Source organism: Eptesicus fuscus, chromosome 2 (genome assembly GCF_027574615.1).
Source record: "Eptesicus fuscus isolate TK198812 chromosome 2, DD_ASM_mEF_20220401, whole genome shotgun sequence".
Lineage (NCBI taxonomy): Eukaryota > Metazoa > Chordata > Mammalia > Chiroptera > Vespertilionidae > Eptesicus > Eptesicus fuscus.
Genome location: NC_072474.1, coordinates 71,378,437 through 71,522,615, shown reverse-complemented (window position 1 = coordinate 71,522,615; position 144,179 = coordinate 71,378,437). Strand labels below are relative to the sequence as shown.

The 144,179-nt window shown below is 40.4% G+C and overlaps 2 protein-coding genes and 1 pseudogene across 2 annotated transcripts; 2 read left to right on the top strand and 1 right to left on the bottom strand.

Annotated features, from left to right (window-relative positions):
• Positions 1-31,449: 31,449 nt before the first annotated feature.
• Positions 31,450-40,465, bottom strand: LOC129150479 (chromobox protein homolog 1-like; annotated as a pseudogene).
• Positions 40,466-42,253: 1,788 nt separating this feature from the next.
• LOC103303909 (albumin-like) lies at positions 42,254-69,194 on the top strand. The gene is made up of 14 exons (XM_054723504.1): positions 42,254-42,332; positions 43,042-43,099; positions 44,198-44,330; positions 46,370-46,569; positions 48,402-48,534; positions 51,019-51,116; positions 52,605-52,734; positions 60,440-60,666; positions 62,074-62,206; positions 63,289-63,386; positions 64,761-64,899; positions 65,510-65,733; positions 67,441-67,573; positions 69,153-69,194. Exons 1-14 carry the CDS (start codon positions 42,254-42,256, stop codon positions 69,192-69,194), a joined length of 1,827 nt encoding a protein of 608 aa, XP_054579479.1.
• Positions 69,195-112,476: 43,282 nt separating this feature from the next.
• Positions 112,477-134,630, top strand: LOC103303914 (albumin-like). Its single transcript, XM_054722112.1, has 14 exons — positions 112,477-112,549; positions 113,232-113,289; positions 114,158-114,245; positions 115,606-115,817; positions 116,840-116,972; positions 117,951-118,048; positions 119,502-119,631; positions 122,189-122,403; positions 127,442-127,574; positions 128,735-128,832; positions 130,968-131,106; positions 131,679-131,902; positions 133,350-133,482; positions 134,589-134,630. Exons 1-14 carry the CDS (start codon positions 112,477-112,479, stop codon positions 134,628-134,630), a joined length of 1,776 nt encoding a protein of 591 aa, XP_054578087.1.
• The last annotated feature ends 9,549 nt before the right edge of the window (positions 134,631-144,179 follow it).

The following is a 144,179-nucleotide window of genomic DNA, read 5'->3' as shown; positions in this document are numbered from 1 at the left end:
GAGCAACCTGCATACTGTTTTCCATAGTAACTGTACCAGTTTACCTCCCCACCAGCATTGGATAAGGGACTGTTCTCTCTACATCCTTACTAACACTTGTTATCTCTTGGCTTTTTGATGATAGCCATTCCAACAGGTATGTGGTGATATCTCATTGTAGTTTTTTTTTTAATATGTTGACATATTTTTATCTTTATTTTATTTTATTTTTTTACTGAATTGATTGGGGTGATACTGGTTAACAAAATTATGCAGGTCTCAAGTACACAATTCTACAACACATTATCTGTACACAGTATTGTGTGTTCACAAAGTCAAGTTTCTGTCCATCACCATTTATCCCTCCTATGCCCACCTCCACCTCCCGCTCAGTTACATTTTTAAAAAATATATTTTTATTGATTTTAGAGAGGAAGGGAGAGGGAGGGAGAGAGAGAGAGAGAAACATCAATGATGAGAGAGAATCATTGACTGGCTGCCTCCTGCACGCCCCCTATTAGGGATTGAGTCCACAACCCAGGACCCTTCAGTCTACAGGCTGATGCTCTATCCACTGATTAATTAATTTTTAGATATTTTATTCTTTTTTTTTAAGTTTTGATTTTTAAAAATGTTTAAAATAGAGAGAGAGGTATAAACATCAATGATGAGAGAGAATCATGGATTGGCTGCCTCCTGCATGCCTCCTACTGGGAACCACTCCTGAAACCCAGGCATGTGCCCTGACTGGGAATCGAACCATGATCTCCTGATTCCTGGGTCGACGCTCAACCACTGAGCAACACAGTCCAGGCAATAGGATTGTTTTCTTAATTATTTTTTATGATAGTTTGTTGTCAGTGTATAAAAAGCAACTGATTTTTGTATATTGGTTTTGTATCTTGCAACTTTATTGAATTGGCTTATTAGCTTTAACAGTTTTTTTGGTGGAGTCTATAGGTTTTTTTTTTTTATATAGTATCATATAATCTAAAAATAGAGGCAACAACCTTCTTCCTTTTCAATTTTGATGTCTTTTATTTCCTTTTTATGCCTAACTGGCTTGGACTTTCAGTACTATGTTGAATAGGATGTAATGGGCATTCTTGTCTTTTTTCTGATCTTAGAAGAAAAGCATTTGGCTTTTCACCATTGAGTATGTTAGCTGCAGCTTGTCATATAGTTTTTATTATGTTGAGGTACATTCCTTCTGCAACTAATTTGTTGAGATTTTTTTGCATCAATTTTCTTATTGGTTGATTTTCTGTGAAGAAATTATTTATTGTTGGTTGGTCAAATTATAATTGCTTTATTTGTAGGGAACTTTTCCAGTGGTGTAATATAGCTAAGGAATTGGAGTATTATATTTTTCTTCTATCTGTTCACATTATGTTTTACATTAGTTTGCAGTTGAAGATGAGATCTTGTGAAACTTAAAAATTTCATCCTGGAGGTTTTCCCTAATGCCACAGCACTGATATGAAGCACTATTTGTTTAATATCAAGTGTGACAAATATTTTTAAAGCACTTTTCAGAAAAACACTGCACTAGAACAAGCTTTAGTGACTTCATAAATAAAATTTGTACTGTTTGGAATTAACCTCTCCTCCTTTACATCTTATTCTCTTTTACATATTTTAAGCCTCACTTACATGTGTATCTTTTTCTTCGTGATGCCTCTTCCATTAATGCAGGCGGTTATATTCTTCTAGGTCTGTGGTCAGCAAACTGAGGCTCGCGAGCCACAAGTGGCTCTTTGGCCCCTTGAGTGTGGCTCTTCCACAAAATACCATGGCCTGGGAGTGTCTATTTTGAAGAATTGGCGTTAGAAGAAGTTTAAGTTTAAAAAATTTGGCTCTCAAAAAGAAATTTCAATCGTTGTACTGTTGATATTTGGCTCTGTTGACTAATGAGTTTGCTGACCACTATTCTAGGTGTACCTTTGCAGCACCATATACATAATTTCACTTGAGCTTTCGTATACTATTGATGTGCTACTGATATACTTATGTGTCTATCCTCCTGCTCCATTGGGAGCATTTCAAAGGCAGTCTTTAAAATTTTTTTATTTGTAACCCTCTCTCCATTTCATCCTAGTCTCTGACGACAGTGCTTGGCATTGTGTCTGACACTGTAGTTTCTCAATACCTGAATTAAAAAAAATGACATGATATTAAGATATCACAACATATTTACCTAATCTTCTACCAGTGGCATTTGAGTTCTCCACATTTTTGTTATCACATACAACACTTCGAAAAGCATACTTATTCCGGTCTTGTACATGTGTGACAATTTCTTTAGAAGTTCTAGAGGCAGAATTTGTGGATCATAGAGTACATACAGTACATGTAACTTTAATCATAGTTGGCATTTGTCATTGATTGTGGCTGCTCATCAACTAATTTGCCTTGCTATGTTTTGGAGACTTCCCATTTTATAAATGTGGTGGGAGGCAGAGGCTTCTGTCCATAATAAACACCGAAAAGGTCAAATGCTTCTCAGCTTCCCTTTCACCCAGGATGTGGACACATAACCTTGGCTCTGTCCTTAGAATTGGGAGTCAGTGCATCAGATAAGAGGAACTCTGGAGAGCTATGTAGGTTATTGCAACAAGATTAAACTTTGTAGCAGTAATAGCGCCAATACTATTGGTGACATTTAGTATTCTGAGCCAGCTTTGTTTTCAATGCAGGATGCAGTAGCTGTCTGGTGCGAGCCAGAGTGGGTTCTCACTTGACCAATACTATGGTGTGATTTTGGTGCAAAGCCGTGTCTCTAATTGTCTAGGCTTCCTAATGATTCACCTCCTGTGAGCTATCCAAAATTCTTTTAATTATTTATATTTTGCTTAAATCAAATGATCTTGGTTATCTTTGTTTCAAACTAAAAATGCTGACTGATATAGATGAGCACCAAGAGTGAGCTGGGAGTGTTGTTTCTAAATATGCTGAACAGTTAAAAAAACACACACACACAAAACAAAAACAAACGAATGACTTTCTCAAAATTTAAACTTAGGCATAGATTGAAAACTAGCTAAAAGAAATCTGACCAATTCATATGATAAGGGAATCTGAGCATGATAGACCAATAAAAAGGAATAATACAATTGAAGATTTAACTGAATTTACCTACATGAGTATTCTTATCAGAATTTGATCTCTAATGTGTATCTAGGAGTGGTTTTAATTGTCTTCAAATCTAGACAATAGTTTACATTAAAAGACATTGACAGGAGTGATGTCAGAAGAATGGCGACTCAAGGGTATGTGTTATTTCAACAAAATAACCACCTATAATTCAACAGAGAAGTCCCTGCTCAACACGGATGCCCACCTGAGAGACCTGCCCACTGGAAAAACTAAGGTGGGCTTCTTGGAATAAGCGGGGAGACAAGAAGGGAGGGAAGTCGAACAGGGCTACAGGGCAGCAGCTGGGAACTGGCAGCAGCAGTTAGGGGCACTTTACTCAGCTGGTGGGGAAGCTGGACGAATGGTCGGGATGAACAGAGAGCTAACCCGGCAAGTGGCTGGCTGTTGGAGTTGCCACTGGAGTGGTGGCATCGTGTGGTTGCGCACACAAACAGTGAGAGAGTGTCTGAACCGTGGGGGCGCATTGTGAATGGGGTCTGAGTTGCACGTGTGAGCTGCGAGTCAGCAGACACCCTCCCTACAGAGTTCCTCCCCATGGCTGGGCCTGGCTGCAGGCTTTCAGGCAAAGAAAATAAACCCCAGAGCCCTGCCACTGATTAGACTCCCAAATCTCGCCTCCCGCCTCCCGTTGCCCTTGGAGTTGGCTACAGGAGTGTATTATCTGTGGGCCAAGGGCTGTTACAGTAGAAACACAGTTTCCCTCGGTGATTGAATCCCAGGAGGGGTGCTTGGACTGGACCCTAGGAGGTCAGGGGTTGCCATCACCATGAGAGAAAAACAAACCTCACCCCCAAGCAGCAGAGGTGGTACAGCCTTAAGGAAGCCTCAAAGGCTCAAAACTGTGAGGCCACAGAGGCTTAAAAAAAAAAAAAATCTTGCAAATTCAGCGCCATCTATTGGAACAGAGTAGAAAGACCTCCTCAGAGATAAATGGGAAAACAAAGAACAGCATAAGCCATGAACAACCACAACGATGACCAGAAAGAAAATGAAAAAATCCCCAGAAAACAGGCTGGAACACGTGGAATTATGCAAGTTGAATGACAGAGATTTCAAGATTGCAGTTCTGAAAATACTCAATGAGATGTGAGAAAATACTGATAGACAATTCAGTGCACTCAGAAAACAAATCAATGAACAAAATGACGATTTCTCCAAAGAAATTTAAATTAAAAAAAAAAAGAATATAGCAGAAATCCTGGAAATGAAGCAGGCAATTAAAGAAATTAAGAATGAGCTGATGAGCATAGAAAACAGAACCAACCAGTTAGAGGAAAAAACTAGTGATATTGAAAATAGGAATCAAGAAATGATGCAGAGGGAAGAAGAGAGAGACCTGAGAATAAATAAATACAAAATAGCCCTACGAGATCTCTCTGATTTCATTAAAAATAACAAAAAATATTAGAATCATAGGCATAGTGGAGGAGGAAGAGAGATAGAATGGAATGGAGAGTCTATTAAAACAAATAGTGGATGAGAATTTCCAAAATCTATGGAAAGAACTAGATCCTCGAATCCAAGAAGAAAACAGAACACCTAGTTACCTCAACCCAAAGAAGCCTTCTCCAAGTCATTTGGAAATGAAGCTGTCAAAAATTAGTGACAAAGAAAAAATCCTCAAAGCATCCAGGGAAAAGACGGAAGTGACCTACAAAAGAAAACCCATCAGAATTTCACATGACTTCTCAGCAGAAACTCTACAAGCCAGAAGAGAGTGGAACCAAATATTCAAATGTCTGAAAGAGAGAAATTACCAACCACACATATTATATCCAGCAAAATTATCCTTTAAATATGAAGGAGAAATAAGAATATTCCAAGACATACAGAAGCTAAGGGATTTAATCACTAGATAACCTCCATTGCAGGAAATACTCAAGGGAGTTATTCTACCTGGAACAAAGAACATAAGATCATAACCCTACCAGTAGGATTGCCAAAAACTCACAGCATAAATAAGGATAATTTGTGACAAAAAATATACAAGGGGAAGAGGGACATGTGTGAACAGGCAAAGGAAAATGAAGATCAGATGCACTCAAAAGGGAAAAACTATGGTATATATGCAACTATATGCAACTTCACTTTCTATAAAACTAATGGAAACCACACACATAAATTCCCCAAACAAGACATATAGCTTAAAAAAAGAGGAAACAGAGGAAAGATGTATGGAATACCACCAAAAAAAACAAACAAACAAAACCAAAACAACAACAAAAAACCCCCACAGAAAACAAAAACAACAGATAGGAGCATAAAGGAAAAGAACCAATGGAGGAACAGAGTTACCAGAAAACAAAAGATAAAATGACTATAGGAAATCCTCATACATCAATAATTAACCTTAATGTAAATGGTCTAGATTCACCAGTAAAGAGGCACAGAGTAGCAGAGTAGATAAAAAAATAAAACCAACCATATGCTGCCTACAAGAGACACATCTAAACAGCAGAGACAAAGATAGATTCAAATTAAAAGGGTGGAAAATAATTCTCCAAGCAAATAACATCCACAAAAAAGCAGGTGTAGCCATGCTTATATCTGACAAAATAGATCTCAAGATAACAAAGATAGTAAGAGACAAAGATGACACTTTATAATGATAAATGGGAAACTACATCAAGAACACATAACACTTCTTAATATATATGTGCCTAACCAGGGAGCACTGAAATATATTAAACAGCTACTCACAGAACTAAAGGGAGAAACAGATCAAAACACAATCATAGTTGGAGAACTTAATACTCCATTGACAGCACTAGACAGATCAACCAAACAAAAAAATCAATAAAGAAATATCAGCATTAAATGAAACACTAGACCAAATGGATATAATTGACATTTACAGAACATTTCAACCAGAACATCAGACTACATTCTTCTCCAATGCACATAGAACATTTTCAAGGATAGATCATATGTTGGGTCACAGAACAAGCATCAACAAATTAAAAAAGATTGAAATTATTCCAAGCATATTTTCTGACCACGATGCCATGAAATTAGAAATCAACTGCAAAAAGGAGATTAAAAAATCTACAAATACATGGACATTAAACAAAATACTACTAAAAAATGACTGGGTCAAAGAAGAAATAAAAGATGAGACTGAAAGATATATAGAGACAAACAAGAATGATAACACAACATATCAAAACCTCTGGGATGCAGTGAAAGCTGTAGTAAGAGGGAAGTTTATATCACTACAGCTCTATCTCAAGAAACAAGAGAAATTCCAAGTAAACAATCTAACATCACACCTTAAAAGGCTAGAGAAAGAAGAACAAAAGCAACCCAAAGTTAGCAGAAGAAAGGAAATAATAATAATTAGAGCAGAATTAAATGAAATAAAAAACAAAAAGACTATACAAGAAATCAATAAAACAAAGAACTGGTTCTTTGAAAAGATTAATAAAATTGACAAACCCCTGGCTAGACTCACTGAGGAAAAAATGGAAAAGAACCATATAAATAAAATCAGAAATGAGAAATCACCACAGACATCACAGATATACAAAGGATTATACTAGAATAGTATGAAAGCCTTTATGCCACCAAATTCAATAACCTAGAAGAAATGGATAAGTTCCTAGAAATATATAACCTTCCTAGACTAAATCATGAAGAACTGGAAAATATAAATAGACTGATCAGCAGTGAGGAAATTGAAACAATCATCAAAAACCTCCCAAAAAATAAAAGTCCAGGACCAGATGGCTTCACCAGTGAGTCCTACCAAACGTTCAAAGAAGAATTAAAACCTATTCTTTTCAAACTCTTAAAAAATATTGAAGAAGAGGAAATACTTCCTAACACATTCTATGAGGCCAATATAACCCTGGTACCAAAACCTGGCAAAGATAACATAAAACAAGAAAACTACAGACCAATATCACTGATGAATACAAAATCCACAAAAATCCTAAACAAAATATTAACTAAGAAAATATAGCAGTACATCTAAAAAAATAATACATCACGATCAAGTGGAATTCATTCCAGGGGCACAAGGATGGTTCAATATTCACAAATCAATCAATGTAATACACCATATTAACAAAAGAAAGGATAAAATCATATGAACTTGTCAATAGATACAGAAAAAGCATTTAAGATACAACATCCATTTATGATTAACCCTTTGCACTCGCTTGCTTTTTTCTCGATTCCTTTATTCTATATCCGAGTGCAAAAGGTTAAAATGCTCAATAAAATAGTAATAGAAAGAAAGTACCTCAACATAATAAAGGCAAATATGATAAACTATGAGCCAATATCATACTCAATGGTGAAAAATTGAGAGCTTTCCCCCTAAGATCAGGAACAAGACAAGGATATTCACTCTCACCACTCTTATTCAACATAGTACTGGAAATACTAGCTAGAGCAATAAGACAAGAGAAAGAAATAAAAGGCATCCAAATAGGGAAGAAAGAAGTTAAATTGTCACTTTTTGTGGATGACCTGATGCTGTATATAAAAAATCATAAAGACTCTACCAATATTAACCCAAACCACTATGCTCAATTAATATTTGACAAAGGAGGCATGAACATACAATGGAGTCGAGACAGTCTCTTCAATAAATGGTGTTGGGAAAATTGGACAGATACATGCAAAAAAATGAAACTAGACCACCAAATCACACCATATACAAAAAAATAACTCAAAATGGATACAGGACTTAAACATAAGATGGGAAACCATAAAAATACCAGAGGAATCCACAGGCAGAGAAATCTCAGACATATGCTGAAGCAATTTCTTCACTGATACCGCTCCTAGGGCAATGGAAGCTAAAGAGAAAATAAACAAATGGGACTATATCAAAATAAAAAGCTTTTTTACAGAAAAAGAAACCATCAACAAAACAACAAGAAAGCCCAGTGTATGGGAGAACGTATTTGCAAATATTATCACTGATAAAGGTTTAATCTCCAACATCTACAGGCAACTTATACAACGTAATAAAACGAAGATAAATGATCCAATAAAAAAATGGGCAACTGACCTAAATAGAATCTTTTCGAAAGAAGACAGAAGGAAGGCCAAGAGACACATGAAAACATGCTCAAAGTCACTAAGTATCCGAGAGATGCAAATCAAAACGACAATGCAGTACCATCTCACACCTGTCAGAATGGCAACCATCAACAAATCAATAAACTTCAAGTGCTGGCAAGGATGCGGAGAAAAAGGAACCCTCATGCACTGCTGGTGGGAATGCAGACTGGTGCAGCCACTGTGGAGAACAATATGGAGTTTCCTCAAAAAACTAAAAATGGAACTCCCATTTGACCTAGTAATCCCACTTCTAGGAACATATCCCAAGAAACTAGAAACACCAATCAGAAAGGATATATGCACCCCTATGTTCATAGCAGCACAATTTACCATAGCTAAGATTTGGAAACAGCCTAAATATCCATCAGTAGATGAGTGGATTAGAAAACTATGATACATCTACACAATGGAATACTACGCTGCTATAAAAAAGAAGGAATTTTTACCATTTGCAACAGCATGGATGGACCTGGAGAGCATTATGTTAAGTGAAATAAGCCAGGCAATGAAAGAAAAATACCACATGATCTCACTCATCTGTGGAAAATAAAGAACATTATAACCTGATGAATAAAAAGATAGATACAGAGGCAGTAAAGCACTGAACAGACTGTCAAATTACAGCGGGAAGGCTGGGGAGTGTTGGGGAGGGAGGAAAATAGATCAACCAAAGGACTTGTATGTATGCATATAAGCACACCAATGGACTGGGGGGGCGGGTGGGATGAGGGCATGCGACAGGGGGTAGGGGAGGCTGGGGGAAGGTCAATAGGGAAAAAAAAGGAGATATATGTACTAATATATGTAATATTTTAAACAATAGAAAAAGAAAAAAAAAGACTCTACCAAAAAACTGCTGGAAACGATAAGCAAATACAGTCAAGTTGCAGGATACAAAATCAATGTGCAAAAAAATCCATTGCCCTCCTGTATACCAACAACAAAACTTCAGAAAAAGAAATGGATAAAACAATTCCTTTTGCAATCGCAACCAAAAGAATAAAATACCTAGGAATAAACTTAACAAAGAATGTGGAAGACCTATATACTGAAAATTACAAAACATTATTGTAAAAGAGATTGAAAAAGACACAACAAAATGGAAAAATATTCCATGTTCATGGATTGGAAGAATCAACACAATTAAAATGGCCATTTTACCCAAAGCAATATACAGATTTAATGCAATTCTCATCAAAATCCCAATGTCATTTTTTTTAAAGAAATAGAATGAGAAATCTACAGATTCATATGGAACTATAAAAGACCCAGAATAGCCAAAGCAATCCTGAAAAAAAAAAAAAAAAAAAAAGAACAATGCTGGAGGTATCACACTATCTGACTTCAAAGTATACTACAGAGCTATGATAATCAAAACAGCATGGTATTAGCAGAGAAACAGATACATAGATTAATGGAACACAATAGAGAGCCTCACTATAAATCTACATGTATATGGACAAATAATTTTTGACAAAGGAGCCAGAAATGCACATTGGAATAAAGGTAGTCTCTTCAACAAATGGTGCTGGGAAAACTGGAAAGCCACATGCAAACTAAGGAAAGTGGATTGCAGTTTGTCCCCATGTACAAAAATTAATTCAAAATGGATCAAAGACTTAAACATAAGACCTGAAACTATAAGTCACATAGAAAGAAATATAGGTACCAAACTTAAGGACCTGGGTGGTAGAGAACATTTTATGGACTGACCCCAAAGGCAAGGGAGGTAAAGGCAAAAATAAATGAATGGGCCTATATCAAAGAAGAGCTTCCACACAGCAAAAGAAACTGACAACAAAATAAACAGGCAGCCAACCAGATGGGAGATGATATTTGCAAACAGTAGCTACGACAAAGGTTTAATTTCCAAAATATATAAGGAATTCATAAAACTCAACACCAAACAAATAAACAATCCAATCAAAAAGTGGGCAGAAGACCTGAAAATACACCTCTCCCAAGAAGACATACAAACAGCCAATAGATATATGAAAAGATGTCCAACCTCACTGGCAATCAGGGAAATGCAAATTAAAACTACAATGAGATACCCACTCACACCTGTTAGAGTGGCCATTATCAACAAGACAAGCAACAACAAGTGTTGGAGAGGTTGTGGAAAAAAGGGAACCCTCATTCACTGCTGGTGGGAAGGTAGACTGGTACAACCACTATGGAAAGCAGGCTGCTGATTCCTCAAAAAATTAAAAATAGAGCTACCATATGACTCAACAATCCCACTCCTGGGTATATATCCAAAAACCAGAAATCATTTATATGCAAAGATATATGTCCTCCCTATGTTCATTACAGCATTATTCACAGTGGCCAAGAGTTGGAAACAACCGAAGTGCCCTAGATAGAGGACTGGATTAAGAAGATGCGGTATAGCTGAAACCGGTTTGGCTCAGTGGATAGAGCGTTGGCCTGTGGACTGAAAGGTCCCAGGTTCGATTCCCGTCAAGGGCATATACCTTGGTTGCGGGCACATCCCCAGTAGGGGGTGTGCAAGAGGCAGCTGATCGATGTTTCTCTCTCATCGATGTTTCTAACTTTCTATCCCTCTCTCTTCCTCTCTGTAAAAAATCAATAAAATATATATATATATAAAAGATGTGGTATATATACACATTGGAAACAGCCAAAGTGCCTTACGATAGAGGACTGGATTAAAAAGATGTGGTATACATACACAATGGAGTACTGCACAGCCATAAGAAAGGATGAAATAGCGTCATTTACAACAACATGGATAGACCTTGAGAACATTATGCGAAGTGAAATAAGTCAAACAGAAAAAGCTAAGAGCTATATGATTTCACTCATATGTGGATTATAAAACTGAAACTTATGAACACAAATAGCAGTGTGGTGATTGCCGAGGGAGGGGGTGGGGGAAAAAGGGGTCCTAATATGAGGTGACAGGAGAAGATTTGACTTTGGGTGGTGGGCACATGGTTTTATATACAGATTTTGTAAATTAGTAATCCACACATGAAACCTATATGTTCATGTTGACTAATTTCACCCCATTAAAATAAATTAAAAAAAAGACACTGACATACCATAAGGAAGAAAAGAGAAAAGAATGAAAAGATTTGAGACATAGAAATGTTGGGTAAATTTGTCATGTGCATTCTGCTTTCCTCACTCAATTTATTATTCAAGTGGGTCCAGAAGACAACCCCTTCGCTAAGACCTTGAGAAATCATTGGAGAGGAGAATGCCAGCATCTTATGACTCCCTTAATTCCAGTGAAGATGAGAACATTCTAGATTAGCAGAAGCTAATTAGAAGCACTTAATCAATAGAGGCAAATTGGTATGATTAGCATAATAGCAGACAACAAATCCTAACTGTGAGGTCAAGTTACCCATGATGAACCACATGTTATCAAATCAAAATAACCAAAATGCTGGTCATATTTATCAATAGTCCATCCTTAAGGAAGTACTACCTATCAAACTGAATTTAAAAGTATCCAAGTTGCACATGCAGATGACAATTTCTGAGCATACTATCTATACTACACTGTTATTTCTCCCTCACCCTCACTTAAGACCTCAGGGGGAATTCCTTATCCTACATAATAAAAGAATAATATGTAAATTACCATCACTCTGCTATGCCCACGATTGGGCCAGTGGGAGGCGCAGGGGGCGGGACTTGGGGTGGCCGGGGTGGCTGATTGGCGTCTGCGCCGTGGCTGATTGGCGTCTGTGCCATGGCTGTGCTGCGGCACAGAAGGGGCCTCTGGGACAGCGAGCCGGGCGACTGGCGGCCCCGGCTGACAAGGCGGTGTGGGCGGGCGGGCAGCGCAGCTCCCGGGGAGGAGTCTGGCGACAGTTGGGCCCCAGGAGTGCGCGGCGTCCGCAGAGGACGCAGGTTTCCTCGCAGCCCAGGCCGGCTGAGGGAGGGCTCGTGAGGGAGCCGGAAGGCAGAGGAGGCAGTGGCGGCCCCAGCCTTCCTGGGTGGGAGGCGAAGGCAAGATCCCGGCCCAGGCTCCGGCTACTGGAGGACCACGCCCCCGCCCCACCGCGCCCTAGGGGCCCAGGGACTTCGGAGCCGGCAGCCACACTGGTTCCAGACCAGCGGACAGCCAGCCAGCTCCCCCACGATCGAAAGCGGGGAGCTGTGTGTCTGCTCCAGCACCAGCGGACCCCCTGCCATCAAAAGCAGGGAGCAGGCTGCTAGCAGTGTCCGCGGAGCGTGTTAGGCTTTGCGGGGCAGTGGATATGGCCTGGATGGCAGGTTAGGCCTAGGGGACCCTACACATGCATGATTTAATCATGCACTGGGCCTCTAGTCCTATATAATAAAAGTGTAATATGCAAATTGACTGAATTTTACATCACTCCCCCCCCCCATCACTGCCTCCTTGCTGACCAATCAGCAGGGGGTAGGGTCAGCAAGGAGGCAGTGCCAGGCCAGCCAAGGCACATGACAATGGGCAGAGGGAGGGGACAGTGATGGGGGGGGGGAGTGGAAGGTGGCAGCAACTAGCAGCGGCGCAATGTTGGTGGGATGGGGATGTGCCAGCCGGTGCCATCCCTGATGGGCCGGCCTGGTCGCCTCCCACAGAGGGAGGTCAGATTGCGGCTTAGGCCCACTCCCCATGGCCATCAGTAGGACAACTCCTGAGGGCTCCCAGACTGTGAGAGGGCACAGGCTGGGCTGAGGGACGCCCCCACCCCCAAGTGCACAAATTTTTGTCCACTGGGCCTCTAGTTTTCTAAATATTTTATTCTGATTAACAGATTAATCTACTTGATTTGCTGATACCATGTGGAAGCGAACTGCTACTGCCTTACAATCTCACTAGAGATTGATTGATTGATTTTTAGAGAGAGTGGGAGAGAAGGCTTGAGAGAGAGAGAGAGAGAGAGAGAGAGAGAGAGAGAGAGAGAGAAACATCTATGTGAGAGAGACACATTGATTGACTGCCTCCTGATAGGGGCAGAGATAAACCTGCAACCCAGGTATGGCCCCTTGACCAGGAAGTGAACCCAAGACCCTTTGGTGTGTGGGCAGCTGCTCTAACTACTTAGCATACTGGCCAGGACTTAGATTGGTATTTTTAAAAATTATGAATGTATGTTGACTTTTTCTAATGCATTTTTCATTAACTGAAATAATAATAAGTTTGTTCCTTTATTTTTTTCCTTTTATTGAATTTAGTTGGGTGACACTGGTTAACAAAATTATACAAGTTTCAGGTGCACAATTTTACAACACATCATCTGTACACTGTATTGTGTATTTACCACACTAAGTCAAGTCTCCTTCCATCACCCTGTATCCCCTCCTCCACCTCTCTCCACCCCCAACACCTGACAATCACCGCACTGTTGTCCATGTCCATGAGTTTTTTCTCCCTTTTTATTATTTTTTTTCCAGATTCTGGCCAGCACTTGTTGTTTGTTGATTTATTGGTGATAGCCATTTTGACAGGTGTGAGGTGATATATATCCCTATTTTTTTTTAATATATATATATTTTATTGATTTTTTATAGAGAGGAAGGGAGAGGGAGAGAGTGTTAGAAACATCAATCAGCTGCCTCCTGCACACCCCCTACTGGGGATGTGCCCACAACCCAGCTACATGCCCTTGACCAGAATCGAACATGGGACCCTTCAGTCCATAGGCCAACGCTCTATCCACTGAGCCAAACCGGTCAGGCTATCCCTATTTTTTTAAATTTGCATTTCTCTGATGATTAGGGACATTGAGCATCTTTTCATATGCCTATTGGCACTCTGTATGTCAACTTTGGAGAAGTGTTTATTCAGATCCTTTGCTCATTTATCCTTCACTTTATTTTATACTAGGGGCCCGGTGCACAAAATTTGTGCACTGGGGAGGGGTCTCTCAACCCAGCCTGCCCCCTCTCACATACTGGGAGACCTCAGGGGATGTCCCATTGGGAGCAGGCCTAAGCCACAGTCTGGCCTCCCTTTGTGGGAGGCGACTGGGCTGATCAGGGGCAGGCGCCAGCCTCATCACCCCACTGCTGCAGCCACTGCCAGTCACTGCAGCCACCAAGGTTTTTTCAACACAGACTCCAGACCCTTCATCATGAAAAAATGACAACATTCTTTAGGCATTTTCAAGATGTGTCTTTCATAGGATATGACATTTCTTTCTTTCTTTTTTATTTTTATCCTCACCTGAGGATATGTTTCCATTGATTTTTCCCCCTTCTCTCCCATTGTAGGCTTGGCACCTGCTCAAGCCTAAAGCCCTGGCCCGAGGCTTTAGGCTTGGGCAGGGAGCCCCCATGCCCCTCTAATTGCCGGCTTGGCCCCTGCCCCCACCCCTCTGATTGCTGGCTCAGCCCCTGCCCAAGCCTAAAGCCTTGGCCTGAGGCTTTAGGCTTGAGCAGGGGGTCCCCTGCCCCTACAATTGCTGACTCGGCTCCTGCCCCTCCAATTGCCAGCTCAGGTCGCCCAGGCTTTAGGCTTGGGCAGGGGACCCCCTGCCCCTCCAATGGCCGGCTCAAAGTGACCTGGGTGCCAAGGATGTTCCCGGGACCCAGGTATGTATGGAAATTAACCGCCATATTTGTTCGGTTAATTTGCATACTCACTCTGATTGGCTGTGGGTGTAGTGGAGGTTTGGTCAATTTACATGTTTGTCTATTATTAGATAAGATATTTTTTTTGTATTTTAGACAGAGAGCAAGAGAGCAAGAGAGAGAGAGAGAGAGAGAGAGAGAGAGAAAGAGAGAGAGACATCAATTTGTTATTCCATATATTTATGCATTTGTTGGTTGTTCTTTTTTTAAAATATATTTTTATTGATTTTTTTTTTAGAGAGAGCAGAAAGGAGATGGAGAGAAAGGTAGAAACATTGATGAGAGAGAAACATTGATTGGCTGCCTCCTGCAGGCCCCTTACTGGGGAATGAGCCTGAAACCTGGGTATATGTCTTTTTTTTTTTTTTTTTTTTCTGGGTATATGTCTTAACCAGGAATCGAACTTATGACTTGGTGCATAAGTTCCAATTGAACTTATGACTTCTTGGTGCATCAACCGGCTGGGCTGATTGGTTGTTTCTTGTATGTTACCTGACCAGAGATCAAACTGCAACCTTGGTGAATCAGGACAACACTCTATCCAACTCAGCTACCCGGCCAGAGCCTCCTTTGCCCATTTTTTTTAAGTGTAAAATTTAATTCTTTAAAAATGTTATATTTATTGTTGAAAATATTACAGATGTTCCCTTTTCCTCCCCCATTGACCTTCTTTACCTGGCTCCCACCCCTCCCCAGGTCTTTCCCACACTATTGTCTGTCAGTGAGCTACACATATCCTAATATATAAAATATATTTAGGGGCCATCACAACTGAAACAACTGACGGACGACTGGACATAAGGCTGTGTGGGGCTATAAGTCCAGCAGTAGGGTTAGTGAGGGACAACCAAACAACTGAACAAGCAGTCTGTGTAAGCTACCAGGCTGGCAGGGGGAGCAGTTGGGGGTAACCAGGCCGGCAGGAGGGGCAGTTGGGGGTGACCAGGCTGGCAGAGGGGCACAGTTGGGAGTGACCAGGCCAGCAGGGGGGGGGCAGTAAGGGGCGACCAGGCTGGAGGGGGAGCAGTTAGGGCGATCAGGTCATCAGGCAGAGGCGGTTAGGGGTGATCAGGCAGGCAGGCAGGTGAGCAGTTAGGAGCCAGCAGTCCCAGATTGTGAGAGGGATCCCGGATTGGAGAGGGTGCAGGCTGGGCTGAGGGGAACCCCCTCCCCATGCATGAATTTCATGAACTGGGCCTCTAGTATACATATAAATTCTTTGGTTAATCTCTTCTCCCTGCCCCTTTCCTCTGAAATACTTCAGTCTGTTGCATGGTTCAATGTCTCTGATCTATTTTGTTTGAAAGTTTATTTTGTTTATTAGATTCCACATAAAAGTGAGGTCATGTGATATTTTTCTTTCTCTGACTGGCTTATTTTTCTTAGCATAATACTCTGGAGGTGTTTTCATGCTGTCTCAAAGGGTAAGAGATCCTTGGTTTTTATAGTTACATAGTTTTCCACTGTGTAAATGTACCATGGCTTTTTTATTGGTGTTTCAGGCTTCTTAGGATACTAGTTTATTCCTAGAAGTGGGATCACTGAGTCAAATGGCAGTTCCATTGTTAATTTTTTGAGAAAACTCCATACTGTTTTCTGTAGTGGCTGTACCAATCTGCATTCCCACCAGCAGTGTCCTAGGGTTCCTTTTTCTCTACATCCTTGCCAGCACTTATTGTTTGTTGATTTATTGATGGTAGCCATTCTGGCAGTTGTGAGGTGGCACCTCATTGTCATCCCTCTGATGATTAGTGATGTTGAACATTTTTTCATATGTCCATTGGTCATCTGTATGTCCTATTTAAAGAAGTGTCACAAATATCAAGCTACATTACAAAGCTACTGTAATCAAAAGAACATGGTACTGGCATAAGAAGAAGCATACAGATCAATTGTATTTTTCCCCCCTCTTTTGTCAAATATTAATTGACTATAAAGGCATGGGGTTATTTCTGGGCTTTCTATTCTGTTCCATTGATCTATATATCTGTTTTTATGCCAGTACCATGCTGTTTTGACTACTATGGCTTTGTAGTATAGTTTGTATCAGGTAGCATGATTTCTCCAACTTTGTTCTTCTTTCTCAAGATTGCTGTTGCTATTCAGGGTCTTTTGTGATTCCATATGTGTTTTTAGAATATTGATCCTAGTTCTATGAAATATGCCATTGATATCTTGATATGATTTGCATTGAATGCATAAATTTGTTTGGGTACTTTGGGCGTTTTAATGATGTTAATTCTTCCTATACATGAACATGGTATATGCTTCTACTTATTTGTAACTTCTTCAATTTATTTCTTCAGTGTCTTATAATTTTCTGAGTACAGGTCTTTTACATCCTTAGTTAAATTTATTCCTAGATATTTCATTCTTTCTTTTTAAAAAAATTGATTTGAGAGAGAGAGGAAGGGGGGAGAGAGAGAGAGAGAGAGAGAGAGAGATAGTTATACTTATTTGTGCATTCATTGGTTGCTTGCTTCTTGTATGTGCCTTGACTGGAGATCCAACTCTCAACCTTTACATATTGGGATGTTGTTCTAACTAACTGAGCTACTGGGTCAAGGTGGTACTTCATTTTATTATTATTATTATTATTTAAATAAATCTTTATTGTTCAGATTATTATAGTTGTTCCTCTTTTTGCCCCTCCATAGCTCCCCTCCACCCAGTTCCTACCCCACCCTCTGCCCTTACCCTCACAACACTGTCCTCATCCATAGGTGTACGATTTTTTGTCGTCTCTTCCTGCACCCCCCACATCCCCTTCCCCCTGAGAATTGTCCGTCCACTCCCTTTCTATGCCCTTGATTCTATTATATTCACCAGTTTATTCTGTTCATCAGATTTTTTATTCACTTGATTTTTAGATTCACTTGTTGATAGATATGTATTTGTTGTTCATAATTTTTATCTTTACCTTTTTCTTCTTCCTCTTCTTAAAGAATACCTTTCAGCATTTCATATAATACTGGTTTGGTGGTGATGAACTCCTTTAGCTTTTTCTTATCTGTGAAGCTCTTTATCTGACATTCAATGACAGTTATACTTTTCCCTTTCCAATTTAGATGTCTTTTATTTCTTCTTATTTGATTGCTATGGCTAGGATTTCCAGTACTTTGTTGAATAAGAGTGGTGAAAGTGAACACCCCTGTCTTGCTTCCAATCTTAAGGGAAATGCTTGCAGTTTCTGCCCATTGAGTATGATGTTGGATGTGAGTTTTTCATGTTTATCCTTTAATTATGTTGAGGTATGTTCCCTCTATTCCTACTCTCTGAGAGTTTATATCATAAACTAGAGGCCCAGTGCATGAAAACTCATGCACTGGAGTGGGCGGCTGGGCAGTCGCCATTAGAGGCTTGCCTGTGCCTCAGGCCAGCCCTGGGTGGCTTGGGGCTGAGGGAACTGGAGGACTCCAGAGGCAGGCACGCGGAACGGCCAGGCCCACATGGGGGCTGGCCTGGCCTTCCCATGTGCCTGCTGCCCCGGCGGGGCTGAGGGGACTGGGCACCACCATCTTGTGGCTGTAGGCGCCACCATCTTTGAGGGCAGGTCAGTCAATTAGCATATTCCCTCCTTATTGTCTGTGGGTGCTGCCATCTTTGCAATGTTGTGAGGGTCAATTAGCATATTCCCTCTTTATTAGATAGGATAGGTGCTGGTTTTCATCAAATGCTTTTTCTTCATTTATTGATATGATCATGTGGTTTTATCCTTCATTTTGTTTATGTGGTGTATCACATTTATTGTTTTGTGGATATTTTACCAACCTTGCATCCCTGGAATAAATCCCACTTAATCATGGTGTATGATCTTTTTAATATGTTGCTGGATCTGGTTTGATAATATTTTGTTGAGGATTTTAGCATCTATGTTCATCAAGGATATCCTATCTAATAAAAGAGTAATATGCAAATTGGCCATCACACCAACACACAAGATGGCCTCCCCATGTGGTCAAAGATGGCTGCCCCCATGTGGACACAAGATGGCCATCACAAGATGGCCAGCAGGGGAGGGCAGTTGTGGGTGATCAGGTCAGCAGGGAAGGGCAGTTGGGAGGGACCAGGCCTGCAGGGGAGGGCAGTTAGGCATTGATCAGGCTGGCAGGGGAGGACAGTAAGGGCAATCGGGCTGGCAGGGGAGCAGTTAGGCATTGATCAGGCTGGCAGGGGAGTGGTTAGGGGGTTATCAGGCAGTCAGTCAGGCAGGCAGGCAGGCAAGCAGTTGGGAGCTAGCAGTCCTGGATTGTGAGAGGGCAGTCAGACATCTCTCAAGGGGTCCCAGATTGGAGAGAGTGCGGGCTGGGCTGAGGGACACACCCCCTCCCCTGCATGAATTTCATGCACCAGGCCTCTAGTTGGCCTATAATTTTCTTTCTTTGTCATGTATTTACCTGGTTTTGTAATTAGAATAATGCTGGCCTTGTAAAATGAACTTGAGAATATTCCCTCCTCTTGAATTTTTAGAATAGTTTGAGAAGGATAGGTGTTAGTTCTTTGAAAGTTTGGTAAAATTTTCCTGTGAAGCCATCCAGTCTAGAACTTTGTTTGTTGGGAGTTTATTGATTACTGCTTCAATTTCACTAGTTGTAATTTGTCTATTCATATTCTCTGATTCTGTTTTGGAAGAGTGCATGTTTCCAGGAATTTGTCCATTTCACCTAAGAAAATAACAACAGACTTTTAGGTACTGGAAGCTCATTTTTCAACAAATCTGAGAAAAAAAAGGAAGCCAGAGTTGGAGAAAAGTAAAGCAAATTGCCTGTGAAAAAGTGTGGGGAGGAGGAGGCAGAAAGAATTCATGCATGGTCCTTCTCCAGGAATTTAAGGAAATTTCTTTCTTCAATAATTCTTCAAAAATAGTTTAAATAGTTGGTCTGTCTGCAAAGGCTTACAGCCTCCTTTGCAGACATCAAGGAATGCACTTTCAAACAACCTCTTGGAATCCCTTCTCAGAATTTATTATTGAGACAGGCCTCTATGGGAGACCGCAGGGTAGGTTTCTGCTTAACCTATTTCAGTTCTAGCTCATAATTTCAGTTGTATTTTTAAACTTAAGTTTTAAAACCTCATAAATCTGTTAAATACAATAAATTAGAGTTCAGAGGACATAGATTAAGCATTTTCTAGCATGTAGCCATCAGTCTACTAAGCTCAGTCAGTAGCACTGCTATTATGTTTAAAAATGGCCTGGGATCCCTTTCTGTTGTATTTGGCAACATGTTTGTTAACAATTTTCTTTTCCAAGTTACTCCTTCAGGGAAAATTTGGTGGCCTCATCCACAAGTAGCTCAAGTGAAAAAAAAAAAAAAAGCACTTGGTGATTGTGAACAGTCAGCGACGCAACACAAGGTGGCACTCTTGTCCCAGTGAGTGATATAGAGCAATTCATTAGTCAAAGGATGCACCACTTCAAGAGATGTGGTTGGTCTGAACACTGGGAGTCTGCCTGACAGTCGGAACAGTAACTGGGCACAGATGTGGCCATATGTGGGCTTCAGAAAGTGGACTGGTACAATAGGGCATGGGGGCGGGGAGGGGGGCAAAACATCATAGAGCAACAACCTAAGAAAAATAAGAACTAGTGTCTTAAAGTACTTAATAGTACACTCATTAGTTACCTTCATTATTTATTTTAATCTTTATAACAATCATCTTTTCACTGGTGCTCCCTATACATGCCCAAGACAATTATTAGATAATGACATTTCTAGATAGAAATAGTGGCTCCCCATGATCTTCAGTATAAAATCCAGTTCCACCTACTACCAATCCTTCCTCTTTCTTCATTACTAAGGTGTCTGAATTTCCTGAAATGCATCCTGCTCTTCTGCATCTGCTTTATTGTGTATGACAGCATTCTACTTAGGACTTCTTTGTCCTTTCATCTTTGTGGATGATTCCTACTCCTCCATTTTGTGTCAAGACAGACATCACTTCCTCTTATAAGCCTTCTTTGACCACCTCCACTGGGCAAGAGTGTGAGGATTGAAGTACATGTAAAGTGCCTGACTGCGTGGTAGCAAATGCAATCTGTTTCTGTTACACCAGTCCAATTATTTTAGTCTATTTACATACCAATAATTTTCATTTATTTATGCATGAGTATTTACTATTTCTTGAACCATCTTCAGGTCTGTTATGTTTTTATTGTTAGGTAGTGAACAGAATGCTAGTTAATAGTCCCCTTTATGCAAGTGCAAGTTGACATTTTCTTTTGTGTGTGTGTATGTGTGTGTGTGTGTGTGTGTGTGTGTGTGTGTGTGTGAGATCTTCCTGATTAGTTCATTCAGTAAACACTTTCTTAGTACTCACTGGGAGGATAGAAATGGATAGCATAATGAAGAAACTTATTGTATAGTGATTCATAATATTTTATTATTCTTTAAAATGTCAAGGATAAATTTCATCATTGCTATGGGGAAATTTGGTAATAATAGTGTTTTCTCTCTCTAGGTTATAACTTATAGATGGTTTTCTGTTATTTTCTAATTATAGTTTATATTAGTAATTTCCAAATGCATTGACTCTTGCCCACAATAAATATTTTAGCCCTCTTCTGCTAGTTAACACTACCTCAGAAGATCCTATTGATATTTATTATTTAATATTTAGATTAAAAAAGAAACAAAACAAAATAGAGGCAAAGACATAGAAGCATCAAACAGACTGTCAAACTTCAGAGGGAAGGCAGGGGAGGATGGGGATGGGGAGTAAGAGATCAACCTAAGGACTTGTATGCATGCATGTAAGCATAACCAATGGACACAGACACTAGGGGGGTGAGGACATGTGCTGGGGGAGGGGGTTGTGGGTGGCCAGGGAGAGGTCAATGGGAAAAAAAGTAGACATATGTAATATTATATGTAAGACTTTAAACAATAAAGAATTAAAAAAAAAACCACAAACAAGAAACCCCCAAAACAAAACAAAAAACAAACAAAAACCATTAGAGGATCCTATTGCTAAACATAAAATTAGTATACTTTCAAGTTCTTATCCGTAATTGTGAAGTAAGGCCTTTGAATAGTCATACTAAGATATATCATATGCATTCCACAGAGTTGGGTCATTTCTAACTAAACCTCCTGTCTATTTTATAAAGTCCTGTGTTAAATGAAGTGCCACAGGTATTATGAGGAGGCTTATCTAAACCAGGTGGATCTAATCAACATGAGTTACCCTCCTGGGGTGCATACTGGGCAGATCAGGTGACTAGTGCTGCTTAGACTCAGGTGGACACCACCTGAATGGGTTACTGTTGTTGGTTTTGCCACTCCAAGTGGCAGTTAACACAGCATTTGATGTACATTTTCATGTATAAACATTCCTACTGATACACATCTATACTATGACGTGATGAGTAGTCATAGTAATATCATCAAAGATGTCCATCTTGTATGTATGACTTGAATTCTCACTAATGTGGAGGTTCTCAACCATGGTCTTAGATTAGTTTGGCAAGCATTTAAAAGAAACAGATGCCTAGGCCCCAACCCAGACCAACTGAAAGAAAATTCCTAAGCGTGGGGCCCAGGCATTGGCATTTTAAAAATTTTCTAGATGATTCTAATGTGTGACCAAGGTTAAAAACCACTGTTTTAGCACAACTTTGGAGGAACTAGCTGACCTGCCACATACTCTGTTGTTATCAAACCTCACTCTCTTAAACATACAGAAAACTTAGGGGAACTGGGATTGTGATTTAGGTCATGCTACCTAACGTAGTATTCAACTAACTTCTACCTAACTTCTATTTGGCCTTTCTCTGTTTTGTTAATCGTACAAATCCAGGAAGAGATGTATCAGAGAGAAGTATGTATAATTTTTAAGAGGGCCACATCAGTGCCCAGAGGGATTCAGATGATACAGTTCACAAAGGTTAGCCTCCTATCCTATCTAATAAAAGAGTAATATGCAAATTAAACATACCCCGCTACACCCATAAGACACACCCACTGGCCAATCAGGAGTGAGTACACAAATTAACCCAACCAAGATGGCTGTGGCCACGGAGTGAGCAGGAGGCTTGGGTTTCCCCGGCAATGGAGGAAGCCAAGCTCCCGCAGCCCTGCCCTCCGCTCAAGGCTACAAAGTTTCAATTATAGAAGATAAATAAATCCCAACAAAAATGGCAGTAGCCATGGAGCTTGAGAGAGCAGGAGGCTTGAGTTGCCCTGGTGCTGGAGGAAGCCAAGCTCCCACAGCCCTGGCCTCTGCTCAAGGCTACAAAGTTTCAATTATAGAAGACTAGAGGACCGGTTCACAAAATTTGTGCCCGGGGGGGTGTCCATCAGCCAAACCTGCACCCTCTCCAATCTGGGACCCCTGAAGGGATGTCCAACTGCCTGTTTAGACCTGATTCCGGTGGGATAGGGCCTAAACGGGCAGTCGGACATACCTCTCACAATCTAGGACTTCTGGCTCCCAACTGCTTGCCTGCCTGCCTTCCTGATTGCCCTTAACTGCTTCTGCCTGCCAGCCTGATCACCCCCTAACCACTCCCCTGCCAGCCTGATTGATATCTAACTGCTCCCCTGCCAGCCTGTTTGCCCACAACTTGCCTCCTTTGCCGACCTGGTCACCCCTAACCGCCCTCCCTGCAGGTCTGGTCCCTCCCAACTGCCCTCCCCTGCTGGCCTGATTGCCCACAACTGCCCTCCCTTGCAGGCCTGGTCCCTCCCAACTGCCCTCCCCTGCTGGCCATCTTGTGGTGGTCATCTTGTGTCCACATGGGTGCAGGATCTTTGACCACATGGGGGCAGCCATCTTGTGTGTTGGAGTGACAGTCAATTTGCATATTACTCTTTTATTAGATAGGTTAGAGGCCTCGTGCGTGGGTGGGGCCAGCTGGTTTGCCCTGAAGTGTGTCCCGGATCAGGGTGGGGGTTCCCTTGGGGCGTGGGGCAGCCTGGGCAAGGGGCCTGTGGTGGTTTGCAGGCTGGCCATGCCCCCGGAAACCCAAGTGGAGGCCCTGGTATCTGGGATTTATTTATCTTCTACAATTGAAACTTTGTAGCCTGGAGCGGAGCCAAGCCTTCTGCTTGCCCTGTGGCAACCATTTCTGTTGGATTTATTTATCTTCTATAATTAAAACTTTGTAGCCTTAAGTGGAGGCCAAAGCAGGCCAGGGCTGCAGAAGCTTGACTTCCTCCATCGCCAGGGAAACCCAAACCTCCTGTTTACTCCAGCTCCCTGGCTGCTGCCATTTTTGTTGGGATTTATTTATCTTCTATAATTGAAACTTTGTAACCTTAAGTGGAGGTCTGAGTTGGCCATGGTGAGTAGAAAGCTTGGCTTCCTCCATCACCAGGGAAACCCAAACCTCCTTCCTGCTCTCTCCATGGCCGCAGCCATCCTGGTTGGTATAATTTGCATACTTGCTCTTGATTGGCTGGTGGGCGTTGCAGAGTGATGGTTAATTTGCATATTACTCTTTTATTAGACAGGATAAATAAATCCCAGATACCAGGGTTTCTGCTTGGGTCACCAGGGGGCATGGTCGGCCTGCAAACCACCACGGGCCCCTTGCACAGGCCACCCCATGCCCCAAGGGAACCTCACCCTGATCTGGGACACCCTTCAGGGCAAACCAGCTGGCCCCCACCCATGCACCAGGCCTCTATCCTATCTAATAAAAGAATAATATGCAAATTGACTGTCTGTTCAACACAGAAGATGGCTGCCCCCATGTGGTCAAAGCTGACTGCCCCCATGTGGACACAAGATGGCTGCCATCAGGGGAGGGCATTTGGGAGGGACCAGGCCTGCAAGGAAGGGTAGTTTGGGGCCATCAAGCCTACAGGGGAGGGCAGTTAGGGGTGGCCAGGCCAGCAGAGGAGGTAAGTTAGGGGCAAACAGGCTGGCATGGGAACAGTAAGGCATCAATCAGGCTGGCATGGGAGTGGTTAGGGGGTGATCAGGTTGGCAGGCAGAGCGGTTAGGGGCAATTAGGAAGGCAGGCAGGCGAGCAGTTGGGAGCCAGCAGTCCTGGATTGTGAGAGAGATGTCCGACTGCCCGTTTAGGCCTGATCTGCAAGGGGTCCCAGATTGGAGAGGGTGCAGGCTGGGCTGAGGGACACCCTCCGCCCCATGCACAAATTTCGTGCACTGAGCCTCTACTCTATAATAATAAACGTGTAATATGCTAATTAGACTAGACATCTGGATGTCCTTCCAGATGACCTTCAGGACAAAGCCGGGGCTTGTGAGAGAAGCCCAGTCCCAGGTGCCAGAAGGAAGCCAGTGCCAGTAGCCAGGGGAAGGAAGGCCTACTCTTGCATGAATTTCATGCATTGGGCCTCTAGTTTCATAGATAAGAGTTGAGAAGGGCATGTAACATGGATCTGGAAAAGTGTGAGAAACTCAGCACAGGCCTTTTCTTCTCCATAACCAGGGAAACATAGTGATTCTTTTTGTTTATTAAAAGAAAAGTACATTTATTCCTGTACTGTCTTGTCCATAAGTCATTCCCTTTTCATGAAAGACTATCCTCTCTGTCTGCTTTTTCTATTCCAAATTCATTCAATCAATACTCACTAAATCCTTCCTTAAGCAGGTTCTGGGGGTACAGAAATAAAGACACAACATTTACTCTCAAGGATCACACCATGGGAGAGGGATAAGAGAAATAAATTAGCCATCACTTTATACAGTGCTGTAAGGACTGAATTACAGAAAGGGAGAGGGATAATAGTAGCTCACAGGCAGGATGGCTACCCCAGATTACAGGTTGTCTGAAAGGCTTCCTAGGAGAGGTGATTTGGGTAGACTCCTTGGTCAACTGTAATCATTTGTATCTCCTTTCTTCATGTTTTTTTTTTTTTTTTAACTCTATTGAACCCTTCAAAGATTTATAATTAATGATGTGTCTATGAGTTTTCTTTTCCATATTTCTCTTCTAATTTCACATTCTTAACTCTTTTTAAAATTTAGTAGATATCTATTTACTCTTTTTTTTACTAGTAAGTTGTATATTTTAGAACTTTAGAAAGATATCATTGACATACATTATATTAGTTTTGGGTATGAGACATGATAATCTGATATTTGTTTTGTTGTTATTTTTTAATCCTCAACTGAGGATACTTTTTCCATTGATTTTTGAAGGGAGTGGAAGGGAGGGAAGGGCAGAGCCAGGAAGGGAGAGATAAAAAGAGAGGGGGAAAGAGAAAGAAAAAGAGAGAGAAAGAGAGAGGAGAAAACAGATATACATCAATGTGAGAGAGAGACACATCAATTGGTTGCCTCCCACATGTGCCCTGGCCAGGGCTGGGGATCGAACCTGCAACCCAGGTACATGCCCTTGACCAGGAATCTAAGACATGACCCTTCGGTGTGTGGGACAATGTTCTAACCACAGGGAAACACCAGCCAGGACAGTAATATGATATTTGTATATATTGAAAATAATCACTACATTAAGTCCACTTAACATCCATCATTGTATACATAGTTCCAATTTTTTTTTTTTTTTTTTTTGGTGATGAGAACTAGGGGCCATGGGAGGTTGGCGGCCAGCTCCACCCCCGCGATTGGTGTGGAGGGGACAATTGGGGACAGAGCTGGCTGGGGGGAGGGGCCACAGGCCTATCAGAGTTGGAGCTGGCTGGAGAAAAGGGCCCCAGGCAGTTGGCTGGCTGGCCCTGCCCCCTATTGGGGTGGGGGGGACGATAAGTGGAGGGGCCAGCCAGGGAAAGGGTTTTCAGGCTGATCAGGGGTGGGCCAGCCTGGGAGAAAGGTCATGGGAGAGGGTTGGCTGGCTGGCCCCATTCCCTGATTGGGCTGGTTTGTTGACTGCAGTGGGCTTCATAGTGACCGATTTTAAAAGAGTAATATGCAAATTAACCATGACTCTGCTATACCCACAAGCCACGCCCACCAGCCAATCAAAGTGAGTATGCAAATCAACCCCAACCAAGATGGCTGCAGCCACAGAGAGTAGGAGGGAGGCTTGGGTTTCCCTGGCAATGGAGGAAGCCAAGCTTTCCACACAACCTGGAAGGCCCAGGCCTCCACTCAAGGGTACAAAGTTTCAATTATAGAAGGTAAATAAATTCCAACAGAAATGGAGGCAGCCACGGAGCTGGAAGAGACAGAGGCTAGGGTTGCCCCGGGCGATGGAGGAAGCCGAGCTTCTGCAGCCCTGGCCGGCTCAGGCCTTCACTCCAGGCTACAAAGTTTCAATTATAGAAGATACATAAATTCCAACAGAAATGGCTGCCACCACAGAGCGAGCAGGAGGCTTGGCTCTGCTCCAGGCTACAAAATTTCAATTGTAGAAGATAAATAAATTCCAGATACCAGGGCCTCCCCTTAGGTCACCTGGGGGTGTGGCTGGCCTGCAAACCACCACAGGCCCCTCGCCCAGGCCACCCCACACTCCAAGGAAAACCCCACCCTGATCCGGGACACACTTCAGGGCAAACCAGCTGGCCCCCACCTATGCACCAGGCCTCTGTCCTATCTAATAAAAGAGCAATATGCAGATTGACCATCACTCCAACACACAAGATGGCTGCTCCCATGTGGTCAAAGATCCTGCACCCATGTGGACACAAGATGGCCACCACAAGATGGCCAGCAGGGGAGGGCAGTTGGGAGGGACCAGGCCTGCAAGGGAGGGCAGTTGAGGGCGATCAACCCTGCAGGGGAGGGCAGTTAGGTGTTACCAGGCCAGCAGAAGAGGGAAGCTGGAGGCAAACAGGCTGGCAGGGGAGCAGTTAGACATCAATCAGGCTGGCATGGGAGTGGTTAGGGGGTGATCAGGCTGGCAGGCAGAAGCAGTTAGGGGCAATCAGGAAGGCAGGCAGGCGAGCAGTTGGGAGCCAGCAGTCCTGGACTGTGAGAGGGATGTCCGACTGCCCGTTTAGGCCCAATCCTACCAGTCACAATCCAGGACTGCTGGCTCCAACCGCTCACCTACCTGCCTTCCTGATTGTCCCTAACCACTTCTGCCTGCCAGCCTGATCACCCCCTAACTACTCCCCTGCCAGCCTGATCGACACCTCACTTCTCCCCTTCTGGCCCACTTGCCCCAAACTGCCCTCCCCTGATGCCCTGGTCACCCCTAACTTCTCTCCCTTGCCAGCCTGGTCTCCCATAACTAATCTCCCCTGCCAGCCTTACTCCCCCCCCCCCCAACTGCCCTCCCCTGTAAACCTGGTCCCTCCCAAATGCCCTCCCCTGTAGGCCTGGTTTCCTCTAACTGCTCTCCCCTGCTGGTCTTGTCACCCTCAACTGCCCTACCCTCCTGGCCCAGTCACCCCTAACTGCCCTCCCTTGCAAGCCTGGTTGCCCCCAACTGCCCTCCCCTGCTGGCCCGGTCACCCCTAACTGCCCTCCCTTGCCAGCCTGGTCGCCCCTAACTGCTCTCCTCTGTTGGCCTGGTCGCCCCAAATGCCCTCCCCTGCAGGCCTGGTCCCCCCAAAATGCCCTCCCTTGCCAGCCTGGTCGCCCCTAACTGCTCTCCTCTGTTGGCCTGGTCGCCCCAAATGCCCTCCCCTGCAGGCCTGGTCCCCCCAAAATGCCCTCCCTTGCTGGCCTGGTCACCCTCAACTCCCTCCCCTGCTGGCCCAGTCACCCCTAACTGCCCTCCCTTGCCAGCCTGGTTGCCCCCAACTGCTCTCCCCTGCTAGCCTGATTGTCCACAACTGCCCTCCCCTGACGGCCATCTTGTGGTGGCCATCTTGTGTGTTGGAGTGATGGTCAATTTGCATATTACATCTTTATTATATAGGATTATTATATAGGACTAGAGGCCTGGTGCATGAAATTTGTGCACTGGGGGTGTGTGTGGGGAGTCCCTCAGCCCAGCATATGCCCTCTCACAGTCCCAGAGCTCTCGGGGAATGTCCAACTGATGGCAGTTGGACATCCTTAAGCACTGCCATGGAGGCAAGAGAGGCTGCTGCCACGGCTGCTGTGTTCACCAACCTTGAGCCCAGCTTCTGGCTGAGTGGTGCTCCCCCTGTGGGAGTGCACTAATTACCAGGGGGAAGCTTCCACGTTGAGAATCTGTCCCCTTGTGGTCATTGTGTGTCATAGCGACTGGTCACTCTGCCGTTGGGCTGAATCCAGCTCTCCAACATCCCCCAAGGGGTCATGAATTGTAAGAGGGCACAGGCCAGGCCAAGGGACCCCACTGGTGCATGATCAGGGTCGGGGAGAGACACGGGATGTTGGCCAGCTGAAGAGAGACTGTGGGAAGGCTTCAGGGCATGTTCGGCCTGTCTTGCTCAGTTCTTATAAGCCAGACCCCAGCAGCAAGCTAACCTACCGGTCGGAGCATCTGCCCCCTGGTGGTCAGTGCATGATATAGTGACTGGTCAACCATCTACTGTCTGCCCACTGGTGGTCAGTGCACATCATAGTGAGTGGTTGAGTGGCCTTAGCATATCATTAGCAAACTACGCTTTGATTAGTTGAATGGCCGACTAAATGACTGAACACTTAGCATATTAGGCTTTTATTATATAGGATACTCTAAGTCAGTGGCCGGCAAACTCATTAGTCAACAGAGCCAAATATCAACAGTACAACGATTGAAATTTCTTTTGGGAGCCAAATTTTTTAAACTTAAACTATATAAGTAGGTACATTGTTATTAATTTAATTAGGGTACTCCTAAACTGGCATTTGCTAAAAACTCAAGGGGCCAAAGAGCTGCATGTGGCTCTTGAGATGCAGTTTGCTGACCACTGCTCTAAGTGATTCAAAAAACTTCAAGGCATTACTTTTTTTTTTTTTTAAAGAAAATAGATGATATTTTAATTCAGTAATCAAATTCAAGGCTAATTCCTAAAAATTCTGGGAAGTTGAATTTAACTAAGGTCACACAAATCTATGAAATACATGAACCAGGAGCCAAACCTGAGTAGTTTTGGCTCAAAACTCGTGTTTCCAAACATATCATAGTTTGGAAGTGTTATCAGGTCACAGAGTGCTAAACAAACAACCTTTGAGCAATAAGAAAGACAGAATGATGTGACAGCATTTACAGTCTCTTCAGCAATTATAAATGCTCAATAAATATTTACTCAATTAACATAGGTAGACCACTCAAAGATTCAGGCCAGGCACCAGATTCTCAAGCCTACAGTGTTCAAGAAATAAAACCATCCAGGTGTGGAAGTTGTTTCCAACAGGCTAAACCTACAATGTAATAAAAGGCAAGGAGGGTTTCTGGCAAGACTTAAGACAAATCAAAGATTATAAATCTATAGTTTTATTAATTAAAACAAAAACTGACAGTGTTGTATGAAGTTTACATTTAAACAACGTTTTCACAGAAATCTAACACATGCCTAAAAGAATTTTACAATGAAATTCCAGATGTAGGTCTGGATGATGTCAATAACTGATGGATTTTATGACTCAGGACAGCATTTTGGGTATTAGTTAATTCTTGGGATAAAAAGAAGAATTTTTGTTTTGTGTCTTAAAGTGAACCACTGCCCCAGTATGAAAGTGAAAGTTTAATCTTCTCCTGAGACCAGGGCTTTTGAAATAATCCAACTCTTGAAGTGATTCAATGAACTTGTGTTGTCAGTGACTGAACACTGCCACCAATGGTTTCAGAGTTCAAAGTTCAAAAACAGAGAGGCTCCAAGAGATTTTCCATCCTAAAAACATGGGCCCCTGTCTTTACTCTCACACCTCCTATACCATCCTCTTCACTTCCCCCCAAATATTTCAGCCAGGAACTTGGATGGACAAGCTAATATCTATAGCTTCATAATTAGAAAAGAAAGGGTCTTATCAATTTCAAGAATTAGCACCTCTAAGACAGAATGATCTGCCTATATATATGCTCCAATAAAAGACTTGCCCTTCTCAACTAATTTCCATCCCCCCACCCCCCGCCCCTAATGGCAGCTTTGGCAACTTATCAACTGGCTTAGTCCTTTGTTGGGAACAGAATTCATCTCAGGCAGGGAACACCTTGGCCTGTAAGTTTCAGGCATTCACAGCTTTTAAACAGTCTCTCAGAGTCCTCAATTAGATTGCCAATTACATTTTTTAAAAAGAAAATATTCTGGACACCAAAACCAAATCATTAGCAGTTTCTTCTTTTCATTGTTTCACCATTTCCGCAACCAGGTCCCAAATTTTAATAAAAACAATGCTACTCATCTCCCTTTCTACCCCATCCCTCCCACCCCCAAATAGTACAGCAGTAATAGCTAAAAACTACACACATGCTACACTGTAAAAATGCAGCTAACACTATTGGGAAGAAGGCTGTGGGTTGTGGAGATGCTCTTTGAAGATCTACAGTATCTTTTTGCTCTCACACATACCCATTCTGCAAGTTTTGTCCTTCATAGAAGGCCCTTCCCTTTTCTCAGCAAAGTGCAGAATGAATTGCCTTGAAACACTTATCCTCCTTCCCCTCCACATGGATGGGTGTGCAAACTATGCAGCATGGAATGGCTTTAAAGCACTTGGGCTGCTGTAGGGCACAGAAACTATACTGGCTCTTTAAAGGACATCTTCTCAAGCCACTTCTATGGTATCAAGACAAGTAGAACTCCTTCTCCTCCCCACTTGAAACCCACAGTCAGATGTGACAGGGACTTGTACTCAAGAGACTTAATTCTTGTCATCTTTTTTGTCATTATCCTCTGAGGGATAGGAATGCCATGCCAGCCTTTCCTCCTAGAAGGATATGACAACCTGGGGGCACTTGACATTGGCTTCCTTGGCTGGGACCAGGTCAGCCTCATCAGAGTTTTTCCATTTCATCAGGAACATGAGCTCTCCACTGGAGTCTGTAGCTCCAATAATCCGTTCTGGCTCCAAACCCCGGGCAAAGCCTCGAGGCTTTTCTGGCTCTTTTTTCTTCTTCTCTGGTTTGCTCTCCTCTCCCTTATCTTCAGAATCAGAGTCAGCTTTGCGCTTGTCGCCTTCTGATTTATCTGTCTCATGTGCTATTTTCTGTGACTGTAAAAACTCAGCAATGAGGTCAGGGCAATCCAAGTTCTATTCTGGCTCCCACGTGTTGTCCTCATCTGAGAACCCCTTCCACTTGAGGAGGTACTCCACTTTGTCCTTTACCACTCAACGGTCGAGAACTTTTTCCACCATATATTCCTCTTCCTCCTCTTCTAGCACCTCCTCCACTTTCTTCTTGTTTTGTTTTTTTTCCCCATAGTGCCCGCCAGTTTTCTGGTATAAAGGGTGACACTGCTCAGAGAAGCGCCCAAAATCACGAGAGGAATCGGTGCTGTGCTACTGGTGAATCATGTCGGGGGGCCGGAGGAGTGGTGCCCAGAAAAGCAACAGGCTGGGTGGCCGCAGTCGAGACCCTCACTGAAGCAGCATACCACAGGCCCAAGCCAAAGGCCCTCTCTTTAGCTGAACAAAAGAGCCTCTCACTCTGCCACCAATAAAAGAGAAATATGCAAATTGACCACACCTCTGTGACGCCCACCAGCCAATCAGGAATGAGTATGCAAATTAACCCGACAAAGATTGCAAGTTAATTTGCATAAGCAGGTGCTGAGTGGCTAGGGTAGGGCTGGAACATCCGCTGTATCACCACACTTGCGTGTGTGCTGGCCACCAAGCAGCCAGGGTGGGGCAGGATGCCTGGCTTTGTCACCAAGCACCCCGGTTGCTCTGGCCCATTGGGCTGGGCTGGGGGCATGCCCTGAGCCACGCGGCGGCCACCTGGAGCACGCCCCAAGACTGGCAGACACACACACACACACACACCTGCAGCCTCAGGGTCTCAGCCTTGGAAGTGCTGCACCCCCACGGAGTGATCCCCCCACCACACACACATCTGCAGCCTCAGGGTCTCAGCCTTGGAAGCATCCGCACCCCAGAGACTGATCCGCCCCAACGGCAGCCTCAGGGAGTCAGCCTCAGAACTTCCCTTGCCCCCAGCCAAATGATTGTGCGGGGCGGGGGGTGGTGGGGAGGGGGGGTGGGGAGGGAGGGAAGGGGCAGGGAGAGTGAAGGGGTGAAAGGGAAGGGAGGGGCAGGCGGGGGTATCTGGGCAATGCTGCCCAGCAAATCTCTCCCATTGGGCAGGGAGGTAAATGGGTTTTTTAAAAAGTCTTTACAAACCGCAAAGGAAATGTCTGAGGTAGGTTTCACATCAGAAGTAACTTACAACTAATTTCTGAAGGAAAACTGTTACATTGCAGTTATATTACTAGGGAGGTACCAGCAGCGGTGGCGGGTGCTCCCTGCCCTGGTTCCTCAGCACCTCTGGCCGGGCTTGAGCCCACCCAGGAAGACCTTTTCCCCTACAGTTTTCACCAAGGCAGGGAGGTTTTGTAGACATGAATAAGAAGTGCCCACGCACAAGTCCTGAAGATGCTGGGGCGGCAGAAATGACAAACAAACTGGGAAAAGAGCAAAACCAGAGACACCACTGATCCCAACATAGATCATCTTTTTCTTCAGATGATGGTGTGTTTCCCTCTTCATCGTCTTCTGGAAGTGAGACAGATTCAAGTACTGACGATTCTACCAATGGAAAAGTTAAGAGAAAGAGAGGACAGAAAAGGAATAAAAGAAGAAAAGAAAGGACAAAAGATGAAACATCAAGAAAAAAAAAGAGAAGGAAAAAAGGAGGAAACAACCACATGATATCACCTTTCCAAGGTCTCATGAAATTTCTGTTTAAGGAGGTTATTTTATGACACTTTTAGTTTGGGTTTACATTTATACTGGTTTGTCAAGACCACAGCAGGTATAGTGTCCAATATATTAAAGAAAAAACCCTATCTAATAAAAGAGGGACTATGCAGGCAAGGGCAGTTGGGGGCAACCAGGTCGGCAGGGGAGGGCAGTTGGGGGCGATCGGGCCAGCAGGGGAAGGCAGTTAGGGGCAAGCAGGCTGGCAAGGGAGGGCAGTTAGGGGTGATCGGGCCATCAGGGGAGGGCAGTTGGGGGTGACCAGGCCTGCTGGGGAGGACAGTTAGGGGCAACCAGGCTGGCAGGGGAGGGCAGTTGGGGGCAATTGGGCCAGCAGGGGAGCAGTTAGGCATTAATCAGGCTTGCGGTGGAGTGGTTAGGGGGTGATCAGGCTGGCAGGCAGAAGCAGTTAGGGGCAATCAGGCAGGCAGGCAGGCAGGTGAGCGGTTGGGAGCCAGCAGTCTTGGATTGGGAGAGGGATGTCTGACTGCTGGTTTAGGTCCACAGGGATTGGGCCTAAACTGGCAGTCAGACATCCTCCAAGGAGTCCCAGATTGGAGAGGGTGCAGGTTGGGCTCTGGGACATACACTCCCCCCCCGCCAATGGACAAATTTTGTGCACCGGGCCCCTAGTCATTTTAATAAAAGATTAGTTATTTGAATCCAGGGATTTTATCAAAGTAATTTGCAAGTCCTTAGAGATGGATTATCTGGGCCAACATAACTTAATAATGGGTCCTTAATATACACTTTTTTGGTTCATTAAAGTCCATGTTTCTGAAGAATTTCGTGCCTTTCATTTGAGTACTTGGCACTATTTTATTTCTTCATATCATTTCATTGATAAACTTACAATTTTTTTTCTCTAACTTTTATTTCCATTAAGCTTGTGGAATTGCTGCCAGTCAGAAATTTTTCAGAATTGTCATTTCAGTTGCCTTGGAATTTTGATTCACAAACAATAGTGCTATAATGCCCGTAATGCCAGTAATGCACTCTAACTATGTGAGCCTAAGCACCGCAGTATGAGAGTCCAATGATAATCAAGTGTTACAGCTGCTGACTGAGCCTCAGATAGGTTAGCAAATACCTCAAATTGCATAGCAATTTATAGCAGAACAGAGATTAAAACTCATGTTCCCTAACTCCCTGTTTAGCCTCTTTTGTATACTCAATAGATTTTTTTTTCACCATTTGAAGATTGTTATACTAGTAGAACCTTCACATACCCCAGAGAGCAAATAAGAGATTTACGTATTCTAATGTGTTTGTCCTGTTAAAATATGTTTACATCATCTATATTTTGAAATATTTCATGGAGTGTGTTTGATAGAAGCAAGATTCCTTTAACTTTGTTGTAAGAAGCCACCTGGAGCTCTCAGTATACATTGTGTAAAATCATTTGGAAATCATTGGTAATTTGGCAAGACACACGATGAAATGAAAAACAAAGAAATTAGGAAATTACATTACGAAAGTCCTTAGAATATGTATTTTTCTATGTATATTTTATTTATTTATTTTTTAAAATGTGTTTTTATTGACTTCAGAGAGAAGGGAGAGGGAGGAAGAAAGAGAAACATCTCACATGGGTCGGCTGCCTCTCACATGGATTGGCTGCCTCCTGCACACCTCCTACTGGGGATTGAGACCACACACCGAAACGTAAGCATGTGCCCTGACCAGGAATTGAATCTGCGTCCTTTCCGTGGCCAGGAGGACAAACAACCAACTGAGCCACACTAGAGGAATGGTTGCCTGTTCCAGGTTTTTGTTTTGTGTTGTTTCTTCCTGTTGGGGGCATGAACTCTTTCTTGGTAATATGTGACTAGCCTTCCCATGGTTAGTATTTCATGGCCTGAGTTAATAGGTTCTTAGTAGGGGTGGTAAAATTCTGTGGTAGGGACACATAGAAGACAAACATGGGTGGGTGAGTTCTTTGGAATAAAACACACTGTAAACATTATGGATTACTTTTTCATGTGACATTGAACTTACTGATTAAACTATTGCCAAAGGAACTGTTTTTCACTGATGGGTTGAGCTACTCTGAGACCTTTTCACAAGGCCATCTAAAGGACAGTAAGAGGATCAAAATGATGGTCACTGTCCCAGACTACTTCCTTTCTGATTTGGAGGTAATGTAAGTGAAAGAGTAGGAGTTAGCTTTCCAAATCTGCCAAGTATGTGAGTGTTCAAATTGTACTTGTGTAGTACTCTTTAGTGTTTTATCCAATATTCCTACATTTAATTCTCTATTCCACAAGCTTCATGTGCTATCCACACAGGGGATAAAATGCTACATTCTACCTAAAATAAAGCTCTGTGAAGCTCATATTTGGCTACACTCAGATATAATAGTAGATGAATTCACCAAATAAGGTTGTCCTACACCCAACTTCAAATGCATGAGCTTATTGTATAGATACCTCTCATTCATTTATGTAAAATGAGATTAAAAATGAGCCAGACACAGTGTTGTAGATCATATCAAAATTCTCTGTCATTATGCAGGTGTGTTTATTTCTTCTATGCGAGGGCCTCCTCATATTGCCTCAAATGGATACTGTGTGAGAATGGCCTTGTGAAAAGGTCTCAGAGTAGCTCAACCCATCAGTGATAAACAGTTCCTTTGGCCATAGTTTAATCAGTAAGTTCAATGTCACATGAAAAAGTAATCCATAATGTTTACAGTGCGTTTTATTCCAAAGAACTCACCCACCCATGTTTGTCCAGCAGTGGACCTTCATTTTTTTTTCTCCAGAAGTGTGGTGGAAAAACCCTAGATCACCTTTTTGGATTCTTATTACCCAAGTTACTAAGAATATTACCAGTGGCATACAGGAAGCTTAGCCAATGTGCAGTCAGAAAAGGTGTTTCCTCTATAGTTCACACACAATGGAGGGCTGGGCCCTGCCCAGGCCTAAAACCTCTGGCTGAAGCTTTAGGCCTGGGCAGGCCCCTCCAGCTCCCTCTGATCACCGGCTCAGCCCCTGCCCAGGCCTGCCCAGACTGAAAGCCTCTTGGGCAGGAGCGGACCCCCAGTTCCCTACAATCAGTCGCAGGGGGTCCGCTCCTGCCCAGGCCGAAAGCAGACCCCCAGCTCCATGCCCAGGTGATCAATCGCAGGGGGTCCGCTGGTGTACCAGGCCGAAGAAACACCCAGCTTCCTGGGATTGATTGCAGGGGGTCCGCTCTTGCACCAGGCCAAAAGCCGCAGCCGGCGGCTTTTGGCCAGGAGCTGGAGCAGACACCCAGCTCCCCACCTCTGATGGCAGGGCGTCCGCTCGTGCACCAGTTCAAAAGCCGCCGCTGCCGGCTTTCGGCCTGTTGCTGGAGCGGACACCCAGCTCCCCGCCTGGACCCTGAGCAGACACCCAGCTCCCCGCCTGGAGCCTGAGCAGACACCCAGCTCCCCGCCTCCGATGGCGGGGGTCAGCTCTGGGCACCTGTGTATGCAAATTACCCGCCATCTTGGTCGGGTTTTTTTGCATACTCGCTCTGATTGGATGGTGGGCATGGCTGGGCTGGTGGACGGGGCTTGGGCGTAGCAAAGGTGCGGTCAATTTGCATATTACTGTTTTATTAGGTAGGCTATCATAGTAAGATATCTTAAGATTAATTTCAAATAGGTGTAATTTCAGATCTTATAGAATCACATAGCCTTGAAGAATTAAACAGAAAGGCATTGACATATTTTCAAATACAGTGTGGGTGAAAGAAAATATGGGAAATGCAAATGTTTTTTTCAGTCCAGGGACTATTAGATTTAGTTAGTACTATTCCTTACCCATGAAAACTTCCATTTCTAGGGGACAATACTCATTAAAAACATTTGTGTACATCCAAGGTTTGTTTTTTTTTACCTTAAAGAGATATATTATATCCCAATTTTCCAAAGAAAAGTGGCCAGTTCAAAGTTCTATGACCAGTGTCAAACAAACTAAAGCAATCAGTGTAAGCCAGGTGATGCCATTAGAATTTCAAAGGTTACCGTGTGTGGGCTTTAGAATTTGTTTAGAGAAGCGTGATAACCTTGACTCTTAGTGAAATACAAATTTATCACTCTGAGCCTCATTGTCCACATTTAAATCACTATTTTTTTTCCCTGAAGGTTCAGGTAATTATATTTCACTATAGATTACTTGGTCCTCATAGCTGAGTGATTATATTTTAAGTTTGCTTTTCCCTGTGCCTTTCCATTTTAAATTATCATATTTAGAGTTTAATTTTAATTCATTTTACTCAACTCAATGGCAAGTGGCCTAACACAGCTATTAGGCATCTACAATGGTCTTTGTGCCTATAACAGGATTAGGCTTGACTTGATTGCCAAACTCAAGTTCAGGCTCTTGTGTGTTCAGTTTTTAAGTGCTAAAACAGAAATAGACCTCGATTTTATCCTATAAACCAGCTCTCTCTCTTTTAACAAAAATCTCACTGGTTAACAAAGAAGAACCTTTAATTAAGAAATATTAACACTAATTGGTTGAGGTTAAACCTTCTCAAAACTCATTTAATAAATGCTCAGTATGCAAGCATTTACTAAGTGAGCACCTCTTAAAGCTCACTTGGATTTACCTTTCCCAGTTTTAATGTGATAGTTTGTCAGTTTTATTTTAAAGTTTCAAAAAACCCCCAAACATACCTTTCCAGTTTTAATGTGATAGTTTGTCAGTTTTATTTTAAAGTTTCAAAAAAACCCCAAACATACCTTTCTACTTTACAAGTTATAACCAAACAGAATTGTTATTGTTATTTCCTGATTTTATTCTTTCATTTGCCACTAAAATGCTATGTTTTTTTCTTGGATATTTGTGTTAGTAGTAGGTAAATCTTCCTCTTTTTTCATATATTATCTATTTTAGGCATTTTAAATGAAGTCTAGGATAATAGAAAGCTACTAGAGCCCAACTAAGAACCAGGGATTTTGTCTTGGCTCTGCCACTGATTTGCATTTTAACCTTAGTCAAGTTTGTTCTTTTCTCTGGACTATTCTCATTGTCTTCCAGTGCTGTTGAAATAATTATATTTAACATTTTACAAGATATTATGCTGCATTTTTATATATCATTATTGTAATCATTATTAGGTATTAGAATAAAAGACTAGTGCCGATTCAATTAAATTACGTGGACTATATTTTGAACTAAAAATACATACTCATGGTTTAACAAATAATTTCTTTTTAATTTGTGAGTTTGAATAGCAAGCATTAATAAATGCTCAATACCCTTAAATATATAAAATTAAACCATATTCCATTCAGAATGAAGTTAAATAAAAATCAATTTGGAACATAATAGAGAAACCAGAAATAAATCCTCACTTATTTGGTTAATTAATCTAAGACAAAGTAGGCAAGAATATCCAATGGAGAAATGAAGAATTGGCAGTCCCTTCACCAAGTGGTGCTGGGAAAACTGGAATGATACATGTAAAAATTGAAACTGGGATCACTCTTTCACACCATCCTATCTAATAAAAGAGAAACATGCAAATTGACCGCACCTCCGCTATGCCCACCAGCCACACCCACCAGCCACACCCACCAGCCAATCAGGAGCAAGTATGCGAATTATCCTAACCAAGATGGTGGTTAATTTGCATATCCAGGTGCAGAGCGAAGACTGAAGACAGTGTAGAAGGAAGCCAAGTGCTGCAGAAGGGAGCAAAGCTGTGGAGAAGCAAGCAAACGGGGCGGCGGAGGAGGGAGGGAAGCAGGCGGGGTGGCAGAGACCGCCTCAGGAAGCCCTATTCTTGCAGGAATCTTCCTGCAATGGGCCTCTCGTCTATAAAATAAACTCAAAATGGGTTATAGACTTAAATGTCAAACTCAACTATAAAACTCTTAGAAGATTCAGATAGTTAACTATTTGACATCAGTCATAAGTGATTTTTATTTTTGATATATAGTTGTCTAATCACTATGCTATCCATATGAAATTAATACAAAATAGTATTTAATGCAAACTGTAATTGAAAAAATTAAAAAAATAAACCCTTAGGAAAATTGATTAATGTAAAAAAAAGTAGAGTAATCTTTAAACGTATTTTACAGTATCATGAATTAAAATAAATTGGATTTACTTTCACATTAGGTTTTTGCATATATATTATTTATTTTACTTTTTAAATAAAAAGATATTTTAATTAATTAATTTTAATTTTTATTGTTGAAAGTATTGCTTATGTCCTCTTTTTTTTTTTTTTTTCCCATTGACTCCCTCCAGCCAGCTCTCACTTCCAGCCCCAGGCCTTCACCACCCTAATGTCTGTGTCCAGAGGTTATGTATATATGCATATTAGAGGCCGATGCATGAAATTGTGCACTCAGGGGGGTCCCTCAGCCTCGCCTGCTCCCTCTCACAGTCTGGGAGCCCTCAGAGGTACATGAATCATGGTACATCCACACAGCAGAAAATCACACAGCAGTGAAAAATAAAAGGAATGAGGTAGATCTTATCCTATATAATAAAACCCTAATATGCAAATTGAAAGAATGGCGGAACATCTGGTTGCTGTGACATGAGCTGCCCCCTGGTGGTCAGTGTGCTCCTACAGTGGGAGGGACGCTCAGCCAGAAGTTGGGCCCACTTCTGTGTTCCATGCTTCCATGTCTCTGGTTCCACTCTATTCATCAGTTTATTTTGTTAATTAGATTCCACATATGAATGAGATCATGTGATACTTGTCTTTCTCTGACTGACTTATTTCACTTAGCATGATGTGGAGAAAAGGGCACGCTCATGCACTGCTAGAAGGACTGCAAATTGGTTTAGTCACTATGAAAAACACTATGGAGATTCCTCAAAAAACTAAAAATAGAACTACCCATAGGGTCCAGCATTTCCACTTCTGGGTATTTATCTGTAGAAAAGAAAAACATTAATTTGAAAAGATTTACAATATGTACCTCTATGTTTATTGCAGCATTATTTACCATAGCCAGGATATGGAAGCGTCCTGCATGTGACCTGACTGGGCCTGGAAATTGAACTTGCAACAGAGGAACATGAATCATGGTACATCCACACAACAGAAAATCACACAGCAGTGAAAAATAAAAGGAATGAGGTAGATCTTATCCTATATAATAAAACCCTAATATGCAAATTGAAAGAATGGCGGAACATCTGGTTGCTATGACATGAGCTGCCCCCTGGTGGTCAGTGTGCTCCTACAGTGGGAGGGACGCTCAGCCAGAAGTTGGGCCCACAGCTGGCTAGTGGGCCTAAGACAGGAGGCGGACATCCCCTGAGGGGTCCCGGATTGCCAGAGGGTGAAGGCAGGGCTGAGGGACCCCTCTAGTAGGCTAATATAGGGCCATCTTCAAGACAAGTGAAAAAGCGAGGTGTAGACTGTGTGTATCCTAAGCTCCTGTGTGTGTGGGGGAAGGGAGTGGGTATATGGAAGATTGTAAATGCGTGGATTGTCACTGACGAATCATCAAGAATTTTATTTTTTAACCATAATTTTCTCTGGGGTACTCTGGGAGGAGATTTACTCTTCATTGTTTGCTTTTATCATTTTTATTTTCAATTAATGTTGACATATATTATTATATTAGTTCCAGGTATACTCTCTAATGATTAGACATTACATAACTTAATAAGTTAGCATCCTGATAAATCTCACACCCATGTGACACCATGAGTAGCTATTAGATTATTATTATATTTTTGTATTTTAGAGTTATGAGATCTTCATGAAATATAGGAAAATCAATTCTCAGCTTCAAAAATGATGAATTTGATTTTTTTGTTTTCTATATTAACTATTGTATCAGAATATGATATTGCAGTGCAAAGGAGATTGAGAAACAAATACTATTATTTTCTTTTATTAAATGAAAAATAGGCACAAAGTAGATGTGTGCCTGACAGAGGCCTAGTTTTGTAAATTAGAAAACACTATATCCAGTTATAACAACTGCATGTTTGATGAAATCTTCCCTGGAAACTCATATTGAAAAAAGGCTAAGGTTAGAAATTGACTTAAAAAAGAAGTGCTTATTCTTCTTTCTCAGGAGGTAAAGAGAAGCCAATATAATTTATCCAAAAGGAAATTACTTTCTCTAATTAAGAAGTTAGAATAGCTTCCTTTTTTCTTTTCTAATTTAAGTTTTGGGGCTTTAAAAATAGTTTTTTCCAATGGAAATAATTCCATAGGCAGACATTCTTTTATTTCTATTCCTTAGTGGCCTGAAAGACAAGTCTGGCTCCATTATTCATGTTAAAAGCATATTTGGAATTAGTAATCTATATAGTTCAGGGTTTAGCTCTTTTAGTATGTCTTGTTTCCATGCTAAGAAATTGATTTGGCTAAATTTTTACAAATATGAAAAACAAAATGTTCAAATGGTAAATCACTCACAAATAACATGGAAATGAATAATGCACATAGGGACAAAAGTAGGTTTGCAGGTGCTTGTATGGAAAATAATGCAATCATTAGTAAGTAATTATACAACAGTAAACGCCTATTCACAACTGTAAACCTACTTTTGCCCTATCTGGCAGGTAAAGATCATTTTAATGCTTAGGTAAAACTTGATAAGATGCTTCATATAACTTTAATGAACTGACAAAGTCTCATGGAGAAAACAGTTCCAGATGGCAAACATACACAAGGGATTTAGTCAAACAAATTTTTGGCAAGAATGCTATGAATTTTGTAATCAGTTGAGATCAACTAAAATACAAAGATAAGTCTAGTTAATAATCTACAATGGTTAAAGAGTATATTAGTGCTAAAGTCTTTCCATTCATCCCCCTTTTCTCTTTTTTCAACCCCACAAGCCTTTGGCATGATGAAGTGGGTAACTTTTATTTGTGTTCTCTTTCTTCTTGACTCTGCTTACTCCAGGGGTGTGTTTCGTCGAGATGCACGTAAGAATTCTATGATTTTATTGTTCAAATTTATTTCATTTTTTTAGTAAAGGGAAGTTTCAGTAAACCCTGCATCTTTAAAGAAAAAAGTTTTCCTTTAGCATTAATTTCTGGACTTCGATATTTTGCATTTGTGAACCCTTAGAAAGTTATCTTAATATAATTCTAACATTCTAAGTTTAAAAAAAAGTGATCATTTTTTAGTAACTGTAATTTCCTTTTGCACATGAAGGAAGATAGAGAGACTTAAACTTCACAGAATATAGTGGAAGATAGAATTCACAGCTCGAAATTGCCAAAACCCTATATACTGGACCTTGATGCATTAAAACAATACAACCTGTATTAGTTAGTCTTATAAATATAATTTGCATTTATATATATATTTTTCATACTGTCCTCTCAGTAGCTGTTAATAGATATTAAGAGCTGTTAATAGATACTTTTTAGGTCTTATCCAAGTTTGAATATAAAACTAAAGACATTTAGTAATTTTAATGATTTTTTTCAAATAGTATCATTGGTGATAGAATATCACTTTTGTTTAAAAGCAGAAGAAATAGTTCACCATCATCCTAAAATATTTTGAAGGGATCAGAGCCCAATATTTGGAGCAAGTGAATACCTAGTAAAATGGAGAGAAACAAAAAATAATATTATAACCAGTTGTTTTCTTGAGAATTTAAACAAATCTTCTTTCCCCCTCCAGCTAAAAGTGAGCTTGCTCATCGGTATACGGATTTGGGAAAAGAACTTTTCAAAGGCCTGTAAGTTTTGAAGAGTCAAATTTAATGTTTCTAACAGCATGCTATTATTCTGAAGTTCTTATATTCCCCTGTCATCAGAGTCCCAACCCCAAAACAGTATTGTCCAATAGAATTTTCTACATTCATGAAACCATTCTGTATCAATGCTGGCCAATATAGTGGCCATTGGTCACATAGTTGTTGAGTACTTTTCAAAACTATATATTTTTATTGATTTCTGAGAGGAAGGCAGAGAGAGAGAGAGAGAGAGAGAGAGAGAGAGAGAGAGAGAGAGAGAGAGAACATCAATGATGAGAGAGAATCATTGATCAGTTGCTCAGTTGCATCCTGGGCACTGAGCCTGCAATCAGGGCATGTGCCCTGACCTGAAATCAAACTGTGACCTCCCAGTTCATAGTTCAATGCTCAACCACTGAGCAACACCAGCCAGGCTGAGTACTTTAAACACTGCAAGCGCAACTGAGGATCAAAAGTTTAAATTGTATATTGTATATAATTTTAATTAATTTAACTATATAGTCACATGTGGCTTATGGCTACTGTATGGGGAAGTGTAGTAGCTGTGGAACTCTTACATAAGCTTGATTGAAGGAAAATCTTTAAAATATGGTTCCTTTCCCAGCACACACTCAGATTCCTTTACCTAACAAATAGATCTCTGGTTTCTGGAGAGCATTTTAATATTTTTTAATCCAGTAAAGAATGAAAAAAATAGTTTATTTTTTAAAGATCATTTTTATTCTATATTCTGATCAAAGGAGATGTGTGTGTTTTGCTTAAAATAGTTCAAGGGTCTATGTAAGGCTCCTCATCTTAACAGTTAGTTCTATTTAGAATGCGTATTGCTTTCTTACTCTGTATGTGTTCATCTACTCACAAATATATGTAAGCATGGTGGAAATGCATATCCTTTGTTTGGAAAACCACATATGCCTGGTTAGGCTTGAGATAATTGCTGATGTGAATAGTTTTTCAGGATAATAATGAGATGCATAAAATACTATGGGATATATACTAATAACAATTTGTTCTCTAGCATAGCAACTGACTTTATATTAAAGTTTATTATACTACGTTTTCCTATGTCCCATGTTTCAGGTTGATGGTTGACTTTTCTCAGTTTCTCCGGAAGTCCCCATTAGATGAGATTGTAAAATTAGCAAATGAACTAACAGACCTGGCAAGCACATGTGCTCTTAATGAGTTAGCTGAAAATTGTGGCAAGCCACTTGTAAGTACATTGTGATTTTGAATATTATTTCTTTTTATTTTAAGTAATCCTAAGCATTTCAAAGGGAAAACATCCTATTTTGGCTTTCTCAGTTATTACTTAAATGACCATATTGGTAAGCAACACTCACAAATGGGTAGAGCCATTGTATCTTCCATGAGAGAGACATTTTAGCTATGCCCACAGTTTTAAAACATTTCTTTATTGAGACCACACACAATGAATTTATCATTTGTAAAAGTCTATTTGTTTTAAATCTGAAGTTTGAATTGTTTTCATAGAGGCTAATAGTAATAGCATGATTTTCAATCTTCAGAAAGCACTTGGGTGATTTTTAAGCTAATTTTGTTAGCTGAGTAAAATAATAGTACAGTGATATATCCCCCCCGTTTAGGAATATTCATACTTTTACACAAAATAAAATATCAGGATATTAATATGTTTAAAAGGATTTTGAGCTTTTGGTATTTCCAGATAGGGTTTCGTTGTTGTTGTTAATCCTCTCCTGAGGATGGGAAGACAGGAGAGAGAGAGAAAGAGAGAGAGAGAGAGAGAGAGAGAGAGAGAGAGAGAGAGAGAGAGAGAGGAGAGATATGAGAGAGAGACACATAGATTGGTTGTCTCCAGCATGGCCCTCCTGGGCCAGGGATCAAACCTGCAACCCAGGTGTGCACCCTGGACTGGGAATCTAACCCACAACCCTTGGGTGCATCAGTCTGATGCTCTGACCACCGACCCATACCAGCCAGAGTGGGAAGTCCATTTTTTATTTATCACTGAAGCTATTCCTCCTCTTATTTCTCTGTGTAAGTGTCTCCCCCTGAAGTCAGAATCAGTACTTTAACTTCATACAATATTATGACGCTAAATGTGAATAAAAAATACATATTTTTGAAAATCAATAAATTCTGTCTTAAGCAGTATATTTTCCCTGGTATTACAAGTATTTTCCTAATAAAAGTGAATGAGGATGGAAATAATTCATTTAATGCAATGGGTTTTGAGACAAAAGTTTCTAAAATAAAAAAAAAAGATCTGTATTTTAATGCAATAAAAATGAATATATATAGTGAATTGTAGTATTTCTCAGTTTTAAAGCAGTATCTCCTGAAAGTTGGACCTATCACAAAGGAGTAGATCAAATAAGAAACTATTCTAATACTTTCCTCTCTAATCTGAATTCACCTGCTACTTAGAGGAGTATTTTCTCTTAATTTTTATTATGCTTGCTTCTAGTCTTTAGCCTCAGGTGAAAATTGGAGTAACACTCATTCTTTAAAGCCATTGGCTGGCATGTTGCCCTATTGTTTTATCAGTGTAACAGTTACTTCTTAAGAAATTACAGATAGCCCTAGCTGGTGTTGTTTAGTGGTTAGAGCGTTGGACTGTGCACCAAAGGGTCTCAGGTTTGATTCCTGGTCAAGAGCCCATATCTGGGCCCTAGCCAGTTTGGCTCAGTGGATAGAGTGTTGGCCTGAGGACCCAAGGGTCTCAGGTTCAATTCTGGTCAAGGGCACGTACCTTGGTTGTGGCTCCTCCCCGGCCTTGTGCCCTAGTGTTTCTGTCACATTGGTATTTCTCTCAGTCTTTCCCTCTCTCTTCCATTATCTCTAAAAATCAATGGAAAAATATCCTTGGATGAGGATTAAAAAACAAACAAACACACAAAAAAGAGCATACATCTGGGTTGCAGGTTCAATCCCTGGCCCCACCTGGGGCTTGTATGGGAGGCAACCAATTGCTGTGTCTCTCTCACATGGAGGTTTCTCTCTTTCTCTTGCCCTTCCCCTCCCACCCCTCCACTCTCTCTGAAAAGTAATGGGAAAAATATCCTCAAGTGAGGATTAACAACAAACAAACACAAACAAAAAACACACATAGATGATCAAATTAAGGGAAACTAAACTTGAGAGAAAGTGGATTTCTATATGATTTCCTCAGCAAGGTTTACTTTCACATTACATTTTTAATATTGTTCTTTGGTTATACAAAAAATAAAATACCACCCACCAGTAAGAAACCTTCTGTCTGCCATTTAGCGCACCCTTGTTGGAGAGAAATTCTGTTCAGTTGGATCTCTTGGCGACCTGGCTGAGTGCTGTGCAAAACAAGAACCTGAGAGATATCAATGCTTCCTGAAACACAAAGATGAGGATCTGGACATCCCTCCACTGGGGCCAATAGACCCCAGTGCAACATGCACTGCCTTTCAACAATTTGAACAGAAGTTATTGGGAACGTAAGTAATCAGATTTTTATGCTTCAAAATTAAAAATTATGAAATAGGTTAGACTCAATTATAACAATTACTACCACAAAATATTTCCAATATTAAGATTTAGAAGCTTTTGCTCTAATGACAAATAGAAATAATATTTGATGATATAAAATGTTACACAATAAAAAAATTAATCAATGATCCATTGGAATTCATGAAAACAGATATGATCTGCATGACAAACATTCACACATATTAAAATATTATGAAGATACTAGAGGCCCGGTGCATGAAATTCATGCACGGGGGTGTGTGTCCCTCAGCCCAGTCTGCACCCTCTCTAATCAGGGACCTCTCGAGGGATGTCCAACTGCCCATTTAGGCCCGATCCTGGTAGGATGGGGCCTAAATGGGCAGTCAGATATCCATCTCACAATCCAGGACTGCTGGCTCCCAACTGCTCACCTGCCTGCCTTCCTGATTGCCCTTAACTGCTTCTGATCATCCCTGCCAGCCTGATCATCCCCTAACCACTCCCCTGCCAGCCTGATTGATGCCTAACTGCTCCCCTGCCAGCGTGTTTGCCCCTAACTGCCCTCCCCTGCAGGCATGGTTCCCCCCAACTGCCCTTCCCTGCAGGCCCATTTGCCCCCAACTTCTCTCCTCTGCCAGCCTGGTCACCCCTAACTGCCCTCCCCTGCAGGCTTGATTGCCCCCAACTGCCCTCCCTTGCAGGCCTGGTCCCTCTCAACTGCCCTCTTTTGCTGGCCATCTTGTGGCAGCCCTCTTGTGTCCACCTGGGGGCAGCCATCTTTGACCACATGGAGGCAGCCATCTTGTGTGTTAGAGTGATGGTAAATTTGCATATTACTCTTTTATTAGATAGGTTAGAGGCCTGGTGCATAGGTGGAGGCTAGCTGGTTTGACCTAAAATGTGTCCCGGATCAGGGTAGGGGTTCCCTTGGGGCATGGGGTGGCCTGGGCGAGGGGCCTGTGGTGGTTTGCAGGCCAGCCACACCCCCTGGCAACCCAAGCGGAGGCCCTGGTATCTAGGATTTATTTATCTTCTATAATTGAAACTTTGTAGCCTTGAGCGGAGATCAAGGCAGACTGGGGCTTCAGAAGCTTGGCTTCCTCCATTGCCAGGGGCAATTCAAGCCTCCTGCTCTCTCCAGCTCGGTGGCTGCCGCCATTTTTGTTGGGATTTATTTATCTTCTATAATTAAAACTTTGTAGCCTTAAGTGGAGGCCAAGGCAGGCCAGTGCAGAAGGAAAGCTTGGCTTTCTCCTTCATCAGGGGCAATTCAAGCCTCCTGCTCTCTCCAGCTTCATGGCCACAGCCATTTTTGTTGGGATTTATTTATCTTCTATAATTGAAATTTTGTAGCCTTGAGTGGAGGCCTGGGCCGGCCAGGGTGTGAAGAAAGTTTGGCTTCCTCCATTTCTGGGAAAACCCAAGCCTCCTGCTCACTCAGTGGGCACAGCCATCTTGATTGGGTTAATTTGCATACTTGCTCCTGATTGGCTGGTAGGCATGGCTTGTGGGTGTAGAGAAGTGATAGTTAATTTGCATATTACTCTTTTATTAGATAAGATATATTTTGCTATTGCCAGAATTAACTTTGTTTTAGTTAATAACTTTATATCATTAATATTTAACTATTTTATGTGTGTGTATATACTTTATATAGATATACATAAAAAATGACAATGGCAAGGTCAAATTGAGTTTAATTAGCAAGTCAGATGTCTTTGGGTTTTAGAGTTCCTAGAGAAAATGTTGATAATAATTGTTCCTGTAATACTGTCTGCTACAGAAAAATGACTACCTGTTCTTCTTTTTAAAAATTTAGGTACTTATATGAAGTTGCCAGAAGACATCCTTTCTTTTATGGCCCAGAGCTCCTTTATTATACTCAAGAATATAAAGGAGTTTTAACAGAATGCTGCCAAGGTGCTAGTGCAGATGCCAGTCTGAAACCAAAGGTATGCCCAGCAGAAGAACAGAAAAGCCAGTTCAGACTCAAACATCAGATTTGGGATATCTTATATAGGGCACCTAAGTCTCTGATATAAACTTCTTTACCTTCAAAAAAGCTTCCTGTACTCTTACTCACCCCAAAGATTTTTACCCTGTTTGAAGGCCTCTGACATTCTTATTCCTCCTTGGATCTGATAGAAGGAACCACTGTGTATGTGTCTAAATACCCCTCTTATTTTATAGTGAAATACAGAAACTCATTTGTAAAATTGCACAGCAAAGAGCCACAGTTTTTGTTTATCTTTTTATGAACCTTTCATATTGGGGATGAAATTCAAAGTGGAGGATTTCACTGCTTCTAGAAGCCTGGGTTTAGTAATTTATTTTATAAATATTTACTAGAGGCCCGGTGCACGAAATTCGTGCATGGAGGGGGGTTGTCCCTCAGCCCAGCCTGTACTCTATCCAATTTGGGACCCCTGGAGGGATGTCCAACTGCCCGTTTAGGCCCGAACCGGGCTTGGGCCTAAACGGGAAGTCGGACATTCCTCTCACAATCCAGGACTGCTGGCTCCCAACTGCTTGCCTGCCTGCCTTCCTGATTGCCCCTAACCGCTTCTGCCTGCCAGCCTGATCACCCCCTAACCACTCTGCTGCCAGCTTGTTTGCCCCCAACTTCCCTCCTCTGCCAGCCTAGTCACCCCTAACTGCCCTCTCCTGCAGGGTTGATCACCTCCAACTGCCCTCCCTTGCAGGCCTGGTCCCTCTCAACTGCCCTCCCTTGCAGGCAGGGTGCCTCCCAACTGCCCTCTCCTGCTGGCCATCTTGTGGTGGCCATCTTGTGTCCACATGGGGGCAGGATCTTTGACCACATGGGAGCAGCTATATTGTGTGTTGCAGTGATGTTCAATCTGCATATTACTCTTTTATTAGATAGGATAGAGGCCTGGTACAGGGGTGGGGGCCAGCTGGTTTGCCCTGAAGGGTGTCCCGGATCAGGTGGGGCTTCCCTTGGGGCATGGGGCGGCCTGAGCGAGGGGCCTGTGGTGGTTTGCAGGCCAGCCACGCCCCCTGGCAACCCAAGTGGAGGCCCTGGTATCTGGAATTTATTTTCCTTCTACAATTGAAACTTTGTAGCTTGGAGCGGAGCCAAGCCTGGGGCTCCCAGCAGCCATTTGTGTTGGGGTTATAATTGAAACTTTGTAGCCTTAAGTGGAGGCCTGGGCCCAGACAGGGTGTGCGGGAAGCTTTGCTTCCCCTGTTGCTGGGGGCAACCCTGGCCTGCTCTCTTAAGCTCCATTCTGCCGCCATTTCTGTTTGAATTGTTTACCTTCTATAATTGAAACTTTGTAGCTTGAGTGGAGGCTTAGGCCTGGCAAGGGCAGGCAGAAAGCTTGGGTTCCTCTGTTACCTAGGAAACCTTGCTCTCTGTGGCTGTAGCCATCTTGGTTGGGTTAATTTGCATACTCGCTCTGATTTGATGGTGGGCGTGGCTTGTGGGTGTGTCAGAGGTATGGTCAATTTGCATATTTGTCTATTATTAGGTAGGATTATGTACTCATCATCTTTCATAAGGAGTTTATTTTAAAATATATTTTTATTGATTTCAGAGAGGAAGGGAGATGGAGAGATGAGTGAGAATTATTGATCTACAGGAAGGGGCCTTCTACATGCCCCTTCCTGGGGATCAATCTCAAAACCTGAGCACGTGCCCTGCCCAGGAATTGAACCGTGATGTCCTGGTTCATAGGTGGATGAACCACTAAGCAGCACCGGCCAGGCTAATAGGGAATTTATTGATATAAGAGTTGGTGACAGAGGGATTTAAGTGAATTTATGCAAATTTAAAAAATCAGTAAAATTTTTATTCCCTAGTGTATTTTCCTTTCTGTTCTCTTTTCCCTGGCAATGCTCCCATGCTGGTTATTTATTATCTAGGGCAGTGGTTCCTAATGTCGCGACCCTTTAATACAGTTCCTCATGTTGTGGTGACCCCCAACCATAAAATTATTTTCGTTGCTACTTCATAACTGCAATTTTGCTACTGTTATGAATCATAATGTAAATATCTGTGTTTTCCGATGGTCCTAGGCGACCCCTGTGAAAGGGTCGTTCGACCCCTAAAGTGGTCGTGACCCACAGGTTGAGAACTGCTGATCTAGGGGCTTCCACTATGACCAAACTGATTTTTCCTCTAACTACATAGCAAAATAATTATTTCCCAACAGTGAGTACTTGGGACTTTAGGTGTACAGTATGTCTTTAAAATTTAATTTTTCATAGTCTCATCTGAACTTATGAAGGGGTGTTTCATGTAGAATTTTTTTTCTATTTTATTTTCCCCATCACCATTTATCCTCCCCATACCTTCCTCCCCCTCCCCCACCTTCTTACTCCCCTTAATTTCCATGTCTGTGAGTTTCTCTCACTATTTTATTTTTCTCATGTAAAATTTTAAAGAAATATTTTCAAAATTATGTCTTTTTCAGATGGATGCCTTGCAGACAAAAGTACTGCGTTCAGCTTACCAAGAGGAATTCAAGTGCTCCACGCTCCAAAAGAGCGGAGAAAAGGCTTTGCGAGACTGGTATTTTGAAATTAGATTTGTACTTTATAATGATGTAAAGGATGATGGTTCAGTTGACAAAATTGTACATTTTAAAGAGTTTTTACACAGTGCTTTTACATACATTTTTGTGGTTGTCTAAAATGTAGAAATTTAACACAACTGAATATCAGAGCATAAATGACAATTTGTAATTATTTTTAATCATATTATTTCAAGGTACTCAAAAATTTAGAGGATATCTTTTTTTGTCATTCTAGACCAGGTATTTTAACTCCCATTTGTTTATAAAGTCTAGGGATCTTATTCTATTGGTCCATGATTTTTATACAGTTGTAGTCAAGGTCTTTTATTTTATTTTATTTCCCCCTTGCAATTATCTGAAACTGCTTTTTTTTTTTGGTTCTGATAATTAAATTCAGCCATCAAAGTCACTTCTCATTTTCTCATAGCTCTAGCTCTGTTCTTAATTTCTTGTTTTTGCCTGGGCCTCTATTTTTTATACAACTTAGCTGGTTCTAGGAGTATCCTTCAGCATCTGAGCCAATAAATCTCACCCTTGTCCCCAATCCCTTACTTGTTAGTCAACAATTAATAGACAAATTAATTGCATTTAATCATCACAAACAGGATAAAATGAAAAGAAATAGACATTTTGCAAGGTCTCCAGAAACCATCATTTGAACTATCTTACCTGTCATCTCTACTTCTACACAATAAAATCAAGCAAATAGTTAAACAAAACCACCCCAATGTGAAACAATGCACATTTAAACAGGCTGTGACTGGTTTTGGGGAAGAAGTATCATTTATCAGATTTAGGCAAGTCTGAAATGATTTGTGAAAGCTTCTGCATATTAGCCTTTTACATCTGTGATCAGGCTTGAGACTGTGCTGGATCAATTTCTTGGTAACAATATGTTAAGCTCCTTAGTCTTGAAAAGTTATGAAATTCATTTTCTCAGTGTCCTTTGGAACTCAGGAAGAAGGCTTTTAATTAGATATAAAAAATAACGAGTTTGTGTGGCCCTTTCCTGTTTATAAAATGCTTTCCTATCATCATCTAATTTTATTCTCACCACAATCCTTTGATGCAGCATGCTGTGTGTCTCTCCAGGGCTAAAGCTCAGAGAATCTAAGTAACTATCCAAGAATCACACTGCTAATGAGCAATAAAGTCAGATCTGGAAGTCAGATATGGGCTCCAAACCTGATGCTTCTCAGATGTCACCTCTTTCAAAATCCCTCTTTGATTTCTGATTTTATGAATCACTGACTTCTTTCCATCCGCCACACACTCTTACAATGATAATTCTGCCCTAAGCAAACATTTTGCCCTAAGATAATTTGGTTCAGAACTAGCATTAAAAAAATGAACTAAAGAATTTTACAAATTATTTCCATATTTTATTTTGTCTTGAATTTTCTTGTTATAAGTAGTATTCTCCTAGTGCTTTTACATAAAATATTGCATGTTAATAAATTGTGATGGGGAAATTTTCCTTTTAGGTTCCTATCTGAAATGAGCAAGAAGTTTCCCAATGCTGACTTTATGATGATTTCCAAATTGGCAACAGATTTTACCAAAGTCCACAAGGAATGCTGCGCAGGTGACCTGCTTGAATGTGCAGACGACAGGGTAAGGAATGCTCAGTATTCTCTTTAGTGACTTTGCTTTGGTAACATGCGCAGTGAGTACAGTGAATTTATGTAGTATAATTGGTGAAAGCTGACAGTGAATTGAAATTGTCTTCTCTGTCTAATATCCTCAATTCTTTCCCTACCTTGTGGCATGTTATTTATTTATTTATTTTTGTGAACTTGGCTATCCCACTCACAAAAATGATCTGATACGTTCACCAATTTGTAATCCCTTTCAGTCATATTCTACCTGAGAACAAAGGTTGAAACTGAAGTAGGACAGCTGCAAAGGTAGATTTCTAAGAAGATTTCTTTGGGGATGTGGGTAGAGTTGGAGAAGACATTTTTGGAAATTATGTAATTTTTCTCTATATAACCTCCCTTAATACACAAATATTTAGCATAATATATCTCTCCCCCCAATGTAAATATATAACTAATTACCAGAATACTAATCTCTCAGAACACTTTCTGGAAAATTTAAGGCAGATATTTTACATGTGTATGTAGGGCCTATGGCTATGCTCTTGATTAATTTTTCAAAAATCCCTCACACTTTATTTAGTTATTTGGTTACAAAATGCCTGCACTTAATGTTGGGGTATATTTGGAAAAACAATGCTAGGTTTTATATATATGTGCTTTATTTTTCAATTACTGTTTACATTTAGTATTATTCTGTATTAGTTTCAGATGTACAGCATAGGTAATTAGTACATCATGTGCTTTATAGTACAGAGTTGACCCCTGATGTTTCCCACACACAGTCATTAGGATACTATTGACTATATTCCCTGTGCTGTAATTTACATCTCTGTGATTATTCTGTAACTACAAATTTGTACTTATTTTTAAAATTTTTATTGATTAAGGTATTACAAATGTGTCTTTATACCCCCTTTGTCCCCTCATCCCCCCAGTCCTGCCCTCAAACTAACCCTCACCCCCTGTTGTCTGTGTCCATCGCTTATGCTTATATGCATGAATACAAGTCCTTTGGTTGATCTCTTTCCCTTACCCCCATCCTCCCCTACCTTCCCTCTGAGATTTGAGCATCTGGTCAATGCTTCTCTGTCTCTAGATCTGTTTTTGTTCATCAGTTTATGTTGTTCATTATAATCCACAAATGAGTGAGATCATGTGATATTTATCTTCCTGTGATTGACTTATTTCACTTAGCATAATGCTCTCCAGATCCATCCATGCTGTTGCAAATGGTAGGAGTTCCTTCTTTTTTACTGCAGTATAGTATTCCATTGTGTAGACGTGCCAAAGCTTTTTATTTTTATTTTATTTTATTTTTAAAAATTTCTTTATTGATTAAGGTATCACATATTTGTCCTCATCCCCCCATTCCCATCCCACACCCCTCCCCACACATGCCCCCACCCCTGCTGTTGTCCTTAACCGCTGGTTAGGCTCATATGCTTGCATACAAGTCCTTTGGTTGATCTCTCCCCTTTACCCTCACCCTCCCCTACCCTCCCTCTGAGGCCCGACAGTCTGATCCATGCCTCCTTGTTTCTGGGTCTGCTCTTGTTCATCCGTCTATGTTGTTCATTATTTCCCCTAGATGAGTGAGATCATGTGCTATTAGAAATACACTTATAAGAACTGAAAATGAGACAAGCAATAATGGTTATGCTGACAGGCAAATGAATCAGTCTGTAGTGAGTTTCTTTCTGGGCCAACAGTTTTTTTGAGACCCAATTTCAATGTCCAACAGTTCCTTATGTGTACATGTCAGCACTGACATTACAGTTCTGGATGGTGGGCAAATGGTGGTAATGCAGGTCCGACTCTCTCTGGTTTGGTCCTGGGCAACCTGCAGTGATGCACAACTGCTAACTGCTAGTATGGGAAGGCCACATCAGCGTCTTCCATCTCTGGACTGCTTCTCTTCTGTCTTCATGGCTGGAGTAGTCCTGTCGATTCCTCTCTGTTGCTGGAATCCAGAATTTAGGCTGATTCCAAATCTTAGCTATTGTATAGTTTCTTGGGATATATTCCTAGAAGTGGGATCACTGGGTCAAATGGGAGTTCCATTTTTAGTTTTTTGAGGAAAGTCCATACTGTTCTCCACAGTGGCTGCACCAGTCTGCATCCCCACCAGCAGTGCACGAGGGTTCCTTTTTCTCCGCATCCTCGCCAGCACTTGTCATTTGTTGATTTGTTGATGATGGCCATTCTGACAGGTGTGAGATGATAACTCATTGTTGTTTTGATTTGCATCTCTCGGATGACTTTGAGCATGTTTTCATATGTCTCTTGGCCTTCCTTCTGTCTTCTTTCAAAAAGTATCTATTTAGGTCCTTTGCCCATTTTTTGATTGGGTTTTTTATCTTCCTTTTGTTAAGTTGTATGAGTTCCTTGTAAATGTTGGCGATTAAACCCTTATCAGAGATATCGTTGGCAAATATGTTCTCCCATGCAGTGGGCTTTCTTGTTGTTTTGTTGATGGTGTCCTTTGCTGTGCAGAAGCTTTTTGTTTTGATGTAGTCCCATTTGTTTATTTTCTCTTTAGTTTCCATTGCCCTAGGAGCAGTATCAGTGAAGATATTGCTTTGGCATAAATCTGGGATTTTGCTGCCTGTGGGTTCCTCTAATATTTTTATGGTTCCCCATCTTAAGTTTAAGTCCTTCATTCATTTTGAGTTTATTTTTGTGTATGGTGTAAGTTGGTGGTCTAACTTCATTTATTTGAATGTGTCTGATCAAATTTCCCAGCTGCATTTATTGAAGAGACTGTCTTGATTCCATTGTATGTTCTTGCCTCCTTTGTCAAATATTAATTGAGCATAGTGGTTTGGGTCGATGTCTGGGTTCTGTATTCTATTCCATTGGTCTATATGTCTGTTATTGTATCAGTACCAGGCTGTTTTGAGAACAGTGATTTTGTAATACATCTTTATATTTGGTATTGAGATCCCTACTACTTTTTTCTTTCTCAGGATCGCTGCAGCTATTTGATTTTTTTTTTTTTTAAATTCCACATGAATTTTTGGAGAGTTCTTTCTAGGTCTGTGAAATATGCTGTTGGTATTTTAATGGGGAGTGCATTGAATCTATAGATTGCTTTGGGTAGTATGGACATTTTAATGATGTTGATTCTAACCAATCCATGAACATGGTATGTTCTTCCATCTGTTTATGTCTTCCTCTATCTCTTTTTTTTTTTGTCCTATAGTTTTCTGAGTAGAGATCTTTTACCTTTTTAGTTAAGTTTATTCCTAGGTATCTTAATTTTTTTGTGTGCAATGGTAAATGGGATTGTTTTTTAAATTTTTCTTTCTGTAAGTTCACTATCCTATCTAATAAAGAGGGAATATGCTAATTGACCCTCACATGTTACAAAGATGGCAGCACCCACAGCCAATAAGGAGGGAATATGCTAATTAACTTCCCCACCCTCAAAGATGGCGGTGTCCACAGCCATAAGATGGTGGCCCAGTCTCCTCAGCCATGCTGCGGGGGGAGGAGGGAGCTCAGGCGGACCCAGCTGCTCCATCTGCCTCCCTCCAGAGTCCCCAAGTTCCCTTGGCTCCCCAGCAGCCCTGGACTGGCCTGAGATGCAGGCAAGCCTTGGATGTCACTGCCCAGCCGCCCAGGGCCGCCTGAGGCTCAGGTAACCAGGGCTGGCCAAGGCTTGTACTTCCGGCAGTGGCAGCAGCAGAGGTGTGATGGAGCATTGCCTTCCCCTGATCGCTGGGTTGCCTCCCACCCCTGAGGGCTCCCAGACTGTGAGAGGGGGCAGACTGGGCTGAGGGACCGCCCCCTCTCCAGTGTATGAATTTTTATGCACCAGGCCTTGAGTTGGTGTATAAAAATGCCATAGATTTCTTGGTGTTAATTTTGTATCTTGCTACAGTGCCGAATTCATTTATTAAGTCTAATAATTTTTGATGGAGTCTTTAGGGTTTTCTATGTACAGTATCATGTCATTTGCAAATAATGACAATTTTACTTCTTATTTTCCAATTTGGATGACTTTTATTTTTTCTTCTTGTCTGATCGCTATGGCTAGTACTTCTAGTACTATATTGAACATGAGTGGTAAAAGTGGGCATCCCTGTCTTCTTCCTGTTCTTAAGGGAAATGGTTTTAGTTTTTGCCCATTGAGTATGATGTTGTCTGTGGGTTTGTCATATAAGGCTTTTATTATGTTGAGGTATGATCCTTCTATTCCCACTTTGCTGAGTGTTTTTATCAGAAAAGGGTGTTGAATTTTGTCAAATGCCTTTTCTGCATCAATTGATATGATTATGTGATTTTTGTCTCTCAATTTGTTTATGTGATATATCACATTTATTGATTTGCAGATATTGTACCTGCCTTGCATCCCTGGAATAAATCCCACTTGGTCATGGTGTATGATTTTTCTAATGTAATGCTGGATCCGGTTTGCTAGAATTTTGTTGAGGATTTTCAGCATCTATGTTCATCAGGGATATTGGCCTGTAATTATCTTTCTTTGTGGTGTCTTTATCTGGTTTTGGGATTAGGGTAATGTTGGTTTCATAGGAAGAGCTTGGAAGTGTGCCTACCTCTTGAATTTTTTGGAATAATCTGAGAAGGATTGGTTTTAGTTCTTCTTTGAATGTTCGCTAAAACTCTCCTGTGAAGCCATCTGGTCCAGGGCTTTTGTTTGTTGGAAGCTTTTTGATTACTGTTTCAATTTAATTAGTAGTTATTGTCCTATTAAGGTTTTTTGATTCTTCCTAATTGAGTTTTAGAAGCTTGTATTTTTCTAGGAATGTGTCCATTTCGTTGAGGTTGTCCAGTTTGTTGGAGTAGAGTTGTTCGTAGTATTTATTATTATTTTTTTTTACAATCCTTTGTATATCAATAGAGTAAGTTGTTACTTAACCTCTTTCATTTCTAATTTTGTTTATTTGGGTCCTCTTCTCTTTGTTTTTTGGTGAGTCTGGCGAGAGGTTCATCAATCTTGCTTATTCTTTCAAAGAACCAACTCTTGGTTTCATTGATCTTTTGAATTTTTTTTTTTTTTTGCCTGTATGTCTTTTATTTCTGCTGATCTTTATTATTTCTGTCCTTCTGAATGCTGAGTGCTTTTCTTGTTTCTCTCTTTCTAATTCTTTAAGTTGCAAGGTTAGATAATTTATTACCAGTTTTTTTTTTTTTTTTGAGGTAGGCCTGTAGAGCTATGAACTTCCTTCTCAGGTCTGCTTTCATTGTGTCCCATAGATTTTGGATTGTTGTGTTTTTGTTGTCATTTGTTTCCAGGATGCTTTTTATTTCTTCTTTGATCTCTTTGGTAACCCAATCATAGTTTAATAGTATGCTATTTAGCCTCCAAGTGTTTGATTTTTTTCATTGTTTATATTGAAGTTGATTTCTAGTTTTATGCCATTGTGATCTGAGAAGATGCTTGTTATGATTTATATCCTCTTGAATTTGAAGAGACTTTGCCTGTGTCCTAATATGTGGTCTATCTTTGAAAATGTTCCATGTGCACTAGAGAAGAATTTATATTCTGTAGCTTTGAGGTGAAATATTCTGAAGATGTCAATTAAGTTCATCTGATCTAGGGAGTCATTTACGATTGCTGTTTCTTTGCTGATCTTTTTGTTTAGAGGATTTATCCAGTGGTGTCAGTGACACACTACCCAAGTTATGCTCAGTTTTTTGGCGAAGTTTGACACACCAAGCTCAAAAGGTTGCCCATCACTGCTGTAATGTTTTAATTGTAGATCCGATTGCATTGCTACCCAGGTTCTTTTGGGAATGGTGCTACTAGTGTGATCTTTCAGGTCTCCTGGGCTAGGTAATCTAGTGTAGCTCCCTACTTGAGCTATTTGGGTTCTCTTGATGTAGGCCTGACATCGGGAAAGGTGCAACTGTGGTGTCTAGAAATCAGCAGCCATGGAGGGGGGTGTCCCAATTTTTGCTGTCTTGCGCCCTTGGTTGAAATGCCCAGTGGGGACTCACAGTGGCACCCAGGAACCATCTGTTGGGGTGATGGGGCTCAGGAGGTCTGCACTCTGGAAAGGCTTGATTGTGGTGTCCAGAGTTCTGTAGTTGGGGGGTGGGAAGACTAAGCTTTTGCTGCCACTTTCATGGTTGGATACATGCGCCCCCAGTTATGGCTCACAGGGGCACCCACGGTGTGTTTGCCAGGAGGGTGTACTGACATACTCTGAAGGGCCCTGGCGCTGAAGCCATGGGATTGAGATGTCTGTGGGCAGGTATCCCAGAAGAGGGAATTCAACATTTCTACAGCCCAGCAGTGCATCCCTGTTTGTATAGGTGCACATCCAGCGGGGGCTCACAGAGGCACCCAAGGGCTGACTATGGATTGGTGGGCTTGGGAGGCCTGTGTGCAGGAAAAGTGTGCAACTGTAGCATCCAGAGTTCTACAACTGTGGGGTGGGAAGACTCAGTTTTTGCTGCTGCACCTGTGGTGGATAGGTTCGGGCTCCTAGTGGTGGCTCACAAGGGGCACCTGAGATATGTTTGCCAGCGTGGCGCATTGAAGCACTCTGAAGGGCCCTGGCACTGAAGCTGCGTAATTGAGGCATCTGTGGTCAAGTATCCAGGATGAGTGAATTCAGAATTTCTATTGCCGGGAGGAGTGCTTCCCTGTTTGTCCAAGATTGCACCCAGTGGCGACTCACAGTGTTTCCCCAGAGCGCCCTGTGGCTAGATGGGCTCAGGGTGCCTGCACATTTTAAATGCATGACTGTGGCGGTGCGTTTGCCGGCACAGAGCTCTGATGCGCTCTGAGGGGCCCTGGTGCTGAAGTTGCGCAGCTGGGTTGTCTGTGGGCAGTTATTCAGGAAGGGAGAATTTCTACTGCTGGGCAGCGTGTCCTTGTCTGTACAAAATCACACCCAGCAGGGGCTCATAGTGACTCCCAGGTGCTTCCTATGGACTGGTGTGCCCTGGATGTCTGCGTGCTGGGAACGCATGATTGTGGTGTCCAAGGTCTGTTGCTAGGGAAGGGGGATGTTGCACTTACTGCTGCGGGAGTGGTGCACCTTTCGAGGTGGAGGTTCCAGGGTCCGCGAGGCTGCGGGTGGGGCAGCAGGATTTTGGTTGGAGTGGCTGCTGGGTCGCGGGCAGTGTTCAAGGCCTGTCTGGGTGGTGGTGCTGATGAGTTCCTAGAAGAGGCCGCTCTTCTCTTCAAGATGGCATGGGTTCCGTGCCCGAGTCCCACAGTCCGAGGAGTGCCCACAGTGGTGGTAGTCTCTCCTTGTCCAAGAGAGCCTGTCTGCCAGGCCCTGCTGCTCCTGCGAGATTTAACTGTCCCTTACTCATACACACACCACACACATCCACACACTCTCCTTTCATACCCTCACTCACTCACTTCCTCTCCCTCACCTCCGTCCTGCCAGCCGCCATCTTTTTCTCTCCCCAAATTTGTACTTATTAATCTCTTCATCTTTTTCACCCAGCCCCCTAATACTGGGCTTCAATTTCAAAACCTAAGTGCCTTGATAGTAGAAATATAAAATTAATAAGTAACTGTTATGACTCATTTTTAATCAAATGGAAATATTTTAGTAGTGCTATCTGAGTCTACAGATTTAGGAGCATTGATTGAAAATGTTCTTAGAAAGCAGGTTGGTATATATATGGTCTTAGAATACAGTGGACATGTTCTGCCAACATAATAAAAGTTTGGAGAAAAACTATAGTGATGTCAACATGTTGAATAAGTTTCATCAATTAATTTACAGGAAGATCTTACAAAGTACATGTGTGAAAATCAAGCATCAATCTCTACTAAATTGAATGAATGCTGTAATAAGCCTGTGTTGGAAAAATCTCACTGTGTTGCTGAGAAGGCAGGTGATGATTCGGCGACTAGCCTTTATGGTAACCTGGATGTAGTGACTGCTGGTTTTGTTGAAAATAAGGATGTTTGCAAAAACTACATGGAGGCAAAAGATGACTTCCTGGACAAGTAAGTGTCTGAAGAATGATCCTTTCATCGCTTTTATGTAGTCTGAGGATTTAGAAAACACTTCTAGCCTTTCCTTTGGAAGTGTTATAGTTGTTGCCTGCAATGTTTATTCATCCTTCCCTTTCTGAGCCTTTAAACATTTTTGGAAAAAGTTAATAGTTTTAAAAATAGTCATAAAATAATACTGCTAATGGCAAAAGCTCAATCGATAGAGAAGAGAATAGAAAGATTTAAGTAGACTTTTCTATCATCCTCCCTCCTTATTCCTTGCTCCCTAAGAATATTTCTGGGAATATCTTTAGAAACATTATGTATATACATAAATTATATACATATTATTCAAGTATTGATTCAAATAGTATTTCTTGAATGTACCATGACATACATGGGTGAATATAAGTCATACATCTTTATATCTCTGTATCTATTTCTGTATCTGTCTGACACCAGCATAGAAGTATAAAGAGAAGTATGGAGTCTGCTACCAGGTGCCCTATATTTCTTTGTAAAGATCAGAAGTTCCATAGCATGACAAGACATCATTCAGTTAAAAGATAAAACAAATAGCCTTGGCCTACATGCAGAACCAAAGTGTCTTGGATATCAATTCTGGTCAAGGGCATGTAGCTGGGTTACAGGTTCCACGCCCTGCTTGGGGTGTGTGTGGGAGGCTACCAATTGATGTGGCTTCCTCACATTGATGTTTCTTTCTCTCTAAAATCAATTGAAAAAATGATCTCCAGTGAGGATTAAAAAAAGATAAAATAATTATATATAGTTAGTAAGTGGTGATAAACTTTGAATTTCAATTTTTGGATAAAATTCTATGCACTAAATAATATTTCATAAAATTATGCACCCTTCAAGATTTCACTCATACAGAGAGGAAAATAAAAATTTAAGAATATCTATCTATCTATCTATCTATCTATCTATCTATCTATATCATCTTTCTATCATCTATCTATCTATCATTTATCAATCATCTATATCTATGAGAACCTTTTTGAGATATAGTTCAAATCAAACAAAATATAAATAATAACAGGTGTTATTTATCAAGCATTTCATATATGCCAGTGTGTGTTATACATAAATTATGGCATGTGTTTCTCACAATCCACCTTATAAGATAGATACTATTATTAAATCCATTCTAAAGAGGAGGAAACTAAAGCTCTGATAGTTTTAATCAGTTGCCTAAGGTGATAGAGTAAAATAAGTGTAAGAGTGAGGATTTGAATGAAGGAAGCTTTACCCTGAACCCCTAAACCTTAGTCACCAAGCTTTATTGCATGGGTTTAGTCAAATTGAGACCTTTGGGGTATGAGTCATGCTTGAGGTTAGTTAGGTGATTTTTCTTGCTTCTTTGTTCAACTAAGTCTAATTTATTTTCATCTTAATTAGGTTTTTGTATGAGTACTCAAGAAGGCATCCTGACTACACTGTCTCATTGCTAGTGAGACTTGCCAAGAAGTATGAGGCTACACTGGAGAAGTGCTGTGCCACCGATGATGCTCATGCATGCTATTCCAAAGTGGTAGGTTTCTCAAAGGAAGAATGAAATGCAGCTCTTTGGTGATTTCAATAAAAAGAGAGAAAAATAATGTCAGAATGCAAAATGTTATATAATGCAATTGAGACAATCTTTTAAGATAATTTCAATTTTGTGCTCTTAAACATTTTAGGAAGAATGGTTAAAGAATGGTTATAAAACCTAGAAAAGTCAAGAGAAAATGATTCAAATGCAGCAAGCTCTAATGTCAAAAATCTTGACCATATCTTTCTACTTTTTCAAGGTCCTGAGAACAAAATAAGATAAAGTGAATGTAAATGTTAATGAAAAGCGATGTAATTTAAATATGAAGAGAGTTAACCTGGTTTCAAGGTTTATCAAGTATCAAGAGTTAAGATCTTAAGATAGGTTGTGAAATCCATTTATTTAAAATATTTTAATATCTTTTTGAGAAGGTTTAGGAATGGATATACAATAAATTAATTAAGGAGAGGAAATCTGTTCTGGAGGATTGTTAGCATATTTTGCTCTGCTAAGATGGGATTTTAGCAGGCTTAGGATATTTAGCACTTTTAACCAATGTAGTTGTTTCCAAAGTTTAGATTCAGAGGGAAGTCATTTTTTCCTCTACCAAGCGTCTGCTATATGTTAGGAACCATGCTGAATCCATGACCAACGTGAAATCTCTTATTTCAGATAACTCAGAATCCAACTGGAGAGATGGCTTTATAATAAAAATAAATCATAGCTATACTTTCTTGAGCTTTGACTGTGCTCCAAGCACTGTTGTAAGCTTATCATTTCATTAGCTCAGGTGGTTTTTATGGAGCAATTCTTTGAGTTGAGTACCATCTTCATCACTATCTTAGAGGTGAGGTTTCTAAAACATGGTGGTCAAGAAGTAAAGTTCTACAAATAGAAAATGAGCAAATACCAGCAGTCAACCTACAGAGCCTGAACATTTTTACTCACTATGCTATGCAGTTTGGATGTACCTGAGCAGATTTTTCATCAAAGATTTATTTATATGACTTTGGGCAGAAAGGAAGAAGCCTGCCTCTGGTCCTCTGGTGGAATCCTGTAAACACAATTCTTTTATCTTTTAGTTTGATGAATTTCAGCCTCTTGTGAATGACCGAGATGAATTAGTACAAAAAACCTGTGAACTTTTAGGAAACGTTGGAGAATATGGCTTCCAAAATGCGTATGTATTTTTTTTTACTATTTTTTTTCCTGATCAATTTGTAATTTTTTAAGACTTTATGTATATACTAGAGGCCCGATCCATGAAATTCGTGCTAAAGTAGGACTTCCTTCCCCTGGCTGTTGGCACTGGCTTCCCTCTGGCACCCTAGATCCAGGCTTCCCTCTGGTCACCAGCAGGCACCTGGGACCTGTGTTTCCTCGCAGCCCCAGCTTCATCCGGAAGGATGTCAGGTCTAATGAGTATATTCTGCTTTTATAATTATAGATACTCTCTGTCATACAACTTTCAGTCATGAAAATACAGTATATATTTATAATCCTTCTTTGTCAAGAAAGACTGGATAATGGGAGATAAAATAGTTGATGGGTTGAAGAGACCTATATTTGAATGAAATTTTAAAAATTAGCCTCTTGAGACTGGAAAGGAAAATACGAAATCTTTTTCTTGGGATATAGGAACTGCGGATGCCCTGTGAGCGTTAAGGAATAGTTTATGAACAAACAAAAGACAACAATGCTTTCCAGAGTAAGAAATTGTTTGTCTTGTGTAGCAGTGGCTCAGGAAGTACTGTAATATATGAGTTGATAGACTAATGTCCTGATCTAAAAGAGCCTTACCTGTGGAGGTAAAGACAAAGGAGGGACACATCATTAGGTAGATATTTACTGTTCAACTTAGTCATGTCAGGACTCTTCTAACTGTGGGTGCTAGGGATAGCAATAATTAACAAGTCTCTTCCCTTGAGTAGATTACAGTCATACATTGCCTTTCAATGGTGGTTGGAATTCCTAATAAAGGATTGCTACTTTGTGCCAGGTTGACGGCATACTTTGTGTCTTTTAATTTAAGCGCTGCACCATTCCAGTCGAGTCAGTTACAGATCCTCCCATTGTATAGACCAGAAAACTCATCCACATCTTTCTAATTTAGCACAATGCTGCTATACAGGGGTGGGAAAGAGTAGGATTACAGTTCTGAGTCAACTAAGCATAGTTCATAAATCTGTGGTAATAATCCTAATCTGCATGTCTTTTTCCATGTGAATAACTCTAAATCTACTTCAGCCCATCCCTGCATATTAAGCTCTAAGTAGGTTTTATTGAAAGAAAGAAGCTATTAATAAATACATTAATATTACTGAATTATAGTAAGCTAAATCACTTTCCTAAGAAAAGCACATGCGGAATTCAAAATTAGGCTTACCTAGTTGCTTAAGACAAGGTCTCCCCAACTCTACCCCATGGTGGAGATAACTTCATGAATGGAAAATTATTGTAATTGATTTTGTCTAAGTATTCTCTGCTTCACCTAATTAGGCTAGAAAAAGTAGTTTCTTGCCTGGCTGAGAATTCATGGACTCTTTTGTTACAGGGTCGTAGTTCATTACACCAAGAAATTACCCCAACTGTCAACTCCAACTCTTGTGGATTTCTCAAGAAATATTGGAAGAGTGGGCAGAGACTGTTGTAAACTTCCTGAATCACAAAAAACAGCTTGTTATGAAGACTATGTGAGTCCTTTAAAATATAATAAGTCAATAATGATGAATTTTGGCCTTGAGATATTTACAAAATTAACTTTCAGAAGCAAGAGTGAACTAATTGTGTGTGTGTGTGTGTGTGTGTGTGTGTGTGTGTGTGTGTGTATGTGTGTGTGTTAGGTTCAGCCAGGACTTGATTGCCTACATTATCCTGACCATCAGAATCAGGATTTAGATAAGATTCTAAAGATGATAAATTATTCTGAAAAAAATTTCATGAATTTTTAATGTTTCATCCTGGCATGAAAAAATATTTACTTTTTGGGGGACTTTCCCTGAATGTATCAGTATATGACTGCTTTCTCCCCAATCCAACACATACCTAGAAGTCACCTCAAATTGTTTTAATAAATTATTTTCTCAAATAGATTGTTCTGCAAATGTAGACATATCTAAAAGAGAAAAGACTTCTAAACGTCCCTTATTACTTGAAGTAAGCAAATCACTCCCTCAAATCAACCTTGCATTCAGCGTTGCTAGTTAAAACACAACACTTTTTTTGGTCCATCAGAAAGTAGGAGTTCAAGAAAACTTTTCATTATGCTTCTTTTGAATTTCTGCTCTACTCCCTGTTCTTCAGGTGTTCAAGGTCCTGAACAGGTTGTGCATGGGACATGAGAAGTCACCAGTGAGCGACAGAGTTACCAACTGTTGTGCAGAGTCATTGGTGAACAGACCGCTATGCTTTCATGCTCTGGATGTTGATGAAACCTATACTCCCAAAGAATTTAACGCTGAGACATTCACCTTCCATGCAGATGTATGCACACTTCCCGAGCCTGAGCAACAAGTCAAGAAACAAACGTGAGGAACATTTCATTCCTGCATATGTTTGTAATCTTGCCAGTGAGAATAGGTGACTTCATCTGAAGTAGTGATAACATTCCTTAGAAAAGTGATTAAATTCCTTAATATGTAAGTATTGGCCTTGTTAAAGTGATAAAAGTGTCAAAATTAAAATGGATAGATTTTTATTTTCTTAGCAAAAATGAAAAGTACAACAAAACTATATTATAATTTTGCCTAGAAATCAGAATAATATTTTTTCTTAAATTTATTTCAGAGAGGAAGGGAGAGTGAGAGTGAGATAAAGCATGAATGATAAAAGGGAATCACTGAATGGCTGCCTCCTGCATGCCCCCTACCGGGGATTGAGCCCACAACCCAGGCATGTGCCCTGACCAGGAATTCTAATAGTGAGCTCCTAGTTTATGGGTTGCCACTCAACCACCGCACTATACTGGCCAGGCAAGAATAATTATGTAAATAAAGATTGTAGGAGAACAATACCTTAGGCCAGCTCCAATTGAAAAAACTGAACAATGAACTGATTTATTTGTGCAGATAGTAAATAAGTTAGTAGAAGTCTTAGAAGAATTTATGTCTAGGCATAAATGATTTTAAGTATTTTTTTTCTCTGTGCTATGGCAACCCACAGGCAAGGCAAACCTCTGAGATGTAACTTTTGAGAAAGGAATTTGGATGAAAAACATCTGGAAATGAGAGTTCTGAGATTAGACTCTCTGAGGCTGTCACGAGCGGTTAGATATGCAATATAAAGTTGCTGTCCGGTCTGGTGGGTTCTGATCATGGCCATAGACTTAATTGGAATAGTGCAAAACTTATTGTGCTCACATGACTCTCTAGCACTTTTATCGGTGCAGACATCAACGAAGGAGAATGACTAGTTCCCTTGAGTTTGGATAGTCTTATTTTCCATGGCCCCTGCATATTCATTTTGAATGGGCCAATTTCAAAGACCAAAAATATGGGTTCTTGAATTAGAACTTTAAAATGGAGTCCAAGGTAATTAAGCTGTCAATGATCATTTTTAGCTCTTACACTGCTATAAACTGAATACTTTTAAAATGTAATGACATATCATTTCCAGAGATTTATCTGGGAAGAGTTTATTGATTTATTGACACTATAGATATTGGGAAATTTGCACTGATGATTTTATTTGAACCTTCCACCACCCCTATGAAGGTAGATTTTATTCTCCTCCTTATGGAAATGAGAATATTGAATTTTATAGTGGTAAGCCTGGGCCTCAGGTTCAGAGACTTGCCTGGCTCCAAGACTTATGATCTCAAACAACACAACAAAGCCAGCCCAGCTGGTCAGGTGCTGTTCACTGGAGCAGGTGCTGTTGTACAGAATGGAAATGCTGTGACTAACTTAGGTAGTGACTTTCCTTCTTCCAATTCCCATTGAACTCCCACCAATTACAGTAAATATTTAGAGTTTTCAGATTGCAGTGAATACACCGTATGAGAAAATATTAATACAAATTGAAAGCATTTCTTACATCTTTAAAGCTTTTTAATGTTTTAGAAATTCATTGGGAATTTTTTTTATATGGAAACCTTTTGACTTTCCAGTCTTGTGGCTTTTTACTGTTAGTAGAAAGTCAGAGACTCCAGACTGGAGAATTATGCAGAAACATCTCCATTTTTCTTTATGTGAGTAACCTCTTCCCTGTTTTGTTTTGGTTTCACTTAAATGCAGTGCCCTTTCAGAGCTGTTGAAACACAAGCCCAAGGCAACCGAGGAACAACTGAAAACTGTTATGGGGAACTTCTCAGCTTTTGTACAGAAGTGCTGCGCAGCTGATGACAAAGAAGCCTGCTTTGCAGAGGAGGTGCTGTAGTTGTCTTCATTTTAATATACAGAGTGTCCTTTGTTGCTGCTTGATCAGGCTAGGCCCAGCAGTCTCTGTATCTGAAGGACGCTCTGTACATGGGGCCCAGGAATCTTATTCTACATACTAGAGGGGGAGAGTGTCCCTCAGCCTAGCCTGAACCCTCTCCAATCTTGGACCCCACCAGGGTCAAGCCTAAACAAGCCGTTGGACATCCTTCTCAGAACCCAGGACTGCTGGCTGGCTCCCAACCGCTCACCTGCCTGCTTGCCTGATTGCCCCTAACCACTTCTGCCTGCCAGCCTGATCACCCCCTAACCACTCACCTGCCAGCCTGATCGATGCCTAACTGCCCTCCCTTGCCATCCTGATTGCCCCTAACTGCCCACCCCTGCCAACCTGGTCACTCCTAACTGCTCTCCCCTATCAGCCTGGTTGTCCCCAACCACCCTGCCCTGCAGTCCTGGTTTCCCCGAACTGGTCACCTCTAACTGCCTTTCCCTGCAGGCCTGGTTCCTCCCAACTGCCCTCCCTTGCAGGCCTGGTCCCTCCCAACTGACCTCCCCTGCTGGCCTGATCTCCCACAACTGCCCTCCCCTGCTGGCCATCTTATGGAGGCCATCTTGTGTCCACATGGGGGTGGCCATCTTTGACCACATGGGGGCAGCCATCTTGTGTGTTGGAATGAAGGTTAATTTGCATATCACCTCTTTATTATATAGGATACAGTTGTCTGAAAAAAATGACCCAAATTAGCTCTTGTGTTTTTTTTTTTTTCTCCTGCTTGCTTTACTGAAGCATATCCTGTATAATAAAAGCCTAATATGCTAAGTCTCTGACCATTCATTCGACTGGTCGACCAGTTAATATGACACGTGCTGACCACCAGGGGGCAGATGCTCCGACCAGTAGGTTAATTTTCTGCTGGGGTCCACTTGATTGGTACTGGGCTGGACAGGTCGAACACACCCTGGAGCCCTCCTGTGCACTAGTGGGTTCCCTCAGCCTGGCCTGCACCCTCTCGCAATCTGGAACTCCTCGGGAGATGTTGGAGAACTGGTTTAGGCTCGATCCCTGCAGGCCAGGCCGAGGAACCCCACCGGTGCATGAATCCATGCACTGGGCCTCTAGTTATTAAATATTTGTGGTGTTTGTTCTATTTACAAACTTGGGCCATTTATGAATTCAAAATGGAATATTCAGAAGTTGTAAAATCTCTTTGTAGAGATATCATTAAACCAGAACCTTAATTTATTTAAGCATTTTCTTTAAAAGTGCTGGTTGAATCTGCAATTTTGTTGAATCTAAGTGTTTGATTTCACAGGCAAGTAGGGGAGTTTATATTTAAATGTATGAGTCATTTACTGTTTTTTTCCTATGACTTGACAGTAATGTTTTTATGTCTTTGGGTGCAACGGGTGCCAGTAAGTTTCCTTCTAGAGATTCTAGTAGTAAGCTGGTATTAAAGGATGTGAAGCAGGGAAAATTAGTTTGTAATCATCAATGTTTGTATAAATGTTCATTTATCTTAATAATGATGCTAATACTTCTCCCAATTCTCTCATTTCTTTGTATTCAGGGTCCAAAACTTGTTGCTTCAAGTCAAGCTGCCTTAGCCTAAAATCAGCATAATTACAAGCATTTCAGGTAACTATCCTTGGATTTTCTTTAAAAAAAATTAATGATAATATTTAATATATAAATAGCTAAGAGTTATATGGACTAGTGCCAATCACTATTTTGAGTCCTTGTATATATGAATTTATTTAATTCTCACAATAGTTTTCTGAATTGAATTCCATTATAATTCCCATATTTTAGATGGGATAATGAAAGCACAGATCAATCATAGACTAAGTAGTTTACCCAAAGATCACCGGACTCTGAGAGGTGGAGCCACAATTCAAAATTGAAACCAGATGTTGACAGTTAATCACGTCCTGTTCTGACTAATGTGATACAGTAGACAGAGCCATTGAACTAAGCAATGATTCAGAGTGGATTATTTCAGGAATTAGGCTGGACAATATGCATTCTTGTAGGGTAAAAATGTTGAATGACAATGATTTCACAAGGTTCAACTTAATAGCTCAATAACAAATTCATGTCATTGGAGAATATGAGAAATCTGCTATGTGAACTCCTACTTAATAGTAAATAATTAGCTACGAAGTTTCCAGTGTATCAACATTCTGAGTTTTAATAGACTTTATCTTCTTAGATTAAAAGGTCCAATTTAAAATGTAGATGTTTGATGATAAACATGTTTTATCCATTTTGGTTGTAATATTTTAGGGAAAATTAAAAAATAGAATAAACTTCCTTTCTTAAAACAAGTTGTCTAATAATTTTTAGTGTAGATTTCTTTAATATTTTTCAAATGGACCATGATGTTTATTCCACTAACTGCATTTTAACTTACTATATAATAAAAGCCTAATATGCTAAATGACTGTTTGACTGTTTGACCAGTTGCTATGATGTGCACTGACCACCAGGGGAAAGACGCTCCGACCAGTAGGCTAGCTTGCAGCTGGGGTCTGACTAGTCAGGACTGGGCCGGACGGGCCAGACACATCTTGGAGCTCCTGCAGTCCTTCCCTAGCCCCAATCATGCACAGTGAAGTCCCTCGGCCTGGTCTGTGCCCTCTTGCAATCTGGGACTACTTTGGGGATGTCAGAGAGCCAGTCTTGGACGATTCCCACAGGCCAGGCTGAGGGACCCCAGCGGTACACAAATACCTGCACTGGGCCTCTAGTATCTACATATTGTGCATTCAGGCAAGGAAGAATTTCCTGTCTCTGCAAATTTGGTTGGAGTGACCTCTCCCCTAGCTCAGCAGAATTCAGCTGCCATGGGTCTAGGACAAGCTTGAATTATTTTCATTGGGGAAAATGGAAATTGCAGAAAGACAGTCTAAACTATTTGACATTCATTTAAATAGATTTGAATGAGGGAAGGTGTGGGGGGGTGAGGGGTTAAGAGATCAACCAAAGGACTTGAATGCATGCATATGAACATAACCAATGGACACAGATGGGGGTGGCAGAGCGGGTTGGGAGCAGTCAGGGAGAGGTCAATGGGGGAAAAAGGAGACTTATGTAATACAATAAAAAATTTAAATTAAAAAAATAAAATAAATAGATTTGAAAATGCATGATATTTCACAAACAATACTTATATTTGTCCTTTTATTTTTCAGGTTTCCCTGAGAGAAAGAGAAATGAAGATCCAAAGCTTATTCATCTGTTTTTCTTTTCATGGTCTATCTAAAGAACATAAAATTTTAAAAAATAATTTGCCTCAGGTTTTTGTGATTAAATTAATAAAAAATTAAAAAATCTAATAAAATGGTTCAGGACTGTTACTTTTATAAGTCATTGCCATTTTGAAAATTTTGCTGTCTCGCTGCTCTTTCCTCCCAACCCCCACTTCTTTGGACAACTTCTCATTCCTAATGAGATCATTAATTAAAAGGAACATTAATACTCTTCTGAGTTGTGGATTATAAAAATTGAATGTAACATTTTAGCATTATTATAATTCTGAAAAATAGAGTAAAGATTGTGGTTCAGGTAGGGCATATGAAATATGGCATATCCTTACTACTAGAACATTCTAAGCAATGTGAAGTACAAAGAAGATAGAGATGATTGTAAGGATAGTTATTTGTATTGGGAAGAAAACACTGATCCTGGAAGAAATTTAACAGTCTAGGATGATAATATGTGAAGAGTATAATAAAATTTAACAAGTTTGTAAGAAGCACTAGCGGAAGAAGGATCTCTAGACCATCTGGATAAAAGCACAGTAAAGTGTGATTAAGGTATACAGAATGGAGGAAGTATAAGAGTTGGAGAATAACATTTTCTTATAAAAATTAGATGTTATACTCAATATTGGTCCTCTTTTCACTGGTTCTAGAGGTAGTCACTGATGTCAGATCATTGCCTATGAATTCACATACTTAAAAGTAATTTATAGCCAAAACCGGTTTGGCTCAGTGGATAGAGCGTCGGTCCGGACTGGAAGGTCCCAGGTTTGATTCCGGTCAAGGGCATGTACATTGGTTGCGGGCACATACCCTGGTGGGGGTGTGCAGGAGGCAGCTGGTCGATGTCTCTCTCTCATCAATGTTTCTAGCTCTCTATCCCTCTCCCTTCCTCTCTGTGAAAAATCAATAAAATATATTTAAAAAAGTTATTTATAGCCTTGTTACTTTTTTATTTTTATAGTATTGGTTTTATATTGTACACTAGTGGCCCAGTGCATAAAATTCGTGCACGGGGTTGGGGGGTCTCTCATCCTGGCCTGCATCTTCTCCAATCTGAGACACCTGTGGGATCGGGCCTAAACTGACAGTTGGACATCCCCCTCGCAATCCGGGACTGCTGGCTCTAATCACTCACCTGCCTGCCTGCTTGATCACCTCTAATCACTATGCCTGCTGGCCTGATTGCCCCTAACTGCTCCCCCCCGCCGGCCTGCTCACCCTCAACTGCCCTCCCCTCCTGGCCTGATCATCTCCAACTACTTTCCCCTTCTGGCCTGATAACCCCTAACTGCCTCTGCCTCGGCCCCACCACCATGGCTTTGTCCGGAAGGACTGCTGGAAGGTCTCATTAGCATATTACCCTTTTATTAATATAGATAGGATATGACATACTGCCATAGCTATAACATATGTACCAGTATTACTCTATGAGAATACATACTTCATGGGATAGGAAGGCATCTAATACATTGTATATGTTGTAAGTAGTAGAAAATACTGTATTCATAGCACTAATATACACCCTGTGACTTCCCTTCCTGATTTGGGAATGGTTCCCCAGTTGTTTGAACGTTTCCTGGCCCCTAATGTATTTTTTTTTGTCATTCAGTGTAACTTTATTTACTGTTTATTGCATATGATTTGAGGTCTTTAATTTCTAACCACCAAAGATTCAAAAGACTATTTTTTCCATGAAGTTTAACATTAACATCAGTGAATTCATGTATTCATGTGTTTTTATTGTAAACATCTGAATTATTCACATTGTCATAGATCCTGAACTCATAAGCATGTACCATGCACAGGCTGGCAGCAAGCCAGGAAGCCACTCTGCAAGCAAACAGATACTCTTCATAAGGAGAAAAAGTCATAGCACAACATTTAATGTCCAACCTGAGTCACCTCAGAATGTTATATATATATTGACTTCTTAATTCATATAGTATCAGGAACTCAACCACTTGGTTGGTGATGGGGTTGACCTGGTTTCAGGAGGATTATTCTTGAAATAATTAAGGGAAGGAGGGCTCAATCTTTTCTTGGTTGCTGCTCCTCCCCAGTACCTTCATCTTTCTTCTCATACCCAGCTTCTGGGGCATCTTCTCTTTCACCTTCACCTCCTTCTTCTTCCTCCTTTGCATCCTCAAATTCTTCCTTGGCACCTTCTTCCTCTTCCTCTCCTTTCTCTTTATCAGTCACTTCTCCTTATCCTCCTCTTCAGCTTCTCCTTTAGAGGGAGGTTCATCCTTAGCTTCCTAATGGTCTCCTCCACCTCAATCTGCTACTTCTGGACGTGGCTGGTGTATTAAGAAGGGAAGGAGCGAGTGGACATCAAGTAGGAGCTAGTCTGTAAACCACCTTAGGCAGATCGACCAAAGATCTGGGAACTCTGGGTGTAGCCACTGGCTATGCTTCCCATGCTGGTGAAACTGAGCTGGGTTTCCTCACCTTCCAAGAGTTTCCTGTAAGCTGCAATGTCGATGTCCAAAGTCACATTGAGGAAGTCCTGGTATTCTTTTAAATCTCATGCTATTTCACTCTGTAATTCTCAACTCATTTTCTAATTTGTTGATTGTGTCCTGCATAGCACTAACATCAGAGTTCTGCTTATCCTCTAGCTCTTGCAGCTGCTTTCCCAGCGCTTTGTTCATGGCCCGGCATGCTTTGATCTCCAGGGTCTTGGCCTTGAGCAGGCAGCTCACACCACATAGGTGTTCTTGGCAGTGCTCTTGGTCAGCATGGTGAGCAGCTCTTGTACCATTCTTCTGCATTCTGCATGTCTTTGGCAGCCAGCTTCTCCTAATGGGTACCGATGTCCTTGAGCGCTGCAGAGAGGTCGGACTTGGAGAACATGTCCATCTCCACGGAGATCTGAGCGTACTGGATCTGCACCTGCAGCTCAGTGATCTCCTCTTCATGCACCTTCTTCAGAAAGGCGATTTAGTCCATCAGGCTGTTGATGCACTTTTCAAGCTCAGCGCCAGCAAGAGCCGCCTCGTTTGCACAGGCATCCCATTTTCATTAAAATGTTCAACCCCAGGCTGCTCCAACTGTGTCCACAGGAGGCCCGGGGCAGACAGAGATCCCAGAGACCCTGGCCACCCCCGCTTACCTGGGTCCCCGATGGCGGGCTCGACCCAGCGGGAAGCGTCAGGCTCAGTACGCCTGGCCTGCCCAGACCCAGATGGCTGCCTGGACCCCGTGGGAGGCATAAGGTGCAGTCTGCATGGCCTGCCTGCACCCCGATGGCTGCCTGGACCCTGTGGGAGGCATCAGGCACTATCTGCCTGGCCTGCCCGCACCCCGATGGTGACCTGGACCCCGCGGATGGCATCAGGCACTATCTGCCATGCCTGTCCTGTCTCTGATGGCGACCTGGACCCCGCTGGTGGTGTCAGGCAACTGTCTGCCATGCCTGTCCAGTCCCTGATGGCTGCCTGGACCTCGCAGGCTGCATCAGGTGCTGTCCACCAGGCCTATGCATATGCAAATTAACTTCCATCTTTGGTGGCTTAATTTGCATATCACTCCTGATTGGTTGTGGCCGTAGTGAAGGTATGGTCAATTAGCATTTTTCTCTTTTATTAGTGTAGATGGTACTCCACAACTTGTTTATTTTGTCCTTAATAATTACGCTTCATTGTTGTGTTTTAAGTATGGTGCTTGCAAAAGATTTTAGTACCAACTTAAGACAAAAAGGCTCCTTTTGCATCTGGGATGTTACATTCTATACTATCCCCTATCCATACCCAACCCCACTTTGGCCTCATGCTGATTGTGTCAAATACTTTCCCCATTTGTTGCCATCATCACAAAGGGGGAAGAGAGCCTGGGAAGGGGGAAATGGAGATGGACTGGTTTGTTCAGGGTGTTTAGGAGATTCTGAGTAAGGTGTTTCCACATAACTGGACCCATACGGGACTTGGTCTGAGTACCCTTGCCTGGAATGTCTTGCTGTTCAGGCACCAAATGGGGACTTAAACTTTTTGGAAAAACATTCTACAATGTCGGACCCTGGAGCCTAGCTTCCTCCAATTTCTGCAGGGTCCAGGAGCCCAGTGCCCTGCCTGGATCTGAGACAGTGGCCTGGAAGTGCATCATTCTGTCTGGCTCTCACCATATGTCTTTTGCTACACAGATGGGCAACAAGAAATCTGCAGGCACCCAGATGTGAGTGTGTTTGTGAGTGTGTGAACTGTTCTTCTCATTTCTCATCAGGAGGTACACAATATCCACATGATTTACCTCCACGGATTTTAAGACGGAGCACTTGGTTAAGTGTACTGATGTCTCTGCCTCTGCTCCAGAACCACAATGTATTCTGCATTAACATTTTCTTAAATCCATCATGAAAACAACAAATCAAGATTTGATTGTTAATGTTTCCCAAAATAAATATTAACACTTTTGCTTATTTTTAGCACTATTATTATTAACACTTTTGCTTATAATTATTTTAATTATTCACAGGATAATTATCCTGTGAATAATTATCCTGTGAATGTAAATGATATTCATTATTAATAACATACATCCGAATTTGCTGGTTGAAAGAGTTACTTTTGGCATCTATTATTCTTTTGTGCAGATTCATAATTAAGTTGCTTTACTCTATTGCTTTTTCACTGATAGATTTTTCATGTATAAAAGGTAAATTCTATTATGATGAGAGGGCACTCTTTATTAGAGCTTTGGCTCTAATTAGTTACATAACTCCCAGCAAATTATCTTCCCTTTCTAGGCCTCTGACTTATCCCCCACAGGTGGGTTTGAATGAGATGAATGAGATGATCTCTAAGGTCTCCCTCAGATTCTGTTATTTGCCATGATGGCAGACTATTATTCTTACATATTTGCTGTTTCCTCCCTTGAAAGCTTGATGATTCCCCATCCTGTGATGTCAGGCTTAGCCATGTGACTCGCAGTGTCCTTCCTGTGGGAAGGTTATACCTCCCAGCTCAGTGATGTCAGGTGTTGCCAGATTACACGCATTGGCCACGGGAGTGTAAGTGGAAGTTATGTGCCATTTCTGGCCAGAAGCTCTAAGAAGAGGCATCCTATATCCTGCTCTCTCTCTTTTCCCTCTGACACAACAGTGACAAAGTTCCACATAGAGGCTACTTTGTACCCAGATCATGAAGGGAAGAGAATGTGGAGCACACCCTAATCATTAGTTGACAAATAAAGTAAAAACATTTTTTGTTGTAAATGCTGTAAATCCCTGAGAGATTGGGATTTTTATTATTGTAGTATAAGTTAGTAAAAGAAGATTGGTATATAAATTCATCAATAATTGCATATCAGTTCCTAAGTAAAATGTAAAATAATTAAAATTTAATATAAAATTCATAAAGGCAATGAATATATATATGTATATGTGTCTATGCTTATATTCATTAAGGAAATGAATTATAAAATTAAAAATACAACAAAAGTATAACATTTACATTAAGGAAATTGACCTATATATCCACTCAGAATATTCCTTGCAGTTTCTACCTTGAATCCTTGAATGGCCCTTCCCAGTAAAAATGAATATTTTTCAAAAGCAATTCTTCATTACTAAGATATTACATGTATACTCTGTATGGTAATATCTCTTAGCGATTCAATATTTTCAAAGATGAACTGAAGAGTCAGTCTTCTCCTAAAGTAATATGGGTTCCTGATTCTCTGTTATTGTCATTTTAAGTCAGGTAAAAGTAACTGAAAAATATTAAAGCTTGCCAACACTTCATTTTTGACACAAGTATATTGACTCATTTTTCTCCTTGCTTCCGACAGCAAAGGGAACCTGAAAGTCCATTGTCTGTGGCAGTGACTTGCCTTCATGACTGGTATCTTCAGTATCAAGGTTACCTTTGCAGCAGTTTCACTACTTTATGTACTTCATTTGCTCACTAGCTCTTTAATTTTTGAAACCAATATGTCTTTAATACTTTCTGAAGGGCAGCTACACCAGCTTTAGAGATTTGCAGTGTTTTACATTCACATCTGACTTATCACATTCTTTCTTTCTTTTTTTTTAATTTCTTTATTGATTAAGGTGTCACATATTTGTCCTCATCCCCCAATTCCCATCCCACACCCCTCCCCACGGATGCCCCAACCCCCTGTTGAACTTAACCGTTGGATAGGCTCATATGCATGCACACAAGTCCTTTGGTTGATCTCTCCCCCCTCCCCCCAACCTCCCCTATCCTCCCTCTGAGGCCCGATAGTCCGATCGATGCCTCCTTGTTTCTGGTTCTGTTCTTGTTCATCAGTCTATGTTTTTCATCATTTCCCCTAGATGAGCGAGATCATGTGTCACTAGAGATATACTTATAAGAACTGAATGTGAGACGAGCAATAATAGTTATGCTGACAGGCAAATGAATCAGTCTGTAGTGAGTTTCTTTCTGGACCAACAGTTCTTTAGAGACCCAATTTCAATGTCCACCAGTATCACATTCTTTCAAAATCAGCATGTGGGGAGGGCTCTCTCTGGAGCAGGCCCAAACCTTTCTTTCTTCTCAGGTGTATATCTTTATTTTTCTCTCCTGAATTATAAGTGTCCCTACAAGACTTGTATCTAAGGGATGAACCTGCAACTAGGAGACTAACAGGCAGTGAGTGGCAGCTTGTCCAGGGCTCACCCCCTCAGCCTTTCTCCCCTTCTCTCTGACTTTTCAGTGAGCTAACAGTAGACCCAGCATGTCTCACTTCTTTCCTATCATGTTTCTAGAGAGTCAAAGCAGTGTACTTCCTAGTCTCTCTCCTATTGCTTCTTCTATCCTAAACTTTTCAGGGAGCTAAAAACAGCCCCACCTTGGCTTACTTCTTTCACTGCTACTTTTACTTCTGAGTGAGTCCATGAATCCCAGTATGGCTCACTTCTTTTCTATCAAGTTTCTAGACAGCCAGAGCAGAGCACTGCCTTGGCTCTTTCCTGTTGCTTTTTCTCTCCTAAGCCCTTCCTTTGTTTCACTGTCTCCAGCATTAATAAATCTACTCTCAAAATCACCTGAAATCTTTTCTGCACAAAGTCAGAACCCACACAGTACAGGACATCCTGAGGCAGACCTGCTCTGGGCCTGGGCCTGGTCACTTTCCGGTGACTCTCTTTTCCAGCTGTATGTGTATGCCATCCTCTATTTAACCATTTATCAGTTGATGGACCTTTCGGGTGTTTTCATTTTTATCTATTATGAATAATTGTGCTAAGAACTTTGTCGTTGTCACTCTTCAAATGTAGGATGGGCAATCAACCAAAATTTAGGTTGGCTGTTGCCACATATGCACAATAAAGGTATAAAGTTAATTTAAATATGAAGGTTTATTACTGGACTCTCAAATCAATTTTTATTAATTTCAGAGAGGAAGGGAGAGAAAGAGAGATATAGAAACATCAATGATTGATTGGCTGTCTCCTGCTGGGGACTGAGTCCACAACCCAGGCCCGTGCCTTTGACCAGAATCAATTCTGGGACCCTTCAGTCCACAGGCCAAAACTCTATCCACTCAGCCAAACCAGCTAGGACTTGTTCCATTGATTTATATGGTTATTCTATGTCAGTACCATACCATCTTGACTACTGTACTTTTGTAGTCATTTTTGAGATCAGAAAGTATGAATCTTCCAAATTGATTTTTCTTATTTATTTGTTTTTTTGTTAATCCTCACCTGAGGATATATTTTTGCATTGATTTTTAGAGAGAGTGGAAGGGAATCAGGGAGGGGAAGAGAGTGGGAAAAACATTGATGTGAAAGAGACATCGATTTGTTGCTTCCTGCATGCTCACTGACTGAGCCAGGGATCAAGCTTGCAAACCAGCTAATTGCCCTTGACAAAGAATTGATCCCATGACCATTCTATGTGCGAGCCTATACTCTAATCACTGAGAATACCAGATAGGGCTGATTCTTATTTTTCAAGATTATTTTAGCTATTGTTGGTTTTCTAAGTTTACATATAAATTTAGAATTAGATTGTACATTTCTGCAAAACTGATAGCTAGGATTTTGCTAGGGATTGTGTTGAATCTGTCGATGAATTTTGGGGAGTGTTGCCATTTTAACAATGAAATCTTCCAAGCCATGAACCTAGGGTGTTCTTTCCACATATTTAGGTCTTTAATTTCTGTCAGTACAGTCACCTGGTTTTGGCAGAGCCCTCTTTGACATACTCTTTCCTTGCTCTCTCAGTTGAACGTCTGCCCCTTTTGGTGGCATATTCAACTGCTAAGCTCTACAAATTGCCTGCTGTTACTGTATTGTTTTAGACAATGCCTAGGGACATAAATAGCTCCATTGAGAAATAGAAAAAAATGGCATGAGTTTCTCTGCTTCTGTGTTCAAGGCTAAGTATTCCTGAATGACCATCACATAAAACTTTTTTTTTGTTTGTTTATTGACATCATTCACCAGAGATACAATTCACCTATTTAAAGTGTACAATTCAAAGGCTTTTAGTATATGCATAGAGTTATTCATCCATCACCAAAATCAATTTTAGAAGATTTCATTACTCTGAAAAAGACCCCTGTGTCCTCTAGCCATCACCCCTCAATCTCCTCTTCATCTTCAGCCCTAGGCAGTTGTGAATCTACTTTCTGTCTCTATCTATTTGCCCATTTATGTCAATTCATATAAATGGAATCATACAATGTGTGGTCTTTCAAAACTATATTTCACATTTAGCATAATGTTTTCAAGATTCCCCCATGTTGTGGCATGTATCATTACTTCATTTCTTTTTATTACTGAATAATATTTCACTGTATGAATATACCACATTCAGTTTATCTCTTTATCAGTTGCTAAGTTTTGGGTTATTTCCACATTTTGGCCATCATAAATAATATTGCTGTGAACATCTGTGTACATGTTTTTGTGTGACTATGTTTTCATTTCCCTTGGGTATATACCTAGGAATGGAACTTCTGGATCATGTGGTAACTCTATGTTTAACCATTTATGAACTGCCAGACTGTTTTCTAAAGTGATCTTCATTTTACTGTCCTATGAACAATGTATGATGATTCTATTTTCTTCACATTCTCACTAACACTTGCTATTGTCTGTCTTTTTTATTATAGTCATCTTAGTGGTTATGTAATGATATCTCATAGTGGTTTTGACTTACATTTCTGATGGCTAATAATGTTGAGCAGCTTTTAATGTGCTTATTGACTGTTTTGATATCTTTTTGGAGAACTATCTATTCAGATCCTTTGCTCATTTTATTTATTTATTTATTTATTTATTTATAATATACTTTTATTGATTTTTTTACAGAGAGGAAAGAAGAGAAATAGAGAGTTAGAAACATTGATGAGAAAGAAACATCGATCAGCTGCCTCCTGCACACCCCCTACTGGGGATGTGTCCACAACCAAGGTACATGCCCTTAATGGGAATTGAACCTGGGACCCTTCAGTCGGCAGGCCGACACTCTATCCACTGAGCCAAACCGGTTAGGGCTCATTTTTTAAATTTATCTTTATTGTTGAAAGTATTACAAATGTCCCCCTTTTTCCTACCCATTGAACCTCTCCAGTCCTCTCCCGCCTCCCCTCCCCTTCCCCCAGGCTTTCACCACATTATTGTCTGTGTCCATTGGTTATGCATATCCTATATAATAAAAGGCTAAGTGGCGTTATGCCCTCACATGACGCCCACCCAGGACATCATCACAAAATGACTGCCACAAGATGGCCGGCACAGGATGGCCACCACAAGATGGCCATGTGCACAGTGGAGGCGGGGCCCGGCGGCTGCTCCATGCTGTAAGGACAGTGGGTCCCACGGCTCTTCGAGGCACAGAGGACGCCGGTCCCAGCATCTCTGCCACATCACGCTGAAGAGGAGGGTCTTGGAGGAGGAGGCAGTGGTAGCAGAGGAGGGCAGTTGTGGGTGATCAGGCCAGCAGGGGAGGGCAGTTTTGGGCAATCAGGCTGTCAGGGAAGGGCAGTCATGAGTGATATGGCTGGCAGAGAGGGCAGTTGTGGGTGATCAGGCCATCAGGGGAACAGTTAGGCGTCAATCAGGCCGGCAGGGGAATGGTTAGGGGGCGATTAGGCTGGCAGGCAGAAGTGGTTAGGGGTAATCAGTCAGGCAGGCAAGCGAGTAGTTAGGAGCCAGTGGTCCCAGATTGTGAGAGGGATGTCTGACTAAACCCGCAGTTGGACATCTCCCTAGGGGTCCCAGATTAGAGAGGGTGCAGGCCGGATTGAGGGACACCCCTCCCATGCATGAATTTTGTGCACTGGGCCTCTAGTATGCATATAAGTTCTTTGGTTTATCTTTTCCCATGCCTCCCCCCTGTTTCCTGCTGAGACTCTGAGATTTGTCAATCTGTTCCAAGCTTCCATGTCTCTGGATCTCTTTTGTTTATTATTTTGTTAATCAGATTCCACATATAAGTGAGATCATCTGATACTTGTCTTTCTCTGACTGGCTCATTTTCCTTAGCATAATATTCTCCATGTACTTCCATGTCCTTTGCTCATTTTAAAGTTGGGTTGTCTTTTTATTATTGAGTTGTAAAGAGTGTTTTATATGCATATTCCAGGTACAAGTCCCTTATCAGATATAAGATTTGCAAAACTTTTGTTCTATCCTTTGGAATGACTTTTCATTTTTTTGATGGCATTCATTGGAGTGCAAAAGTTCAAAATTTTGATGAAGTACAATTTTTTTCTTTTGATGCTTGTACTTTTGGTATCATATCTAAGAAACCATTTCCTAATGTGAGGTCAGAAAGATTTATGCCTATATTTTTTTGTAAGAGTTTAATAGTTTTTGCTCTTACATTTAGTTCTTTAATCCATTTGAGTTTATTTTTGTATAAGGGTCCAAATCTCATTAATTTGCATGTGGCTATTTACTTGTCCCAGTACCATTTGTTGATAAGACTATTCATTCTCCATTGAACAGTTTTTGCATTCTTGCCTAAAATCAGTTTACCATAGATATATTGGTTTATTTATGGACTCTTAAATTTATTACATTAATTTATATGTCTATTCTTACATTATTATCCATTATCTTGATACTGTAGCTTTGTAGTAAGTTTTGAATGTACACCTTAAATTCAAATTTATATCAGTTTTGACATTTATATATATTTATATTTGGTTGTACTTAAGAGGTAGTTGGTACTAGTGTATCGTTATGAATTAGAGATTTATGGTTAAAGGCAATGAAGCATAATGGTTGAGGAACAGGTGTTTAGAGTCAGAGAGATTTGGATTTGGAAGATTCTACCACTTCAGAGATGTGAGAACTTGTGTAATCTTTTCTGAGCTTCAGTTTCCCATATTAAAATAACAATGAGAGGAGAATCAAGATGGCTGTGTGAGTACACTGGAACTCACTGCCTCCACACTCACATCAAAATTACAACTAAAATATGAACAACCAGTATTAAGAACTACCTGAAATCTAGCTGAATGGAAATCCTACAACTAGAGAAGCAAAGAAGAAAGTACATTGAGACAGGTAGGAGAGTTGGAGGTGCTGAGTGGGCTGGTCTGACATTAATTGATAGGAATATTCTGGCTGTGGATGCCTCCTATAAGGAGCAAGGGGTCCCAGCCCCACACCAGACTTCTCATCCCAGGTTCCAATGCCGGGAACAGATGTCCCCATAATTTTGGGCTGTAAAAACAAGTGGGGAATGTGGCTGAGTGACATGGAGGCTGCTGGAGACCCAGACAGTTCCTCTTAAAGAATAGGTGCACGGACTTACACAGCCCCACTCCCTCTGAGCTCCAGCACTGGGGGAGTAGCTTGCGGGGATCCAGGGACATACTGGAAGGAACCGGATTGGCTGGCATCAGAGCAAGAACTCTTGGTGGCTTTCTCCCAGACAGAGGCACTTGCAGGGGTCATTGTTCCTATGCTGAGATCTCTTCTGTTATAGAGATGGCAGCCATATCTGAGTTTCCATCAGCCTGCCTCACACTGTTTGCTCCACTCCGGTGATTCTCTGAGACTCCACCCCATCCAATTTGTGGCCCAACCCAAGGTCTTTGCAGTGGCTTTTCCATATGAATGGCTTATCCTGACTCAAGCTTCAGACTTTCATAAAATCTCTCAAACAAGCAGCAGTTGGCATCAGCAAGACCTGGCGCTTGCAGTAGCCTGCTTTGCTTCATAGCTTGGCTTTTCCTGGATGCCTCCAAGTCCAACACAAGTATCAATGATCTGTGGATTGCTCTGTAGCTCCTGCTGAGTGGCCCCAGGTAGCGGCTGACCTTGTACCTCCCAGGAGGCCCCAGAGCCAGTGTACCCAGGAGACAGCTTCAGACCATACCAGATTACAACCCTACATGTCCACAAATGACACACTGACGGGTCAGACTCAGTGAACACAAAGCCCCATTGAAGCAAGTCCTGCTCCATAAGGTTGTCTCCTGCTTAGCAGCTCTTCCACTGTAGTCTCAGTTGCTCCTCAAAGTCAACTGGCCTGAAGACTCACTCCTCCTAGTGATACCAGCAGCAATGAAGTCTCAACTACAAGACCCCACACAGCCCACACAGGAGTGCATCTATAGTGCCCAGTTCAGGTGACTGGGGAGGATGAGCCACTGGGCCCTACAGGACACCTACTACACAAGGCCGTTCTATAAATTGTAGGAGACAAAGCAGGCCTACCTAAAACATAGAAACAGACCCAGGGGAGTAGCCAAAATGCTGAGACAAAGAAACATGTCAGAAATGAAAGAACAAAAGAAATCTCCAGAAAAAGAAGCAAATAGAAATGGAAGTCAATTACTGGATACAGAGTTCAAAACCTTGGTTATAAGGTTGCTCACGGATCTCAATGAGAGCTTCAAGGGACTCAGTGAGAACCTCATGGGACTTAGTGAGACTTTCAAGCATCTTAGTGAGAATTTCAAAGACATAAAAAAGGGCCAGTCGCAAATTAAGCATACCTTAACTGAAATAAAGAATAATGTACAGGGATTGAACAGGTCAGTAGAGAATTCTGAGAATCAAATAAATTTGGAAGATGAGGAAGCAAAAAAACACCCAATCAGAAGAGATCAAAAAGGAAAAAAGAATCCAAAAATATGAAGATAGTGAAAGGAGTCTCTGGGACAACTTCAGGTGTACCAGCATTCACAATATGGGTATTACAGAAAGAGAAGAGAGATAATAAGATGTTGAAAACCTATTTGAAGGAATAATGACAGAAAATTTCCCCTACTGGTGAAAGAAATATACTTACAAATCCAGAAAGTGCAGAGTCCCAAACAAGAGGAACCCAAAGAGGCCCACACCAAGATACACCATAATTAAAATGACAAAGGGTAAAGACAAAGAGAGAATTTTAAAAAGAGCAAGAGAAAAGCAGTTAGTTATCTACAAGGGAATGCCCATATGACTGTCAGCTGATTTCTCAACAGAAACTTTGTAGGCAAGAAATATTCAAAGTGATGAATAGCAAGGATCTATAACCAATATGACTCTACCCAGCAAAGCTATAATTTAGAATTGAAGGTCAAATAAAGAGCTTCCCAGAGTAAAAAAGCCAAAGGAGTTCATCACCACCAAACCAGTATTACATCAAATATTAAAGGTTATTCTTTAAGAAGAGGAAGCAGAAGCAGAAAAAAAAGAAGGTAAAAACTATGAACAATAAAATGGTAGTGACAACATATCTATTGACAATTGTATCTAAAAATAAAAATAAACAAACAAGGACTCTAATGAACAATATAAACTGATGAATAAAATAGAATCAGAGGCATGGAACCATGGAATGGTATGATGAATCTCAGAGGGAAGGGGAGAGGGGAGAGTGGGAAGAAATTAACAAAAGCACTTATATGCATATATGCATTATCTATGGACACTGACAATAAGGTGGTGAAGGTCTAGGGTGGGGTGGAAACCTCGTGGATGGGGGCATTGGGGAAAAATACCCTCAACAATAAAGATTTTAAAAACCCCTAAAATTAAAGTAAATATATAAAAATTAAAAATAAATGGTCTGTCTCCAAAGACTTATAGCCTCCTATACAGACATTAAGAAATATACTTTCAAACAACATCTTGGAATCCCTTGTTAGAACTTATTAGTAAGATGGGCCTCTATGAGAGACAGTAGGGTAGGTTTTTGCTTAACCTATTTCAGTCCTAGATCATAAGTTCATTGTATTTTTAAACTTAACTTAAAAATCCCCATATATCTGTTATATACAATAATAGCAAGAGTTCAGAGAATGTGGGTTAACCATTTTCCAGCACGTAGCAACCAATCTACTAAACTCAGGCAGTAGCACTGCTATTATGTGGGAAAAGGGCCTGGGATCCCTTTCTATTGTATTTGGCAAAACATTTGTTAACAATTTTCTTTTCCAAGTTACTTCTGCAGGGAAACTTTGGTGGCCTCATCAACAAGTAGCTCAAATGAAAAAAAGCAGGTGGTGATTGTGAATAGTCAGCAATGCAACACGAGGTGGCACTCTTGTCCTGGTGAGTGATATAGAGCAATTCATTAGTCAAAGGATGCACCACTTCAAGAGATGTGGTTGGTCTGAACACTGGGAGTCTGCCTGACAGTCTGAACAGTAACTAGGCACAGAGGCGTCCATATGTGGGCTTCAGAAAGTGGACTGGTACAATAGGGCAGGGGGGCAAAACGTCATATAACAACCTAAGAAAAATAAGAACTAGTGTCTTGAAAGTACGTAAGAGTATACTTATTAGTTACCTTCATTATTTACTTTAATCTTTATAACAATCATCTTTTCACTGGCGCTCCCTACACATGCCTAAAACAATTATTAGATAACTAGAGGCCTGTTGCATGAAAATTTGTGCACTTGGCTGGGGGGGAGGAGAGGGTTCCTCAGCCTGGACTGTGGCCTCTCACACTCTGGGAGCCCTCAGGGGATGTCCAACTGATGGCTTAGGCCTGCTCCCCTTAGGCACTTTCTTAGTTCCTATGTGCAAGGTGCTAGTCTAAGTACTGGGGGCATAGGATATAAAAATGGATAGCATAATGAAGAAAGTTATTGTATAGTGATTCTTAATATTTTATTGTTCTTTACAATTTCAAGGTTAAATTTCATAATTGCTATGGGGAAAATCTGGTAATAATAGTGTTTTTCCTGGGTTATAACTGATAGATGGTTTTCTGCTGTTTTCTAACTGTAGTTTATATTAGTAATTCACTAATGCATGGACTCTTGCCCACAATAAATCTTTTAGCCCTCCTCTGCTAATTAACACTGCTTCAGAAAATTCTCTTGATATTTATTACCTTATCTTTGGGTTAAAAAACAAACAAACAAACAACCAGTAGAGGATCTTAGTGTCAAATGTAAAATTAGTTCCTTTTTCAAGATCTTATGCATAATTGTGAATTAAGGCCTTTGGACAGTCAGGGTCGTGGAAAAAATCAGAAGATACCTCCAAGTAGTGAGAAGATGACTGTTTATGGAGGTGTGGGAAGTGTTTAGAAAAAAAACTATCCTAGGGCTAGCAAAATGAGGCCGTAGTCCTCCTCCTAGGCCTCAAGAAAAAAGGGGAGGGAACAGACTGGGGAACTCAGAGAGTGTAGCTATAGGGAGAGGACTGCCTGACCAGAGCTGAAGCTTTCTGCAGGCAGAGGCAGCTTTTCCATTGTGACCAGCAGATGGTGAAGCTGGGAATTCCTGTTTTCACCCCATTCTCTTACCAACCCAATCTGCCACCAGGGGTTCCCATTGACAGACCCCGTGGAATCAAGAGGGCAAGGGATTCAGTTGATAGAGCTGACAAAGGTCAGCCTTCTGTGCCATAGATTCAAAGATCACACCTTGGGAAGATAAATGAGCCATCATTTTATGGAGTACTGTAGACACAATGGTTATAGGAAGGAACAGGGACAATGGTAGCTCATAGGCAGGCTACCCCAGATTACAGGTTATCTGGAAGGTTTACTAGAAGAGGTGATTTGGGTAGACTCCTTGGTCAAGTGTAATTATCTGTATCTCCTTTTTTCATATTTATTTAACTCTTATTGAATCCTTCAAAGATCTATAATAAATTATGTGTCTATGAGTTTTCTTCTCCTTATTTCTCTTCCAATTTCACCTTCATAACTTTTTAAAATTCAGTAGATATCTAGTTACTCTTTTTTTAAGTTGTATATTTTAGACAAAATTAGATATTGACATGTAAGGTTACATTTGTTTTAGATGTATGATGTAGTGATTTACTATTTGTCTGTATTTCAAAATTATTACCACAATAAGTCCCATTAGTAACCATCACTAGAAGCATAGTTCCAAAGTATTTTTTCTTGTGATGATAACTTTTAAGAGCTGCTCCTTGAGCAACTTTCAAGTATACAATACAATCTTATTACTATAGTCATTATGCGACATCATATATCCATGATTAAAAAACAATTATATATGGAAATTTATAATATTTAACCCTCTTCACCCATTTTGTACACTTCCTCCACCCCGCTCTGGCAACCAGCAATCTGTTCTTTGCATCCATAGGCTCATTTTCATTTCATTTTATTTTTTTAGATTCTACATATTGAGATAACATGGTATTTATATTTGTCTGTCTGACTTATTTAACTTAGCTAATGCTCTCAAAATCCATTCATGTTGTCATAAATGGTAGGACTGTCTTCTTCTTTATGGCTAACAACTTAGGTTGTTTCCATCTCTAGCCATCCTATATAATAAAGAGGTAATATGCAAATTGACCCTCACATCCTTGCAGAAGATGGCCACCCCCATGTGGTCAAAGATGGCCATCCCCATGTGGTAAAAGATGGCTGCCACAAGATGGTCAGCAGGGGAGAGCAGTTGGGGGTGATCAGGCCAGCAGGGGAGGGCAGTTGGGGGCAATCAGGATGGCTGGGGAGCAGTTAAGTGTCGATCAAGGGTGTCAGGGAATGTTAAGGGGGTGATAAGGCTGGCAGGCAGAAATGTTTAGTGGCAATCAGGCAGGCAGGCAAGTGAGTGGTTAGGAGCCAGCAGTCCTGGATTGTGAGAGGGATGTCTGATTGCCGGTTTATGCTCTATCCTGAACCCAGCAGTCGGACATCCCCTGAGGGGTCCTAGATTGGAAAAGGTGTAGGCTGGGCTGAGGGACACCCTCCCACCCCCCACCCCCAGTGCATGAATTTCATGTACCGGGCCTCTAGTTTTAAATAATACTACAAAAAACATGGGGGTCTAGATGTCTTTTTTTGAGTTAGTGTTTTCATTTTCATCACATACATGGAAGTGGAATTGCTAGATCATATTGTAGCTCTATTTTTAATTTCTTGGGGCACCTCCATGTTATTTTCCATAGTGGCTCTACCAATTTACATTTCTACCAACAGTGTACATGGTTGCCTTTTCTCTGCATCCTTGCTAGCCCTTGTTATTTCTGGTCTTTTGACCATAGGTATTCTAACAGGTGTGAAGTGCTATTTCATTGTGCTTTTTATTTGCATTTCCCTTTTGATTAGTGATGTAGAGCAACTTTTCAGGTACTCTTTGGTCATTTGTATGCCTTCTTTGGAATTATTTTTATTCATATCCATTGCCCATATTTAAAATGGATTGTGATTTATTTATTTATTTATTTATTTATTTATTTATTTATGTTATTGAGTTCTATGACTTCTTCATATATTTTGTATTTTAACTCCTTATCAAATATATGTTTTGCAAATATTTTCTACCATTTTGCATGTTGATTTTTTATCTTTTCCTTTGCTATACAGAAGTTTAAAAAAAAGTGATTTATTATTTTTAGAGTGAGTAAGAAAAAGGAAGAGAGAGATGGAAACATAGATGAGAGAGAAACATTGATCACCTGCCACCTGCATACCCCCTACTGGGGATTGAGCATGAAACCTGGGCATATGCCCTGATCTGGAATGGAAAAATGACCTCTTGGTGCATGGGTCAACACTCAACCACTGAGCCACACTGGCCAGGCAGTGTAGAAGCTTTTTAATTTAATGTGCTCCCACTTTTTTATTTTTGCCTTTCTTACCTTTGCATTTGGTGTATAATTAAAAAAAAACAACCCACAAAAACCACACAACTTGACATGCCATGACCCATGTCAATGGGCTTACCTCTTATGTTTCATCTAGTAGGTTTTTTTTTATAAGTTTGTAATTATTATTATTATTTTAAAAATAAATCGTTATTGTTCAGATTATTACAGGTGTTCCTCTTTTCCCACCTGGTTCCCACCTCACCCCCTGCCCATACTCCCTGACCCCACTGTCCTCATCCATAGGTGTACGATTTTTGTACAGTCTCTTCCTGTACCCCCACACTCCTTTTCCCCTGAGAATTGTCAGTCCATACCCTTTCTATGCCCCTGATTCTATTATGTTCACCAGTTTATTCTGTTCATCAGATTTTTTATTCACTTGAGTTTTAGATTCACTTGTTGATAGATATATATTTGTTGTCACATTGTTGTTCATAATTTTTATCTTTACCTTTTTCTTCTTCTTCCTCTTCTTAAAGAATACCTTTCAGCATTTCATATAATACTGGTTTGGTGGTGATGAGCTCCTTTAGTTTTTTCTTATCTGTGAAGCTCTTTATCTGACCTTCAATTCTGAATGATAGCTTTGCTGGGTAGAGTAATCTTGGTTGTAGATTCTTGCTATTCATCACTTTGAATATTTCTTGCCACTCCCGTCTGGCCTGCATAGTTTCTGTTGAGAAATCAGCTGACAATCATAAGGGTACTCTCTTGTAGGTAACTAACTGTTTTTCTCTTGCTGCTTTTAAGATTCTCTCTTTGTCTTTTGCCCTTGGCATTTTAATTATGATGTGTCTTGGTGTGGTCCTCTTTGGATTCCTCTTGTTTGGGGTTCTTTGAACTTCCTGGACTTGTAAGTCTATTTCTTTCACCAGGTAGGGGAAATTTTCTGTCATTATTTCTTCAAATAGGTTTTCAATATTTTGCTCTCTCTCTTCTTCAGGTATCCTCATAATTTGAATGTTGGTATGCTTGAAGTTGTCCCAGAGGCTCCTTACACTATATTCATATTTTTGAATTCTTTTTTCTTTTTGCTTTTCTGGTTGGGTGTTTTTTGCATCTTCATGCTTCAAATCTTTGACTTGATTCTTGGGATCCTCTAGTCTGCTGTTGGATCTCTGTATATTATTCTTTATTTAAGTCAGTGTATGCTTAATTTCTAGTTGGTCCTTTTTAATATCCTTGAGGGTCTCACTAAATTTCTCAGAGGTTTATAGAAGATTCTTGAGTAACCTAATAACCGTGGTGTTGAACTCTCTATCCATTCATTTGCTTTCCTCCATTCTTTCATTTGTGACCTGTTTCTTTGTCTCCACATTTTGGCTGCTTCCCTGTGTTGATAGAGTGGCTTTGTGTGCTAGGTGTCCTATAGGGCCCTGTGGCTCAACCTCACTAATTTCATGAGGTGGACACTCTTGGTGCACCCTTTTGTGGGCTGTGTGCACAGTCTTGTTGTAGTTAACCCTTGATTGTTGTTGGTATCACTGGGAGGAATTGACTTCCAGGCCACTTGGCTGTGAGGATCAGCTGTGTCTACAATGGGAGAACTTCTGTGCTTGAGACACCCGTATGGGTCAAGACTTGCTTCAGTGGGACCTTGGCGCTCACTGAGTCTGCCCCCTGAGTGTGTCTCTTATTGATGTGAAGAGTTGTAATCTGGATGGTCTCACTCTGACCACAGGGTACATTGGCTCTTGGATCTCCAAGGAAATGCAAAGTCAGCCACTGCCTGAGGCCACCCAGCAGGAGTTACAGAGAGATCTGCAGATTCCTCTTTTTGTTTGTGGTTTGGAGGTACCCAGTTGAGGCCCAGCTGTGAAGCAATGCAATCTGCTGTCCAGCCTTGGGCCTTCTTTTGGAGGCTCTGGAGTTCTCTGAATCAGTTGCAGTTTGTTAGGTTTTAGATTGCAAAAGGCCAGGCCATTCATATGTAAAAGGCTCTGAGCACAGCTTGGGTGAGGTTGTAAATTGGGTGGAACTGGGTGTTAGGGAATCACCAGGGTGGAGCAAACAGCAATGGTTGACCATGAACCCTGACCTGAAGAGGTCCCTGGGTCTCCGTGTCCTGCGGCACTGTGCAGGAACAATGATTGCTGCAAGTACCTCTGAGAGAAAACTGCCCTTTTGTTCCGGCCCGATGCCAGACAGTCCAGTTTCTCCCTGTATGAGTCTGGGTCCCCAGAATCTTGCCTGGAACTGGAGTTCAGAGCAGTCCAGAGCTTGTATCTCTCTACCAATTGAAAAAGACAACAGCATACCTAGTTGTCAGCCCGTTTGCGTACTTCCATACCTCCACACTTCACTTCCGCACCTCCGCACCTCCTCCCAGTCTCAGTGCAGTTTTCTCTTTCCTTCTAGTTGTATAATTTCCACTCAGCCAGCCTTCCCATGGTTCTGGATGATATCCATTTTGTCTTTTAGTTGTAGTTTTGATGTGGTTGTGCAAGGCAGCAAGTTCAGGGGTTTACCTATGCCGTCATCTTATTTCCTTCCAAGTTTTTAATTATATTTTAACTAGTAGCCCTGTGCATGATTAAATTGTGCAGGTTCCCTAGGTCTAGCTGCAATCAGGGCTACGTCTTCTGCCCAGCATCACTCCTCCACCTTTGTGGCCCCCACCCTGTGAACCTCCATGCTAACAGCCCCCACTCCACGAGGCTCCTTGGCCTCTTCTGCCTCAGCAGCCCTGTGATGCTCCAGGCTCACAGCCCTCCGCCCCGCCTCTGCTAACCCACAACTCTCCTCCACCTCACTGCCCTGTGACTCTCCTCCACCTCAGCCACCCAGGGAAGCTCCAAGCTAACAGTCCTGCCCCATGACTCTCCTCTGCCTCACTGCCCTGCAACTCTCCTCTGCCTCACCTCAGCCTCCACAGCCCCGCCCATGAGAGCTGAACTGGTCCCTTGGTTGTTTGGGCCACAGCTCCCTCCACCCAGCCACTGCCATGGTGGCCAGGGGCCCACAGCTCCAGCTCCCTCAGATCCCTAGCCTGGTGTCTGGTCGAGCCTCTGATTGTTACAGACCCAAGGTTTTTATATATTAGGATATGCTTTTATTAATTTCAGAGAGAAGGGAGAGGGAGAGAGAGATAGAAACATCAATGATGAGAGGGACTCATCGATTGCTGCCTCTTGCACACCCACAATGGGGACCATGCCTGCAAATTGAGCATGTACCCTGAACCATGACTTCCTGGTCCATGGGTCAATGCTCAACCACTGACCCACTCTGGCCAGGCTTCATCTAGTTGTTCTATGTTTTCAGGTCTTACGTTCAAGTCTTTGACCCATTTTGAGTTAATTTTTGTGTGCATTATAAGATAGTGATCTGATTTCATTTTTTTTTTTTTGCATGTGGATGTCCAGGTTTACTAACACCATTTATTGAAAGGGACTGTCCTTTCCCCATTGTATATTGTTAGCTCCTTTGTCATAAAATAATTGACCATAAATGTGTGGGTTTATTTTTGGGTTCTCTATTCTTCTCCCTTGATCCATGTGTCTGTTGTTATGCCAATATCATCCTATTATACAATTTTGAAATCAGGGAGAGTGATGTCTCCAGTTTTTTCTTCTTCTCAATGTTACTTTGGCTACTTGGTCTTTTTGTGGTTCCATGCAAGTTTTACAACTTATTTTCTATTTATGTGAAAAATGCTATTGGAATTTTGATAGAAGTTGCATTGTATGTGCAGACTGCTTTGGGTAGTATGGACATTTTAATAATATTTACTCTTCCAATTCATAAACACAGAATACCTTTAAATTTATTTGTATTTTCTTCAATTAATGTCATCATTGGCTTATACTTTTCAATGTACATGTCTTTTACTTGCTTGGTTAAACTTATTCCTGGGTATTTTATTTATTTTTTATTTTATTTTTTAAAAGATATTTCTATTGATTTCAGAGAGGAAGGGAGAGGGAGAGGGAGAGAAAGATGGAAATATCAATGATGAGAGAGAATCATTGCATGTTCCCTACTGGGATCAAACCCACAACCCAGGCATGTACCCTTGACCAGAATCCAACCCAGGATGCTTCAGTCTGTAGGCTGACACTCAATCGACTGAGCCAAACTGGCTAGGGTGATATTTTATTTTTTTTATGTAATTGTAATAGGATTGTTTTCTTAATTTCTCTTTCTGATAGTTCTTTATTAGTGTATTTAAGAACAAGATATTTTTTGTATACAAATTCATGTACATTGAATTTTATTGAATTTATTCACCTTACTAATTCTTAATTATGCTTTATTAGGTTGCTTAACATGCATATCAGCAAATTCTATTTCACAAATAGTTGGACAAATCTGTGCACTATTTTTGTTCTTCTGTATTTGGAATGACCATTATGATTTTAATTTTCTGTTAATTTTTTTGTAACATTTTAGTGGTTTGGGAATTGCTTAATCAGGAGCTAAAGTAAAGACTTTCTATGTATGTAATATTTACTTAATACAAGTACTGAAAGAACTGGGGTGAAAAGGAGAACCCCTATATGCATAAGACATGTTTATACATGTAGTTATTATGCATGTAGGTAAATTTTAATACTGTCATGAACTATCATGAATATAAATCTTTGGGCACATCTCTAAATCTTGTGTTTGGTTAAGCTACAAAGTGTGGATTACTATGTCAAATGGTATGAACATTTTTATAGTTCTGGATCCATATTGTTACATTGCCTTCAGAAAGGTCGTACACTATTATACACCAATGTCACATGCTTTGTGTTTGCTTTCTGTTTCCTGTTAGTTGGCTGATAGGTCAGCTTAGTTTTATCAATGGCCTTCTACCCTGACAAATAGCAATTGGTTCCAATTTCCACCTTCTTTATATCTTCCTAGAAGTAGCCTTATTGTGCTGGCTTAGAAATATTAGCATTTCTCAGATGTCTGAGTCCCAGCTTCCCCAAAGATTCATTGTACTATCCTTTTATTAGTTTATGTTTGAAGTTTACTTTTATATGGTCTTATTATCTCACATTTTTTTCTTTGTTTGTAGCCCATTCTCTATTGGCTTCCAGTTTTATAGATTTGTGAGATCTAAATAATCTAGTTTGTTATGCTGGAAACAAAACCTCCAATACTTTTATTTCTTTTTATCTCTGTTGTAACTTTGGCTGTGTATTCTCTTTTCAATTCAAATTTCTTGTGCTTTCTCTCTTTTTCTCTTGAGCCAGAGGTTTGAAAATTTTATTAATATTTTAAAGAACCATATTTTGTGTGTAATGAATTTCTGTTTTATCTTTTCTATCTCACCAACTTCTGCTCTTATCTACATATTTTATTTTTCACATTTATTACTCCTCCTCCTGCCTTCTAAATTTCCTTCTAAAGTCCTCAGAATTTAATAGGAATTAGCTGACAGAAAAGAAATGCAATTTTCATAATCATAGTCCTAGCTTTATAAAAAGCAGAAAAGAATAATGCATTTGAACATGAGAGACAATCACTTAAGAACCAACTAATATCATAAAAATAATATTTTTTGGAATCTAACTTTTATTTTTCAGGGGAGAAAAATACAAAATTTACTTATTTTTAAAAATCTTTCCTCTTCTCCTCTATCTTCTTGTGTTATGGCTGTAGGCAAAGGTAATATGATGGTTATATATAGAAGAACTGGGAAGGTTATGCTCTTTAAGCCTTTTTCATTTGCATCCTTGAAACACTGCATTTTCTGTAAGATATAATGAATTGCTCTTTACAACACCATGATAATGCTAAGAGACAGGTGCTTAAATATGATGTGGGTTTGTATCCTGGCTTACTTTCTAATTTCTCCAAGCATCAATTTCTTATTTGTTGTGAGGGCTAAAATGAAATAATTCTGTAAAAGTCAGTTCTGAGCACATGATAAGTGCTCAACAAATTGTAGCTTTTTATTCTAATCACAGAAATCCTACCTCTATGGAAGATATTTTTTCTCATATAAAACACTGCAGAAATATCTATCATCTATCAATTCCCTGAAGTCCAAAATAACTTAATGTTCAAAAGCTTCCATGGCCATGCAGTGACATTGCAGGAAAACAAAACCCAAAAAACACCACACACGCAAATATTTGGATAAACACCAAGAAAGTGACAGGTGTTTGAAATATTGACTGGCTGACAAAGTAATTTGAGTTGCATAATGGTGCACTAGGGCAGTGGTTGGCAAACTCATTAGTCAACAGAGCCAAATATCAACAGTACAATGATTGAAATTTCTTTTGAGAGCCGAAAACCAACTTCTGCGCATGGGCCACGAAGTTTCAATCGCACTGCACGTGCGCGCCTGCACGTGGTATTTTGTGGAAGAGCCACACACAAGGGGCCAAAGAGCCGCATGTGGCTCACGAGCCGCAGTTTGCCGACCACTGCACTAGGGCAATGCAAACAAGTTCCTTTATATAAGTAATGTATTTGCCTTTAAGTTCTTTCTTAGGTATATAAGAAGTGGAGAAAAAAATATTTTTATATCATAACTTTATATCATATACGTTATACTCACCTTGAGGGATTTTTGATTCCTAAAAATCCATGAAAGAAATATTTACTGTATTTCCTTTTTGTTTTATGTGAATGTCATTGTTTGTATATTTCTTGCCTTAAAATTTATTTACCAGTTGAAATGTTTTAGACATTGTCTGCAAGAAGGCACAGCAATTCTCCTGGAGCCTTGGACCCTGTCAAAACTGGGTAGCTTTCTTTGCACAAGCCTATGTATGAGGTGGCAATCAAAGAGTATGCTATCCAAGTCTGTGTCCATATACACTCTGTTCTTCAAGCACTGCATTTGCTGCAAGATATAATGAACTGCTATTTCACTATAGCATGGTGAATCCTAAGAGGCAGGTGCTTAAACCAGTTGTAGGTTTCTATCTTGGCTTACTTTCCAACTAGGTCATGGCCTTGGTTAAGTTATCTAACTTCTCTCAGTGTCAATTTCCTTATCTGCTATGAGGGCTAAAATGAAATAATCTGTGAAAGTCAGTTCTGGGCACATGATAAGTGCTCAACAAATTCTAGCTTTTTATTCTAATCCAGTGATGGGCAACCTTTTGAGCTTGGTGTGTCAAACTTCACCAAAAAACTGCGCATAACTCGGGTAGTGTGTCACTTTGAGGAAAAAACTAACTCCAAGACTCTAGTCGCAAATGTTTCATCCTCAGGAGCAGCAAATGTTTCATCCTCGGCATGCGGCCGCGTGTCATCAGAAATGGCTATGCGTGTCAGTGCTGACACGCGTGTCATAGGTTCGCCATCACTGTTCTAATCCCACAATTCCCACCTCTATGGTGGGAACATTATAGAAATGTCTATCATATGTTAATTCCCTGAAGTCCAAAGATAGAAGAAGTTAATGTTCAATAGCTTCCATGGTCATGCAGCGACATTACATGAAAAAAAAAAAAACCCACAAAAAAATACCATACACACAAATATTTGGATAAACACCAAGAAAGTGACAGGTGTTTGAAATATTGGCTGGCTGACAAAGTAATTTGAGTTGCTTAATGGTGCAATAGGGCAATGCAAACCAGTTTATTTAGATATGTAATATTCTTAGCTTTAAGTTCTTACCTAGGTATCTAATAATTGGGGAAATAAGATATTTTTATATAAAAACTGGATAGAGGGGTTCCAAAATAGTGGCAGAGTATGTGGAAACTACACTGACACTCTCCCAAGAACAAACTGGAATTAAAAGTAAAATACAGCAAAACCATACTGAATAATCAATTGAAGACCAGTTGGAGAGAACCTGGATAACCAAAGATGGAAAGTGGAGACCATATAGAAACTGGTAGGAAGTGTGGAGGTAAGAGAGAGCTGGTCAGCTGGGCCACAGACAGCAGTTGAAGATCCAGAGGGATAGCTCAGCTGTGTGGGGTTTCCACTGAGACCTTTGGGATCTAAACCCCAAGCTGGGCTTCTCATCCCAGAGCATCAGAACTGAGAAAGGTACCCACATAACATTTCCTCTGAAAAGCATCAGGATTGTTGTCTGCCAGGTAGACCGGTCAGAGAGGGCAGTTGGGGGCTATGAGGCCAGCTGGGGAGGGAAGTTGGGGGCGATCAGACTGGCAGGGGAGGGCAGTTGGGGGCGAGCAGGCCAGCAGGCAGAGTGGTTAGGGGCAATCGGGCAGGCAGGCAGGTGAGCAGTTAGGAGCCAGCAGTCCTGGATTGTGAGAGGGATCAGGCCTAAACCGGCAGTCCCACATCCCCCATGTGACCCAGTGATCCCACTTCTAGGAATACATAGTAAGAAACCTGAAACATCAGTCAGAAAGAATGTGTGCACCCCTATATTCATAGCAGCACTAATTACAATAGCTAATATCTGGAAACAGCCCAATTGCACATCAGTAGCTGTGGATATAAAAGTTGTGGTACATTTACACCATGGAAAACTATGCAGCTGTAAAAAAGAAGGATCTCTTACCTTTGGGATGCAGCATGAATGAACCCGGAGAGAATTATGCTAAGCTAAATAAGCCATCAGAGAAAGACAATCGCATGATCTCACTCATATGTGGAATCTAATGAATAAAATAAAATGATGAACAAAATAGATCTAGAAACATAGAAGCATGAAACAGACTGTCAAATCTCAGAGGGAAGGGGGTGCGGTGGGTGGAGAGGTGGGAAGGGATCAGTTATATACATAACTGATGAATACAGACAGCAGGGTAGTGAAAGCCTGGGTTGGGGAGGGGCAGTTTAGAAAGGGTCAATGGGGGAAAATAGGATATATGTACTTCTTTCAACAATAAAGTTTTAAAAACAACAAACAACAAAACATAATGGGTAGCTTTGTTTGCACAAACCTATGTACTAAGTGGCAATCAAGAATATACTACTGCCCTGTCTGTTAGGCTCAGTGGATAGGTCACGGTTCAATTCCAGTCAAAGGCACATGTCTGGGTTGCGGGCTTGATCCCTGATAGGGGGCGTGCAGGAGACAGCCGATCAATGATTCTCTCTTGTTATTGATGTTTTCTTCTCTCTCTCCCTCTTCCTTCCTCTCTGAAATAAATAAAAAAATGTATTTAAAAAAATATACTACTCACATCTCTCTCAGTATACATAGCATTCTTGAAACCCTGCATTTGCTGCAAGATATAATGAATTGCTCTACAGCATGGTGAAGGCTAAGAGACAGGTGCTTAAATCTGATGTGGGTTTGTATCTTGGCTTACTTTCCAACTAGGTCATGGTCTTGGTTAAGTTATCTAACTTCTTTCAGTGTCAATTTCCTTATCTGTTGTGAGGGGTAAAATGAAATAATTCTGTGAAAGTCAGTTCTGGGCACATGATAAGTGCTCAACAAATTCTAGCTTTTTATTGTAATCACATAAATCTCACCTCTATAGAAGATATTATTTTTCACAAAACATTGCAGAAATGTCTATCATGTATTAATTCCCTCAATCCATAGATGGAAGACCTTAATGTTCAAAAGCTTCCATGACCATGCAGTAACATTACATGAAAAAAACACCCCACAGAAACAAGCAAACAAAAACACACAACACCCACACATATTTGGATGAACACCAAGAAAGCGACAGGTGTTTGAAATATTGGCTGGCTGACAAAGTAATTCGAGTTGCTTAATGGTGCACAAGGGCAATGCAAATCAGTCTTTTTAGATGTGTAATGTCTTTGCTTTTAAGTTCTTTCTTAGGTATCTAAGAAGTGGAGAAAAAAAATTTTTATATTATAAGTATATGGGTTATACTTACCTTGAGGGATTTTTGATTCATAAAAATCAAAGAAAAATGTTTACTGTACTTCCTTTTTGTTTTATATAAATGTCATTGCTTGTATATTTCTTGCTTTATAATTTATGTACCACTTGAAATATTTTAGACATTTCGATAATTGTCTGCAAGCAGGCACAGCAATTCTCCTGGACACTTGGCCCCTGTGAAAAGTGGGTCACTTTCCTTGAACAAGCCTATACACTAAGTGACAATCAAAGATATGTGTGATAAGTTCAATTCTATTCCAGAAATATAATCTGAGCACCTAAAACAGGCCAAAGAGCTTTGCAAACAGTACCAGCATCCATGAGTCAAAAGGCTACCTGCACATATATTGCTGGAAAAGACAGAGCACACCAACTTAAACCTCCATTAAGGGAATCAGTGTAGTAAATGTATGAAGGAGTGTATTAGATGTTTGCCTGATTTCCAAAATAAGTTTGGTTCTTAATCTTGTTACAATGGCAACAATATTTGATTATTTATAACTAGAGGCCTGTGCACAAAATTTGTGCATGGGGGGTGTGTGTCCCTCAGCCCAGCCTGCACCCTCTCCAATCTGGGACCCCTTGAGGGATGTCCTACTGCTCGTTTAGGCCTAATCCCTGCCAGCAATTGGACATCCCTCTTAAAATCTAGGACTGATGGCTCCAAAACACTCACCTGATCACCCCTAACCACTCCCCTTGCCAATCTGGTCGTCCCTAACTGCCTTTCCCTGCCAGCCTGGTCACCCCTAACTGCCCTCCCCTGTTGGCCTAGTTGTTCCTAACTGTCCTTCCCTGAAGGCTTGGTCCCTGACAACTGCCCTCCCCTGCAGGCCTGGTCCCCCCACAACTGCCATCCCCTGCAGGCCTGATCCCTCCCAACTGCCTTCCCCTGCAGGCCTTGTACCCCCAACTGCCCTCCCCTACAGGCCTGGTCCCCCCCAACTGCCCTCCCCTCCTGGCCTATTCACCCCTATCTTCTCTCCCCTGCTGGCCTGGTCACCCCCCAACTGCCCTCTCCTGCAGGCCAGGTCATCCCAACTGCACTCCCCTGCTGGCCTAATCACCCACAACTTCCCTCCCCTGCTGGCTATCTTGTGGTGGCCATCTGTGTCCACATGGGAGTGGCCATCTTTGACCACATGGGGGCATCCATCTTGTGTGTTGGTGTGATGGTCAATTTGCATATTACCTCTTTATTATATAGCATACTCTAAGTGACTCAAGAAAAACTTTGAGGCATTATTTTTATCATTTTTATAAAAGATTAGGTATACAAATACATGAATCTTTTAAAATTAACTAGAGGCCCAGTGCATGAAATTCGTGCATGGGCAGTTTGTGTCCCTCAGCCCAGCCTCCACCCTCTCAAATATCGGACCACTTAAGGGATGTCCGACTGCCTGTTTAGGCCCAATCCCACCCCCTCACAATCCAGGACTGCTGGCTCTCAATTGCTCACCTGCCTGCCTGCCTGATTGCCCTTAACCATTTCTTCCTGCCAACCTGATCACCCCCTAACCACTCCCCTGTCAGCCTGATTGCCCCTAACTGACCTCCCCTACAGGCCTAGTTACCCCCAACTGCGTTCCCCTGCTAGCCCAGTCACCCCTAACTGCCCTCCCTTGCCAGCCTAGTTGCCCCTAACTGCCCTCCCCTGCAGGCCTGGTTGCCCCTAACTGCCCTCCCCTGCAGGCCTGGTTGCCCCTAACTGCTCTCCCCTGCTGGCCTGGTCACCCCTAACTGCCCTCCCCTGCTGGCTCAGTCATTTCTCACTGCCCTACCTTGCTGACCTGGTTGCCCCCAACTGCCCTCCCCTGCAGGCCTGGACACCTCCAACTGCCCTCCCCTGCTGGCCTGATTGCCCACAACTGCCTTCCCCTGCCGGCCATCTTGTGGAGGCCATCTTTAACCACATAGGGGTGGCCATCTTGTGTGTTGGAGTGATGGTCAATTTGCATATCACCTCTTTATTATATAGGATTTGCAAATCCTTAGAGAGGGATTATATGGTCCAACATTGTTTACTAATAGGTAATTAATGTACACCTTTTTGGTTAATAATAGCTAATGTTTCTGAAGAATTACATGCCTTTTTTGAATACTTTGTGGCATTTTCTTTCTTCTTATCACTTTATTGCTAAATTTGCTTTTCTCTTGAACTCAGATTTTTATTCAGATGTGGAATTGCTGCTAATCAGAAACTTTCTAGAATTATAGTTTCAGTTGCCTTGGAATTTTGATCCACACTCAATAGTGTTAAAATGACAGTAATGCACTCTAACTTTGTCTGCCTACCAGCATTGTCCTATGAGACAGCCTGATTATAATCTTTAGGTTTTACAGAGGCTGACTAAACTTCAGATAGGTTGGAAAATTTCTCAAGTTGCAGAGCAATTTTGAGCAGAACAGAGATTAAAACTCACAAAAAAGAAAAAAGAAAAAAATAGTCATGGGGATGCAAAGTAAAGCATAGGGAATATAGTCAATATTGTTATGTATGGTATCAGATGGATACTGGACTTATTGTGATGATCACTTTGTAAAATATATAAATGTCTAATCACTGTTGTACACCAGAAACTAATATTGTATTGTATGTCCACTATAACTTAAATAAATAAAAACTCAGGCTCCCCAATTCCCTTTTTAATCCCTGTTGCATACTCAACAGAATTTTTTCACCTTTTGAATAGTGTTATAGAGCCTTGAAAGCAAATAAAAGATTTATATATTCTAAAGTGTTTGGTCTCCTGTCAAAATATATTCACATAATTTAACTTTGAAGCATTTTATGGAGCGTGTTTGATAGAAACACGATACTTTTTTGTAAGAAGCCATCTGGAGCTCTTGGTGTACATTCTGTAATGGTAAACATAGGAAACCATTTGTATATTGGCGAGACACCAGATGAAATGAAAAACAAATAAATTAGGAAATTACACTAAAAAAGTCCTTAGAATTTACTTTTTTTTTCTATTTTAAAAATAATATTTCTTTACAGAAGTGTTATAACTACATTATAGAATATCTGGAAACTTCAGTGGGAGAAAAATTCTGTTCAATTCTAGAAATGTAATCTTATCACTATTTTGCTTTCTAGTTTACATTCTCTCCCTCATATATCTACTTATTAAAAGAACATAATTATACTCACAATACACATGTAATTTCCACTTTGACTTTCTTTTACTTACTATCCTCCTATATAATAAAGAGGTAATATGCAAATTGTCTGACTTAGGGGAGACTTAGGGGAGTGTCGAAGGCGGGGCCCCTAATTATTCCTTGACCTTTCCAAACAAGTCTATGCATGTACTAACCTCCCGGTGTTTACTGGAATCCCTATGCTTAAACCCTGGATGTCCTTGCCTAGAGGACAATGTAAACACATGTGTCCTCCCAAGATTACTCACCCTTCTGATTGTATCTAAAGATAAAAATTCCAATAAAGACCTAACAAGGCAGGCAATGGAAATGGCCTGGCTCCTTCAGCGTGCTGTTCCTTAGCCCTCTCCCCCATAGTGAAACTGTGTCGGAGAAATCTGTTCATCTGGTTAGCCCTGGCAAGTCGTGTTTTCTTTTTCTGGGTATTTGTGTTAGTAGTTGGTAAATCTTCCTCTTCTTTCATAGATTATCTATTTTAGGTATTTTAAATGAAAACTAGCATAATAGAAAGCTACTAGACCCCAACTTAGAAGAACCATGTATTCTTGTCCTGGTCTACACTCATTCACATTTTAACCTTACACCAGTTTTCTCTTCTCTCTGGACTATTCTCATTGTCTCCCAGTGCTGTTGGAAGAATTATATTTAACATTATTCAATATATTATGTTGCATTGTTATATATCATTATTGCAATCATTATTATGTTCTGAAATGAAAGACTAGGGCTTATTCAATCAAATTATGTGGATTACATTTTGAACTAATGATTTATTTTTATTTGTGGATTTAAAAGGCAAGCCTTTAAATACATAAAATTAAATCGTATTCAGTTATGCTTTTAGGCAAAAATAATATTGAACAGAATGATATTAAATAAAAATCAATTTGGAGTAGAACAGAGAGCCAGGAAATAAACCCTTGCTTATATGGTCAATTAACCTAAGAAAAAGGAGGCAAGGATATCAAATGGACAAAAGACAATCCCTTCACCGAGTAGTACTGAGAAAACTGGACAAATACACACAAAAATTGAAACTGGACCACGCTCTTAACACAATCTACAAGAAAAACTCAAAATGGGTTAAAGACTTAAATGTAAGACCTCAAACCATAAAAGTCCTGGAAGACATTGATAGCAAACTATTTGACACCATTGTTAGTCTTAGTTAATATATTTTTGGAAATGTCTCCTCAAGCAAGGGATACAAAAGAAAAGTAAACATATGGGATTATATCAACCAAAAAACTTCTGCGCAATGACGAAAACCATTAACAAAATGAAGAGATAACCTACTAAATGCGAGAAGATATTCACAAATGATAAATGATAAGGGGTTGATATCCAAAATATATAGGGAACTGATACAACTCAATAAGAAAAATATAATAATCAAATCAATACATAGTCAGAGGACATGAAGAAACATTTCTCCAAAGAACACACACAAATGGCCAACAGTCCTAGGAAAAGATACTCAACATCATTAATCATTAGGGAAATGCAATTCTAAGTTCAGTAAGATACCACTTCACAGTAGGTAGAATGGTTATTGCCAAAAAACCAACATATGACAAATGTTGGCAATGTGGAGAAAAGGGCACACTCATGTACTGTTGTTGGCACTGCAAAATGGTGCATTCATTATGAAAAACAGTATGGAGATTCCTGAAAAAAAAACAACAACCAAAAACAACCCTAAAAATAAATCTAATATATGACCCAGAATTTCCACTTCTGGGCATTTATCTGTAGAAAACAAAACACTAGTTTGAAAAGATATGTGTACCTCTATGTTTATTGCAGCATTGTTTACAATAGCCAGGATATGAAAGCCGTCTCGGTATCCATCAATAGATGAATGGATAAAGAAGATGTGGTGCATATATACAATGGAATATTACTCTTTTCATAAAAAAGAATGAAATTTTGCCATTTGCCACAACGTGAATGGATCCAGAAGGTATTATGCTAAGTGAAATAAGTCAGACAGAGAAAAGAAATACTGCATGACTTCACTTATATGTGGAACTTAAAAAAATCAAAACAAAGGAAGAAACAAAAGTAAAACAGACTCAGAGAAACAAAGAACAAATTTATGGTTGCCAGAAGGGAAGGAAGTGGAGGGATGGGTGAAAGAGGTAAAGGGGATTATAGTTAATAATAGTGTGATAACTTTGCCTGGTGACAGATGGTTACTAGACTTAGTGTAGTGTTCACATAGCAAGATATATAAATGTCAAATCACTACAATGTACACCTGAAGCGATAATAATGTATGTTAACTATACATTAATAAAAATCAACTTATCTCAGAAAATTCAGGCAATGATTTACCATATTTAGGGATCAAATAATTTGGTTCTGCAAGCAGTAAATTGATCAATAAAATACTGGGGATAATATGGTATTGAATGTATTTATTTTGTCCTCAGAATAGAAAATAAAAGACAATTGATTAGTTGTCTTAAATAATTTTACATGTTTTATATGATTAATTCAGCAAGCATTGTTGGATATATACTCACCCATTTAACAAATACTTGTTGAATGTCCAGTATTCTACTCACTGGGGATAGAGTGAGAATCAAGACAGAGGATCTCAGTTTTCAAGGAGGTCACAGTCAAGAGTGAGAGTTGTTTTGTAATTAAGAGTGAAGAGCCAGACAGCCTTCAAAAGGCAGGATAAAAATTCAGACTGTAATATGAAGGATGCTCAAGAGATATGAATTCTTCATGGGAACTTCATTTTCAGTTGTAACAGCAAATATCATTATAATGTTGAGTGGAATTTCAAGGACAGTTTAATTTTAAACACAGTTAAGGCAAATTTGCAGTAGCAGGAGTTTTGGGTCACATTTCTTTCCAGAGCTCCAGCAATACCCATATGGTCAGCCCTGCCCCCTGACCTTGGTTAATATGTAGGGAACCTGGAGGAGTTTTAGGAGTCTGAAATAATGTGTTAATTATATGGATAAAGTCTGTGGTGTCCATGATTCTTAGGTATGCAGGAGAGGGGAGTGGTTAAGAGCACTCATTCTCAGGGCAAACTTCTTGGCTTTGCATCCTGACTCAACTGCTTATTAGCTTGACAGTTTTCAAGGAGGTCACAGTTTAATAAACCATAAATTAGTTAAGCTGCTTAACCTGATACTTCAATCTCTTCATCTGTTAAGTGGGCATAATAATAGTATTGAGGATTAAATGCTTGCATATGTGTTAAGTGCTTAGGACATGGACTGGTCTCTCATAAGTTCTATTAAATGTGTTTCTTTTTGGGAGTAAAGACTCATTTCCACTTACTGATGCTACCCAGCCTTATCTCTTGGGAACTTGTCTCTTGAGGATATTGGGATGTGGAGTGAGTCACTCACTAATTCTTTCATTCACTATAAATATTTATTGTGCTTTACCATATGCCCATCACGTAGGAAGTCTAGTCAGCCCATATATAGTTTAATATTGATTTGTGGGCTTTTATTTTTCACTAGCAGCCCAGTGCATGAAATTTGTGCACGGGGGCAGGCGGTCCCTCAGCCCCACCTGCACCCTCTTGCAATCTGGGACCCCTTGGGGGATGTCTGACTGCCAGTTTAGGGATCAGGTCTAAACTGGCAGTCGGACATCCTTCTCGCAATCCAGGACTGCTGGCTCCTAACCGCTCGTCTGCCTGCCTGCCTGAACACCCATAACCACTCTGCCTGCCTGCCTGATCACCCTTAACCACTCACCTGCCAGCCTGATTGCCCCTAACCACTCTGCCTGCCTGCCTGATCACCCCTAACCGCTTCTGCCCTGACCCTCGGGACCCAGGCTTCCCTCCTCCCTCCCGCCACGGTCGGTGGCTGCAGGACCTGTAAGTCCCTCCCACAGTGGTGGCTGCAGGACCTGCCAGTGCCCACAGGGATGCAGCATCAAACCCCCGCCCACCCACATGTACAGAGCCACATCCGCAGCCCCGCCCACCCACTTGTGCCTGCTCTGCATGCAGCCTCCTGGTGATCAGTTACAGCGTGAGGGCGTCACGACCACATAGGCTTTTATTATATAGGATGGCTTTGTCCAGTAACTTAAATTGTGGTATTAGCAAATTTCAGAGTTAAGAAGACAATTCTCTCATATATTTCAATCTATAAAAGAATAATTCATATGAAATGGTCTGATGAACAGGTGTGATATATTATTTCAACATGGCTAGATTCTCTAATTTTTTGATTGAAAGCACATTTTTCTTTATTTGTTCCAGTTACTTAGAATACCATGTTTTGTGTTATTTTGAATCAAATTGAATTAATTCTTTTAAAACATGTCTTTAATATATTAGCTATATTTATAGAATTATATTCTATAATTTCTCTGTTGGCATAGTAGACTTGCTATGGTATATGATGATAAACATAACATTGCTACAATTTATTTGAAAAACTTCTTAAATTTAGACCAGAACATCAGATACAACAATGATCTATGAATTTGATGCATATTCAGAATCAATAGAGTATATTAGAAGGTATGTATGATTTCTTGGGTATTAAAATAAGCTGATAAATTCTGGTAATACTAGATAGCTTCAGAAAGATTTGTTTTTTGAAGCAGTCATGGTTGCTATATTGCTATATTTTTCTCTGACAAAAGATGTCTATTGATTTTTAAGGAACAGGGCCATTTAGATTTATATTCTCTACACTCAATGTAATAGCACAAAAGATCCTGCTGAATGGAAATGAAATAGTAGGTTCAAAATATGGCCTTTAAAATACCACATTTTCCTACTCTAAGATGAACGTTTGTTTTATCATTGTAACATTTCTGAAATTAGGAAGCATATTGCAATTGATATGTGTTTTTTTAATGTTGTGTTTCTTTTATCCTTCTTTACCCCTTCCCAAAAGTTATTATTAAATTACATTTTTATTAAGTTATATCTAAAACTTATGGCATATTAAAATGGAAGGCTAATGTAAATTGAATGGAATAGGATATCATAAATTTTTGTTTCATTTCAATTTCATTAAAGATAAATAATTACAAAGAAACAAATTAAGCACTATTTCTATGGAGTTTCCAAATTAATGAAAATTTCAATAGCATTTTCAATTTCCCAAAATTTTTACAGACTACGGAATTCTAGTAGTATAATCACATGTCACTATAATCTCTACTCACACATTGAATTTTATGAAAAGGTTAAAAAGTACAAGTTGAAAATATTTACTGCTTATTTAGTCAATAATGGTGTATTGAAAACAAGGCATTTTGCTTACACCTTTAGCATAATTCCTGGCACTTCAACCAACTGAGCCACCTGGCCAGGATGACAATATTTGCTTTTAGATACCATTACTCTTTTTTTGTTTTGTTTTGTTTTTGTTAATCCCCACTTGAGTATATTTTCCCCCATTGTTTTTCAGAGAGAGTGGAAGGGAGGAATGGGGGGTGGAAAATGTATCTGCACAAGTAAATCTTATATAATAAAGAGGTAATATGCAAATTGACCCTCACACCATCAAAAGATGGCTGCACCCACAGCAGAGGTGGGGTTTCCGTAACACAAGATGGCTGTGCCCACAGCAAAGGCAGGGTTCCTGTAACAAGCCATAAGGAGCAATCAGCAGGGACCTGAGCCTGCATGGCACCGGGCCTGGGTGGGGAACCTGAGGCTCTGCTCCTGCCCAGCAGAGCTTGACAGGAGACTTCAAGGCACGCCCCCCACCACAGCGCCAGGCCGGGGAACCTCAGGCCACATCCCCCATCCTGCAGGGCTTGACGGGAGACCTCAGGCCATGGCCTCCGCCCCAGCACCAGGCCGGGGGACCTGAGGCTGTGCCCCCGAGCCCGGCATGTGCCGGGGGACCTGAGACTGCACCACTCACCTGGTGGGGCTTGACTGGGGACCTGAGGCTCCGCCCAGCACCGGTCCGGGGGACCTAAGGCTGCACCCCCCGCCTGGCACCAGGCCAGGGGACCTGAGGTTGCACCCCCACCTGGTGGGGCTTGACGGGTGTGGGGCTAGCAGGGTCTGGATCTCGTCCAATGCGGGTCTGGGTCTCATGTCATTTCAAGGCATGTGCGGGTAGGCGGGGACTTGACTCTGGGTCCCACAGCGCACCCCAGACTCTGACAGGAGGAAGATTTTCATATACATTTTACTAATTTTCTTTCATCTCCAACACTTCTATTATAGAGAAAGGGCAAATAGCAATATTAAAATATTTCCTCTAATTAATTCCCTTTTAATGTGCACAATTTTGTGCACTGGGCCACTAGTAAGAAATTAAATAGCTTAACCTGTTTTAATTGGGTAGTTTGATGCTTAACAGTCTTTCACTTTTCTACCTTCTGTATTTTTTTGAAAACAGCCCAGGCCCCTCATGATAGGTAAGATCTCCATATGTCTATAGTACAGTAGGGAGAATGTTAAGGAAAGATTTTCCTGTTTTTATTTTTCTCTCCAAATGAAATTAAATTTTCCCTGTTTTCTAAAGACTTTGGGTTAAATGGTTGTCACTAGAAAGTCTGTGTTAAAATACTGTAGCTATTATTAGATACTAGAGGCCCAGTGCACTGATTTCGGCCTGGCCTGCGGGAATAGGATGAAACCGGCAGTCCTACATCCCCTGAGGGATGTAGTAATGTGAAAAGTGGCAGGAGGCCGGGGAGGAGCCTGAGCCCAGGATGGGCGCCATGCTGCTTCCACTCATCCCGGCCACACTGTGCCTGCCACCACCACTGCTCAATAGGCTTGCTGCCACTCCACTATGGTCTTCGTGTGCCTGTCCTAGGGCAACACCTGTGCACCCATGACCGAGAAGTGGCCATAAGCTCATGCCCAGTCAGTCCCAATGCTGGTCCAGATCTCGGTCCCAGTCCAGATGGGGGAGGGGCATACAGGGGAGTGGCTGCGGTAGAGGCTCGTCCTGCAATAGCTGTGCTCACCAGCCATGAGCCCAGTGTCTGGTGCCTGTTGATCAGCTGAGTGGTGCTCCTGCTGTGAGAGTGCCCTGACCACCAGGTGGCAGCTCCAAATTGAGTGTCTGCCCCCTTGTGGTCAGTGCACATCATAGCTACTGGTTGAGCAATCAAACAGTCACTTAGGCTTTTATATATACAGACTAGAGGCCTGGTGCATGAAATTCATGCACTGGGGGAGGATGTCCCTCAGCCCAGACTGCACCCTCTCCAATCTGGGACCCCTTGGGGGATGTCCAACTGCCGGTTTAGGAATTGGGCCTAAACTGGCAGTTGGACATCCCTCTCACAATCTGGGACTGCTGGCTCCTAACTGCTTGCCTGCCTGCCAGCCTGATCACCCCATAACCACTCCCCTGCCAGCCTGATTGATGCCTAACTGCTCCCCTGCTGGCTGGATTGTCCCAACTGCTCTCCCCTGCAGGCCTGGTCTCCCCCAACTGCCCTCCCCTGCATACTTGGTTGCTCCATCTGCCCTTCCCTGCTGGCCTGGTTCCTCCCAACTGTCCTCCCCTGCAGGCCTGGTCCCCACCAACTTCCTTCCTCTGCTGGCCTGGTCACCCCTAACTGCCCTCCCTTGCTGGCCTGATGGCCCATAACTACCCTCCCCTTCCAGCCATCTTGTGGCAGCCATCTTTGACCACATAGGGGTGGCAATCTTGTGTGAGGGTGTGAGGAGCAATTTGTATATTACATCTTTATTATATACGATTGTTGTCACATTCTTATGCATATGTTTCACTTTATTTCTAAAAGTAGGTGACTCAGAAGTAGTAGTCTATCATAGAAGGGACCTCATAAGGGCTGGACCAAGAAGATGGCCAGATGGAGAGGAACATGGTTTGAATGACTTGGTGAGAAGCTCCAGGAACCCCAAGGGTAGTAGAAGAGTATAGGTTTAAGGTTATGATTCACAATACAAAGAAGTGGAAGACTGGTCCAAAGAAATATTTCACCTGCTTCAATACTATGCCATTTCCATCCTGTCAAACTGAATGGAAAACAAAGGACAAAAGGGATAAAGACTCAGGTTTAAATCCCAGTTATATTTATATTTCAGTTAGGTATTTTTTTTTTCTAAATAATCAGTGCACTACTATTCTTTTGTAAGAAGCAATTTTCTTAATTACTCTCACTTTTTAAACTCTCCCATAAAATAGAAAACATTTGAAAATCATTGGAACTCATTTCCTGTTTACTTAGAAACTAGATTCTGTAAGCCATGTTTATAACTCTTGGTTTAAATGTATGCATTTATTCTCATATCAGAGTCCTTGGATAACAGGTAACATTAGAATTTAAAAGCTTGAAGGACAGAGTATCTAGAAATAACTAACATTTATGTGGTTTTCTTCTTCTTCTTCTTCTTCTTCTTCTTCTTCTTCTTCTTCTTCTTCTTCTTCTTCTTCGAATATATTTTTATTGATTTTAATACAGAGAAAGGGAGAGGGATAGAGAGTTAGAAACATCGATGAGAGAGAAACATCGATCAGCTGCCTCCTGTACACCTCCTATTGGGGATGTGCCCACAACCAAGTACATGCACCCGACCGGAATCGAACCTGGGACCCTTCAGTCCGCAGGCTGACACTCTATCCACTGATCCAAACTGGCCACGGCTTATTCTTCTTAGTATAGAATGTGTGTGCAGAATTAATAGAAGAAGAATGCCCCTAGGGCAATGGAAACTAAAGGGGAAATAAACAAATGGGACTACATCAAAATAAAAAACTTCTGCACAGCAAAAGTAACCATCAGCAAAACAACAAGAAAGCCCACTTAATGGGAGAACATATTTGCCAATCTTATCTCCAATAAGGGTTTAATCTCCAGCATTTATGGGGAACTCACACAACTTAACAAAAGGAAGAGAAAAAATCCAATAAAAAAATGGGCAAAGGACCTAAATAGAAACTTTTTAAAAGAGGACATACAAAAGGCCAAGAGACATATGAAAACATGCTCATAGTCACTAATCATCTGAGAAATGCAAATCAAAACAACAATGAGGTACCATCTCACACCGGTCAGAATGGCTGTCAACAAATCAATGAAGGACAAGTGCTGGTGAGGGTGCGGAGAAAAAGGAACCTCGTTCACTGCTGGTGGGAATGCAGACTGGTGCAGCCACTGTGGAGAACAGTATGGAGTTTCCTCAAAAAACTAAAAATGGAACTCTCATTTGACCCAGTGATCCCACTTCTAGTAATATATCCCAAGAAACTAAAAACATGAATCAGAAAGGATATATGCACCCCTATGTTAATAGTGGCACAATTCACCATAGCTAAGATTTGGAAACAGCCTAAGTGTTCATCAGCAGATGAGTGGATTAAAAAATTGTGGCATGTCTACACAATGGAATAATATGCTGCGGTAAAAAAGAAGGAACTCTTATCATTTGCAACAGCATGGATGGACCTGGAGAGCATTATACTAAGTGAAATAAGCCAATCAGAGAAAGGTAAATATCACACCATCTCATTCATTGTGGAACATAATGAACAACATAAACTGATGAACAAAAATAGAGCCAGAGACATAGAAGCATCAAACAGACCATCCAACCTAAGAGGGAAGGCAGGGGAGAGAGGGGGATAAGAGATCAACCAAAGGACTTATATGCACGTATATGATCGTAACTAATGGACTCAGACAGTAGAGGGGTGAGGGCATGTGCTGGGGGGTGAGAGTGGCTGGGGAGAGGTCAATGGGGGAAAAAGGAGACTTAGGTAATACTTTAAACAATAAAGAATTTAAATTAAAAAAATTAAAAATGGAACTGCCATTTTACATATTGATCCCATTTCTAGGAATATATTGTAAGAACCCTGGAACACCAAACAGAAAGAATATAAGTAGCATTATTTACAATAGCTAAGATCTGGAAACAGCCCAAGTGCCCATCAGTAGATGAATGAATAAAAAATAACTGTGGTACATTTATAGAATGGAATAGTATGCAGGTGTAAAAAAGAAGATCTCTTACCATTTGAGACAGCATGGAGGGATCTGTAGGGTATTATGCTAAGTGAAATAAGCCAGTCAGAGAAAAATAAGTGTCACATGATCCCACTTATATGTGGAATATAACGAACAAAATAAATTGATAAACAAAATAGATCCAGAGACATGAGAGCATGGAACAGAATGAGGAATCTCAGAGCATGGAACAGAATGAGGAAGAAAAAAGTGGGAGGGTCATAGCATGTGATTAACCAAAGAACTTTTATGCATAATCCATGAACATAGATAATAGATAGGTCTAAGGGTACAGGGGAGGAATGGAAGGGGGGTCAAAGTGGGGAAAAATTGGACATACGTAATACTTTGAACATTAAAGATAAAAAGAAAGAAATACAATAATTAGTAAATAATAATAGAAGAATTAACTTTGTTATTTGTATACTCGCAACTGTAAAGCTACTATTGCCCCACCTAAAAGCACAGATCTTTTAAACTCTGAGGTAAAATTTGATAAGATGTTTTACATAACTTTAATGAATTGTGAGGTCTCTTGGAGAAAACAGTTCCAGATGGCAAACACACGCAAGGGAATTAGTCAAACAATTTCTTGGCAAGAACATTATGAATTTTATAACCAGTTGAGGGCCATTAAAATAGAAAGCTGAGTCTAGTTAATAATCTACAACAATTGGTTAAAGAAGTATATTAGTGCCAATTTCTCTCTATTCATCCTACTTTTTCTCTTTTTTCAACCTTGCAAGTCTTTGGCATGATGAAGTGGGCAACCTTCATTTGCGTTTTCTTTCTTCTCAGCTCTGTAAGCAGTGTGGTTCCTCCAGATACACGTAAGAATTCTATTTTTCTATTGTTCAAATTTATTTCATTTTCCTAGTAAAAGAAAGTTTCAGTAAACACTGCATCTTTAAAGAAGAAAGTTTTCTTTTATCATTAACTTCTAGACTGTGATGAAATTTTGTATTGTAAGTTATCTTAATATATTTCTAACATCCTAAGTTAAAAAAGGTGAGAATTTTTAGTAACTGTAATTTTCTTTTGCACATGAAAGAACACAGAGTGACTTAAACTTCACAGAATATAGTTGAAATAGAATTCATAACTCAAAATTTCCAATGCCCTATCCATTGCACCTTGATGCATTAAAACAACAACAAAAAACCTGTGTTATTAGTCTTATAAATAGAGCAGGTGTTTATATTTTTTCTTTCATACTGTCCTCTCACTAGCTGTTAATATATACTAAAAGCATTAGATTTTATCCAAGTTTGAATATAAAGCTTTACATACTTAATAATTTTAATGATTTTTAAAATAGTATTATTGGTGATTAAATAACACATTTGTTTAAAAGCAGAAGAAATAGTTCACCATCATCTTAAAATTTTCTGAAATGATCGGAGCCCAATACTTAGGAGCAAATGAATACCTTCGTGAAATGGAGAGAAACGTAAAAAGTAATATCATAACCAGTGGTTTTCTTCAGAACTTAAAATCTTTTTTTCCCCCCAGACAAGCGTGAGCTTGCTCGTCGGTATATGGATTTGGGAGAAGAATATTTCAGAGACCTGTAAGTTACAATATTGAAGAGTCAAATTTAATGCTTCTAACAACATTGGTTATTATTCTGAAGTTCTTATATTCCCCTGTCATCAGAGTCCAGACTTTAGCACAACACTGTCCAATAGAATTTTTTGCATTCATGAAAATATTCCATTCCAGTGCTGGCCAATATAGTAGCCATTGGTCAGTGGCTAGTATATTGGCCAGTACTTTGAATAAGTGCAACTGAGGATCAAAAGTTTCAACTGTATGTAATCTTAATTAATTTAACTATATAGTCACACATGGGTGATGGCTACTGTATGGGGAAGTGTAGCAGCTCTGGAATTCTTATATAAACTTGATTGAGGGAAAGACTTTCCCAGCACACACTCAAATTCCTTTACCTAGCAAATAGATCGGTGATTTCTCCAGAGCATTTTAATATTTTTTAAATCCAGTAAAAAATGAGAAAATAGTTTAATTTTTGAAGATCAGTTTTATTCTATAGCCCAATTAAAGGAGATGTTTGTGTGTGTGTGTGTGTGTGTGTGTGTGTGTGTGTGTGTGTTTAAATAGTCCAAAGGCCTATGTAATGCCCCTCATCTTAACAATTATACCTATTTAGAATGCATGGTGCTTGCTTGCTCTGTATGTGTTCATCTACTCACATATATATGTAAACATGGTGGAAATGCATGTCCTCTTTGCTTAGAAAACCACACATACCTGGTTAGGTCTGAGATAATTGCTGATGTGAATAGTCTTTCTGAAAATAATGCGATGCACAAAATACTATAGAACACATCCTGAGAACACAATTTGTTCTCTAGCATAGCAGCATACTTTATATTAAAGTTTTATTATGCCATGTTTTCCTATATCCTGTGTTCCAGGGTGCTGGTTACCTTTTCTCAGTTTCTCCGGAAGTATCCATTAGATGATATTATAAAAATAACAAATAAAGTAACTGAATTGGCAAAAGTATGTGCTCATGACCAGTTAGGTGCAGTTTTTTGCAAGTTAATTGTAAGTACATTGTAATTTTGAATGTTATTTCTTCTTATTTTAAATCATTTTGAGCAATTCAAAGGGAAAACATCCCATTTTGGCTTTCTCAATGATTTCTAAGTGACCATATGTGTAAGCAACACTCACAAATAGGTAGAGCCATCATTTCTTCTATGATAGAAACATTCTAGCTATGCCCACAGTTTTAAATCATTTCTTTATTAAGACCCCACACATTGGTCATAGTGGATTTAAATGAAATTTGTCATTTGTAATAGTGTCTCTTTTAAAATCTGAAGTTTGAATTATTTTCATAGAAGCTGATATTAATAGCATGGTTTTTAATATTCCGAAAGCACTTGGGCAATTTTCATGCTAATTTTTTAGCTGGGTAAAATAAGAGTACAGCTCTATATTCCCCATTTTAGGGATAGTCATACTTTTACAATAAAATATTGGGGCATTCACCTGTTTTAAAGGTCTTTGAGCTTTTGTTGTTTCCAGGTAGGTCTTCAATACAAGTGGAGGTGCATGTTGCTCCCACCATTCAATCTATACATACTTTCCTGGTGGCAAGTCCATTTTTTATTTTTTACTGAAGCTTTTTCTCCTTCTGTTTTTCTTTATATGTCTCCCTGAAGTTGTAATCAGCACTTTAACTTCACACAGCATTATGGCTTTAAATATGAATTTTTTTAAAAAAAATGTGTTTTTAAAAATTAATAAATTCTGTCTTGAGCAATATATTTCCCTTGGTATTATAATTATTTTCATAATAAAATTAATGGGGATTGAAAGAATTCATTTAATGCAACCTGTTTTAGATAAATGTTTCTAGAATAAAAAGATCCATATTTTAATGCAGTAACCATTAGTATGTAGTGAATTGTATTACTTCTGAGTTTTTAAATAGTATGTACTTAGAAGTTGGACCGTTCAGAAAAAAAGCAGATCAAATGAGAAACTTTCCTAACACTTTCCTCTCTAAAATGAATTCACCTGCTACTTACAGGAGTATTTTCCTTCTAGTTTTATTATGATTGTTCCTCGTCTTTAGCCTCAGGTGAAAATTGGAGTAGCATTCATTCGTCAAACCATTGACTGTCCTTTTGTCCTTTTATCCACTGTAACTATCAGTGTGACAGTTACTTCTTAAAACACTGCACATAGATGGTCAAATCAAGGGAAACTTTCTAAACCTGAGGAAAAAGTAGATTTTTATATGCTTTCCTCACCAAGGGTTACTGGTATCTTACACTTTTAAATACTTTTCTTTGGGTGTAGAGGAAATAAAATACGACTAGGAATTTGAAGACTTCTGTGTTCCCTTTAGGACACCCCTTTTACAGCTAAATTGTGTTCCCTTACATCTCTTCCTGCGAACTATGATGAAATGGCCGACTGCTGTGAAGCAGAAGCACCTTTGAGATACCAGTGCTTCGTGAAACACAAAGGTGATGAGCTAAACATCCCTCCAATGGGGACAATAGATTCTGATGCAACGTGCACTGCCTTTAAGGCAAATGAACAGGCGTTGTTAGAAACGTAAGTAATCAGATGTTTATGCTTCAACATTAAAAATTATGAAATAGGTTAAGACTCATTATAACAATTACTATAAAAATATTTTCAACATTAAGACTTAAAAGCTTTTTTCCTAATGACAAATTGAAAGAAATACGATCTATAATAATAAAAGTGTAATATGCTAACCTTCTGGATGACCTTCCAGATGACTTTCCAGATGAAGTTGGGGCTGCGAGAGAAACCTGGGTCCTGGGTGCCAGAGGGAAGCCGGTGCCAGCAGCCGGGGGAAGGAGGGCCTACTCTTGCATGACTTTTGTGCATTGGGCTTCTAGTTTAAAGCTATAAAATTTTACACAATACATATTGATCAGTGATCTGTTGGAATTCATTGAAACAGAATATTATCTGTATGAAAAACATTAACACATTAAAATACTAGAGGCCCGATGCATAAAAATTCGTGCAAGAATGGGCCTTTCTTCCCCTGTCTGCCAGCACTGCCTTTGCTCTGATGCCAGAGCAGCCTTTCCACCTTCCCATGATGCCCAGAGGCCCAGAGTGGCTGGGGCAGTGTGGAACGCCTGCATTATCCCCATGGCTATGACACAAGCATCCTGCCCCATCCCTGGCTGCTCAGTGCTTGAGTATGCAAATTTACCCGCCATCTTTGTTGGGTTCATTTGCATAGTCACTCCTGATTGGCTGTTGGGTGTCACAAAGGTACATCAATTTGCATCTTTCTCTTGTATTAGTGTAGATTATGAAGATCGTCAGATTTACCTTCATTTTAGCCAATAATCTTATATCACCAATATTTAACTATTTTATATGTGTGTATATACTTTATATGTATATATATTTAACCTTTTCATTGATTTAAAAAAATGACAATGGCAAGGTCATTTGCAAATTGAGTTTAATTGGTAAGTTTTATGTCTTTGGGTTTTTGAGTTTCTAGGGAAATGGTTGATAATAATTACTTCTGTAATCCTGTCTGCTACAGAAAAATGACTGCCTTTTCTTCTTTTTTAAAAATGTAGGCACTCATATGAAGTTGCCAGGAGACATCCTTTCTTTTATGGCCCAGAGCTCCTTTACTCTATTCAAGAATATAAAGAAGCTTTAACAGAATGCTGCGAAGCTGCTGACAAAGCTGCCTGCTTGGGCCCAAAGGTATGCCCAGCAGCAGAACAGAAGAGCCAGTTCAGACTCAAACTTCAGATTTGGGAAATCTTATGTAGGGCACTTAAGTCTCTGACATAAACTTCATTACCTTCAAAAAGCCTTCCTGACTCTTACCCACCCCAAAGATTCTTCACCCTCTTTGAAGGCCTATGACATCCTCATTCCTCCTTCTAAGTTTTACCGCAGTGAACCTCATAGAGAACCACTGTATATGTGTCTGAATAACCTTGTCTCTTATAGTGAAATACAGAAACTCATTTGAAAAACGCAGAGCAGAGGGCCACAGTTTTTGTTTATCTTTTCTTGAGCCTTTCCTATTGGGGAGGGAATTCAAAGTGGAGAATTTCACTGCTCCTAGATACCTGGGTTTATTCATTCACTCCATAAATATTTATTTATGTACTCATCATCTTTTCGAGGCAGTTTATTGATGTGAGAATTGGTGAAGGAGGGATTGAAATGAATTTATGTAAAATTAAGAAATCAGTAAAATTATGTTCCCTGGGATGTTAGTGCACTCTGTTCTACCATTCTCTTCAGTTCCCTTTTCCCTGGCCATGCCCCCATGCTGGTTTTTCACTACCTAGGGACCAGACTGATTTTCCACTATGACCAGACTGATTTTTCCTCTCACTACACAGCAAATTAATTATTTGCCAATGGTGAGTACTTGGGAATTTAGGTGTATAGCACGTCTTTAAAATATAATTTAGGTGTATAGCATGTCTTTAAAATATAATTTGTCATAGTCTCATCTGAACTTATGAAGGAGTGTTTCATGTAGAATATTTTTTCTATTTTATTTTTTCCATCACCATTCATCCCCCTATACCCTCATCCACCTCCACCCCACTTTGTACCTTCCATAATCACCACACTTTGTCCATGTCCATGTGTTTTTTTCTTTCTTCTTTTCCCCTAATGTCGAATTTTTAAAAAAATTTTTAAAATTATTTCTTTCTGCAGATGGATGCCTTGCAAGAAAAAATACTGAGTTCTGCTTTCATAGAGAAATTCAAGTGCTCCATGCTCCAAAACAGCGGAGAAAGTGCTTTAAGAGAATGGTATTTTAAAATTAGATTTGTACTTTATAATGATGTAAGGATGATGGTTCCATTGACAGAATTGTACATTTTTATGAGTTTTTACACAGTGCTTTCACATACATCTTTTTGGTTATCTAAAAGGTAGAAATTTGACAGAAGTGGAAAATCCGAGCACAAATGACAATTTGTCATTCCTTTAATCATATTTTTTTCAAGGTAGTAAAAAAATTTAGAGGATATATTTTTTGTCATTCTAGACCAGGTATTTAAACTCCTGTTTATTTATAAAGACTAGGGATCTTATTCTAATGGTCCATGATTTTTATACAATTGTAGTTAGGGTTTGTTATTTTATTTTATCGCCCCCGAGCCCCCTGCAATTATATAAAACTGTGCTTGTTTTTTATGTTCTGATAATTAAATTGGGCCATCAAGGTTACTTCTCATAGCTCCAACTCTGTTCTTAATTTCTTGTTTTTTTTCTGGACTACTATTTTTATATAACTTGCCTCATTCTAGGAATATCCTTCAACATCTGAGTCAAGAAACCCCTTTCCATCCCCAATTTACTTGCTAGTCAACAAATAATCAACATGAAAAAAGATAAAATGAAATGACATATTTTGCAAGATGTGCAGAAACCATCATTTGAACTATCATTGCCTCTCTCCTTTATCATCTACACAACAAAATCAAACAAATAGTTAAACAAAACCACCCCAATGTGAAACAATACACATTTAAACAGGCTGTGACTGGTTTGGGGGAAGAAGTATCTTTTATCAGAGTTAGACAAGTCTGAAATGACTTGTGAAAGCTTGTGGATATTAGCCTTTCATATCTTGTCATTGGGCGTAGAGACTTTTCTGGATCAATTTCATGGTAAAAATATGTTAAACTCCTTAATTTTGAAAACTTATGAAATTCATTTTCTCAGTGTGCTTTGGAACTCAGGAAGAAGGCTTTTTATTGGTAACAAAGACAACTGGAGTTTGTGTGGCCCTTTCCAGTTTATAAAATGCTTTCCTATGCATCATCTAATCTAATTCTCACCACCATGCTTTTGAGTCTGTCTCTCCAGGGCTAAATCTCAGAGAATGTAAGTAACTATCTGAGGATCACACTGCTAATGAGCAGTAAAGTCAGACCTCGAAGTCAGATATGGGCTCCAAACCTGATGCTTCTCAGATGTCACCTCTTTCAGAATGCCTCTTTGAGGTGGTTTTATGAATCGCTGACTTCTTTCTACCCGCCACACACTCTTAATTATGGATAATTCTGCCCTAAGAAAACGTTTTGCCCTAAGATAATTTGGCTTAGAACTAGCAATAAAATAAGAATGGATAATTTTACAAATTACTTATATATTTCATTTTACCCTGAATTTTCTTACTCTAAGTAGTATTTTCCTAGTGCTTTTACATAAAATATGGGATGTTAACAAATTGTGATGGGAGAATTTTCTTTTTAGGTTTGTAGTTCGCCTGAGCCAGAAATTTCCCTTTGCTGACTTTGTGACGGTTTCTAATCTGGCAACAAATTTTACCAAAGTCCACAAGGAATGCTGCCAAAGCGACATGCTTGAATGTGCAGACGACAGGGTAAGGAATGCTCAGTATTCTCTTTGGTGACTTTGCTTTGGTAACATGCATAGTGGGTGCAATGAATTTGCTTAGTATAATTGGTGACAGCTGACAGTGAATTGAAATTGTCTTCTATGTCTAATATACTCAATTCTTTCCCTGCCTTGTGGTAGGTTATTTATTTCTATTTTTGTAAACTTGGCTATCCCACTCACAAAATAGTCTGATACATTCACCAATTTGTAATCCCTTTCAGTCATATTCTACCTGAGAACAAAGGCTTAAACTGAAGTAGGACAGTTGCAAAGGTAGTTTCCTAAGAAAAATCTTTGGGGATGTGGGAAGAGTTGGAGAAGAGCTGGTGCCTGAAGACATTTTTGGAAATTTTGTAATTTTTATCTGTATATTCCCTATTAATATACAAATATTTAGCATGATATCTCTTTTCCCAAAATATAAATATATGACCAAATATCAGAATCCTAATCTCTCAGAACACTTTCTGGAAAATTTAAGGCAGATATTTTACATGTGTAAGTAGGGCCTGTGACTATGCTTTGGACTAATTTTCCAAAAATCCCTCACATTTTATTTAGTTGTTTGGTTTCAAAATGTGGAATATTTGGAAAAACAATACTTGGAAATATATATATATATATATATATATATATATATACACACACACACACACACACACACACACACACACACACACACTAGAGGCCTGGAGCACGACATTCGTGCACTTGGTGGGGGAGGGTCCCTCAGCCCGGCCTGTGCCTTCTTGCAATCCAGGACCCCTTGGGGGATGTTTGCCTGCCAGCTTAGGCCCGATCCCCAGGGGAGCTGGCAGGGGGACATCCCCCAAGGATCCTTAGTGCTGCTGCGGAGATAGGAGGGGCTCCCGCCACCACCTCTTTGCTCATCAGCCATGAGCCTGGCTTCTGGCTGACAGGTGCTCCCCCTGTGGGAGCGCATTGACCACCAGAGGGCAGCTCCTGTATTGAGTGTCAGCCCCCTGGTGGTCAGTGCATATCATAGCAACTGGTTGGTCATTCAGCTGTTAGGTCAATTTGCATATTATCCTTTTATTACATAGGATATATATTACAGTTTATATTTTACATTTAATTTTACTATTACAGTTTATATTTAATATTACTCTGGCCCAGTCGGTGGTGTTCAGGGGTTGAGCATCAACCCAGAAACCAAGAGGTAACTGGTTTGATTCCTGGGCAGGCACATGCCCTGGTTGCAGGCTTGATCCCCAGTTGGGAGGTGTGCAGGAGGCAGCTGATTCATGTTTCTCTCTCATTGATGTTTCTATCTCTCTATCCTTCCTCTCCCTCTAAAAAATAGAAAGAAAACATATTTTAAAAAAATGATATTCTGTATTAGTTTCAGCTGTAAAGCATCATTGTTAGAACGTCATATACAGAGTGCCCCCTTGATGTTTCCTACACATAGTCCTTAGGATACTATTGACTATACTAGTAGTCCCTATAATGTTATTTACACCTCTGTGACTATTCTTTAACTACAAATTTGTACTTCTTAATCCTTTCATCTTTTCCTCCCAGCCCCTATTGCTGTGTTTTTTTAAAATATATTTTTATTGAGTTCAGAGAGGAAGGGAAAGGGAGAGATAGAAACATCAATGATGAGAATCATTGATTGGCTGCCTCCTGAATGCCCCCTACTGGGGATAGAGCCTGCAATCCAGGCATGTGCCCTGGACAGGAATCAAAGTCAGGACCCTTCAGTCCACAGGCCAATGCTCTATCCACTGAGCCAAACCAACTAGGGCTGTTTTTTCTGTTTTGTTTTGTTTTGAATCCTCATCTGAGGATATTTTCCCATTGATTTAAAAAATATTTTATTGATTTTTTAACAGAGAGGAAGGGAGAGGGATAGAGAGTTAGAAACATTGATGAGAGAGAAACATCGATCAGCTGTCTTCTGCACAACCCCCACCAGGGATGTGCCCGCAACCGAGATACATGCCCTTGACCGGAATAGAACCTGGGACCCTTCAGTCCACAGGTCGATGCTCTATCCACTGAACCAAACTGGTTAGGGCTTCCATTGATTTTTTAGAGAGAGTTGAAGGGGAGGGAAGACACACAGAGAGAAAAACATCAATGTGAGAGACACATTGATTGGTTTCTTCCCTCATGCGCCCCAACCAGGGCCAGGAATGGAGCATGCAACTGAGGTATGTGCCCTGGACTGGAATTGAACCTGAGTTCCTTGAGTCCATGGGCTGATGCTCTAGCCACTGAGCCAAACCAGCAAGGACCCTATTGCTGGGTTTTAACTTAAAACTTAAATGCCTTAACAGTAGAAATATAAAATTAAAAAATTAATAAAGTTTTTAATCAAGTGGAAATATCTTAGTAGTTCTATCTGAATCTACAGACTTAGGAATATAGACTGAAAATGTTCATAGAAGGCTGGTTGACATGTACATGGTCTTAGAATACAGTGGACGTGTTCTCCCAACATAATAGAAGTCTGGAGAAAAAGTATAACGGTGTCAATTTACATTGAATGATTTTAATCAACTTGCTTGTAGGTGGATCTTGCCAAGTATATGTGTGAAAATCGAGCAGCAATCACCACTCTCTTGGCGGATTGCTGTAATAAGCCTGTGTTGGAAAAATTCTACTGTCTTTCGGAGATGGCAGGTGATAATATGGTTCCTGCTCAGGCCCCACAAATTACTGATTTTGTTGAAAATGAGGACGTTTGCAAGTACTATCAGGAGGCAAGAGTTGATTTCTTGGACAAGTAAGTGTATGAAGAATGATCCTTTCATAGCTTTTATAGACTCTGAGGATTTAGGAACAGTTCTAGGCTTTTCTTTGGAGTTGTTACAATTGTTGCCTGCAGTGCTACTTTATCCTTCCCTCTCTGAGCCTTGACATTTTTTTTTTGAAAAAATTAATTAGTCATAAAATTATACCTACTCATAGCAAAAACTCAATCAATTGAGGAGAGTACAAAGTAATAAGTAGAAGTTTCTATCATCACCTCATTCTTTACTCCTCTGACATATTTCTGGAAATACCACTAGAAACATTTTGCATATACATAAATTATATACAGAGTACTATATTCATTAATTCATTCAAAGAGTATTTCTTGAACTTACCATGACATACATGGGTGAATATAAGTCATACATCTTTATATTTTTGTATCTGTCTGATAGCAGCATAGAAGTATAAAGATCAGTATGGAGTCTGATACCAGCTGCTTTATATTTGTTTATGAAGAGCAGAAGTTCAGTAGCATGGCAAGGCAGCATACAATTAAATGATAAAATAAATGATTATTTACAGTTAGTAAGTGGTGAGAAACTTTGAATTTATATTGTTGGATTATAATAGTATTCTGTGCACTAAGTAATAGTTTATAAAATTGTGTACCCTTCAAGATTTCACTCATATGGAGAGGAAAATAAAAATTTAAGAATTCTATCTACTATCTATCTATCTATCATCTATCTATATCTATATCTATCTATCTATCTATCTATCTATCTATCTATCATCACCTATCTATCTACCTATTTATCTATCAGAACTTCTTTTGAAGTAGTCCAAATCAAACAAAATATACACGATAACAGGAGTCATTTATTAAACATTTAATATGTGCCAGACTGTGTGTGTTATGCATAAATCATGTCCTGTGTTTCTTACAATCCACCTTATGAAATAGATACTATATTTCTCTCCATTCCAAAGAGGCGGAAAGTGAGACATGTGGCAGTGCAGGTAATCTGTGATCCAGCTGCACTGAGTGCCCTGCCTTCTTTCATCTACAACGTAGCCGGCCATGTAAGGGGAAGATGGTGGCCTAATGGGCACACCTTCTTTGTACCTCCTCCCAGGGCCAGACTGGAAATACAACAAAATTGGGAACCATTCACTGGGAATTACCAACTGAGGTCCAACTGAGGTTCAAGGAAGGACAGAAGACTGGCTGGAAGGGCGAGGTCATGAAAGGGGCTGACCCTGCTTCCACAGGCGGCAGGCTGAGACTGAGGAGGGAGCTCTTGACTACAGGAGGTTATTGCCCCTCTCCACACTCACTGCCACCACCTCAGGCCAAGCCACCATCACCTCCTGCCTGGACACTGACTGCCTCCAAACCAATCCCCTGCTTCTCTTCTTGTCCTTCTAAAATCTAGTCTCTGGAAGTGACTTCTTCCTCTTCCTCTTCCTCTTCCTCTTCCTCTTCTTCCTCTTCCCCTTCCCCTTCTCCTTCTTCTTCTTCTTCTTCTTCTTCTTCTTCTTCTTCTTCTTCTTCTTCTTCTTCTTCTTCTTCTTCTTCTTCCTCTTCCTCTTCCTCTTCCTCTTCCTCTTCCTCTTCTTTTTTTTTTCAAACAAACTTTGACACCCAGGCCTGACACCCAGGCTGGGCTGCACAGCTCAGAGCACCACAGCCGGCCCATGTAACATCCAGCCAAGAAAGGTGATAAGGGCTTCTGGCTGCCAGGGAGTCTGGAGCTGGTGGGAGATAAGGATGATTAAAAACAAACAAACAAACAAACAAACAAACAAACCCAGAGCACAGGGTTTTTGTTTGCAGCTACTAATCTGAGGCTTTGGTGGAGGGAGGGCAGTGGGGACTTGAGGTGCCTTAGGAGAGGCTGGGGTGGGAAGCATTGGAGGGAGACTTGGATAAGAGGCAGCCGGGAGACCTGTATTCAGTCTCACCACTCCCCAAACCGAACAGCCATTTTTCCTGAGTTGTGCTGGCCCCTTTTCAGAAGCCACAGCTCAGGAAAAGGCAAAAACCCCACCCTAGGTGCTACAGCCCACCCATCCTCAGACCCCTGCCTGCCACACCATGCATCTTGATCTTTGCAGAGGAGAAAGCAGCAGAGGCCAAGCCTATGGGTTTGAACAGTCTCAGGAAGCACCAGTGACTCGATTGGGGGTTGGGCCAACTGTCCGACTACACCAGGAACCTGACTGGTGCTTCCCCCACATGGAAGAGCTGATAGAAACTCCAGGTTCCCAGCTGATCGCACTGGACTGCATATGAGGATCTCTGCCTAGCTGAGGGCGGGGAAATATTCCGGGACTCTCTCAGAAGAGCAATTCTGAGACAGGGAAACATAGTCATCACTTTCCCTAAAATTTGAGCAACATGGATGACCCAGATCTAGACTCCTGAGTCCACCTAAATCCTGTTTAGAACCAGACTCTTGAGCGATTAAAATTGATAGCTGGCTGGCAGGTGAACGCAGGCGGAGGTGGAGCCTGGGGAACCTGGGGAAGTTTGCTGACCCATCACTGGGCCACATACTGCTAACAAACCCACCTTAGAGTGCAGGTTGGCCCCTCCCAGGAGCAGCCAAGTCCTGTGGAGAAAGACACAAACGGTGGATTGCTTGAAGCTTCAAACAGGTTGCCGAGAGCCAAAGCAGGACAGTTTCTGATAGTGGTAAGCATCTAACTCTCTCCCAGGAAGTCCAGAATTGGCAGACAAAACAGTCAGCCTCAGTTATCAGAAGAGCAGGATCCAAAGGACGCTCCCAGGAGGCACTAAACTCTGCTGAGTTGAATGCAGAGTTTTTTTTATTTTTAATCTTCCTTCTTTATTGATTTGTTATTATTTTAGTCTCTTTTTTCTTTCATAGATCTATTTTTCCCCTTCTCTTTTCTTACACTATTTTTTCTTTGTTCTGCTTTTTTCATGTTTCCCTTTCTTACTTTTTGTCTATCTGCTTTCTCCTATATTTTCCTTTTCATAATTATTTTCTTCCTCTTTTATACCATTTTCCTTCCCCCATTCTTTATTACTAGAGGCCCAGTGCACGACGTTTGTGCACTTTGGGAAGGGGCAGTCCCTCAGCCCGGCCTGTGCCCTTTCGCAGTCCAAGAGCCCTCAGGGATGTCCAATTAATGGCTTAGGCTCACTCCCCATGGGCAGTTGGACATCCTTAGTGCTGCCGCAGAGGCGGGCCACTGCACTTGCCAGCCCTCAGCCTGGCTTGTGGCTGAGTGGTGCTCCCCCTGTGGGAGCTCACTGACCACCAGGGGCAGCTCCTGCATTGAGTTTCTTCCCCCTGGTGGTCAGTGCACATCATAGCAACCAGTTGTTCAGCCATTCAGTAGATTTGCATATTACCCTTTTATTATATAGGATTTTCTTTCTTTCATATGTGCCCTTTCGTATTCTATTTTCTTCCCATTTTCCCCCGCCCCGGTATTTTTTTCTATTATTGTTCTCTATTCTCCTTCCTAATTCTTTTTTTTTTGTGGTTGCTTCTGTTGTTGTGGGGTTCTTATATATGTTTTTGTTTTGTTTTGTTCTGCCAGCACCTCCACAACAGCTCACATGAGGTAGTCTCAGGTGAGCCTCACAGTCAGCCAGCCTGAAAGGAGATTCCTCCCATGAATGGAACAACATTTAAGACCCAATTACAACAGAATAACCCAAATAACTTACACAAAGGACATTCATAGAGTATCCAGCTTAGGAGATCTAGGAGACTGCACCACTGGGTCCCACAAAACACTTACTATATAAGGCCACCCCACATAGACTGTGAGGCATAGAAATGTCAAGAAACTTAGTGGGAACTACAACAGCATGAAATAAGAAGTAGAAACCATAAATAAGAATCAGTTGGAAATGAAGAATAATATCTCTGAAATCAAGAATACACTGGAAGGGATCAAAAGTAGATTAAATGAGACAGAAGATCAAATCAGTGACTTAAAAAACAAGGTAGAAAAAACACACCCAATTAGAGAAGCAAAAAGAAAAAAAAGACTTAAAAAGCAGGAGGATAATTTAAGGCACATCATGAAACTTAGCATCTACATCAGAGGGTATCCAGAAGGAGAAGAAAGTGAGCAAGTAATAGAGAAGTTGCTTAATGAAATAATGACAGAAATTTTCCCTAATCTGGTGAAGGAAAAAGTCACACAAGTTCAGGAAGCATAAAAAATTTCAATCAAGATGAACCCAAAGAGACCCAGTCCAAGACAAGTCATAATAAAAATGACAAACATTAAAGACAAAGAAACTTTAAGGCAGCAAGAGAGAGACAGAAAGGTACCTACAAGGGAGTACCCATTAGAATGTCAGCTGATTTCTCAACAGAAACACTTTGGCCAGAAGAGATTGGCATGCAGTATTCAAAGTAATGGAAAACAGGGATCTGAAGACAAGACTACTGTATCCAGTAAGACTATCATTTAAAATTGAAGGAGAAATAAAGAGCATCCCAAACAAAAAAGGCTATAGGAGTACATGAGCACCAAACCACCACGGCAATAAATGTTAAAGGAAGTACGTTAAAAGGAAAAGAAGTGGAGAGAGCGAGGAACATAAATATAAATAAAAAATGGCATTAAATAAGTACCTATCAATAATAACCTTACATGTAAATGGAATAAATGCTCCAATCAAAAGACATGGAGTAGCTGAATGGATAAGAAAACATGACCCATATATATGCTGCCTACAAGAGACTCACCTCAGAACAAAATATTCACAAAGACTGAAAGTAAAGGAATGGAAAACATTTTTTTTTTCCATACAAATGGAAATGTAAAGAGGAAGGAATTAAGGTGCTGATAGTTTAAAAAATTGCCTAAGGTGGTATAGAAAAATAAGTGTTAGAGCAAGGATTTGCATGAAGGTAGCTTTAACTCTGAACCCCAATCCCTTAGCCACCAAGCTTTATTGCATGGGTTTGGTTAAATTGAGACCTTTGGGATATGTGTTTCTCTTGTGATTAGTTAGGCGATTTTTCTTTCTTCTTTGTTCAACTAAGTCTATTTTATTTTCATCTTAATAGGTTTCTACATACATACTCAAGAAGGTATCCTGAATTCTCTGTCTCATTAATACTGAGACTTGCCAAGAAATATCAAGTTATACTGGCGGAGTGCTGTGACACCCATGATAATCAGGCATGCTATAACAAAGTGGTAGGTTTCCCAAAGGAAAAATAAAATAGAGATCTTTGGTTGGTGATTTCAATAATAAGAAAGAAACATAATACCAGAATGAAAAATGCATATAATACAATTGAGACATTTTCTTGAGATAATTCCAATTTTGTGCTCTTAAGCATCTTAGGGGGAAACGTTTTTGATAGAATGGTTAATAAAACCTAGAATAGTCCAGGAAAAATGACTTGAAGAAAACAATCTCTAATTTCACAAAATCTTGACAATGTTTTTGTTTTTCTTTTTTAAACTTTTGGGAACAAAATAAGATGAAGTAAATGTAAATGATAATTAAAAGTGATTTAACGTAGATAGGAAGAAAATTGACCTGATTTCAAGATTTATCAAATATCAAGAATTAGCATCTTAAGGAAGGTTGTGAAATCTATTCATTTAAAATATTTTCGAATCTTCTTGAGAAGGTTTATGAATGATTTTATAAGAAATTAAGTAAGGAGACAAAATCTATTCTGGAGGAATTTGCCATTATATTTAACTATGTTAAAATGGGATTCTAGCAGGTTTAGGATATTTAGCACTTTGAATATATGAAGTGATTTCCAAACTTCTTTCCTTTACCAAGAACCTGCTATATGCCAGGCACCATGATGGATCCCATGATCAAGGTAAAAACTGTTATTTCAGAGATGTCAGGATTCAACTAGAGAGATGGCTTTATAATAATCATAATGCTTACAATTATAGCTATAATGTATTGAGTTTTTATTGTGTTCCAAGTGCTGTTGAAATTTCATTAGCTCAGGTGGTTTCCACAGAACATTCCGTGAGGTGAGTAACCATCTTTATTCCCATTTTAGAGATGAGTTTTCTAAAACTTAGTGATCAGAAGTAAAGTTCTACAACTAGAAAAGGATTCAGCTTACCTGGCTCAAATACACTCCAGAGCCTGAACAGTCTTTATAACAAGCAACCTGCAGGGCTGCAGCTTCTAGAGCCTGAATATTCTTAATCACTTATAATATGCAGTGTGGATGTATTGTAACAGGCTTGGCATCAAAGGTTTATTTACATGACTTTGGGCAGAAGGGAAAAAGGCTCTTATTCGGCCTATACAGGTAAAAAACAGCCTACATCTGATCCTTGGGTGAAACCCTGTAAGCACAATTCTTTTCTTTTAGTTGTATGAACTTCAGCCTCTTGTGGATGAACCACACGAATTTGTAAAAAAAGATTGTGAAACTTTCAAAAACCTTGGAGAGTATGGCTTCCAAGATGCGTGCGTATTTTTGTTTTTGACTAATATTTTTCTTGATCAGTTTGTAATTTTTAAGACTCTCTCTCTCTCTCTCTGTGTGTGTGTGTGTATATATATATATATATATATATATATATATATATACATATACATACAATTATATATATATATACTAGAGTCCCGGTGCATGAAATTCATGCATGGGGGGGGGTGGTCCCTCAGCCCAGTCTGCACCCTCTCCAATCTGGGACCCCTCCTGGGCTGTCCGACTGCTGGTGTGTGATCAGGCCTAAACTGGCAGTCGGACATCCCTCTCGCAATCTGAGACCATTGGCTTCTAACCACTCGCCTGCCTGACTGCCTCTGCTTGCCAGCCTGGCTGCTCCCTCACTGCTCCCCTGCCAGCCTGATCGCTCCTAACCTCCTCTGCCTCGGCACTCGCCACCGTGGCTTTGTCCAGAACAGTGGTTCTCAACTTTTCTAATGCCATGACCCTTTAATACAGTTCCTCATGTTGTGGTGACCCCCAACCATAAAATTATTTTTGTTGCTACTTCATAACTGTAATTTTGCTACTGTTATGAATTGTTATGCAAATATATGTGTTTTCTGATGGTCTTAGGCTCTACAGCAGCGGTTCTCAACCTGTGAGTCGCGACCCACAGGTTGAGAACCGCTAGCAGGGTCACCTAAGACCATCAGAAAACACACATATATTTGCATTACAATTCATAACAGCAGCAAAATTACAGTTATGAAGTAGCAACAAAAATAATTTTATGGTTGGGGGTCACCACAACATGAGGAACTGTATTAAAGGGTCATGGCATTAGAAAGGTTGAGAACCACTGGTCCAGAAGGATGTCTGGTCTAATTAGCATATTACCCTTTTATTAGTGTGTATATACATACATACATATATATACATATATACTGTGTATATATATATATATATATATATATACAGTATATATATATACATACATATATATATACAGTATATATATACACATACATATATATATACTATATATATATATATATATATATATATATAATCACTATCTGTCATACATGAATGAAAATACAGGATATATTTCTAATCTCTCTCCATTAAGAAAGACTGGAGAATAAAATAGTTGATGGATTGAAGAGACTTATATTTGAGTTCAGTTTAAAAAATTAGCCTCTTGAGACTGGGAAGGAAAATACTAAAGCTTTTGATATAGGAACTGAAGATTCCCTTTGAAGGTTAGGAAATAATTATGAACAAAAAAAGACAGCAATGCTTTTCAGAATAGCAACTAGTTAGACTTGAATGACAGTGCATCAAGAAGTGCTGCAATACATAAGTTGAAAGAATAATATGCTGATTTAGTAAAGCCTTATCTGTGAAAGTAAAGACAAGTAGGGAAAGATCATTAGGTAGACATTTACTGTTCAACTTACATATATAAGCACTCTTCTAACTGTGGGTACTAGGGATAATAATAATTAACCAGTCTCTTCCCTTGAGTAGATTATAGTCATATATCAACTTTCAATGGTGGTTGGAATTCTTAATAAAGAATTGTTACATGCAAGACATCATACCAGATTGATGGCATACTTTATGTCTTTTAATTTAATCCCTGCACCATTCTTATTGAGTCAGGTATATTTCATCCCATTTTATAGATTAGAAAACTCTTCCATATCTTTCTAATTAAGCACAGTGCTGATATACAAGGGAGAGCAATAGTAGGAATACAGTTGTGAGTATGCCAAACAGAGTTAATAAAGTTAATATAATCATAACCTGCATATCTTTTTCCATATGAACAACTGTAAATATACTTTAGACTACCCCTGCATCTTAAGCTCTCTGTAAGTTTTATTGATAGAAAAAAAGCAATTAGTAAATATTTTAATGTCACTGAATTATAGTAAGTTAAGTCACTTTTCTAAGACTACACAGAACAGGTGCAATTCAAATTTATGCTTACCTATTTGCTTAAGATGAGGTCTCTCCAACTTCCTTGTAATAACCTAAAGATGGAGATAATTTTATAGATGGAAAATTATTGTAATTGATTTTTTCTGTTTTCTGCTTCACCTACTATGTTAGAAAAAATAGCTTTATGCCCGGCTGAAAACACTGGACTATTTTGTTACAGGCTCTTAGTTCGTTACACCAAGAAAATACCCCAATTGTCAACTCCAACTCTTGTGTATCTCTCAACAAAGCTCGCAAGCATGGGCAGCAAGTGTTGTATGCTTCCTGAATCACGAAGAACAGCTTGTGCTGAAGACTATGTGAGTCTTTTGAAATATAATAAGTCAATAATGATGAACCTTGGTCTTGAGATATTTACAAAGTTAACTTTCAGAAGCAAGAGTGAACTAACGTGTGTGTGTGTGTGTGTGTATGTGTGTGTGTGTGTGTGTGTGTGTGTGTGTGTGTAGGACTTGGTTGCCTACATTATCCTGACCATCAGAATGAGGATTGAGACAAAATCCTGAAGATGATAAATTGTTCTGAAAAAATTCCCTGAATTTTTAACGTTTCAATCTGACATTAAAATATTTTTACTTTTTGGAGAGACTACTTTCACCCTATACCAACACATACCTTAGGAATCACCTCAAATTATTTTAATCAATTATTTTATTGAATGGATTATTCTGCAAATGTAGATATATCTAAAATAGAAAAAACTTTTAAACACTTGGTACTTGTAGTATGCAAATCACTCCCTCAAGTCAATCTTGCGTTCAGAGTTTCTAGTTAAAACACAACACTTTTTTTTGGTCCATGGGAAAGTAGGAGTTCAAGAAAACTTTCATTATGCTTCTTTTAAATTTCTGCTGGATTCCTTGTTCTTTAGCTGTCCGTCACCCTGAGTGTGTTTTGCACGGCATATGAGCAGACACCTGTGAGCACCAGAGTGACCATATGCTGCACAGAGTCATTCTTGGACAGACGGCCATGCTTTTCTGCTCTGGGAGATGATGACACCTACATTCCCAAACAATTCAATGCTGCAATATTCACTCTCCATGCATTTGTATGTGCACATGCCGAGCCTGAGCAACAAGTCATGAAACAAATGTGAGTGGCATTTCTTTACTGCATATGTTTGTAACCTTGATAGGGAGAACTGTCAATGGAATGAGTAACTTTTTCTGAAGTAGTGATTAAATTCCTTAGAAAATAGTATTTAAGTATTTTCCTTGTTAAGCTGATAAAAGTGTAATAAAAAAGAATAGATTTTGTTTTCTTAGCAAAACAAGCAAACAACAACAAAAAACTGTACTATAAATTTGTCTAAAAATCATTCAGAATAATCTTGAGGATAAAGGCTATCTATACTAATAAAAGGGTAATATGATAATTAGGCAAGATAGACTGGACATCTTCCAGGCATTCTTCTGGACAAAGCCATGGTGGCGGGGGCCGAGGCAGAATCAATTAGGGGAGATCAGGCAGGAAGGCAGAGCAGTTAGGGGTGATCAGGCAGGCAGGCAGGTGAGTGGTTAGGAGCCAGTGGTCCTGGATTGTGAGAGGAATGTCCGACTGCCGGTTTAGGCCCAATCCATAGGCAGTCGGACATCCCCTGAGGAGTCCCGGATTGGAGAGGGTGCAGACTGGGCACGGATTTCATGCACCAGGCCTCTAGTACTAGAATAATATCTTAAGACAGGTACAATAGAAAAAGCTGAACAATTAACTGATTTATTTGTTTTGGTAGTAAGTATGTTAGGCAAAGTCTTAGAAGAATTTATTTCTAGGCATAAATGATTTTAAGTTTGAATTATGATATGGCAAACCTATGTGATGTAACTTTTGAGAATGACATTTGGATGAAACACATGTAGAAGTGTGAATTCTGAGACTTGACTCTGTCGCTCTCACAAGTGGTTAGATATGCAATATAAAGTTGCTGTCATATCTGGTGGGTTCTGATTCTGATGGTGGCCATAGACTTAAGAGGAATATTGTAAAACTTACTGTGCTCACAGGACACTCTAGCACTATTATCTGTGCAGACATCAATGAAGAGCACCACTGGCTCCCATGAGTTCGGATGGTCTTATTTCCCCTGGCCCCCGCATATTCATTTTGAATAGACCAACTAAAGACCAAAAATATAGAATCTTGGATTAGAAACTTTAGAGTCTAAGGTAATTAAGCTGTTAAGAATATTTTTAGTTCTCACATTGCTATAAACTGAATACTTTTTAAATGCAATGGCATAATGATTTCCAGACATTTATTTGAGAAGAGTTTATTGATTTACTGACACTATAGATATTGAGCAATTTTCATTGATGATTTTATTTGAGCCTTCCACCAACTCCATGAAGGTAGATTTTATTCTCTTCCTGATGGAAATGAGAATATTGAATTTTATAGTGGTAAGCCTGGGCCTCAGGCTCACAGTTGCCTGGCTCCAAGGATTATGATCTCAAACAATAGTACTAATGCTTTTACTATCTTCATTTTCTTTATGTGAGTAACTTCTTCCCTGTTTTGTTTTGGTTTCATTTGAATGCAGTGCCCTTTCAGAGCTGTTGAAACACAAGCCCAAAGCCACTGAGGAACAACTGAAAACTGTTATGGAGAAATTCTCAGCTCTTATACAAAAGTGCTGCGCAGCTGATGACAAAGAAGCCTGCTTTGCTGATGAGGTGCTGGAGTCATCTTCATTTTAATATACAGTGTCCTTTGTTGTGGCCTGTTCAGGCTAAGGCTCAGGGGACTCTGTATCTGAAGGACACTCTGCACATAGGGCCCAGGAATCTTATTCTACATACTAGAGGCTCCATGCATGAATTTGTGCACCAGTGAGGTCCCTCTCTTGGTCTGTGGGATCGGACCAAAACTGGCTCTCTGACATCCCCTGAGGGGTCCCTGATTTTGAGAGGGTGCAGGCCAGGCTGAGGGACCCCACTGGTGCATGATTGGGGCCAGAGAGGGATGTGGGAGGTTGGCCAGCTGGGGAGGGACTGTGGAGGGCTCCAGGGTGTGTCCGGCCTGTCTCTCTCAGTCTTGATCAGCTGGACCCTAGCAGCAAGCTAACCTACCAGTCGGGGCATCTGCCCCCTGGTGGTCAGTGCACGTCATAGCGACTGGTCGACTGGTTCCCTGTCTGTCCCATGGTGGTCAATGCATATCATATCGAGTGGTTGAGTGGCCTTAGCATATAATTAGCATATTACATTTTGATTGGTTGAACGGCCGACCAGACAACCAGACACTTAGCCTATTAGGCTTTTATTATATAGGATAGTTGTCTAAAAAAAATGACTTAAATTAACTCTTGCTTTTTTCTCCTGCTGCACTGAAGCATATTATTAAACACTTTTAGGGTTTGTTCTATTTCTAAAGTTGAGTCATTTATGAATACAGATAGAAATATTCAGAAGTTCTGAAATCTTTTGGTAGAGTCATCATTAAACCAAAACCTTAATTTATTTAAGCATTTTATTTAAAAGTACTGGTTTGCAGTTTGGTTGAATCTGTGTGCTTGATATCACAAGCAAGTGGGGGAGTTAATATTTAAATGTCTGAGTCAATTACTGTTTTCCCCTATGACTTGACAATAATGCTTTTATTTATTTGGGTGCAAGGGTTGCCATTAAGTTTCCTTCTAGAGATTCTAGTACTAAGCTGGAATTAAAGTATGTGAAGCATGGAAAATTACTTTGTAATCATCCAATGGTTGTATAAATGTTCATTTATCTTAATAATGATGCTACTACTTCCCCCAATTCTCTCATTTCTTTGTATCCAGGGTCCAAAACTTGTTGCTTCGTGTCAAGCAATTTTAGCCTAAAATCAACAAACTCACAAGCATTTCAGGTAATATCATCTGGATTTTCTTAATAAAAAAAACACACCCACTAATTATAATAGTTAATATTAAAATAGCTAAGAGCCATGTGGACTAGTATCGATCACTGTTTTAAGGTCTTTTTATATATTAACTTGTTTAATTCTCACAATAGTTGTCTGAGTTAAGTTCTATTATTATTCCCATATTTCAGATCAAAGCACAGATCAACCATAGACCAAGTAGTTTACCAAGGAACATCCAGATTCTGAGAGGTGGAGCCACAATTCAAAATTGAAACCAGAGCTTGATAGTTAATCACTGTCCTGTTCTGACCTAGTGTGACAGTAGACAGAGCCATTCAACTAAGCAATGACTCACAGTGGATTACTTCAGCTATTAGGCTGGACAATATGAATTTCTGAAGGTTAAAAAAAGTTGAATGTCAATGATTTCACAAGGTTCAAAATAATAGATCAATACCAAATTCATGTCATTGGAGAATATGAGAAATCTGCTATGTGAACTCCTACTTAATAGTAAATAATTTGCTACTAAGTTTCCAGTATGTTAACATGCTGAATTTTAATAGAATTTCTCTTCTTAGGACAAAAAGACCCACTTTAAAATTTAAACATGTTTCATTCATTTTGGTTGCAATATTTTGGAGAAAATTAAAAAATAAAATTTTTCTTAAAACAAGTTGTCTAGTGAATTTTAGCATGAATTCCATTCATATTTTCCAAACTGACTGTGCTGCTTATTCCACTGACTGGACTTTAACTTACTCTTTGCCACATGAAAATGCCTACATATTGTGCATTCAGACAAGGAAGAACTTCCTGTCTCTGCAAATTGGTTGTTTTAAAATGTGGTTTGTTTCAGTCCTAAATGGTAAGATTTTCTTCCTAGAGGTCTAACTTGAAGAAGACACCTTGTTGGTTTGTAATTAACGAAGGTAAGAGATAGGTGTTTAGGAATTGACCCTGAGGAGTGATGTTGGAAGCTTGTGACTTTGAAGCCTGAGGAGTAACATAATATCAGTGATGAGGAGAGGACTTTACAATACCTAGTGGGGTGTCTGCTCCCCTAGTGCAGAAGAACAATTCAGCTGCCATGGGTCGAGGGCAAGCTTGACTTATTTTCATTGGTGAAAATTGGAAATTGCAGAAAGACAGTCTAAGCTATTTGACACTCATTTAAATAGATTTAAAAAACGCATGCCATTTTATTAATGGAATTATATTTGTCCTTTTCTTTTTCAGTTTACCCCTAGAGAAGGAAAGAGAAATGAAGACCCAAAGCTTATTCAACTGTTTTTCCTTTTATTTGGTATAAAACCAACAGCCTCTCTAAAGAACATACGTTTATTTAAATATTTCGCCTTCTTTCTTTGTGATGTAACTAAGTAAAAATCTAATATTATGGTTCAGGATATTATTTTTCTTTTATCCTCATTTCTTTTTATTTATTTGTGTGTGTTATTTTTTTTGACTGTTATATTTCAAAGAATGGTTGCCATCCTGAAAATTTTGTAGGTTCTGTGAAAGTGTCGCTGTTCTCTTTCCCCCACTTCATAGGAGGACTTCTAGTTCCCATTGGGATAATAGAGTAAAAGAAACATGAATACTCTTCTGAGTTGAAGATTATGAACATTGAAAGTAATATTTTAGCATTATTATAATTTTGAAAAAAGAGTAAAGATTGTGGTTCAGGTAGGGTATATGAAACATGGCATTTCCTTACTACTAGAACTCTCTAAGCAATGTGAGGTACAAAGAAGAGATGATTGTAAGGATAGTTAATTGAATGGAGAAGAAAACACAGATCCTAGAAGAAATTTGACAGTCTAGGATGAGAATACATGAAGAGTGTAATAAACTTAACAAGTCTGTAAAAGCATTAGTGGAAGAAGGAACTAGGAGATCTGGACAAAAGCACAGTAAGGCTTGATTAAGGTATATTGAACTGAGAAAGTATAAGAGTTGGAGGATAATGTTTTCTTGTAAAAATTAAATGTTATAATTGTTAAGTTTGATTAAATAATTGAATCAGTACCCCTCCCCTGGGAACTGACCTTTAGGCCACTTCACAATGGACATTCCACTTGCTTAGACCACATTCCACTTGCTAAGACCATTCTCTCCCCCCTCTGGACTTTCCCAGAATCTGGACCTGCACGGAGAATTCTCTGCCCAGAAAAAGCCTGCATAGAGTCCTCTAAAAATCTCTGACTCCCCGTCTTTGGGGGCTGGTGCCATTTTGGTGCTCAGCCCATCTGGTATCCAGATAAACTAATAAATTTATAAACCCTTACCACTTTGGCCTCGTGTGTTCCTCCTTCGACAACCCTAAAAATACTCGATATTGGACCTCTTTTTCCTGGTTCCAGAGATATTCACTGATATCAGACCATTGTCTATGAATTTACATATTTAAGAGCCATTTAAAGCCTTGATACTTTGTATAGTTTTGATACTTGATAATTTTTTATTTTTATAGTATTGGTTTCATACTGTACATGCTATTCCACAACTTGTTTATTTTGTCTATAATAATTATGCTTTATTGTTTTGTTTTAAGTATGGTGCTTGCAAAAGATTTTGGTACCAAGTTAAGACAAAAAGGCTCCTTTTGTATCTGGAATGTTACAATCCATGCCCTCCCCCATCCACACCCAAACCCACTTTGGCCTCATGCTGATTGTGTCAAATACTTTCCCCATCTGTTGTAATATCACAAAGGGGGAAGAGAGCCTGGGAGGGGAGAAATGGAGATGGAGTGGCTTCTTTAGGGTCTCAGAGGCAGATATAGAATATTTTGAGGAAGGTGTTTCCACATAACTGGATCCGCATAGGACTAGGTCTGAGCACCCTTGCCTGGATGTCTCGCACTCCAGTCACCAAATGGGGATTTAAAACTTTTGGAAAAAAGACATTCCAAAGTGTGGGACTCCTGGAGCCCAGCTTCCCCCAATTTATTCATGGTTAAGCAGATTCCCAAAATTTCCTGAACATTGGAGCCTAAGAGTGGTCCAGGATCCCAGAGCCCTCCCTGGTTCTCAGACAGCAGCTTGGAAAATGCATCATCTGTCTGGCTGACTCTCACTAGTATGCCTTTTGTTGCACAATATGGGAGATTGGGCAACCAGAGAGTGCAGACACACTGATGTGTTTGTACGTGTGTGTGTTGTGTGTGTATGTGTGTGTGTGTGTGTGTGTGTGTGTGTGTGTGTTATGTGTGTACTGTTGTCATTTTTCATCAGGAGGTACATATATCCACATGATTTATCACCAGGGATTTTAAGATTGAGCACTTGGTTAAGGTAGTATTTGCCAGGTGTCTCCACCATACAGTTACTACTTTTCCCTTTCCACATCTATTTTTGTAAACAAGTCACTATATCTAGCTCACACTAAGAGTGAGGAAGTGCCAGGGTTCTTGTCCCAGCCTTACAAAGGGTGCTGCAATCTGGAGAAAGGAGCTGATGCATAGATGATTAAGAAGGAGTCCAAGGTTGAAAAATAATTTTGAAAGGCATTGGGGGTCAGAGGAGCTTCAGCTAAAGGAACTGAAGACTACCCCTTGTCTAAGGACCCCGTGCTATTTATTAACACAATTTGTCCTAAGGCACGGTGGAGACATACACTTCAAAGGGTAAGGTTTACAGAAGCATTGCCAGTTTGGGGAATAGCTTACAGCTGTTCAGGTGTTTGGCCAACAGGAGGCAATAACATGCAGATTTAAGATGCCCTGAGCTGTATGGCAGCAAATGATTGCCCTATTCAGGTTTGGGAGATGCTTTTTAGCTGTCCCAGATGATTCAGCCCTGCTGACATGTTGGAATTGGCTTTCAGAAAGGGAGGATTGAAGCTCCTGGAAAGATGAGTACCGACATATAAATCCAGACTTCTTTTGTAAAAAAGATTTGTCACTTCTTTATTTCCTTATGGACTTATTAATACCACTATGAACTCATGTGTATTGTTTTAAACTTTGGGTTATATAATTCAGTGCTACTTGTTGATTTTTGTGACTTAAATTATTCTGGTTGTGGCTTTTGAGGATTCTTAAACCCTTTGCACTAGCTTGCTTTTTTCTCGATTCCTTTATTCTAATGCTAACCGTGTCGAGTTACACTCGACATCCGAGTGCAAAAGGTTAAGTAGGCTCTTTGTGTCCCTTTGATGTGCTCCTGAACTTGGTTTTTTGAACACATCTTAACTTTCTGGCACTACAAAAATCTCCAGGATCATCTTGCATTTTCCCTCCCTCAGACCTAGACACTGACACTTCTTCAGGGAGCTCTGGTTCTGTTTACTACAGAGTGGTATTAGGAACAAAGGTCTAAGCATGGGGTGTGCTCACTGCTAATGGGGTATCACTGCTTCTAGACGGTCACAGAACAACTAAAAAATGTAGGTTTGTATGTATATTAAGTCATGAATATACACACACACTTGTAATTATTTCTGTATCCATCTATCTGCCTATCCATCTAGCTAAATATGAGCTCAGACTGATGTCTCAGAACCACAATATATTCTTCATTATTAATACTTTTTTCATAATTTTTAAAAATCTATCATCAAAACAACAAATCAAGACCTGTTTGTTAATATTTCCCCAAATAAATATGAATAATTTTCCTTATTTTCAAATACTCTGTTGAATATAAATGATATTCATCATTAATAACATACATTTGCTGGTTGAAATAGTTACTCTTGGCATCTATTTTTCTTTTGTGCAGATTCATAGTTAAGTTGCTTTACTCTATTGCTTTTCCATTTATAGATTTTTCATGTAAAAAGGTAAATTCTATTATGATGAGGCAGAGGGGACTCTTTATCAGAGATTCAACCCTAATAAGTTATATAAGTCTGAGTAAATAAGTTTTCCTTTCTAGACCTCTGACTTCTCCCCCACAGGTGTGCTTGAATGAGATGAATGAGATGATCTCTAAGGTCTCCTTCAGATTCTGTTATTTGCCATGATGGCAGACTATTATTATTACATATTTGCTGATTCCCCATCCTGTGATGTCAGGCTTAGCCCTGTGACTTGCAGTGTCCTTCCTGTGGGAAGGTTATACCTCCCAGCTCAGTGATGTCAGGTATTGCCAGGTTACATACATTGGCCACGGGAGTATAAGTGGAAGTTATATGCCATTTCTGGCCAGAAGCTCTAAGAAGAGACATACTATGTCCTGCTCTCTCTCTTTTCCCTCTGACACAACAGTGACAAAGTTCCACATAGAGGCTACTTTGTACCCAGATCATGAAGGGAAGGGAATGTGGAGCACACACTAACCACCAGTTGACAAATAGAGTAAGAACATTTTTGTTGTAGTAAGTGCTATAAATCCCCAAGAGACTGGGAGTTTTTCATCTATACTAGAGGCCCGGTGCACAAAATTCGTGCACAGGGGGGTATGTGTCCCTCAGCCCAGCCTGCACCCTCTCCAATCTGGGACCCCTCGAGGGCAGTCAGACATTCCTCTCACAATCTAGGACTGCTGGCTCCCAACTGCTTGCCTGCCTGCCTTCCTGATTGCCCCTAACTGCTTCTGCCTGTCAGCCTGATCACCCCCTAACCACTCCCCTGACAGCCTGATTGATGCCTAACTGCTCCCCTGCCAGCCTGATTGCCTCTAACTGCCCTCCCCTGCAGGCTTGGTCACCCCTAACAGCCCTCCCCTTCAGGCCTGGTCCCCCCCAACTGCCCTTCCCTGCAGGCCCAGTCGCCCCCAACTTCCCTCCTCTGCCAGCCTGGTCACCCCTAACTGCCCTCCCCTGCAGGCTTGATCGCCCCCAACTGCCCTCTCTTCCAGGCCTGGTACCTCCAACTGCCCTCCCCCGCTGGCCTGATCACCCACAACTGCCCTCCCCTGCTGGCCTGATCCCTCCCAACTGCACTCCCCTGCTGGCCATCTTGTGTCCACATAGGGGCAGCCATCTTTGACCACATGGGGGCAGCCATCTTGTGTGTTGGAGTGACAGTCAATTTGCATATTACTCATTTATCAGCTAGGATTGTAAAAACCCAGTGGCCCTAACGCCATAACAACCAAACACTGGCACAGGTGGGCAGGGTTGCGCGATTTCACATGCTGGGCTTCTAGTTGTAGTATAAGCTAGCAAAAGAAGATTGGTACATAAACTCATCAATAATTGCATATTAGTTCCTATATTTAATATAAAACTCAGAAAGGCAATGAATATGCATATGTATCTGTGTATATGCTTATATACATTAAGGAAATGAATTATAAAATTAAAAATAAAACATAAGTATAACATTTACATTAAGGAAATTGACCTATATATCCACTCAGAATATTCCTTGCAGTTTCTACCTTTTATCCTTGAATGGCCCTTCCCAGTAAAAATGAATATTTTTCAAAAGCAATTCTTCATTACTAAGATATTACATGTATACTCTGTATGGTACTATCCCTTAGAGATTTAATATTTTCAAAGATGAACTCATGAATAGGTTTTCTCCTGAAGTAATATGATTTCCTGACTCTCTGTTATTGTCATTTTAAGGCTGGTTAAAGGAACTGAAAAATATTAAAGCTTGCCAACACTTCATTTTTGGCACAAGTATATTGACTCATTTTTCTTCTTGCTTCCCACAGCAAAGGGGACCTGAAAGTCCATTGTCCATGGCAGTGACTTATCTTAATGACTTGTATCTTCAATATCATCAAAGTAACCTTTGCAGCAGTTTCACTACTTTATGTACTTCATTTGCTCACTAGCTCTTTAATTTTTGAAATCAATAATGTCTTTAGTACATTTCTGAAGGGCAGCTACACGGGGCTTAGAGATTTGCAGTGTTTTACTAGTACATTCACATCTGACTTATCACATTCTTTCAAAATCAGCATGTGGGGAGGCTCTCTCTGAAGTAGGCCCATGCCTTTCTTTCTTCTCAGGTATGCATCTTTACTTTTCTCTCCTAAATTCTAGACTTGCAACTAAAAGAGTAACAGGCAGTGGCAGCTTGTCCAGGGCTTACCCCCTCAACCTGTTTCCAAGGCCCCCTTTTCTCTGACTTTTCAGTGAGCTATCAGCATGGCTCACTTCTTCCCTATAACATTTCTAGAGAGCCAACGCAGAGCACAGCCCAGGTTCTCTCCTGTTGCTTCTTCTATCCTAGACTTTTCAGGGAACTAAAAACAGCCCCACCTTGGCTCACTTCTTTCACTGCTACTTTTACTTCTGAGTGAGTCCATGAATCCCAGTATGGCTCACTTCTTTTCTATCAAGTTTCTAGACAGCCAGAGCAGAGCACTGCCTTGGCTCTTTCCTGTTGCTTTTTCTACCCTAAGCCCTTCCTTTGTTTCACTGTCACCAGTATTAATAAATCTACTCTCAAAATCACCTGGACTCATATTGTGAAATCTTTCCTGCACAAAGTCAAGAACCCACACAGTACAGGATGTCCTGAGGCAAACCTGGGCCAGTCCCAGGCCCTTTCCAGTGACACTCTATTCCAGCTATATGTGTATGCCATGTTCTACTTATCAGTTGATGGACATTTGGGTTGTGTTTATTTTCAGCTATTATGAATAATTATACTAAGAACTTGTTGTTGTCACTCTTCAAAAGCAAGATGGACAGCTAACCAAAATTTAGGTTCGTTATTGCCACATACGCATCTTGAAGGTATGACATTAATTGTACATATGAAGATTTATTTGTGGACTCTCAATACTGTTCCATTGATATGTGATTATTCTATGCTAATACCACACCATCTTGATGACCATAGTTTTGTAGACACTTTTGAGACCAGGAAGTGTGAATCCTCCAAATTGATTCCATTTATTTATTTATTTATTTTCTTTTGGTAATCCTCACCTGAGAGTATTTTTTTCCCCCATTGATTTTTAGAGAGAGTGGAAGAAAAAACATTGATGTGAGAGAGACATGTCGATTTGTTGCCTCCTGCAAGTGCCCTGACCAGGGCCAGGGATCAAACCTGCAACCCAACTAAATGACCTTGATGGAAACGGAACCTGCAACCCTTTGTTGCCTGGGCCAACACCCTAACCACTGAGCAACACCAGCCATGGCTGATTCTTATTTTTTAAGATTATTTTAGGTATTGTTGACTTTCTAAATTTACATGTAAATTTAGAATAAGATTGCCCATTTCTGAAAAACGGATAGTTGGGATTTTGCTAGGGATTGTGTTGAATCTGTAGATTAATTTGTGGAGTATTGCCATTTTAACAATTAAATCTTGCAAACCATGAACATAGGGTGTCTTTCCACATATTTAGGTCTTTAATTTCTGTCAGTAAAGTCATCTGGTTTTGGCAGAGCTCTCTTTGACAATCTCTTTACCTCCTCTCTCTGTTAAACTGTCTGCCCCTTTTGGTGGCACACCCAACTGTTAGGTTCCTTAAATTGCCTGCTATTGCTCTATTGTTTTAGACAATGGCTAGGGACAAAATAGCTCCATTGTAAAATAGAAAAAAAGGCATGTGTTTCTCTGCTTCTGTGTTCAAGGCTTAGTATTCCTGAATGTGGGTTTTTTTTGTTTATTGACATCACTCACCTGAGATACACAGAGTTATGCATTCGTCACCAAAATTAATTTTTGAAGATTTTCATTACCCTGAAAAAGGCCCTCGTGTCCCTTAGCCATCACCTCTCAATCTCATCTTCCCCAGTCCCAGGCAGCTGTAAATCTACTTTCTGTCACTATCTATTTGCCCATTCATGACAATTCATATAAATGGAATCATACAATATGTGATCCTTTGAAACTATATTTTCCATTCAGCGTAATGTTTTCAAAGTTAATCCATGTTGTGGCATATATCATTACTTGATTTCTTTTTATTACTGAACTAGAGGCCCAGTGCATGAAATTTATGCATGAGGGAGAGTGGGGGTCCCTCAGCCTGGCCTACACCCTCTTTCAATTCGGGACCCCTCGAGGGATGTCCGACTGCGGGTTTAGGTCCAATTTTGCAGGGATCCATGCAGGATCGGGCCTAAACTGGCAGTCCGACATCTTTCCTATCATCTCACTTCTTTCCTATCATGCTTCTAGACATCCCTCTCACAACCTGGGACTGCTGGCTCCTAACCTCTGGCTTGCCTGCCTGCCTGATTGCCCCTAATCACTCTGCCTGCCTGCCTCATCACCCCTAACCACTCTCCTGCCTGCCTGATAGCCCTTAAACACTATGCTTTCCTGCCTGATCACCCCTAACTCCTCTGCCTGCCTGGCTGATTGCCCCTACCCACCTCTGCCTGCCTGCCTGCTTCTGCCTCGGCCCCTGCTGCCGCGGCTTTGTCTGGAAGGACGTCCAGAATGACATCTGGAAGGTCATTTGGCTATCCAGTCTAATTAGCATATTACGCTTTTATTATTATAGATAATATTTCACTATATAAATATATCACATTTAGTTTATCCCTTTATCAGTTGCTAAGCTTTGGGTTGTTTCCACATTTTGGCCATCATAAATAATGTTGCTGTGAACATCTGTGTACATGTTTTTGTGTGACTATGTTTTCATTTCCC

Bases quoted from the DNA above. Each gene is read 5' to 3' on its own strand.
- LOC103303914 (XM_054722112.1), top strand. From the start codon at position 112,477: ATGAAGTGGGCAACCTTCATTTGCGTTTTCTTTCTTCTCAGCTCTGTA. The intron at 118,049-119,501 runs GTATTTTAAAAT...TTTTCTTTTTAG, and splicing joins GAAAGTGCTTTAAGAGAATG to GTTTGTAGTTCGCCTGAGCC. The intron at 122,404-127,441 runs GTAAGTGTATGA...TCATCTTAATAG, and splicing joins AGAGTTGATTTCTTGGACAA to GTTTCTACATACATACTCAA.
- LOC103303909 (XM_054723504.1), top strand. From the start codon at position 42,254: ATGAAGTGGGTAACTTTTATTTGTGTTCTCTTTCTTCTTGACTCTGCT. The intron at 43,100-44,197 runs GTAAGTTTTGAA...CCCATGTTTCAG, and splicing joins AAAGAACTTTTCAAAGGCCT to GTTGATGGTTGACTTTTCTC. The intron at 65,734-67,440 runs GTGAGGAACATT...ACTTAAATGCAG, and splicing joins CAACAAGTCAAGAAACAAAC to TGCCCTTTCAGAGCTGTTGA.